The following is a 142284-nucleotide window of genomic DNA, read 5'->3' on the forward strand; positions in this document are numbered from 1 at the left end:
GATCTGTCTAGATGCCAGCACCACGATAACCACGGGAACAGCAGTGCAGACCCCTCGAGCCCACAGGAGCTGGAGCACCCCTGCTCTGCCGCGACCGGGACCGCATCCTGCCATCCCCTACGCATGGCTCACATTCACCCGTGCTCTTCCCACTGCATCAACGCTTGGAAAAACTTGAGTTTTCTTCTAGGCAGGCCTGCACCTTTCTGTTGTGGCGTGGTGGAGACTGAGCGTGCCGGGGGGCAGCCGATGCACCAGGGGTTTTGCTGCTCTCGCTGCCCCCGCGGCACTCAGCAGCCTCGTGTAACTCCAGCACTAGATTTTATTGACACATCAAAGAGCTCCCTGTAAAACGTATTGAAGTTATGGTGCTGAAAGGAGAATGTTTCAGCAAACTTCTTGTAAAATAAAGCCGTAAGGAAGAGGAAGCCCCCAGCTGGCTGCACGCACCCAGCTCTCGCAGCAGCACACGCTCACCCAGCTCAGCGTGCTGGAGCTGGCCCAGGAGCAGCACCACTTCCACGCACCCTCTCCTGAGCCACGCCACCAAAAGGCACCATTTAAATCTCCACCTTGTGCCTCCTGGAAGGGAAACAGAAGGAGGGCTGGAGCCCAAGGCTTCTGGTTGCTGGTCTGGGCAGCATACAGGTGCAGGAATTTAAGAAGGGGCTCCTGCGAGCACAGGCAGGTAACACCAAGATGCTGTGAGCCCTCTGGATGGGAGCAATCACCCCAAGGAGCGATTCATTCTGAAGCAGGAACAGAGATGGTTTCTTCTGAACACCAAGGGCTGCAGGGCTGCAAATACCACTGCTGGTGGAAATCCCACCCAGCTGCCTCCCTTCGGAGCGCAGAGACCCCAAGCAGCCAGGTTTGCTGCCACCGATTCCCTCTCCTGCTTCCCTAAGAGCTGCCAGGAGAGCTTGGTTGTCCTCTGCTGACTCCCGAAATTAAATCAAAACCACAAGAATCCCTCTGCTTTCCCTTTCTTCGCTCATAACATTAACGTCTTGACTTTTTTTTTTTTTTTTAAATATCTATAAGAGCAACACCTCCAGGTGTTTTTCTGCTTCCATTGTCACTCGAGTGTCACTGCCAGCAAACAAGGATTTTCCCCTCTCCCATACTGCAGGGTTGTTTTGTCAGGAGTGTAACAAGCTGTCTGTTAGCTTGAATTATTCAGCCACACAACATATGTAAATCTGACCAATTTACAGCAGCTGCAGGCCTCGAACCACCTCCAGAGTTGACCCTACAGGTGTTTTACCATTTTGATAAGGGCCTTGGAGGTAGCACCAGGTATCAGCCACCCCAACCCCAGACAACCCAGGGTCTCACATCTATACAAAGCACGGGCACGACACCCGCCTTGCACCAGAGAGAAGCGAGGAATCATTTCTGTGGTCCCATTACTCAGCGACAGGCGCATCCACGAGCACCCCAACACCCGCAGCGTGCTCGTGCCGAAGCAGTGTGATGTCTCGCCCTTCTCACCCGCCTCCTCCTTTTAATACAGGCACTAAAAGTTTAAAGTGAACCAGTTTAATGTAGAATAATGTGAAACGAATCCCCACAGAATATCTCACCCATGAAGGGTGATTACATCCATCGTGTAAGAAAGACCTTAAATAATATCGGGGCTTACAGTCCTTGCCTTTGGTTTTGGGGAGGACGAACAGATGCGTGACCTTCATGGGTGAGGGGCCGTGTATTTATTGTTGAGCGGTGCAGGGACAGAAGACCAGACCAGATCTGTTTAGAGGAAGGTTTGTGAAATTATTCAGACAGTTGGCAGCAGGGGGACAGCATTATTTAGCACTGGGGAGGGGAAGAGGATTGTGCACAGAATCCCCCATCCCCAAGCCCAAACCCTTTGAGCCCCCACTCAGCCCCATGAGCAGAGGGACAGAGAGAAGCCCACATGAGCAGGAATTGGTGACAATTACCACACAACCTGCCCAACACCAGTAGTATCTGCCCTGTACAACTCAGATCGGACTCGGGATTCTTTTTTTTTCCTTGGCAATCTGGAGAACCCGTGAAGCATCCAGTGTCACAGCAGCTCGTGCCTTTTGGCATAAACTTTCCCCACGTTTCAGTTCAGCTCCACGCTTCCCAACTTGTTCGGCAGTAGCACAGAAGTGGAAGAGAAAGAAAAAGCATTAATAAAACCTAAATTAAAATCAAATCTCAAATTCTACTGGAATTTGCTCAAAAGGAAGGAGAATCAATTGCAGCCCATTCCCAGTTCTTTAAGGCAGTCTCATATTGTTTCTAACGGAACAGAAATCAATGAGAAATGCTTCTGATGGTTCATTTTTTAAGCTCAATACCAGCTATGCAATTTGGTTGACAATTATGAATGATCTGTTATGTCATCCAGCCCTTTTTCTGCTACCCAGCTTGCCAAATCCTGCAATCATGTGTTATTGCTTGCAGGTACATCTTTAAATATTGGTTTGCTTTCCACTTTTCTACAATGATCACTCAGAAATAAACTGAATTCGCTGATCAATTCCATTGACTTGAAAGCAAAAGTTATTAATGCCTTCAGTTTGATGCTGGCTCCTAAACTTTTCTGATCCATTAGTTATGAGAGCCCATTGATTGAAAGCACACATCCTCCTTTCTTTGTTTTTTTCAATGAAAAAACAATGCTCTTTTTACAGCCCCTCTTCCCCAGGAGGCACAGCTTGGTTTTTCAAACCAGCACGAGACGACAACGTAATTCCACCACAATAACCTCCTTTGTGGGTAAAAGTGACAAAGCTATTTTTGAAGCGCCTCATTATGGATGATTTCATTTTATTTCCAAACCGTGCATTCTTCTTTCATCTCCTGCATGCGTTTTCCTGGATCTCTGCGCTCCAGTCTTTGGGAGGGTGGATGTGCAACTACAAAGGCAGGGTGCTCCTCAGCTCTGCTCTGCAATGCTTGCAGGAATTCGTGTTGGCTTCGCCGTGAGCATCAGAGCAATCACGGTGCAGCAAGCTGGGCTTCAGGCCCTGCTCTGGACCCCGATTGATGCAGACCCACCAGCACCGGGCTGTGCCCCAAGCTGCCCTCGAGCCCTGCTGCACGTGAGGGGCTCCTCCAAGCCTTCCAGCCCCAGAGGAGAGCAAAAGCACGTTCATTTCTGAGCAACACATAACCGAATGCTGCCCTCGGCGAGCACAACCCTCCTCCTGTCCCTGCTCAGGCAGATTTGGCTGCATCAAACAGAGAGGGCAAGGGAAAAAACCTCTTCCTCCTTACCCAGAGGGAGGCACCAACTAGGAGCCTGTTGCTATTAAAGATGCTTTTCTTCTGAATTTACCCCCATTTTAAGTTACTATATTTTTTTCTTCTTACAGAAGAATAATATTTGAACTGAAGTGTGCCTGTTCTGAAAGCTGCTGTTGATCAGTGGAGACACGGGATGGACTCACCCAGTCTCTGCTCTGAAGGAGGTCATAGGAACTGCCACAGCCTTCCCTCCAATGTCCTAACCATCTAATCAACCTGAGGAAAAGAAAAAAACCACACTGACATACATCTAATTTGAAAACCACGCTGGCTGGGCTCCATTCTGCAAATCATTAAGCACATCCTTAACTCGAAGCTAATGAATCAACTTACTGAAATCAAAGATACTTAAATGTCTTTGAAGCTCCAATCTGAAGCGCTCAGCACCTTACAAGCTCAGAGCCTACCAGAGGTCAACAACAACAAACTGCTCCAACAAACTTGTTCAAAGCTCACCGCAGGCCAATGCAGAAATAACAATTTCTACATCTCCACGCTACAAACTTAGCCGTTTTCAGTGCAATTTACAAGTGTTTAAAGTGGTCATTATGTCTCATTTGGTGATGAAAAAAATCACGTTTTAATTTTATCAGTCAGCTTCCCTTAATATATCTAATCATGGCAGGGAAATCTTGTGCTTGAGCAAGTCTGACATCAGTTGCCTTTCCTTTCAGCTGAAGATATTCCTGAAAATGTCCTATTGATCCTGAGGAGAGAGCCATTCATTCTCCCCTGAAGGCTGAGCTGGAGCTGATCAACGTGCTGACATGAACGTACAGCATTAGATCAGCATCAAGGGAAAGGCAAACCTATAAAAAAGGCAAACCCAAACGCCACGCCAGAAGCCTCCACGAAGGCTCTCAGGATTTTCCCTTATTAATGGCTCATAATCTGGAGCATGCCACGTGTGCATTTGATGGTGGACCAGAGGGGCAGGAATGAGAAAGGAATGGGAAAGAGAGGAAAAAACCTCCCCAAAGCCCTTTCTGCTGCTTCTTTTTTTTTTTGCTTTTGGAGCATCCTCGGGGATTGCCCTTCTCATGGAGGAGTGTGGTTTGGAGGAGAAAGAGGGCGACACGTTCTCAAGGAGGTTATTTACAAGTGCTCTTTCGCTGGAGATCAATGTGTTGAGTCTGGTGAAGAACGATTTCAATTTTGCCTCTAGAACTTGGATCAAACAATGCTGACGATGCAAACTTCCCTGCCATCCAGAGATTAAACTTGTTCTGCTGTTTTTAATAGGGGGCTGAGCACATCGCTTGCCAGCGGGCACTCAGCGCCGTGCTGCTTGTCTTTAAGCAGGCTCTGGGAGCAGAAATAACTGATGTGCGGCTGCATCCTGCTCGAGATGCTCCTGAGGCATCAGCGCAGTGGGGGGAGTGCCCCACAGGATGGAAAAACAAAAAGCATTCCTGAAACCAGGTGCAAAGATGAGACAAAGTTAGGGCAGCCAACCAGCCTGGATGTCATTCTGGGCTCTTCCTACGACCTTGAACAACTCTCAGTGATTGAGGGCAGGATGACAGCGCAAGGACACAAGCGTCCTGTGCAGTGCTGGAGTTTATAAGAGGTCTACATTCAACCATCCAAAGCCATTTATAGCACGAGGTACCCTTGGCATGCAGCATCCCCTGGGAACTGACTGCCTCGCTGAGGCTGATCACCCTTGACTTCACGTAGAGCTGGTTCCTCCCTGAGCCAGGCATTAATCCCACTGCCTCCCCATCCTGGACTCAGCTGTCAGAGGCACACACCCAGTGAGTGATGGGCTCCTGCTGATGTGAACGACAGCTCCTACCTAGCAGGAGCTGCACCTGCTTCTGCAAGATCCTTCATTCCACCAGTGTAACACAGAGCAATGCAGAAGTCCCAGGACCCCAATGTTTCAGTAACCACACAACCCAATTCTTCTGTTTGCAAGGGCTCCCCGATACACACAGCTCATTGTCCAGGAAGGACAAGGTCAGAACCCCTGCCTGTCCTGCGAGGCATCTCCTGGCCACATCTCCACGGCACTCAAGCACGAGCCAGGTCTGCCAAAGCCTTCTCTTTCTGAAAATAAAGATGTTCCTGCTGTTCTTCTGTGCCTCAAGGACAGATCGTAATCTTCTGCTAGGATTATGTTACGATATTTCGGTTGGCTATAAAACGATAATAAGCGCTGGATTATGCTTTGAAGCACGTTAATATCAGCTCAGCAGGATCTGCGGGCGCTCCACAAAACCCTGGAGAACCTTCAGCCTTCGCAGCCACCCGCGCTAGCAGCAGCCCTCTCCGTGGAACGCTTCCCAAAGGCTTTGATGACTCATTAGCTGCCTTCAGCTAACTAGCAAACAGCAGCAAACACAATAAGGTGCATTTTGGCTTTTTCCAGAACAGCACCATTCCAAAAACATACTTAGAATTACCCCTAGGAGCAGATGGCAATGCCTCGCTCCCCGTTACTTATTCCAGCACTATTGAATCCAGCACCAGTTAGAACAGCCTCAGCTCTATCCACGCCACTTCGAGAGGGGCATGGACTTAATGCCAAGGATCTCAGCTCTCCTTCCCTATCTGTAGGGCAGGACTGCACAAGAATTTTACCTTTTTATCTTTACCTGCACAAGAATTTTGCCTTTACCTTTACCTGAATTTTAGCACAGCCCCCCAGTAGGGAGGACCAAGCCAGGAGAGCACCGTGAGTGCCTGCACAGAGGCTCCAGCCTCCTCTCACCATAATCAGCAGCTGAGGCTCCTGCTCATCCCCCATCCCCTCTCCTGCACTGTTCTGGAGCTGGCAGGCATGCTACTTTTCCCTTCTCTTCCTGCAGCCTCTGCATTGTAAAGCAATATTAAACTTGTCCTTAGCCCCCTCGGTGCAGCAGACGAGGCGGCCACGCTTCACCAGTGGCTGATTAGTCAGTCCTGCAAGACTTTAATCTACTCGGAGGGTTTTTTCCTTCTCCTTTCTAATTCATAAATGGCTATCTTTATATTTAATCTCTAGTCAAACCACTCCTTGCTTGATCTTTAAACTGCTAACACGAGGGGATGTAATTGCATCTCTCCAGGGCTGCCTCACCCAGCGGTGAGCGGCGCTGGCAAGAGAGCCGCAGCGTGCTGCTCTCGCCCACTCCCGGGCTGCATCTTGCTGAGATGTACTGAGATGTGCCAAAATACTGCCTTAAAATTGGGATCGCTTTTCGGGAAAGATGTACTTTAGATTCACTTCCAATCTAAACATCAAGGAGCCCGACACCCGCGTTGCCCCCAGGTATGACAGGCAGGCAAGTGTTAACTGATGGATTTGGGGTCATTTCATCCCTAATTGATTAAAAGCAGGTGCCCAGCACGGTGTGCCGCCACACTGGGATGGAGCAGGCAGCACCAGGCACTGGCACGCCTCTGGGACACAAACAAGGGGATAGATTTTGATTCAACAAAAAACCCATCCAGAATGCTTCATTTTGCTTTATTCCCATTCGAGTCTCCCTCCCCCTCCCCCATATAGAACAGAAATAGTTATGCAGAATTAATCGTTTTTTTTTTTTACATTTGAAAAAAGCCGACATGAAGTACTCCTCTATATGACATCTTACTTTAAATATCCAATGTTCACTGGTTTACTGGACACGGTTCCGTTTTTTCCTCTTTGCATTTGAAAAAAACCCAAAAGCTTCCCATAGAAAATTATGAAAATAGGCTGTAAAGAGAGGCTCTTTATTTTCCAGTCGGGTTTCAATATGCTGGTCATGTTCTCCACCATGAAATGGAAGCGGTGAGGAGCACAGATACAATGCAGGGAAGATTCTGCACACTGGCTAAAATAAAGCCTCATCAGCCCTGTTTTATTTGTACTAAGACCCGCTTATAAATATTATTCTTCTGTCCCACCATCAAACGGAAAGGGTATGTAGAAATAACAGGGGTCAAGTTTAAGCAAGGGATTTCCAAGCCTAAAGAGTCCCTGGTTTTTAACCCAGAGCTCCATTGCTCCGGTCCCTCCAGCTCTTACAGCACAAACACGACTGAGCGCTTGGAAACTGGGCAAATTCTGAGCCCTCCGTCTGCTGCACGGCCAAAGGAGGTCTCCAGAAATGGTGCAGAAAAGAGACACAAAGTGCACGGCCCGAGGCATGCGAGGTTTCAGCTCCTCACTCAGGGTGAAGCTGGCAGTCCCCAGAGGAGCTCAGAAAAGGGGTGCTGTGCCGTGCATGCCACCCCAACACATGCATCCATCCCTGGACACATCCACCCACCCACCCCAGCCCCTGGGTGCCTCGGAAGAAGTGGGGAAACCAGAGCGCATCTTACAAGTCCTATTTCAAAACGCAATGCGTTTCCTATCTTTTTTTTTTTTTTTTTTTTTTTCATTTTCTGTTTTCTTAACACTTCCAAAATACTAAATAAACATCAGATTTGAAGAAGTAACAGCAGAACATTCCTTCCTTCCTGCGAGGAGGGCCGCAGGGTGCGCAGGAAGCCTCCCACGCTCCCCTTTCACTCCACGCACACCACGAGCTCCCTTCCAGCAGGAGAAAACAGGAGACTTTATTGCTTGCTAAGCTGAAAAGCACCAGAATTAACCCTGTGCCCAGGCTCTGACGGGCATGAAAGACAAGCATTTAGCTGGTGCAATGGCTCAGCACCAGCTTTAAGAGGAGCCCACCTGAAACCTTTGCTGCAGGGACCGGCGCTGACATCTCCTCGCAGCTGGTGCGCCGAGTTAGGAGCCAAGTGCTGCTGCCAGCAGCTGCTGGAGGTTTTTTTCCCTCCCTGACTGCCTCCATCTGGGCCATCACGTCCAGAAGAACATCTTTCCCCATGGCTGATGTTTCTGGGAAAGTTGTTTTCCCCCCAAATATCCCGCCCCATGCCCCACATCGGGTCATGATGAGCAGTGATGCCCAGCCCTGCCTCATTTTGTTCTGTATAGGAAAGGCCAGATGCAGGCACAGATCCCCTGCCCGACATTTAAACTTCCTCCCTTGTTCCAGCACACCCAGAGAAGTTCAGCGCGAATTGGAAGCAGGCCTGAGTTTGTCAGAGGACTGGGAAACACGGATGGGCTGCAGCTGGCCAAATTAATTCCCTGCGTAATTCCACCGACGTCTGATCTGAACAGGCATCTGAAACAACATGCTCTTTCCTTGCCCTTTGCATGCGTGGTAGGGAAAAAAATAAAAAAAAAGGTATTAACAACTCGTTCTGCATCTTGGCACGGGTAATTAGGCACGTGGGGAGCAAAGAGCCTTGGCCACTGGCAGGTCACAAACCTTCTGCTCTGCCACCATGCGAGGAAGCGAGGAGATCCTTCCCGGCCTTCAGACAAGGGGACACACCTCGATGTTGACAGGCCAAAAATAAACCACTGGAGAATTTATCAGAAAGCCAAGGAGCATACCAATGTTTTATGTTTTATTTTTTCTGTAAACCGGTTCCATGTAAAGATAATTGCAAGCAGAGTCTAATTCTGCAGTCTCTAATTTTCTTGTCTGACTAAGCAGGCATAATTTACACCCATCATTCGCAAATGGCTTCTCCCACCAATCCTAAAGATAGGGATTTTATTTTTTTTTTTAAGGAAAAAAAAAAAAAAAGATGATTTCCTACCTCTGCAGAAAGAGGACAAAAAATGCACGCGAAGACCATTTGGCATGGGTGTGCATCTCCGTTCAGCCTAGTCCACAAGATTATATTGTAGCGCAGGAAGGGGAGCGCTTGACAGAGCTGACTGGCCAAAACAGCTCCTCCTGTCAGGTGCTGGGATAAAGATAATAATTTGCACTGGTCTTACTTACTCATTTGTTCCCCGTTGCCCTTTTCAGCCCATAAGACACGCTACAATTTCACAACCCCGCCTGCTGCTGCGTGGACCCTGGGGTGCTCGGATGCCCAGGCAGCTCCTCCCTCACCCCAGCACCTCCGTGGCTCCAGGAACACCGAGCCCCAAATTTCCCAAATTTCTGCTGCCTCTGATAACTTTGCTAAAGAAAAATAACTGTTGATGGGGGAGCCAGCTCCGTGCTACATGGCACCATGCCGCAGGGCCACCGACCCTGCTGGGCTCTTGCCTGGAGCTTTACGCAGGTAGGAGCCACAAGGGCATCTCCAGATGTGTAATTAAAATAAAAACCAAGATCTCTTCCTGCCCCAGTTATTATTTTCTTATTTTAAGGGTGCCTCTCAGGTGTAATTAAGCCAGCCCCAGGTGACAAAGCCCGGCACACATCCCCAGCATTGTGGTTGCCCCAGTGGCTGCTCGCTGGGCTTCCCAGCACCCCTGGAAAGGGCACAGCGAAGCAGTCAGGACGGGTGCAGCACCAAGCAAAGGACACACACATCTCCACCTCCTGCCAACCCAGGAATGGCTCCACCACGGAGAGGAGCCCCCCGGGACCAGGGCAGCCCCAGCCCCAGCTGCGTCACCGAGCAGCAGTGACAAGGTTTTGATCCCCAGAGATGTGCCGGCCACACACCGGGCTCTTGTCGGCGTTTTCACTGCAGCATCGGCTCCCCGTGAGCACCCATGTAAAATTAACGGAGCACAGCAGCAGGTGTCAACGCCCTTCTCCTTCTCAGCTTCTGATCTCGGGTTTGACAGGAGCTCACATTCTCCCAGTGTTTGCCTGACTTCCACGATAATATATTCAGCAGAACTGGATACATTTCAAACCAGCTATTACACCACAGTGTGTTCCAACACAAATATATGCAGTGTAGCACAGCAACAATTCTGCTAGGAGCATTATTCAGTAACACAGATTGGGGGGAAAAAACCATTTCCCTCCATTCCGGCATCCACTCCACCTGCCCAGCGGCTGCACGGAGCGGAGCGTGCCACAAAATGTGCTTTCCTGGCAAACTTGCGTGAAGTTATTTACAGAAAATAGACCTGATAAAAAAAAATCTAAGAAGTCGGAAATCCGCAGACTTTTAAAGCACCCTTGGTTTGAAGTCTGGTCTGTCTGCTTCTGGCATTTTCCTAAGCCCTCCAGGGCAGGAAGGGCAGAGCAGGGCAGCAAGAGCCTGTGCCACCTGATGCACAGGGACAGGACAAGCTCCCCAATTACGAATGAGGATTTGGAGGAATAAAATCAGCACTGCAATTGGTTTGTGGGGGGCAAAGCGGTTTTCTTGCTGTCTGTTTTCACAGGAGCCCCACTGGTATGGGTTCTCCGTGGCCAAGGCACCAACACGAGCTGTCCCAGGCAGCACCCGACTCTCCCCAGCGTGGTCCTCGGCACCTCGCCAGGCATCTACAGCTCCCCAGAGGACCACTGCAGAAGGAAACCTCACGTACCTGTGCTCACCACTCAGCAACAGATGCATTACAGCACGTACAGAGCTGCAGGAGCCAGAACCAGAACCAGAGAGGTCAAAGAAGAGAAGCGAGCGTATGCTGAGATGAGAGGAAGAGGAGCAATTTTTCCCCGATGGGTGAACTTGCCAAGTGCAGGTTTGGGGCTGGTTCAGCAGCCCGTCCATCACGCTGCGAGGTGTCCGAGCTAAGGGATAGCGGAGAACGTTTCAGTAGAGGGCACCCAAGCCCCAGAAATGTGCGTCTGCCAGCCCCCGTGTTTACTCGCCGGTGTTTTAGGAGACGACTTCGGCACATGAATCTCGGTAATGCGAGCGCTGGGCCTCATAACTCACCCTGATTGTAGTTGTATTACACTGGATGCATATAAATCTGAACAAAATACATGTGGATGCAGCTAATTCAAATGAACCCGTTTAGGTGCCATTAAAGAAAAAGAAGCCTCTTTTTCTTCATTAGTATGGAAAATTGTCAGAGCCATAGAAATGCTTGCGTCTCTCTCCGAGGCTCATACGTCCTCTTAAGCACAGATCTGATTTGGAAAAGTCCTTACTCAACCAGTATTTTCCCCTAGATATCAATGAAATTATTTCAACTTCTTTTCCTACTTCTGCAAGCGGTTCCTTTCATACTGAGCAGTGAGAAGCCTCGCATTAAATTCATCTTCTTTAGAACAACCACAAGCCTACAGCTTTATTTAGGGGCGAGAGAACCGAGGCTTTATGCATCTAGGAAGTGTAAAGCACACTTGAGGATCCTACACGTGTGGGAAACAGAGCTTTAAATACCACAGGCAGTCACTGCGAAGAAGGCAGCATGAAAATCCCAACGTATCTCAGCGCCTCCCTAACTTGGAGTAACCAAACAGTCCTAGAGCATAAGTGGCACCCTACGAGAGGAAGTTGTATTTATAACAAAGAATTCACACTAACTGGTACCAAACACACTACGAAGTGATGAATCACCACGGTGAAGCCACTTGCGCATCAGCTGGGAGCTGGACAAACACATCGTATTTTTAGCAACACAACGGGGAACCATAAGAGAACACCAGAGCCCTTCTGCTGCGTCTGGATGTCCTTCAGCAGGGCGCCAGCACAGACAGCTGCAAACGGCCCCAACTTTATCCTCTACAAGCCCACCCCCTGGTGTCCCCCACTCTCTGTAGGGCCAAGGACCACCGTGACCCCACAGCTCACGCAAAACCCCAGCAGCAGCACCAAGCTGGAGCCCTGTCCCCAAGAGCTGCTCCGTTCATTTCCCAGACCCCCTGTCCTTTGGCACATCCATTTTGTCATGCTTTAATTAGAGGATAACGATGTAACCCCACCAGAGCTGATGGGAAGATATGGCCTAATTGATAAAGATCATTACTCACAGGGGGGTGACAAAAAAAAAAGGGGGGGAGGGAGAGAAAAAAAAAACCCTAAGGCAATTATGGCACGTCACCTGGTAGCTTCAAATCGCCCCTTTTCCATCACTTGAGGAGCAGCCCAGGGATGGCCCTGGGGGGCAGCTGGGGGCTGCTGAGGCTGGGGGCAGTGTGGGAGCTCAGCACCAGGAGGGGGGCAGGATGGGCAGCGCTGCATCAGTGCTCGGCTTCTTAGGGGAGGGGAGGACGTGCAAGTCCCGGGACGGGGCTGAGCGCACCCCTGCCTCGTGTCTGAAGGTGTCCGATTCCATACACCCATCAGATGCTAATCGACTAAAACAATATGAAACATATTCCATATGTTTGTGCTGTTCCTGCAGCAGATTCCAGAAGCCGAAGCAGAAGTCAGAGCCTTATTAGAGCCTGGTGCCAGCAAGCAGCAGCACCTCGTCGCTAATGAGCGGAATGCATCATCCCAGCAACTTCTTAATTTGAAGTTTACAAAATCAGAACTTCTTGTCCTGAGTTGCTGAAAAGCAAACTGTTGTCGATGTACAGCCTCTAAAAAGAGTAAAATAGTAACAGCCCTCTCTGCCCTCTTCCTCCCACTGGATTATTTTTTACCTCCAGGTGCAAAGATTTACCAGATTGTGACATTTAATTTTCTAATAATTCCCCTGCAACAGCTGTCCCTCATGTAAGCAATAAGTAAAGAAAATTCCTTGCATGCACTTTTGCCGAATCTTATCCTTTCTGGTGCCCTGAGAGATAAGACTGCCCTTAATGCAAGGCTCCCTTTTTGGTAACTCTGATTTGAGCACGGAGATTTCCTGCTGGCAGTCGGAGCCCGGGCTGTCCCCAGGAACAACAGCCCCGGAGCTCCTCGGAGGCTGGACATTTGCACAGGGCTTTGGAGGCGTTAAGCAGTGCCTTTGCCTCTCTGCCTCGGCTCTTAGGGAGGAGCAAGCAAAATCCCCTCCGTGGCGAAATAAAGCAGAGAGCCAAGGTCACACTGGGGGGTGCCTTCCCCTGCCCCAAAGGAAGCGCAGGCAAAGGCGAGTTTTTGGGACAGTGGGGCCAGCATCCTCCGGAGGGGCTGGCGCTGCCCTGTGCCTGCAGCTCCTCCCCAGCCCCTCGCAGCCTTTCCTTGGGGCTCGTGGTGGCTGCAGCCGCCCTGCCCAAGCTCCCTCCCCAGCGCAGGGACCTGGCGCCGCGGTGACGGGTACACCGGGTGTCCCCGCGGCGCGGGTGCCTCGTCGGCGTGCTGCGTCTGCTCCCGTCAAATGCAAACCCCGGGAGCTTTGCTTTGGCTTTCAGACCACAGCGATTCGCATTTATCCCCTCCTCCAGCTCATCAGAGGCGCCCCAGCCGGGGTGAGCCGCCCGCAGACAGGACAGAGCTCTGCTTTCCTCACGGCGCGGAGCGCTCCGAGCTTTGCAGCCGAGGAGCGAGAAAGACAAGGGAAATTAAAAGGATGAACAGATACGGACTAATAGTATGTTTGTAAGAGAATTAAAGATTTGCTCTTCAGATGTTCCAGGCGATGTAGTTAGCAGACAGCTGGCAAATGGGAGCGATTGGAAATGATGGAATAGATCAAATTATTTAAATGAGAAAAAATAAATTCACCCTAGCCTAGCCCAGCAAGTTGACAAAGCAGCCTACTTACCCGGTGCCTTCGCGGCGCTTTGTCTCCATCACCGAGGTCATTACACTTGGCAGTGACAGCCCACGGGCACCAAACAGAACCGTCCCCAGGCCCCCTGCACCCCCCAGCTTCAGCCCCACTGGCCCAAGCCCCCAGCCCCACCACCTCACCTCGCCCTGCACCTGCTGTCAGGGACACTGGGGACACCGGGAGCTCTGGGGACACAGCAGAGAGGGGGATTCCCAGGACACAGGGGACAGTGGGGACCTCGGGGGACACCGGCACGGTGGGGTGGCCGGGGCTCAGGGGGGAGCTGTTGGGGTGGGTTGGAGCCACCCCTGTGTCCATCCTGTGTCCCCCGTGACCTGCGTCCCCTCTGTATCCTGTGTCCCCTGTGTTCATCCCACATCCCCTGTGTCCGTCCCGTGTCCTTCCCTGTGTCCTGTGTCCCCTGCGTCCATCCCATGTCCCGTATCCCCTGTGTGTCCCGTGTCCTGTACCCTACATCCCTTCTTGTGTCCTGCGTCCCCTGTGTTTATCCCACATCCCCTCTGCGTCCCGCGTCCCCTGCGCCCCCCTCGTGCCCCGTGCCCCCCTGAGCTGCTGCTGCGGTGCGCGCAGAGCTGGGCGCAGCGGTGCGTGTGCGCGCGTGTCCGTGTGTGTGTGTGCACGCCTGTCTGTGCGCGTGTGCTTGTGCTTGTGCTTGTGCTTGTGCTTGTGTGCGTGTGCGTGTGCGTGTTCTTGTGTGTGTGTGTGTGTGTGTGTGCCCGCGTGTGCACGCTCCGCGCCGGGGCTTTGTGCGAGCTGCGCGCAGCAGCGGTAGGAGGGGACAGAGCCGCTCCGCACCGCACCGCCAGCCCCGGCTCCGCAGGTGCCTCCCGACCGCCACCGGCACCGGCCCCGGCCCCGGCGGGACGGGAGCCCTACCATGAGCCCCGGGCCGGAGCCCCCTGCCCCGCTGCCCCTGGGGCCGTAGGGCCGAGCCCCCCCCCCCCCTCCGCCCCAGTGCCCCCCCCGACGATGCCCCGGCTCTGGGCGGCTCTGGGCGGCGTGCTCTGGGAGTACTGCGCTGCGCTCCTGCTCGGCGGCTTCTGGGGCCAGGGCTCGCAGGGGATGCCGCATGTCATCCGGATCGGTAAGGGGGGACATGGGGGGCTGCGATCCCCCGGGGTGGGGGGGACGGGGAGCCGGGGATGGGACCCCGGGATATGGGGGGGGACTGGGAAGGGATGGGGGGGGGATATGGGGACACAGAGGGGACGCGGGGGGCAGCAGCACGGTGGCCGGAGCGGAGCGGGGTGGCCCGGGGGGGGTGGCCCCTGGTATGGGGCAAGGGGTGAAAGGCTGGGGAGGGAGCTGGGAGTGGGGAGAGGAGGGCTGGGGGCTGCTGGAGAGGGGGTGCGGGGATCCCGGAGATGGGGTGCTGTGCCCAGAATGGGGTGCTGTGCCCCCCCAGGAAGGGGTGCTGTGCTGCTGGACACGGGGATGCTGTGCTCCCGGGGAAAGGGGTGCTGTGCGCCTGAGAAGGGAGTGCTGCGTGTCTGGATGGGGGGATGCTGTGCCCATGGAGAAAGGGGTGCTGTGCTTCGGAGAAGGGGGTGTTGTGGCCCTGAGAAAGGGTGCTGTGCCCTCAAGAAGGGGGTGCAGTGCCCCTGGAGGAAGGGGTGCTGTGCGCCTGGACAGGGGGATGCTGTGCTCCTGGAGAAGGGGGTGATGTGCCCTGGAAAAAGGGGTGCTGTGCCCCCCAGATGGAGATGCTGTGCCCTGGAGAAGGGGGTATGGTGCCCCAAAATGGGGATGCTGTGCCGCAGAGAAGGGGGTGCCACGCCACGGAGAAGGGGATGCTGTCTTCTTAACGAAGGGGGTGCTGTGCCCCAGAGATGGGGGTGCTGTGCCCCAGAGACGGGGGTGCTGTGCCCCAGGAGAAGGTGGTGCTGTGCCCCGGAGAAGGGGATGCTGTGCCCCCAAGAAGTGGAGTACTGTGCCCTGGAGAAGGGGATGCTGTGCCAGTGCAAGCAGCGTGCTGGGCGAGTGGTGTCAAGGCTGCTGTAGCAGTGGTGCTGAGCAGAGGTGCAGGGCCAGGAGCAGCCCCTGGTTTTGGGGTCCTGCTGTGGGGTCTGTGTGCCCAGCACAGGGCTCGGGCAGTGCTGGGGGCCGAGGCTTGGAGCCCCGCAGCAGGAAGGTGCCAGCAGCTGCCTTTGCCGCAGCCGCTGCTGGGGGCCAGGCGTTTTTCATTAAATTGCTGAGGTTCTGGGAAAATTTAATTTTTAATAATGTTACATAAAGTAATTGCACAGATAACAGCTCGGGAAAGAGTCTGCGATCTTTCTTTTCTCTAATTAAAGTAGATTCTTAAGTGTGTCATGTAAAGAAAGTCTGATTTCCAGCTCCAGCCTCTGCACCTCGCCAGCAGCGCGCGTTCCCGGGGATTTGCTGCCTGCCCAGAAACACCGAGGACGGCTTTACCTGCCTGCTCGGGGAGCAAATCCTAAGCCAGGGAGGGAAACAAGTGGATAACAGAGAGATGTCTGAGTGTGCTTGAGGGAAAAAACGGATCTGATTTATCCCGGTGCAACTACACGGCAGCCCAAGGGAAGGAAGGAAGAGAAAAGGGAGCGCCCTGCAGGGCAACTGCTGGCTGCCGAGGTGCCGTCACCCCTTGGAGGGCTCCGAGGGGGTCGTGGCCCAGAGCAGCTCACAGACTAGGGCCTGAGCCCCACAGGGTGACCGTCTGCCCCCCCACGGGCTTCTGTGCGGGGTGCTTTGCCCGCAGCCGTGGTGCTGTGCGCGCTGCAGCACCACCGATCGCGGCTGGAGCTGCCTGGGGGGCCCCCGGGGCTGCCCAGCTTCCCGCAGTGCCCAGCTGCTTGCTGTGCTCGGCCAGACCTGGGGGCTGCTGGAAGCATTTCGGGCAACAGACCCCACAAAAAGACTCCCCAAAAAGCCCCCGCTGCCACGGCCGGGGTGCTGCAGTGGCGCTGCGCAGGCAGGGGACGGAGGCTCAGAGGGGGACAGGGTGAAGTCAAGACTGGCAGTGCCGAGAGCCCTGCGAGCATCACCACGGCTCCAGGGGGGCGTTGGGGGCCAGGAGAAACCCCCAGGGCTCTGTCCAGCCTCCCGTGTCCTGCAGATGGATTCAGGGCAGGCGCAGGGCTCAGCGGGTGCGATCAGGCGGGTGCTGCAGCGCGGCCTCGCTTTGTCCCGGAGAAACGACGGCAAATTCAGCCCCTGAGGACACCGTCCCTCGTCAGGAGGGAGAGCAGGGACCTAAAAGTCAGGGGGAAGCTCTCGGTGGGGCTGCAGGGAGCTCTGTGTTCACCTGTGCTCTCGGCTGCAGCTGGAATAATTCTGACCTCTCTCTCAGTTGGCTGGGAAATTGCAGCTTTGTGTGTGTCCCCCCCCTCGCATTAATTTGTGCCAAGCTGCCCTGGCTTTCAAGTAATTCGTTTAATTATTAGGCTATGCCAAGACGCGGGAACAATTGCATGAGAATTGTTTTAAAACGGCAAATTAAAGCAGAGGGAAAACAGGTAACTTTTCAAAGCGCCCTTTTTCTCTGTGAAGCTGACTATTAAAATAAATACAGCGGCGTTTTTTTATCTACAAGAGATAACTAAGAAAAGAGAGGAAAAGCCAAAAGCGTCCTTTTTCTCAGAAGTAAAATATAAATATTTAATCTGCACATCTAAACATAATCTACATGTACAAAGAAAACCTATGCCTCATTGCTGGATTTTTTTTTTTTTGGCTAATAAGTAGGAGTTTGCGTCTGAAGCTCGCTCAACAGCTGTTTAATTATTATGCAATCTGCTAAATATTTGAGAACGCCGGAGCAGAACGCAGTGCCCAGGTCTGCGCCGTGCTCCCGGCGCTTGGTCTGGCGTCGCGTTATCCTGGTATAAAGACGGATAAGTAAGGATGGGAGCGCAGTTACTCCACGTTTACACCGCCGTGGCTGGGAGCCTTACTCCACGTTTACACCTCTGGGAGCAGGCTGAGATGCGCGGATTGTACCCGTTGTAAACACCGCACCGAGCGGCTGGGTATTTGCAGGATCATCCCCTCGGTGAGCGCACGGCGATTGCTCTACCCACGACATCCTGCTCAGCTCTCCTCCCTCCTGCTCAGGGGGTGGCTGTGGGACCCCCCCAGGGACAACCGGGGGCTCGGTGCTGTTCTGAAAGGTCCCAGAGGGGAGGCCTGGGGCCCTTCACGCTCCCCTCCCCTTGGTGTTGGATGGCGCCGTGATCCCAAGTGCCCAGCTCTGCTGAGGCACCGCCAGGAAGGACTCGGCGCCGTGAGGGATGGCCTGCGAGCAAAATGCATGCACGGATCAGATGCGTGCCAGCGGCGTGAGATTAATAAGTGGTTATAAAAACCAGACGGCGGGGGCAGCCCGCCCCATTCCACCACTCGTGTGTGTGATCTTTGGGGCTGTTGGCACTCGGGAGCTGACGCCCAGGCGGTGCAGCCCGGCTCTTGGTGCTTCCCTCCCCGCAGAGGCAGCAGCAGCAGTGGCCACACAGAGCCCCCAGTGGGTCCAGCACCGTGGCCCCCCCAGCCCTGCACCCCCTCGCCCTTCCTCTGCTGGAGAAGCTTGGCCTGGAAGAGATTTCATTTTGCTTTCTACTTTTTTAAAAGGAACCACCTGCACCTCTGGCTTTTTGCTTTTTTTCTATTTTTTTGCCTTTTTTTTTTTTTTTTTCTATTTTGCTTTGGTTGGTTGATTGTTTTTTTCATTTTTTTTCCCTACGATCATATTGCTGCTGATGTTTGCGACAATAATCATACATCAAGAGGTTCTGAAACTCCCCCTCTCGCCTCGCCGAAGTCTCCATGCACGGGGGACGTGCTGGGTTTTGGCCAAGCTTCACCTGAGCAGCCCGGGTTTGGTTCTGGCTGCCTCCTTCGAAGCTCCATTTGCCTAGGAAAGGGGTCAGGGCATCGATTGTTTGTGTGATTTGCAAGTAACACAGAAAAGACAATCAAATTGGATTGGAGTCTGTGCGGGGAAAAAAAAAAAAAAAAGCATTGATTATTTTGTAGAAATAGGCAGAAAACAAATTCTGCGGGCAGTAATCCTCCGCCGTGCGATTGGCTTTTCTGAGGCTCGTTCTGCCTGCCTGGAATTTTATTTTGCAATCACCTTCCCACACTCTGCAAATGAAGTTTCACGTTAAAAAAAAAAAAAAAAGAAAGAAAAAAAAAAGACAAAGCCAGGCTTTTCCAGGCTGAAAAAGGCAGTGGGCAAGGGCTGGGGACCGCAGTGTCCCCAGGTTGGGGAGCCAGGAGCCCCAGATGGGATCAGAATTTGGAGCACAAGTGCCCAAAAGGGGAGCTGGGGCCGAGCTGCAGAGCATCGGGACCCCTCCTGCCACTTGTGGGGTCAAGTGCTCACATGGGTTTCTTTGGGATTCTGTTTTCTGCGTGTTCACTGCTGCAAGTAAAGTGCTTTTTTTTTTTTTTTTTTTCTTTTTCCTATTTTCTTTTCCTTTTCTATTTTTAAATCACTCGATTGCCTTTGTGGCTTCTGCAATATTTCAGTTTGTCCTCCCGTGGCCGTACACCCACTGCTCCGGCACTTGGTGGCTGATGAAGTTATTTCAGGTCATGAGATGCTTTGTGTGTCAGATAACGTATTCGAGTAATTTCAGCAGGATATAAGGACGGCAGTGTAAATTGTTTGGTGGTAAATTAATTCTGAATACATTTGAATAACAATGTTACCTCTTTATCGCAGAATAGTCTAATTATTTGATCTTGGCATCCTCTTGAGAACTTCATGCAGGAAATTAAGATCAAACCGCAGAGCAGAAAAAAAAAAAAAAAAAAAAAGAGCCCCTCATTCATCCTGGGGGAAGGAGTGCCGCCAAAACACACAGCCCTGCTTAGTGCTGGGCTGCTTCCTCGGACACAGCGCGTGCTTTCTCCTGGCCGCGTGCCCAAAACCCGCAGATTTCTGCAGAATTTGGGGGCTGGGGGTGGCTCGTGGGGGTGTGCAGGGACCCTCCCTGCTCTGTCCGTGCCGCCGGGAGCCCCGCACGCAGGCAGCTCCGCGGTGAAGCCGTGCGCTCGCCCCGCGCTGCCGCTTTCTGCCTCGTCACCAGCAGGTGCAAATCCTGAAATCCACCGCTCGGCACTTCATTTCTCTGTCTTTTTTTTTTTTTTTTTACCAACGGGGCCAAACGGAGGCTGGTAGCACGGGAAGATTTTTTGGTAAAGCCTTCGTGATGCAGTCCTGCACAGGACAATACAAAAGGGATGGGAGCAAAGCTTGTCTCGCCCCGGGAAGCGAAGCGCTCCTCGGGCACGGGTCGGCAGCCTCGCCAACTTCGCAATCCCAATGCAATGCTGCTCTTCCCTCTCCCAGCTCCGGGCCCCGCAGCAGCAGAGGGCACTGTTCCTCGCCGCTCCTGCAGCTGCAGGTGGGAGGCAGCCGCCTCGCCGGCCACCCTCCTGCCAGCTCCTGGGTGCTGCTCGCCTGTGCCAGCAGCCAGCAGCAGCTCCGTGGAGTGGCTCTGCCCGAGGAGCCGCTTCTCCGGGGTGTTTTGGGGAGACACAACACCAAGGAAAGCCCGGCCCCATGCAGGCTGGCTGTAGCAAGCTTTAAGCCTCTTAATCCTCTGTATTGCATTTCTCCGCCCGTTACGCTGTGCAATCGTCTTTCCCTCTTTCTGGCTGGAGGTTTAATGGGATGCTGTCTAGACTCCTTTTCTTTCCTTTTGTTTTTTTATTTTTTTTATTTTTCCCTTTGCATAATTAGAAACCGGAGCGGTTTAAGTCTCTGGGCAAGGCAGGAAACAAGCAGAAAGCACCAGAACTCGATGGGCGTGGGGGGAGAGAGGCAAACGATGAAGAGGAGCTGGGGGCTGAAGGCGAGGCTAAAAGCTCTGCTACCAGCGATGCTGCCAGCCAGAATACACATGAAACGAGCAGTGCTGGCTGGCAGAGCTGCTGAATTTCAGCTGCTGCGGCTCTGCAGAGGCTGCTGTTAGTGGGGGCTGCACGGGCAGCTGCAATGAGCCGCTGCTGAACAGCGCGGGCTTGGGGGCCCAACTCGAGGCTGTGTTTTCAGACAGGAACTGTATTTTTGGGCAGGGATTGTTTTTTCAGGCAGGGATGGTCTCGTTTCGGATTATGTAGATGGGATCCGAGCATGACGGGGTGGCACAGTACTACCGATGTTCATTAACAGTAAAAGCAGATAATGTGCTGGTGTTTAGTGCTCCTAATAAAGCCCCAAATGGATTCAGGTCGTCACCGTGAGGAGGAGCCACCTTGTCCGTGGCTCCTTGAAGCACAGCCAGGCCTTCTTGCTGAAGTCACACCAAGATTAACACCAAAACAAAGAGTATTTGCACCTTGGATTAGGTGTAGTCAGCGCAGGTACCACGTCAGCAAAGCACCCCCAGCTAAAAGTCTTTAGCCATTGACATAAAACCAACTAATATCAAGGGAATAAAGCAAACACCCCAAAATACAGAATTGCCCAGGTGAATTCTTGAATGAGCACCTTGCTCCTGGCTGGAAAATGGGCACCGGGGAGCCCCGTAAGGGGCCCGCAGAGTGCCAGGTGCTCCAGCAGTGAGCCCACACCAAGGCTTTTGAGGCTGATTGCTGAAATTAACCTTCCCCATCCTCGACATCTGCAAACAGCAGCTTCAGGAGCTTTCATTAGTGCCGCTGTGGTGGTTCGGGTTATCAGGGTGGTTGGTGATGTCCAATAAGGAGCAGGAAGAGGCCATCGGCTGCTCGCACATCGGCCACGGGGTCCTCGTTAGCGGTAATGACGTTTGATTGCTGCAGCACGTCCCTTGTGCAAATCAGGGCCGTAGAGGTGAACAGCCCAGCTCTTTGAACTCACCAGCGCCCAGGTGAGTAGGAACAGAAGCCGTTCTTAAAATAACAAAGCTAGTACTGCGGAAGCCAAATTTGCTTGAAGACGTGGAAACGCGGCGCGAGAACCAGCGCGAGCTGTGGGCGGCTTCTCCCCCACTTTAATGACTAGATGGCTGTCATCTCTTACTGATCTCCGGGATGAAACAGTAAATAAAATCTGGTATAACCCACAAATTTAGCTGAGTTATGACTGTCTATTGGGACTGAAGTGTTAGACTTGGTGGTTAGTTCTGCAGCAAATTCAAAGCACTCAGTAAGTCACGGCAGTGATTTTGCATTCCACCCCCTGCTTGATGCCGGGCTGCCTGGCTGCAGCCTTAGGTAATTTTCCCTGGCTGCAGCAGAAGTTGCATGCTGAAACGGGGCTGGTTTTGTTACCAACAGAGCAAATGGCTACAGCACCTGCTTAACTCAGGACCCCAGAGCAGATCTGCAGATTTTCGGGCTGTGCTGCCTGCCTGGGTCCTGCCAGGGGGTGTGCTGGGGGGAGCACACCTTGCAGACATCCATCCGAAATGGTGTGTCCTCGTCCCATGGTGCTGGGGGCTGGAGAAGCAGAGGGCTCTGCTCAGAGCCCTATAAATAAAGGGTTTCTGCAAACTGAGCAGGTGCTGCTCGGCCTGAGTGTCTCTGATTCACGTCCTGCTAGAGGTGAATTATTAATCTCATATATTCTGCGCAAAGACGGCTGGTATCTATCTTCTAGTAAAAGCCTGAGCAGATCGAGACCATTTCCTAATGGTTTCGGTAACTATTTGCTTTCTTACCTCCATTTAAAGAGTTCTGACAGCATTACAGGACTGCTGCGGGTTGGCTGACAGCCTGACCACAGCACGGGCAGCGAGAGGTTCTGGGTCCTCCATGGTGGAACGAAGGAAAAGCTCTCCCCAAAGAGCTCAGCATCAGCTCTCACCTCAGTGCCTTCCCTGCCTGCCACCTGGCAGTGTGGCCAGCACAATGACTTAGCCACAAATTCAGTTTCCTGCAGTATTTGGTGTTTCAGCCGTCCGGGGTGGTGTCAGACCCCCTGCAGGACGTCCTGCAAAGGTTTCCATCACCACCAACGCTGCTGCTTTGTGTGCTGACAGTCACAGGCGTGTTAAGGCACCAGGATATGATCTAGAGGTTTTTAGAAACACCTGAGCTCTGCAAGATCCTAGCCCTGACCTGCAGAAATATCTGTACTCTTTCCTGCAGATTCCTGTTACAGGAAGTTTATCACAGACTGTTTCAAGTGCTTTTCCCTAGGGGAAGCATCCAGCCACCAGGCATTTCCTTTCTAAAGCACGGCTGTTATCTGAGCTTTTGCTGTTGTTTATTAATACTGCTGTAAGGCATTCCGACGACATGCTTTGCCTCAGTTTTTTAGAAGCCTCTCCCTTCACCTGTTTCCTCCTTCTTCCCTTCGGAAGCAGATGTAAGCTCACCATGGAGAAAAAAAAACACAAGAAAACCAGCTAGAAACAGACCCCAAAAACCTACCGGCCAGATCCCTAGAGTGACAGAGAGGCAGGTGGTTTTTCTGAGCCACTTTTCATTTTGATTTCCCTTTATCCTCCCTTTCTGCTCCAATTCTTGTGATGCTCCTGCTTCCTCTGCCCGTCCCCTTGCTGCACCTGACCCTCTGGCCCTGCATCGGTGCCTTGCATCGCGCTGCAGCACCGAGCCCAGCTTGGGGCAGGTACAGCCACGCTCGTCTTCACCAGGCTTTGAACCCAGGCCTCTCTGCAACCTCGGATTTGATGCTGTGTTTCGGGGCTCTTTCTTCCTTTGCAGTGATCTTCCCTGGCTCCCCAGCCTGGCAGCAGGGCAGTTTGGGGTGCCCAGGGCAGTTTGGGGTGCCCAGGGCAGCCCGCAGCACTCCCACCTTGTCCTGCTCCACGCTCAGCACGTTGCTGCCCAAGGAAAGGGCTTGGAGCAGTCCCACAGCCCCGCACCGATGGCAGCTGCAGGCATGAGCACTTCCCAGAGAGCCTGGGCAGGAGAAGTGGGAACAGAGCAGGCAGGAACACAAGGCGCTCTTCCTTCACTGGAGGGGCAGTAAAAGCCACGCATGGTTAACCTTACAAGTGGAGGCTGCTTCTTTGCCTGCACAAGGCAGGTTTATAATGTTTTCCCCTTTTTTTTTAACACTGGGTCCTTAGTGCAGCTGGTGATTGATTGATTCAATCCATTTCCTTATTGACAGAACCACAGAATCATAAAATCAGAGCGTGGGTTGGGTTGGAAGGGACCTTGAAGCCCACCCAGTCCCAGCCCCTGCCATGGGCAGGGTCCCCTCCCACCAGCCCAGGCTGGCCCTGAACACCTCCAGGGCTGGGGCATAATGCACTGAAGTGCCCCATCAGTGCCAGATCATCAATCCAGATTGTGATTTTAAGTGTGCAAGAGTACACATCTGCGTACTTGGGTATATATTTTCACCCTGCACCACGCCGTGTCATTGTCAGAGCAAATACAGCCTGCCTCGCTGTGTTCCCTTTCCAGTGGCTTTTGTTTATGGTGTGTAAAAGAAAATCACGACGTTCCATTACACCTTGTAAGTTTTACGGTACTTGAGAGGTTTATGCTGTATGAATGTAAAGGGCAATGCAATAATGCAAAGGGCAGTGAGACATTTTTAAGCACAGAGGGATACACAAGGAGCTGCAGAGATAAATCTGGGTGGATAATCATCCCAAAGTGTCTCTCCTGTTTATGGGATAAAAAGACATTCACTGCAAATCGTGCTCCAGGTCACTTCTGCCCTGCTTTCTGGCTCTGCTTTGCATTATAGGCTGGCTAAATTGTTCTTAATCGTGATCTCTGCCCTGGCGTGCAGCCCGGTCTCTGCTGTGTCCTGCGCACAGCGCTCACCCCGGGGTGATGCTGCAGCTCCCCATCACGGTGTGGCATGTTGGTCTTGTCCGGTTCAAGGACTTGTGCACAAGGATTGCTTTGTTTGTTGTCCTCTGTGAATTAGGAAGGGCTCATCTAAACAATTAATGACGGGAGGAAGCAAAAGGAGTTGAAATTACCACGACTGATGCTCACAGAGAGTTCAGATGAGAAAGAAGAGCCAGGGTTCAATGTCTCCTCGCTGGCTGGGTGTTCGCTGCTCCGTTTGATATGGGCAGAAAATTGCCCGTGAGCACAGGTCAGGAGTTTTGGCAAAGCAGTGGTCATGCTAAAACATCAACTTCACAGCGTACTGCTGCTCGCAGAATTTTTAAATGGTCCATCCATGAACCCTGCTCCAATTTGAATGCTCAGAATGAGGCACTTGTAAGTAGAATACGAGACAAAATGTCATTACTTTCAGAGGTCACACTGGGTGGTACACACGGGTCACTGTTCCAAGTACTTCATGAAAAATCTCATTTAATGTTTTGTGAGCTCACAACATCAGAACCCCTGATTTTTTATGCTATCTCCATGTGCTCAGCACTTCTTGCTGCGGGTGAATATTTTCCCTTCATTACATTCAGTTCTACCAGCCTGGCACAGAGACAGGATTTTCCTGGCCGCAGCCATCTCACCACAAGTTGCGAACTGAACTGCAGGCTGAGGTCCCGAGGTGAGGAGCTCCCGAAGCAGCAGGCGTAGGCTGGCTCCTGGGTCCCCACCTGATGGCAGGGGGGTGGCATCGCTTCAAAGACCCCTGCAGTCTGGATGCCATCCCTTCTTTTTCCTCCTGCAGTAATCCCATCACAATTTGAAGCTGTAAAAGGGAGGTTCTCAGTTTAAATTTCTGGTCTATAAATTCTTTAAAATCTTTTCTTCCCTTATAGGGAAAGAAAACCATTTTCGTCCTCATTTTATGCACTTTTCTTCTTACAAAGTTTTATTTCTGCATGATCAGATTTTGTCATCTTTACTTTGAAGAAATTCAAAGCGAACCCTTGGACGTTTAGCTTCAGGGTGCTATCTAGGTCTGGCTCCTAATATTTGAATGGAAATTGGCACTTACATTTCTTTTCCTGTTCACCTCCAACATGGGGAAAGGGTTGTCCAGAAGGCGTGCTGCATGACGTTAAATGAAGCTGGTAACATTTTTTAAAATATAGAGCTCGTCTTTGCGCAGGAATCAACTTCAATTAAGATTTAAGTTATAAATAAAAGCGTTGAATAAGAACAGTTCTCTGCTCTTCTAGCAGCTACCTTCAGCCCCAGTGATGTGTTTCCGTAGACAAGGCTGGGTTTGTACACACGCCCATCTGGCTGTAGGCTGCTCAGTAAGGCAGCAGTTATATCCTGAGATCCGCTTCTCCTTCATTTACTTCTACATTAATGCAGTGGTGGTGATTTGAGGAAAAACGTGGCACATTTCCATGTCTGCAGCGTAACTTTAGATCTTAAGTGTGGCAATCTGAGGGGCTGGCTCCATCTCCTCCAATTAGTCGGAGAGCAATGGCATACTAAAATCTGAAACCCAGCCTGATTCGCACACCGTCCTCTCCACATTACAGATTCCCATTTAATTTTCACACTTTTTGGAGGCAATTCCAACCTGACTAGCTCCTCCCCTCATCCCTTCTCATCCCCCTGCCTGCTGCTGGGCCACAAAGAAGCCAACAACATTCATTTGGGATTGGCAGAGGGGATTTGTTGCTCAGCCCCGCGCAATTAACCCCTGCTTCCCTCCCACCAAAACGCCCCTTCAGTCTGGATGTCCAGCTCCAGCCCTCACCCTCTGGCCTCAAAAGCAGAGGGAAGAAATTCATACAGTTGAAGTCCTGGACAAACTGTGCTTTCTCCTATTTTAGGACAAAATAAATAAAAAAATAGGATTAGGGTTAAGGTTGGGTTAGCGTTAGGGTTGGGTTAGGGTTAGGGTTGGGTTAGGGTTAGGGTTGGGTTAGGGTTAGGGTTGAACCGCATTACAGAGGTCACTCTATGTAGTTACAGACCTTCGTGTGTTCTGCGAGTTTTTGTGGGAAAACCTATTTTGGTGTGAATTATGGAAGTTTATGCCGACAGGATTGTAATTCGTAAATCATTATGACAGCTGCATTTTGAAAAAGGCACAGGGAAACCTGAGTAATAAAACTTGCTATCGAGGGAGCAGACTTGTGGGTCCTGGAAAGAATTCTTGTCCAAGGGTTGTTTATGATTATTGCAAAATAAAATGTGTTTTTGCATTGTTATTGCTAGCACATTACCTGTAACCCCACTAGGGAACTAGTAATTTTTCCTTTGTGGCCATGCTACTTCAATTTAATTTTTTTTTTTTCTATATACAATTTTCTGACCAGATAAGCCATCGCTTTTGATTTATAATAACAATAATTATTTCTAAGTGGTCAAGATGCTGAAGGGTTAACCACCCTTTGATTTCAGCTGGCAAAACCCAGGCACTGACAGTGATGGATGTCAAGGGGGGAACGGCTGGTGGCGTACGTGCCTTTTTTTCTCTGGTTTGCTTTAGCGGTGCTAACGGACTCTAATGGAGAGCACAGATTATTTATGTTCTTCAGCACTTCCTCATTAATCTCACACTGTACTTGGTTTGGAGATTCCTGATTTCTTTGTTTCTTAGTTAGCATTACACACTCAACAATGCCGAGCGGTGGAAATGACTTCGGAAAGTGCAATCCATTTGGATTCCCATTTGGAAGTAAAATGATGCAAGAACGCAAGAATCCAAGAACGGAATCGTGCCTTCAAAGCCTCACCTGAGAGCAACAATCGTGGGGATAATTAACCCTGAGAGGCTAGCGAGAATGCAGGATTGATGCCCAGGGTGGCATCAAGTGGTGACCTGCTCTAAATACCTCTGCATGCCATGGATGGGGATTTACTGGGACTACAACAGAAATTATGGCTGGAGCAGAGCAGGACAGAGCTCCAGCAGCTCTTGCCGTCATTTCCCTGTCCAGAACATGCCGGGGATTTTCCTGCAGCCACTGCTCCAGGGGCAGAAGCCCGTGCCCACACTGTGAGCATCTCCTCCAGGGCGCCGGGAGGGACCCGCGCACACCCCGCTCCTTCTCCAGGTGCTGGCAGTTGGCTGTAACAACCCTGCCTGCAAAAAGCAGCAGGAAACTCAAGATCAACCTGAATATGAAGGTGAAGCGAGTCCTAAATTATTCATTGCCATGGTTACCGGGATGATTACACCTGTTGTTTCCGATGTGCTACCTCACAAGGTCCCCCCGGTGCAAGGTGGTGGCAGGGGACCACGGCCCCTGCACCCCCCGAGCTGCCCGCAGCCCCCAGACCCACGCGCCCTGGGCACACGCTGCCACGTCCACGAGGTGCTGCCCATGTCAGGGACAAAACCAGCCCGTGACTAATTGCATCTCTGATGGCAACACAGCGATTTGTTAGAGCTGCATTTCCTTTACAGCCTTTCAAAGCCTTATTTTTAGAAAAGTATTTTTTGATCTTTCGCTAGCTCTCATTGCGCGCTGTACCAGGCTCCCCGCTTGGCTTTGAACAAATGACTTTGCTCTTCTGGGCTTCAATTCCGTGCTTGCACAGGAGGGCTAAGCCCATTCCCTGCTCCTCTGGGCTGTTGGAATTGGGGGGTTTAAGGCCTGTGACATGTGCGTGCAAATAGCTGAGACTTTGGGGTCTTGGAGGCAGAGCAAGTAGACGGGAGCAGGCACAACCCTATTAAGTGGTGAAATAAGGAGATTACAACCCGGAACTCTCTCAGTTGAGTCGTTTTGAAAAAAAAAAATATATAAAAATAAACATGTATCCTAAATATGCTTTACTGCTTATTTAATGTAGATTTAAAAACTTGTTTATTGAAATTTAACAACTGTTTACTCAATATAGGACTGTAAAGCCTGAAAAACATACTCTTAATAATCCCTTGGTATTTAACTAATGTACAATAGCATGTGCTATTACATCCCAATTAACTCCCTATTCGAGACACTTCATTAAAAAGGAGGCTGGCTTTAAAGAAAAGTTAAAACATCATTAAAACATCATTGGCTTCCCATCACTTGGCTCCCCCCCAGGATGCAGGGTTCTCCCTGCCGGTGCTGGGGCTGAGCGGTGCTGGGGCAGCCCGGTGGGGGCACGGCCAGGAGACCGGCCTCTGAAGGGCTGGGGTGGAGGCTGGCAGCCAAGACAGTGCCCTCGTGTTGCCCTCGGGCCCTGGAGGCAGCTCCCTGCCCTATAAAGGATGGCTTCGACCCCATGGAGCAGCAGGGCCGAGGTGCGGGCAGCAGGAGGTCGTGGTGCGGATATTTTACGCTTTCTGGATGCCAGAGCTCTGCAGGGACTGAATAATCCCACTGTGGTCTGCTAAGGTTAAGAACACCCCGCAGAAACAGCAACAGCAGCTTGGGTTTTATCACTGTCATGGGCCACGGCACAAAGCCACCCCCCTGCAGGACACAGCCACCAGCCTCACGGCCCCTTTTCTGTGCCAGGAGCGCTGCGGGGGAGCAATCCTGGAAGCTGCACCAAGGCCACAATACGGAGCAATATTTAAGGGAATCTTGGAAATTCGGCACTGCTGCCACCCCTGCTGGGTGCCCGAACGGTGCCCTGCCCTGACCTCCCCTGCAGTTGGTAGGAATCAAGCTGGCAAATTCAGCCCCGTATCCTTATCCTGCCCTGTGCCAGGCTTCCCCGGGCAGCCCGCGTTAGCCGGAGCTCTCGGGACATTTCTGTCTGCAGACAGCTGCTTGCCATCCAGCCAAGAGGCTTCTCCTGCCTCTCTGGCAGAAAAAATCCAGCCCCCCTCTAATTCCGGCGTGTTTGAAATGAGAAGTGACAATAGCTTTGTGCTAGCTCCCCAGCATGATGCGATGTTCATTTGTCTAAGTGCATTTTTGGGTTTTAATTATCAGCCTGAGATTCACAACTGAGGAGTACGGGGGCCCCACAAGGCATGCCTGACTGCTTCAAGGATGAAGTTTGTTTGCTCATTCAAGTGCTTAAATAGAGCTCTTAATTGTGTGCCTGATACTACAGCACAATGCAAAAAAAAGGGGAAAGATGGGGCAGTGGGATCCAGGAGCCTCAGGTACAAGTCCCACATCCCCGTTTCCTCCCGGAGGCAGATGCACTAAGAGACGGGTCTGCCACGTGGCAGCTCGATGGATTTTGCAGGGGATTTTGAGGCCAGCCCCGGTTTATGAGCAGCCCACTGACACATCGTGTACAAACCCTCAGAAAAACCCTGCTTTCCCCCATACAGCCCACAGCTGTATTTCATTCTCAGCCTAAATCTTAGAAGAGGTCAGCAGAGATTTCGGCAGGGGAACCTCTGCTCCCCCTGCAGCACCAGCAGCAAGGCACTGGGGATGCCAGAGGAAAAGCCAAAAATGCCCTCCTCTTCTCTGGGATGCTTGGGTCCGGAGGGAAAGCAGCTTCAAAGCGAAAGGGAAATGCAAACATCCACTCCTTTTGGGTGTTGTTGCTGTTCCAACCCCTTTAAAATAATGTTTGGATTTCGTGTATTGCTAATTACATACACTGGTGTTCCGCGGTATTTAATGCCAGCCCGTGATGGATGCTCTGTAATCTTATATAAGAGAGAGCACATTTGTTTTCTAAGGCTAACTGCACACAATCTGTTATTGTATAATGCTGAATACTTCGAGGGTTGGTGCCTTTCAGCGTGGAGCATAAAAGCCAGGCCTCCCTGACAATAACCTTCATTAATCAGGCCTCCCCAGTCCGTGAGCGCCGGCGACCACGACGTCTCCTTTGTATGGCAAAGCTTGCTAGGATCCCACTTTGAAAAACCTCCCCCCGATCTTCCATTCTTTCATTTTTCTTTATTTGCTTTGGATGGGAAAACATCCTCCCGGTCCCTCCGCCACCGTTTGGGTTGTGTCCCCGACGTGGCAGAATTGCTGCTGCTTTTTGACGACCAGGCAGCTTAAGGGGGGGGGGAGGGCAAAGCAGCTGCAACTTGCTGAGAGGAGCGAACTTCACTTCAAGCGGATTCAGCTTCTTTTGTTTTTCACAAGAGCTGTGGAGTGGTCCAGAGCTTTAAAAAATGCGGCCACTTCTCCAGGCTCCTGAAACATAGGTTGAGGGGAGAGGTGTTCTCAAGGCTTTCCGGAGAGTTCGAGGCGCAAGCGAAGGTGGCAGGGAGCTGTGCCAGCATCCTTGGGGACACCGGGGTAAAATCCTGCAGGAACCTCACCTTTGGTGCCTCACCTCTGGTTTAAGGACAGGGTTTAGGGGGTGATGGTGGTGGTAAGAGGATGGCTGGACCTGATGACCTCGCAGGGCTCTTCCAACCTTATTCTGTGACTCTGCTGCTTGTCTTGGAGTCCACGGCTGTGATTTTAGGTGTAGCCCAAAGTCGCTCTGAGCAGATGAGACTCACAATATTTAGAAACTCCTGAAAATGAGCCTGCTTGTACTGAGGTGCCTGAATACGTACCGTGAACAGGAGCACTGTGGCTGCAGCTGAACAGTTCGGACTTGGGCAGTCTGTAAGCCTGACCTCATCCCAGCAGTGTTTTTCTCTGCAAGGCAACCTCAGCGGTCCTTGCCTGTTCTCTATGGGCAGCTCCTCCGTGCAGGCAGAAGGAGCTGCTAGCCAAAATGACGCTAATTATTAGGCTGTGTCGGAGCAACTCGGAAAGTTGCTAGTAACAGCTATCTCGTGCCATTCCCATCAGCAGAGCTTCAGCTTTAACTGCTAACTGTGGCTTCGAAAGAGCAGTTGGCTTCCAGCTCGGAGCCTCACAGTCGCTCTCCCAGGTTTCGAGATGCAGGGAAAGTTTTTGGGTGGTTTTTTTTTTTTTTTTTTTTTTTTGCACTGTACGTTTCAAATGCTTCATTGTCAAACTGGTTAAAGGCCCTTATTTATAAAATGTGTGCGTCTCTTTCAGCTTAACTGAAAAGGCATTAAAATAACTGCAGCTGTGGAAAGAATAATTACAGCGAGATTTTGTCAAGGACTCTCTTGTCTGATGTTGCCATCTGTGACATGGTGAATGCAAAGATCATTTTAAACATAGGCAGTTAATGTAGAGAATAATTTGAGAGCTTTAGATATTTATGGTAAATTATTTAACTTTATAGTTTGGTTTTATGGCCTCATTATTCCATGTAGGAAGGATCTCTGCATTCTCTGTTGTTCTGCACTTTGATTTTCACTTTGTGACGGAAAAGTACACCGCAGTGCAAGGAACACTTCACGCGTTTCCGAAATGTTTCAAGGAGACCTCGCATTAATCAGATTATTTTCATGCTCTTCACTATCATCCTTGGTGCTTTTTTAAAAAAAAACCTTCAGGGAAGGATGTTGTTATTGACCAGGTGCTAATAGTCAGCCCTTCAAGCATGGCCGGTGACAGGGGCTTGTGAACACCCCATTTTCACATCAATTCTCTCCCGGCTCCTGGAATATTGGTTTTCAGACTCCCATGAGGACATTGCCGCATTATTTCCTTCACCAAGCCCCTAACTGCCAAATTAAGGGCAGGCTGCCCTACTGGCAGAGAGGAACTGGCCGCCAGAAACAAAGCAAAAAGGGATTTTGGCTTTCCTGATACGCGCTGCTCCGTCAGCGGAGCTGAGGCTGGAGGGAAGCTGGCTGTGCTAATTAATCAAATTAGGGCGCGAGCAGCCCATGGGGGCTGGCTCCTGCACGGGGCGCTGGGCGCTGCTGTGCTCCCAGGGCTCTTCTGTCTCCTGCTGCCATTTCCTGAGAAGTCATCGTGTCCTGAAACGGGGCAGCAGCCCCCAGGGGAGCTCCCCCCTGCCCGTGCACCCTTCATGCTACTCTCGGGGAGATTTCAGCTGCTGTCCCCAATCGGTTGCCTCTGCCAAGTAGGATGTACAGATGTATAGACACATATCTAAAGTGAACGAGTGGCTCTTAATGTGGGAGGATGTTTCTGCTGACTGAGGACAAGGTTTGCTCCTTCTGGGAGGCTTTAATGTGGCTACATGTGAAAAGCAGCGCTTCCCTCGGTGGTGCTGCACGTCGTGTCCTTAACCTCGCCGTGCCTCCCCCCGAGCTCCTGTGCCAGGCTCCCGCTGCAGCTCCGCAAGCCCAAGGACGTCCAAGAGGGCACAGAAGCCTTTTAGTGGATGTGAACTTCACAGAGGAATTAAGGTTATTTTTCTGGATGCTGCAGTTGCGTGGCTGCAGCCCTCGCCTGGCCTCCTTTGGGACTTCCAACATGTAAATGGAAGGGGAAAGGCAGTGCCCTTTTCCGCCCTGCTGCCTTCAGCACCGGGTTCAAGCACACACGTGGATAATGGTTATCTCGTGGTGGAGACAGTGGGCTGCTCCAGAAACCATCCAAGCACTCGGTGACTGCCAGAGGTGGGCAGGGGAAAGAAGGAAGGTTCCCTGCTTGCCCTTGGCTGTGTTGGTGACACGAGGAAACCTCCGGAGCCTCACTGTCCTCTCCAGGCTGTAAAGGAGTCGATGTCACATCTGGCTCCATCCTCCCCATTTCAGCACCGAAAACTAGACAGCCAGCTCCACCCGTTATGTACCTAGCTTCAGATGCAAATATTTGAGACCACGTGAAGGAAGGTCTGACAAACAGCATTTGTGAAGCCCTGGAAGCCTGGCACTGCCAGGTGTGGGAGCAGAGGTTTGTTTAAAGGAGGAGTGATTTTGTGTGCACAGGTCTCTCGCACTGTTTGGTGAACTTGGGTGATTTGTGCATCGCTGGTAACCTGCCCTGCAAACAAAGCACTCAGCAAGCAGTTCTTGGCCAGCCACTCACTCCTCGTGCTGCAGGTAAATAAGCATGGTTTAAACACCAGTTCTCCCAGAGCAGATGTGCCGGCTCCTTACACCCCAGTATTTCATGTCCTCCTCTGTGTCACCTTCCCCTGTGTGCTGGGCCATGGGAGATGCTCCTGCCCTGCAACCCCTGAGAGGTGTTTCCATCCTGCAGCCCCGGGCAGGATGGAGCCCCAAATCACCCGTGGGACCCACACCCCACTGGAGCTGCCAGAACTTCGGGCGATTAACACAGAGGCAAAAGCTGCAGCGATCCTGGGTTCCAAGAGATTAGTTTAGTGATGGGAATGTAGAGGCCATGGGAACATCTCTAGGCAGCAAAATGTGCTCATCGAGTGTGTGCTTCTCTTGCTTGGCATCCTTCAGTGCATGCAAGACCGAAGTCTCCACCCTTTGTCAGGTGAGAGGTTCGCTCTGCGTGTTGGCACCGGCATTACTTTGATGGATGGGCAGAGCAGCCTGGCGCCGGCGCTCGTTCCTGAGTATGAAGGGCTGTCTTCTGCTGCCTCCCAGTTTGGGTACATAAATAGAAAATCTAGGAGGTGTTTGCTCTGGAGGTGGAGCGAGAAGCCCTGGCGATGGATGGGGATGTGCAGAGCTGCCTCCCCCTGCCCGGCTCGCGTGCGCACAGCCCAGGGGGGTGGAAATCTCCCCGCGCCCTCACCCCTGCCTACTGAATCGACGTTTGTTCGCAGCCGGCTCAGCCCGTCAAGTGAAGATACCCTTGGCTCTTTTTAACACAGCGCTGCTTAAAGATGTGTCTTATGGGAAAAGCCCTTCTCTGAAGATCATAGAAGCCTGGCCCCGCGGGGCTCTGCCAGCAGCATAGGCTCCTTTTGTCCATACGTTCCTTTTCTCGGTGCATAAAGGCACAGATGGGCAGTCCCTGGAGGCTGCCATGCGGGGTCTGTGAGGACACGTGTGTGTGTGTGCACGTCAATACACACTTGTCTGAGAGGGAGAAGGGGAGCATGCATGGCTCCGAGCACAGCAGTAAGATGCACAGGGAAGTAACAAAAATTCCCAGCCTTGCTGCAGGCTTTGCTGTTGCCTCCGACAGGAGTTTTCAGCTCGGTACAACTGCAGCGTGAAGGTGTGTAAATAGCTATTTGTGCACAGACCAGGCAACGCACAGCTGGCAGTCACCAGGCTCCTTGGTGAATTGGTCTTCCTTGGACCCGATGACCAGACATTAAGATAAATTTTTTGCTCTTCTGTTCCCACCGGTGTCCTACGGCTCCCCGGGGTCTGCTGACAGAAACACCGGAAGATTTGAGCTACTTTTACCTTCTCTGAATGTGACTTTGTAGCTGAAAATAAGGGAACAGGGGATAATGCAATGGGATCTGGCAGCTCTCAAATATCCATCCGCATACCCCCTGGCCAAAGCACGAACCTCCTGCTACGTCCAGCTAAACCTGGGAGACCAGAACAGGGAAATGAATATCTGCAGCCCACGAGGCTGTCTGCAACACGTGGCCACGCTTTCATGGCCCAGCAGCAGCAGCAGGAGCCTCGGTCCCTGGCCCAGTTAGCAGGAGATGACCCAGCGCCTGTTGTCTACAAGTCCTCGTGCTCTTTGGTTTCTTTTCCTCTAGCTATCTTCCTCGTTAACTCAAATTAACATTCATAATGCAACATCTATAGGAACATGCCTTCCAGACTCGGAGACATTTCTGTTATGGTCAGGATTAATCACAAGGGATAACTAGAGTATTAAATGAAATAATTAAAGCATTATGACTCTAATAACCAAATTCATGGATATTAGCTTCCAAGAAAAGACAAATATCGGAACCATAGAAGTTTTGATGGATGCCTCTGGCTGCATTTATTTTTCTTTGCATTTTCAATTCAAAAGCTCCCAAGCATCTGCCACAGCAGAAGAACTCACCTTAATTTGAAAAGGCTGGGTAGCAGACAAGCAGTGGGGCTGATAGAGCAAAGGGCTACTGCAGAAATACTTCATTAGTGGTGATAACGAGGAGACAGCGGGCGCTGAGAGCTCTGGAATGGCAGAGCTGGGTGATGTGGGAGAGCTCCTCCATCTCCCTGCCCCTCAGCAGCTACAAAACGCATTCAGGTGCCACCAAGGCCAAATCCCTACCCCAATTCCTTGTCCTCAAGGGTCTCCAGGCTCTGGCAGCTCCACTGAGGAGCTAACGCACGCACGGTCCCCTTCCTGCATCCCGCGTCCTTCTACTGGGGAATAAATGAAGTCTTAAAGTACTGTGCAACTGCAAATATTTAAAAATACCAACCATGGGTATTTATGAATGCCTGCAGAACACAGTGCTGAGAGCACCACGAGCTGGTGTTACGTCTGTCCGCACATCTTCTCAGCCAAGGGAATGCAAAACGCTGCTGGGAAAGCAGACGCAGGCACTGGTAGCTATTTGGTGCACAGCTCTCAGCACGGGCAGATAGCGTGCTACAAATGCAGTAACATTCAACATACCCAGACTAAGCAATTTCATCTTTTCAACAAGAAATATTAATTCTAGATAATAAATTAGGATTTTTATCTTACAATCCCTCAGTGACTTAGAGCACGGCCAAATTTATATTAATACTGCATAATTCCTCTATCAGGCAACAAAAGAAGGGTTCCCTTTGGTGTCTGGAAGCGGTTCCTGCGGTCGGTGGCAGGCATCAGCTCAGTGTGAACTACTAATGCGCCGTGCTCCACATGCAACCTCGCATCTCTGTTTGCAGCCTATATATGCTACTCGTTGGTATCGTTCAGTTCCCCAATAGAGATATGACTTACTGAGCATTTACACTTCACAGCGTGCATCCATATGCATTGTTTCCTGTGGACATGCAGCTCTCTTTCTGTGCCCCGAGCCCTCATATTCATGCGCAAGTTCCCCCCGCACAACGCCGAGCAGCAGCTCCCTGCTTTGTATTTGGGTGCCACTCGAGTTCCCTGCCTGCAGAATACATTACGCCACTTCAGGCCCTGAATTCCTTCACAATATTACACGACGAGAAAATTTGTGCAGAGTTCTGACAAAGCAGACAAAATCCAGTTGCAAATGCTGCGCTGTTTATTGATAGCTCCATAATACCGGCGAGGTGGCTTGCCAGACAGCTGCATTTCCTGGCATTTAAAAAGAATTCACTGTAATGTATTGTAATACATTAGCATAATAATTGGTAAGCATTCGCAGATGAATAGTTTACTGACTGATAGATTTTGTACAGAAACTGTGAAGGTTACGTGGAGGGTGAAAACATTTCACTGTGTCAATGAACACACTTAATTTTTCTGGAAGTGCTATTTAAATTGTGCAGTGCTGGGACATTAGCATAACAAAGACATAATGCATTAGTTTGTGCCGTAATAGGGAACACTGCCCTACAGTGCCTTCACCAGGTGACCCATAAAAGATGGGGGTTCGCAGTGTTCCTGTACCTGCTACTGGAACGTGGAGAGATTCCTCTCAAGCTGCAGCCCTTTGGCTGCCTCCTGTCCCTGCACTGCCTTCTGCACGGGCAGAGCTGCCTCGGCACACTCTGCTTCCCTGTCAGATCAGGTCTGGATCCTGCTCTGCTTTCCCATGAGACCAGGTCTGGATCCTGCTTTACTTTCCCCTCAGATCAGGTCTGGATCCTGCTCTGCTTTCCCACGTCATCAAGTCTGGAAGTCCCTGCCACTCTCCTCCCCATCCCCTTCTTGTCCTAATCGCTTCCATCTCACACAATCACAGAATCTCACATCCCTCGGGCACGGACTGGGTTTCTCCCTGTGCACATTCATCAAGAACCACCCTGTGGAGGACCCCCGACTCCTCCTGCAGCTCGCAGCGAGTGCCCAAGCCCCAGCAGCCGCAGGGCTTGAGGTGCCCAGGGTAAATACAGTCCCCTCTAACCTCATGTCATCTCCTCCTGGGATAACCTGGCTCCCACGTTTTCTCTGGGTCTCCTGCGTTCTTGGACATCCACAGATGTCACCTGCATCCCCTCAAGACACTCCTAACACTGGCAAATGGTTTGCACTCCCTGGCTTCTGCCTCACTCTTCCTTTCCTTCAGCCCACAGCAGGCTGTTGGGAGTGACAACTTGGCAATTACCTTACAGAAACGCAAAAGTGAATCGAAAGGGACAGAGCTGAGTCTTTTGGGCAGAAAGTGTTTGTGAAAACATTCTAAGTCAGGTTTTTGCTTGCCATTATATATGTTAATTCCATTGGCATCTGGAATAAATTGGGAAAAATGGATGTGGGGAGGAATGAAATATTCCTGCAATGAGAAGATGAAGATTTTATTTTTACTGTGACCAAGCAGAAGATCAGACATACGCAGAGACTTTGCCTGATATGGGATCCCAAATCATTTTACGATGCGGTTACTGCTCATCTCCACATCAGGAATGTGTTTAAAGAAAATAATCAAAGGAGCTTTTTGCCCAGGTGACAAACCATAGATCCTTTCTTTCTGCACAACTATTTGACCTGCAATTCCTACCAGAAATGTACAAATTTTAAGTGTTTCAAGCTTTCATCTGAAAGCCTCATGAACAGCAAACTCTGGAGTTCAATGCATTTCTTCCAGGAATGATGGAAGGATGAATCAAACCTCATTTGCCAGAGATCTTTAATCTTCAACAGCATTTGTGGCTCTCGCTTTTGCTTTTCAGGACGTTCCTGTGACATAAAGAGGGAAGGTGCAACCCGACTTGTATTTACCTTTAGTGCTGCTAAGGAACGAGATTTCTTTCTGTAGATTCTTAAAACCACTGTACAACAGGAAACACATGGGATATGTATTAGAGATTAAAATCCTTCCTAAAGGTAAGGATATCTAATTGCCAGAAGAGATGTCCTATTAAAAATCGAGATGTTTAGGACTACAGGCAAATGAACACACTGGCAAGGGGGTCCCATGGACAGACAGACAGACAGACAGACAGAGAGCCCCCCTTGAGGGTGTCTGTCCCCCAGGCAGAGCTTTTCCAGCAGCAGTGCTTGAGCACTGACCCGCTCCCTTGTGAAAGGCAGAGTAAACAATTAAACAGCTCTTGCTCTTGTTATTTTAACTGTGAAAGCTGGCTTCTGGCGGCTGTACACAAATATGACCCGGCTGGCTCCCTCCGTCTAATTGGTAATAAGGAAATTGAAATGCAATTTATAGTAACAAATTCCTTCCTGCCTTACAGCCGCAACGTGTTTCATTAACACACAATTCCACAGCAATTTGCACTATTAGGGACACATTTGCTTTCAGTTAGAAGAGATAAAATTGAACGATATGGAGTGTAATTATGGGGTCAACGCCATACGTGTCAGTCCTGTCGCAACACACCGGGTATCCAGCAGGGAACCGACTCCCGTAAGGCACTGGATCACCGCTTCCTATTTGTGCCGCTGTGTCTCCAGGAGCCACGGTGGTGGGTACAAAGCCTACGAACAGCAGCGTTGCCCTCATGCTCCCAGAATTGGTGCCTGAGAGGGGGTGGCTGGTCTCATGAACGAGCCCACAGGTTTCAGATTTATGTTTGAAAACTGACCCCACTTCTAGAAGCGCATCATTGATTGAATGGCACGGGAATACGGCGTTTCCTGCTCCCTCTTCCCCAAACCCGTTTCTATAACGGCAGTATAACATCATCATTCTTTCCCATTCCCCTTTTTCCCCACTCACTGATTTCATTGTGGCGAGGGGAGAAAGGGAACAAATCCCCCAGCCCACCCCAGAGGACCAACTGTGCTGTCCCCTCTCACCCACTCCAGCCCCCGTCGGGCTCCACCAAAGCCCTTCGGGACCTGTGCAGTATCACAGAGCAGCCTCCCTGTGCTCCATGAAGGTTTCCAAAGAGTTTAGGGCTGTTCAGACAGCGACATGGGAACTGTGCCAGCACCTAGACGATGCTTGTCTACATTACCACCTCTGTGCCGTTTTTAGCTGCTGCATTAGGTGCACGATGCACGTACGTCTGCTTCATTCTGCACTCTGTATTTTAAGGGCGCAGCACTAGGCAAGGAAGGGCACCGTATTGCGAGCTGTTTTGTGAACTAAGTATTGCTGTTGATCCTGAATATCCCTTCCCGTGGAGGCGTGAGGCTAGCTTACAAGGAGGAGGAAAGACCGAGGAAACTGAGCGTGTCCTGGTTGGGTTTGATGGGGCAGCTCTGCAGCGGGTGCACTGGGTTTGGCAGCCCTAGGAGAAACCCCAAACCCATCCGGACCAGCCCTGCAGCTCAGTTTGGAAGGGGCTGGCAGTGCCACACAACATGTGTGCACAAAAGCACCGAGCTGCCAGAGCCAAGGAAGGAAGCAGAAAAATGTGCACAGGGCAGCTGGGGGAGCAGGCGGCGCTGGGGGCGAGCACGATGCCTGTAGGGCAGGAGGCAGTAGGGCAGCTTCAAAGGGAAACCCTGCCAAAACAGCAAACACTCATCAATTTTTACTTCTGCTTCTTTAGAAGATATCTATTATTTATTTCTGCTCAGACGTATTTGATAATTAGCAGCAAAGGGAAGTCTAGTGGCAGATGGGGACATTCCTGGGGAAATTTCAGTGCTGGATATTTAATGGAATACAAATGTAACTTTCAGCCCTTTGCTTTGGACCGAAAGTGTTTGCAAACAATTTGAAAAACTGAAAATTAAAAAAAATAAAGTTATTTGCTAAACAAATAAATTGTACTTTATTAAAACCACAAGATTTTGTGTTGTCTTGAGGACACTGTTAAAATTCATTTCGACACTTTGATGTTTTACTCCCGATGAGAACAGATCACTCCAGCAAATGGAAATGACAGCAATCCCTTGAGAATGCAAAAAGGAAAAAAAAATCCTGAGTAATTGAGTGATGAGGAAATCCTGCTGGTAATTGGGATTTTACAGAAAAGGAAGGAGACGTCTGCAGGCACAGGCACCCCGGCACCTTTTCAGGACTGGCGGGGCGTGAGCTGTGCCTGGCTTCAGACAGGGACCGCAGATTACTGCACTTAATTACTTTCTGTCCCAAAGGACGCCAATTGTGAAGTCTCATTCTTGCCTTTGTTGCTCGGGGTGAATCACTCTGTTGCTCAAATCCTCAACTGTCAAGTCGTCATCAGGAGACAGTAACGGGGCTGCTCGGCAGCAGCTCTGCAGTGCTCGCTGTGTGTTCGTGGGACAAATGCCGGCTTCTCCCTCCTCTTCTGGCATGGTTTCCCCTTGTCAACGCAGAGGGGGAGCCCACAGAGAGACAGCCAAAGCCTGATCGGTTCTTTATTTAGCATGCCTTTCACGTCTTCCACGCTCAATATCTATCACTTTCCTCTCTTCCCTTGCCTTCTTACAAATTCGCAGAAAACTCAACTTTTAAATGCTACATTTTAGTGTAGCAGATACCGTTTGCCAAAAATACTGACGGTCTGCCATTGGAGACTCAACAGATGTTAGATATGGCATCAGGACAAGAAGGGTGCTGCCCCGTAGCTCAGCACCAGGACACTGGTGACTCTCAGACCATGTACATTTTCCTGAGTGCTTCCCTGTGGGTTTCATAAGGGCTCAGTGAGAGCGGTGAACGGAGTGATGCAGGAACAGCGAGAGCATGGGGGGAGCAAATCTGCAGTTACATGGTCAAGGAACCACCGTGAGACTTGGATTTCATTTGAGAAGCCCAAGTAGCAAAGCGAGAGTGCTAAGACAGTTTGGAAACGTCTGTTGAATTCTCCCTTCAACACTGCTGCTTTTCCTGAGCATACTGAGTGCCACGAGTGCTCTTGATTAGGAGATGAGCTTTTGGGGAGGAGAAACAGCCTCAAGTGTCACGGCTGGAACAAGCTGAGCCTGGGCAGTGTGGCGCAGTGGGATGGAGAGGGAAGGAACAGATGAGCAAGCAGAAACTGGCAGAAACCACATCTCCATCTACACCAGGAGCCTCCTGCAGAGCCCTTGGGGTCCCCGCATGGGGAGCCCTATGGGGATGGCACCATCCCTTTGCTGAGGACACAGAGAGTTTGTCACAGCACGGCTGGCACCAGGAAGCAGTGAGTGAGTGCACTCAGGACTGAGAACACCCTAGAAATGAACGGCGCGGCGCCACATCGTAAAGTTGTATCCTGATATTAGATGCTTTGTGTGCGCAACACCAGGCTGCCCCCATATATATCGGGTAATAAATGCCCCTTTGGTAGGAGGAGACCGTATTTCATTGCAAAAGTAAAAAATAATAACGGGGGAAAGTGCTATCTCAGCTTGCTGCATAAACAGCTAAAATAAGCAATATGCAGGCGTATCATTTCGAACACAGATTAATAATTTCTGTTCTGAGTGGTGGTAGCTAGCCTGATTTATCGTGGCGATGGTATTATGGTCCCAGACTTTATTGTCCTCTAAATTATACCGCAGTCTATACAGGAGGCAGACAGGGATCTAAATCAAGGATTATTGCCTGTAAATTTGGAAACAAATAGTAGTTTTCCCCTCTTTAAATCACTGAGTTTGTGGCTTTTATAAGGTGAGCGTTACGACTTGTTATGCGACCGCAGAGCTTGCTTCCCTCGGTGCCTTTTTGCGCCCCGTGGAAGCCCCCTCCGCAGGGTGACACCTTCACTGCTCTCCGTGTGGCTGGAGTGGCCGAGGAGCTCCATTGTTTGAGGATTTTTGAGTACCAGAGATGCCTTTTGACCATCTCACAGCCCCGCACGCAACCTCTGCATGCAGCCCGGTGAGCGGGACGGCCACCCCCTGCTCCCTGCCCTCGTGCAGCCGGCAGGGAAGCAATCTTTGCACAGACATCCATGAGCACGGATCGTACAGCAAGCACCACGGGGAAGCCCTTTCGGAGATGCTGGGTGCACAGCAGCACCCACATCCCCCGGGGTGAGCAGCACAAAGCGAGGGCAGCGCCGGCTCCCTCCGAGCCCCAGCAGAACGATCAGCAGCGCCCAGGGACGGAGAGCTCAGCAGCCTGCTGAGCTGGGCTTTATTCCTCAGCTCTCCGAGGAAGGGAGGACCAGCTGCTGGTCTTTCAGCCGCTTTCTGTAAGGGCCTGTGACTTTTCTGCTGTCTTTGTGTGGTCCACTTTGCAGCAGGTAATTGAAAAGATGATAAGAGGAGCTGTCATTCTCCCTGTCAGCCCTGCTCGCCTGGCTCCTGAATTGCAATTCATTTACCGACACTAGCATGCTGTTTATGTTTTTGCCATCTTCTACCTGAATGCCTGGATCAGACTCCTTTATTTCTGCCTTGCCCTTTGTATCTCTCAGTATATTTTCAGTCTCCCTGTCTGTTCTCTGCCTTGATTACACCGCGCTCCGCTCCTGCCCGTGCCAGGAGCGCAGAGCCGAGGGAGGGCTGCCCCTGGCAGCAGTGGTGATGGGAGGGCAGAGACCACCTGCGGCAGCGCCGTGCCCAGTGTGACCCCTGAGCAGATCCAGTCCCAAATTCATGGCACTGCTCCTGCGGGTGCTGTGCTGGGAATGCCAGGAAGGGTCCTGCTGAGAGGGGCTCTGCCGACACGCTGCCAGACAGCAGCAAAAGGGGATGGAGGAGGGGAAGGAGCCTTGTGCAGCAGGTGGAGGAAAGGGTGACGGGAGTACGGCTGTGGAGAGGATGAGACATAGCATGGCTGCACAGCTAGACTTGGAAAACGGGTTCAGGAATCCTCGTCTGAGACTTCCCTAAGCAGAGTATTTTGGCTGTGGGCTCAGTACAGAGGGAACAGGGCAGATCCCGGTGTCCTGCTGTGGCAGGGGGATTGGACCTGATGATCTTTCAAGGTCCCTTGCAGTCTCTTAACATTCCGTGATGCTGTGATTCTGTGTCACTTCGGTCCCCTGCTCTGTCCTGCCCAGCCCAACTTTGGGCAGCGCAGGGCACAGACCAGGCAGGGCAGAGGTCACCAGGGGCAATAAGAGCAGTCCCCAATCCATGGCAGGAGATGTGGCCAGGCCATAGTGTTTTCCTCCATCACTTGGTGGCTGTGGTGCTGCTTTCCAGAGACCAGCACTTTAGGCAAAAAGGAAGCTGGGGGGATTCCACCAGCTAAGCAAGAGGCGGGTGGGCACCAGCATTTGTTTGCTTGCCGTCTGCGCCGGGCCGTATCGTCTCGCTGCTGTCTGCTCCCCAGTCTATCAGGAGCGTGGGTGCCAAATAGCTCTTGGCAGAGCTGCCAGGCAGAGCCCTGCCAAACTCCCCGTTGGCACCCGCGAATTGCTGCGTTTTGGTGGCGAGGGAGAACACTCCTGGGCTGGGAGGAGGCTTGCACCCGATGCTTTGGGTCCCATCCTCTGCCTCTGGTGCAAAGCTGCCAAGGAGCTTCAGTGGTGCCCACCAGTGCGCTGGTCACAACCTAACTAAAAGGTACCCGGTAATGCCACCTCGAACGCCAGTAGAGAACAAAGGATTACGTGTCAGTAAACTCAAGACTTACACTATCACACGTGCACCTTTTAGTTGAGCACCAGCCAGAGTTACATGCAGCAAGAAATGGCCTTTAAGTGGAACAAGAAAGCTAAAACCCCAGCAGTAACCCCTTCCTGATTTACAAGCGCCCAGTGCCCCCGTAGAGCAGAAACAACTGAATAAATCCAAATATCTAAAGTCCCTACAGCTCTCCTAGCATTCACTACCCACGCCATCAGGCAGCTGGGCTTCCAGCAGCCTCTCAGCTCGTGTAGTGCTGTCACTCGGGGAGCCCCCTGGGTAGGACAGGCAGGACCCCGCTGCTCTGCTCCATGCTGAAGTGGAGATCTGCACTTGAGAGATGCAAAGAAGCTGTAAAATACTGCTTTTCAGAGGTGTAAGTGTCCTACGCTGCTCTTGCACAGGTAGAAGTGATGATAAGAGGCCCTAGGCCTTGGACAACTGAACGGTGTTTCTCCTACCCTCTTCTGCTCCTTTGTTCAGGCACTCAGAGCGATGACACAGGCGCAATCAAGGCTGAACTTAAGAAGACTGAGCTGAGTTTTGAGCCCCTGCTTCTTGAGTGGGCTCATAATTTAGGCATCACATGATTCTTTTTATGCTTTTTTTTTTTTCCCCTTTGTGATCTATAAAAAGCAGAGTGAAAAGTGCTCCAGCAGGGCATCAACACCAAACGTCATCATTGTGAGAGCAATTTCCCTCTGGCTCCTATTTTTAACCAACCTCCCGGAGTCCCTGCTGCCCACACTCTGGTGAAAGCTCTCCAAAGCTTAACAGGTTTGACATTTTCATTTCTGTTTTCCTTGAAATCCCTAACATCACCGGATTGAGCATTACGGCTTGTTTGTGTCCTGCTGCCTGCAAACATCTATCCCAAGCCCTACCACCGAGGCAGGCCGGGTCGGAGACGTCCCAATGAAGCAAACGACCGCAGTCGAGCTGCTGCCGACCACCCCAGCTTGGACGATCCCTTCTGCAGCTGATTTGCTTTCTGGCTAATGGCTTCTGGCACGTAGCTCGAGAGGCGTGTTTTTATTTCATGAGTGCCGTGGAGGCTGCTGCCCGGCTCTGTTTTGCTGCTAACACAACTTTGCACTTTCCTTCCATCAGCACTGCCCGCGCTGCCTAATGGTAGCCCTCGGCGCCCCTCTCGTCCGGCACAATCAGCTGGGAAGGAGAAACGCAGCCTCTTTGAAGTCAGCACTGCCCTTGACTGCCTGCCAGTGCTGCTGTGTCAGTAGATGGAGCTCATTTCAACCGCTTTTACTGCTGGGAGCTCTCTAACTAAAGAGCTGTTGTTGGGAACACTGTCCTGTTATTAATACTCCATATAGCTTCGCATCCAGACGCACTCCTCACAATTCTGTGTTCTTGTCTCGTGTTTCTGAGGCATCATTTTCCATGGAACCAGGTCTCTTGATGTGCCGAGTGCCTCTCGGCGGGGTCGGGTCCTGTGCACAGAGCTGGGGCCACGAGTTGCAGCCAGCAGTGCCCCGATGCACTGCACTGCCTCCAAGGAGGCTGGAAGCAGGAGGTGAAGTAGCACCCACCTGGCCCTGCTGCCTCCTGAGCTGCACCGCCTGCTGCAGCACTGATCTTCCCCCCACAGCCTGCTTTGCTCCCCCCTCCCCGCCTTCAGCACATCCATCACAGACAAAGCGAGGGCTACAGACTCCCCATCCATCCAGGAGCTTGTCCAAGTCCCATCCAGCTCTCAAAGGCACCGAACATCGTAGGAACCCGGTGTCCCTTTCACTGAGCAGCAACCACTCCTGCCAAAATCACAGTGATGACTGTCCTCGTTTCAGTGCTGTGCGCTGCTCCCCTGCAGGGACAGCGTGGCAGAGGCGTGACATCAAGACATGCCCGTGTCCCTTTCCCAGGACACATGCCCTGGTGTTAGCACATCCCAGGAACTGTTTCACCTTTAATCTCTGTTTTTTAAACAACTCACCTTGTGAACACAGCCCCAGACCTCAGTGTTAGGGCAGCCTCTGCCCAGCAGACACAGCGTGCTCTCAGTGCACGAGCTTTAGACACGAGCAGCTCTAGCAGAGGTGGCCCTGGTACGGCCGCCCCCACGTCGTCTGTCCTCCATCCGGGGGGCCCAGCGCATTGCAGGGTTCAAAGAACCCCTGGCAGCATGCTATCATCTCTGGGAGTGAGATTACAGCTAGTACTGAAAATTGCACAAAATGCCTCCCCAATGATGGAGATTGCAGGGAGGCTGGGAAAATTACCTTTTTCATTATGTCTTAAAAACACTGCAATCTCAGCCTGTGCCTGAGATTCTAGGAACCTGTACGGTGTTCAGAATAGCACTGCTGGAGTGGGCTTGCAGAGAGCAGGAAAATGGAGCCTTCTCTTAGACAGATACATCAGGACCCTCAGGACCGCTCCTTTTAAATCCCAGGACTTTGTGTATTGGTGGTTGCTGGAGAGCTTTCTGCAGCTCCCAGCAAACAGCAGGAAATGCTGCAGGCAGGTTTGCAAGAGGAGAAACTGGCCCCCAACAGCTGCTTTTGGAGGACCTCAGAGGGTGCTTCCCAGCCCTCTGCTAACCCAGTACCGGTCCGGAGAGGACCCAGGCACCAGGGACACCCAGGTGCCAGCACAGAGCTGCTGCATGGGGGGCTCAGGGTCCCTCCGGGCGTTGCATGCTGCTGGGAGCAGGGCAGCGGCTGTCAGCACTGCAGACAGCAGCACTGCTCATCCCCATTAGCAAAAAACAGCTTATGCTAACTGGCAGGGAGACATATGCTGAGGTGTGAGCGCTGAGGTTGCCAGCCAGGGCTCTGCACAGCAGCCTTGTTACCGTAAGCAAAGATGTGACAGCAGTTTTGCCACCTCCATCCTCTGGGACAACTGGGGAGAAGCACGGAGCCAACCTAACCCCAGGCAAATGCAGACCACGGAGCACCTGCGGGTGTGGGTATGGGCTGCCTGGGCTCAGATCCTACCTGGGAAAGGGAAAAAGCTCACGAGGAGAGGGGACCCTGCAACAAGCAGCAAATGTAGGTGGTGCTCTGTGAGCGACACGTCGCTTCCCCCAGATCTCTGGGAAAATTTACAAGGAGAGAAATGCGGGAGATCCAGAGAATTTACTGGAGCCTGGAAATACATTTTCTTTGGCAAATCAGAGAAGGAGAAAGCTTTGGCTGGGAGCCCATCTTGGTTTATTGCTGAACCGAAGCCAGTAATAAAATTAAAAAACAGGAGAAAGAGAAAAGACATGAGAAGCATAAAGAAATGGGAAAATATTAAATCGGTAACAATAAAGGTAAATTACGAGTTAGGCAAAGTAGAAAATTTATAAGAAAAGTAAAGGCATCGTGGTAAAATATTCATGGTTAGGAAGGTAAAGAATAGGTGAAATCCTATGCAACACTTATAAATCAGGAGGGCATTGTCAGCTGAATTTGGTGTAATTGCTAACTGCAGAAGTAATCCACAAATGGCTAATAATTATTTTCTACATTTTACGCAAAAGGAAGGGTGATGTTTATTAGCACTGAGGGATGATGAAATGCATTCCTTCCCATCAGCAACCGAGGGGGAGCCGAGGCTGGGGTTCCACGGAGAGATGTCCCAAAAGAAGTCAGCAAACCCAGAAAACCTCCCCGGGCCCCGAGGTGCTGCCTGCGGGTGGCTCCGGCTGACTGGGGGATGCTTGGAACAAAACCTGTAGGAACAGGGAGGTTTTGGGGGCTGGGACTGTCGGCACGAGGAAAGCAGGGTAAGGCGGGTAGCACGAGCATTTGCAAGCAGAAATAAACACCTCTCAACACAGCTTTACAAAAAATAGTTGTCAAACCTAACTTCATTCCTGATGAGATTTGGGATTTGTGCAGTGCAGCCCCTCTCTTATTCTGTGTAGGGCTGTAACATCAGTCTGTGTGCATGGCCCCTAAGGCAGGACTGCCATAAAGCAACAGGAGGAGCCCCCTGGGAGGATGCCCAAGGGGCAGAGTGCCCGGGGAAGGTGCCTCTGGATGGGATGCATGGCACGGGGTCTGGTACCAAGGGCAATTCTTGCTTTCCTGCCAGATTTTATCAAGAAGTCACCATAAGACCAACTGAAGCCTCCCTAGAGAAGACGCCACCCTGGAGGGTTAGATGAGTGGAGGCTGCACACAATTTTAAGAGCGAGGGATGAAGGTTTCTGTTTCTTACAGTGGATATCTGAAAACTGAAACATCCCCCTGCTTTGGGGCATCAGAATGAGAAATTTGATTTTGGAAGAAAAGGGACTCGAGGGCTCTTTCCCTCTGCTCATGTTATTTGGTGTAGTCATTCTTTTTGTCCCCTCGCCCTCCCCACCACGGGCACGTAACACATCCTAGGTGCTCTTGAACGGAGAGCTGGAAACAATGTGCCATCCCCAGCTAACTGTGAATACAGCAGGAGTCAGCACATTTCTGAAGCAGTTTGTGTTTCTGCTATAAAAAGTTGTTTAGATAAAATGCACAAGCAGGGCACAGCTGCTCAGGTTGCTGTTGTTGCTCCATACACACTTCCTCTGCCTGGCTCCATTTTTTCTGTCATTTTTATCAGCCAGTGAATCTTATTTCCCCAAACAGTGTAATAGTAGGGTGCTAAATAATGTCATTAAGGCAGGTGAGAACAGATGCATCCTGTTTGTGAAAGCGTTACTTCCAATTGAATCAGCCGGGCGAATTCACTCCCTGCGCTACGGGGACACTTAATAACGGTGCCTCCTCTCCTTCACTCGCCTTCCTGGGGCACAGACCTGACACACCACTTCCCAGTCTGCTCCCTACTCAATTTGCACAGTTTTCGTGGCTACCAGAAGCAATGAGTGGCTCCAGACTCGGGGTTTTGTGGCAATGTGGTGGAGCCAAACATCCCCCTCCAAACCCAATGCCCCCAGGCACCAAGGAATCCCCGGCTGAGCTCGGTGCTTAGCGCAGACCCATGCAGCACTAGAAAGCGAGGTACAACCCGGCAGCCCTGGGACCAAGCAAAAAGGGCAGTGTCATTTCAGAAGGCTGGCGGGTGGGTTGCTTTCCGTGTGATTACTGGGGTGCTTTCCATGGGATTACTGGGATACACCAAACCCGCAGGAATTTATAGTCCCCCAGATCCCTTTGTAAGGAGGGGAAGCTCCTTCCCAGACCCAATTTAAACCCGTGAGGTGGGCTCAGTGCTGGCCGACTGCAGCGACACCCAGCTGCTCCTTCCTCTCTTTGAACCAGCCTTAGGGAAAGGCATCGCCGGGTCCCCTGGCACTCACTACCAGCATTTTCCCCAAACAAAATGTACTGCTGCTGCTGTAAATGTTTTCCAGAGGAGACTCCAGATTGTCATTTTTCAGGGAAAGACGTGAAAGCAAATAAAAAAAGAACAAAAGCATTTATCATCAGCATTAACTGCTGCTACGCCTGAACGTTTCAGCCACCATCACCACGGCGTTGCTCCAAGATCCCGGGGCAGGTGTCGCACTGTGGAGAACAGAAAGGCATTTCTGCACGGAGGCTCCGCGTCTATCACCACCCATTAATTGAAAGGAGTCCTCGCCCCATAAAGCATTCCATTAGGGAAGATGTGCAGAGAGCTCTTTTGTTGCCACTTGACCCTCACGGTCTGTCCTTTTTGCCGCACGCCTCCAGACCTCATTGCACGCCCGATCGCTCGGCAGATAACCGCGCTGAGGCTGCAGGAGCACACTCAGGGAGGTACACGTGGACCTCGGCTGCTGCCCGGAGCTCGCAGGGCTCCAGGAGGTCCCAGCCCCGCTGCGGAGACACGGCCGGGAGGGCTCCTGCACAATGCAACAGCAGGCAGACCTAACAAAGGAGCTGGGAGGCCTCAGACATCTGCTTTGTAAGGAAAACCTTTGCTGCTCCTGTATTTGCTTGCTAATTCAGAAGAAGAGATGAGTGAAACCAAGAGGGTTCGAGCAGCTGCCCGCACCAGCCTCGGTGACACGTTCAGTGAGCGCTGCCCCAGCGCTGTCCCCGCTGCAGCCCTGTCCCCAGAGCCCCACGAGCCCTCTCCCTGCTCCCTGCTGGCCCCATACCGCCTCCAGCCCCATCCTACTGCAGGTGCCCGGTGGGAACAGGGCTCAGCTCCCAAACCCTGCAGTCACACCGACCCCAACCCCAACCCTGTGGCACAGCCCAGCAGATAAACTCCTGCGGTGATCTGCTGGCACGGAACAGAGAAAAGCCTCCGCTGCATGTCAGCTTGACTTGTGCACGACGAGCTCTTCCAGACCACGTGCAAGAGGCAAAGGGGATGAGTGCTACGAAGCCTTGTGAAGCACGAGGGTTGTGGCACAGAGGCAGGAATGACCCAGCAGCCCACCAGCAGCCCAGCAAGGCTCTGCAGAAGGCTGCATGGGGTGCTCTGGAGAGGGGACTGTGGGCAGCGCTGCTGCCATCGGTACAGACAGGTCCACTGGGACACAGTGACACCTGGAGTGAGGTCACCGAATGCCCGGCACGAGCTGAGACGCAAGCAAAGCTTCCAAAGCACCTCCGAATCTTATCTGAGCAACCTTTTGTTCAGCCAGACCTTACCTGCCCTGCCCTTCTCCTTTGCTTACCGCATTACGCTCGCAAAATAGATTCAAAGCATTCCAGGGCATGACCTTGTCTAACAATTTGCCCCGCTGGGTGTCTGAAGCGCAGTTTAAAATAATGAATAATAAATGTAATCATCAAAATGCAGTAAGGCAGAAAAAGGGAGCAGCAGGTATACGTGACCTAGCAGAGACGGGAGGGCTGGGCTGGCAGGAGGGGTCAGCCTCACCGCGCAGCCCCGAGGCAGGATTTGTCCCGCAGGGAGCTGGGCTCAGGCTGGGGACGTGGGACGGTGAGCAAAGCCCTACACTGAGATCCACAGATCCCAGGGATCAGAGGATATTCGTCTCTTGTGCTTATCGGGTTCCTAATGGAAAACTGCTTCTGCTCCGGGTCTTTATCCACACGTGTGTTATTCCCACGGATATTTATATCCTGCCACTCACTGCTCTTCCCTTTGCTGCAGCTTGCTGGGACCAGACCGGGTCCTTATGGGGCAAAGTGTTTTCCCTTACTGCCCAAACTAGCCAAGTATCATCCCCCAGCTAAACGCACAAGTGAAGGCGCTCATACAAGACCGATATGCATAAAAGGCTTCTTTTAGCTGGGTTTCTGAAGACATTGCATTTGAAGTTTGCGTCTCCTGTAAGTGCTTGGCAGTAGAATACCAGTGATTACGCATTCTCATTAGATTTTGGTGTTAATTGAAAATGCTGTTGAAAGCTACGGAGTGTTGTTGTGCTGCAGCGTAAGCGACCTCAGCGAGGTACGAAAAAAGGAGCCTTTCCTTTGAAGAGCTCGGGGAAGAGATGTCTGTCACTGAGATGCTGAGAAAATGCACTGCATTATTACTTTAGGAGCAGAACAAACCTGGCTTGGGCACCATCATCGCACAGCGGTGTGCAAGTGCCTGTGCTTGGTCCACCCAGAGGGGCTCAAGCCCACAGCCCTTGCACGAGATTTTGGGATCAGCTCTGACCTGGGAGGGGAGACGTCCTCCTGCACAGCCCCTGTCTGCCCGAGGCAGCCACGCGGGCTGGAAGCCAGCAGTGTTTGACTGATGCAAGGCTGAGCCTTTCTCTTCCAAGCACTTTCCATTTCCTTCATATTTAGCCTGACAAATGCAAGAAGTACTCGACTAAGTCAGACAGGGCTTCATGCAAAAATAAAGTAGAAGCTATCGCGTAATTCTGCTCTGACAGGAGGCAAACACAGTAATCTGGGCAGTGTTTTCCTTTAAGTTTCTTCAGACATAAAACCTGAAGTGACAAGGAGCATGGCAAGAAGAAAAATTGCTCTCATGTATCCCCGGAGCTGAAACTGCTGAGTGTGGCAGAGCTTCCCCAAATCCCCTTATTCAGGGCACGCTGCTGTAACGCGGGGATGTGGGGATGAGATCTGCCCGCACCACGTTCGGCACTGAACGGGCAGGGGCTGTTTTCTGTCCAACTTGTGCATAGTAATGAGGGCTAAGGATGGCGTTTCACAGGCAGGAAGGTTTCATGCAAGCTAATTTTATCATCCTGTGAGCTCACACAGTCACAGAAAATTGGTACCTGACCAAACGAGGTCTGTACAGCACCAGCAGAGCGGAGAATGTGCGCTGGGCAACTTCTGAAGAGTTCAGCTCTCAGTACCTTGTGCCATGGGGCCATTGAAGCCTTGTGACCAGTACGTCAGCACCCTTTCATGTTGTCTAGAGGAAAACTACCAGGCTCGGGGAGCCAGGGCTCAGCTTCAGCATGATGAAGTTTCTCCTTCCTCGAGATGAATCACTGAGCGCCAGCGAGGGAGGGCTGTGATGCACGCATCGGCTCTCCTCGGATCAGGGTTGGGGTGGGATCTGCCTTCTGATAGGGTTAGTAAACAACGCTCTTCTGGCCCTGGGTCGCTGCTAAATATACCGTCCTGTGGGAGAAGGTCATGCTAACAGACAGCACGCAAGATGCGTCTGTCAGGCAGCTTTAAAAACGAAGATACAAGAGGGTGTCTGCAGATCTGCACCGCCACGCACCACATACATGGCAGCGGATTTAGAGAAGAGGCTCCATAAACAATGGAGCATCTGTTTGCAAAAAGCAGACAAAGCCAATAATCAGGCCTCTGCTTATTTTTATATCATAATTCACTGCTGGAGCGCGAGCGCGTCTGCGGCTCGCCTCCTGATAAGCAGCAGGCAGACAGGGACGTGGCCACCAGCTGCTGCTGCTGGCACCGCTGCCTGCGCTGCAGCACGGCGCGAGCCCCGGCAGCACGGCGCGGGTGGGAGCTGCTGGAGAGCAGAGTGATAAAAAAAAAAAGTGCAATTCTGTTAGAGGTGAAGGAAGGGGGCAGGCAGCTGAATTGCGTCCCTGCTGCATGGATTTGGCAGGGACAGTCCAAGGGCCCTGTGAGACCCATGGTGTGCGGCGTGACCCCCACCGGCTGCCGGGAGGGTGCTGAAGGCTCACGAGCCGGAGGAGAGAGGTATTGGCAGAGAGAAGAAAAACGACCCAAATATAAGTGACAAGTGGTGTTCGAGTAGGAAACTGCGCCTTGCTGAACTCTGCACATAAAATGAGTGGAGAGAGTGGAAAACGTCTGAAGCAATTTGAGGAAGTTTATTGAATCCCCACAGGGAGCTCCAGATGGTTCGTGTGGCTAGCGCGGCTTTTGTTGCTCAAGGAAAAGCTGCCCTGAGTTTTCAAGAGCCTTTGTGATAATACCGGGGCTCCCTTTTCCCCATGGACACGCGGATTTTGTCTCTTTACCCCCTGAGGCACTACCAGGGGTCCTCACTCCCCACCCCAGTGCCTGAGCCCCCCCAAGGGGAAGGCATCTCCCTGGGCAGCTCGCCGCTGCGGGTCTCCTTCCACGTTCTTGGGAGACTCCTTCTCAGCTCTGCATTTCTGTTTTATGATGCTTAAAGATGTCTTTGTGGCCTCTATAACCAGACAAGCTGTTGCTATCGCGCTGGGGGTTGTTCCTTGAGGTTTCTCAGCCATCCTAACACTGTGATGTAGCAGCTCCCCCAGCAGGACAAGCCACGGGGCTGGGGACAGGCTCCTGATGCTTCCCCTGTGGGTGGCCCTACAAGCACAAGCCCCAACCTTGTCCCATCCCCAGCCAGAGGTGCAGAAGCAGCAGGTTTAATGACACCCACACTGCTCCCATGTAGACCAGCACCTCACAGCACCACCACCACGGAGGTGGAGTCCCTGCAGAGCCCATGGAAGGGCACGGGGCAGGTGAGGGGAGGTGAGGGCAGCTCTTCCCTGTGCTCCGCTCCCCATCCCATCCCAGCCTCACGCTGGAGCAGAGCCAGGCACGTAACTGGTGGAAAGCAAATGAATCATCCAAGTCCAGGGGCATCAGCAGCTCAGGAGCAGCTTGCGACTTTGCAGGCTGTCTCAGAGGCAGGGAGAAGTCTTTAATCAATCGGACACGCACGCCGTTATTTCCTTGCACTTTCCCGTGGTCTTTCCCCTCGCCAGAGATGCCGCGTGCTCGCTGTGTTCTACCTGAAGTGGGAACAAAAGTATTTGAGGTTGTCTCTTTCCCAGTTGTGCATTTTTAATTGGGCTATAAATTCCGCTTTGTTGTGGTTCAGAATGTTATTTTTATTTTCCAATAGAACTGTCTCTTCTTTGATGAGGGCAGAGATTTATTACCCAATTTCCAAGTTTTATGTCTCCCTTTTGGTGTGTTGTTTTAGCTGCTTCCTAGTTATGCACACAACCCCTTTTCCCCATCTTTTTATAGTTGCATTTCCTCAAGCCCTTACTCTGTGCTGCTCCTTAATGCCTGTGCCTTTTAGCCAGTCTCCTTAGGATTCATCGTGGACCCATCCGCCAGCCTCCGTTCCCCCTTTACAGCTTCTTGAGGATGTCTTTGAGACTTCCACAATTAGGCAGTGTATTGCCATCGAGCTGTGCCATGTTAGGATGATTTTATGGCTGTGTTTATGCTCTGGCCCTGGGCCCTTGCACAGAAATACTGAGAGGACATCTTGCGTGTTTATTTTTATACACCCGTGGAGAACATAACGGTGACCTTCAGTCCAGCTCCTGGTCATTAATCAGTAGATAAAGCCGCAGCAAAATACTAGAGGAACCGTTAGAGCCCACGCCGTTACGGGGTGTGCTAAGTTTGTGCAGTGGGAGAAAAACAGAGTCACAGCTAATTGAGGCACAAACACCTCGTAATGAAGTAATTAAACCAAGTCCTTGGGGTGCTGCCCTGGAATGCCTCGCCACTGCTCGGTGCGGGGGGCAGAGCTGTGGGCAGGACACGGGCAGGACGCCGGCAGTGAGAGCAGTGGGGAACAGCACCGTGCTGGCCCTGAGGGTGCTTATGGGGACCACGAAGGGGCTCCTCTTCCCCCCACACCTCCCTGGAGGAACCCTCGGAGAATGGAGCCTCGGGGACTGGGGCTGGAGCACCGAGGAGCACGCAGGTTGGCACAAGTCACAGATGCGGCCACACTCCGGGATGCCAAGCCTGCTGGGGCACAAGAAGCGTTTGGACGATGCTCAGATGTAGGGTTTGAGTTTTGGGTAGTCCCACGTGGAGCCAGGAGCTGGCCTCGATGATCCTCGTGGGTCCCTTCCAACTTGGGACAGCCTAGGATTGCCACCACCCATCACAGCCGTGCTCAGCTTTGGAGCAGGCTGGGTTTATCACCAGCCTCTCTCAGTTTCCTGACCTTTCTGCACACATTTGCTGTGTTTGTTTAAGGAAAAGCCCTTTTTTTTGCTACTGAACTGAGGAAAAAAGCATCATCCCTCAATATTATTTCAGTCTATTTATACAAAGTATCTCAGGGCAGACTTCAAAGGTCACAGGAAGACTCCAGGAGCTAATTGGCCCCATTGTCTCTACCACTGCTTTTGACATGGGGAAGGCTCCTCATTATTAAACCCGGAGAAGCCTTGGTTATTAGTATCTGATACTTCTTAACAGAACAATTCACAGCGAGATTCAGTGCGTGCAACTCCTCAGCACAGCTGAGAAAAATGGCTTTTCTCCCCTGTCCTGTGGTTGCATTATTTCCACTAGTGGTAAGTGAGCATCGAGGGGATGAAAGAAGTTAAGAGAGGCATTTGTGTTTATCCCTTTAGCTCCAGACACAGCCATCGTATGTTCTCCCTGTGACCTTTAGCTTATGTTCCTCCTGCAGAAATAGGGCTTTACGGATCTTTGTCTCAGTACTTAACAAGCAAAGATTATTTGAAGAACCCTGCAGAAAAAAAAAAAAACACACACACCAAGTTTTTCACATTCTCGTAGACTTGAACACGTTTCAGATTTGCTAGCAAGTTATATTTGAAATAGATCAAAAATACGTGCTTGTGTGAGTTCCAGAAGGCAAAGCTAAAAATAGAACCAAGAGTAAAATCTGCATGGGTGGAAGAAGCAGCGCCCCGGCACCCGCACGGCCACCCGCGCTCCGGCACGCTCCTCACCCGCAGCCAGCGGGACATGTCCTCATGTCCCCACGGGGGAAGCAGGAGAGCTGTCGTGTCCCGAGCACCCAAAGCTCTGTCCCCAAAACCCCCAGCACCCAGGGGCTGCATGGTGTGCAGCACCGAGCTGCCCCAGCCCCAGTGGATGCGTGGAGCTGTTGCCGCACCTTGCTTGGTTTGAAATCAGGCAAATCGCTTCAAGTTGCCTTTGATGAGAAACTGGCACTGTGTGAACCTGATAATTAGCAAAACGCTCTTCAGCCCCTTGATTAGGGGAGGGCTACGGCAGCAGGAAGCTGCTCTCGGCGGCGATCATCAGTGGCTACTTGCTTACACGAGGGCGTGCAGGAGCGATCCCCAGAGCCATCAGCCCCCAGGGACCTGTGCCATGGCCCTGGGGGGCAGAACACCCCAAAAACACCCCAAAAGCCCTGCTCCAGCAGCAGCACGGCCTGGGGACACCGGGCACAGCTACACGATGCAGCAGCTGCCCAGCAAGGTGGTCCTCAGCACCGGGTGCTGGTGGTGAGCCGTCCCCTGCAGGATAAAGGCAATGCTGCTGCCCACCCCGCTGCGTGCGCCCCACCAAAGGATCCTAGTGACCAGCTGGAGATCAACCTGGCTGCTCCCAGGACTCGCATTTGAATTACTCCATAGGAAGAAATTAATATTTGTATGCTTGCTTAGTTGAGGAAAAGACCAAACTCATGTTTCAAACCTACCCAGTTGTTTTAGCAGCACATGAGTGAGTTCAGACAAGCCCCTATGAGCTCTGAAAACTCAGCTGGAATAAACAGTTCAGCATGCTAATCCAGTTAGGGTTTCCATACTCCTCTCTGAGGGTACTGCAATACCATTACTGCATTAAGGCTCGGCTACACGAACCAGAAGGAGCAGAGGTTGAACCAGGGGGATTTGGGGTTTCATCAAGCCTGCTGTCTCTGAGATACCACATCATTTTCATTTCCGTTTGAAAGCACTAATAAAAATCTTTTAGTTCAACGTGAATGCTTCAGAAGTGCTTCCTAAATCCCCAAAAAATGAACACATGAGCTTGGATGCACCCAAATTAACTCATGGGTTTGGGGGAAGCGAGCACTTAATTACTACAGCATGGAGAAGGACTACGGCAATGGGAAGTTCTGCAGCGAGCACGGAAGGGCACTGCTGTGGCTATGGCAGGGGGGTGCAGCAGAGGATTTGAGATACTTTCTGTGCTGAAGGCTGGCAGGGGGAAGGGGCAGGAGCTCTCCTGGAGGCTGCAGCAGGCCTCCAGGCACAGCAGGACCAGGGGTTGGGGCCAGGGAGCTGCTCCGCCAGGCTCAAGGCAGGCAAGGCTCACTCACCTGGGCTGGATGGAGATGGATGCGCATGGCATCGAGCCGCGAGCCTTCACGTGGGCTTCCCGTGTGCAAGAAAATCTTATTTCTCCTACCCCGTGCATTTCCCTGGATCTGTGAGTTATGTACTTCACTTTGCATTCAATTCCCGAAGTTTTGATGTATTTGCTGTAGCTTTCAGCTGCACCAACAGCTGCTTTCTGGGCTGCCATGCTGCCATCTAGTTACGTCTGGTTACAGGTAACATCTAGTTACCTGCACACGCTTACAAAGCGGCTGTCATTACAAAGCACCCACCTGAAAGGATGCACAGGCGTCTGCAAACACGGCTGGGACAACAAAAGCTGCAAAGCAGCTCACTATCAAAGCCCTGGCAGCACTGAACGAGAGCACAGCGCTGCCGGTCGGGTGGCTGGGCTCGCTTCTTACCCTTTGCTCAGTGCCTTTAATGCCTGCCCGGAGCGGGGGGGTTAACACCGAGCACAGCTTCTCCTTCCACATGTGGCTCCGTGCTCCTCAAGGGTAAGAAACACCCGCAGAGCAGCAGGCCACTGGCAAAAGCTGCTGTCTAAAAATAAAAGTGCTTGCGAGCTGGAGCCGGGCAGAGCTGAGCCCCCCAGCACAGCAGAGCGCAGCGCAGCTCCCCTGGGGGAGCAGGGAAGCTCCAAGCACCCCCCAGCCCGGGGAAGCCCCCTGCAACACCCCCAGCCATGTCCCATCAGCAGGAAGGGGCTCATCCCCAGCTGCCAAACGTGCTACCACAGCTCCCATTTTATTCCCAGCTCCCACCAGTGTTACTTCTGGGAAAAAAAAATAATAATAGCAGAGAGTCTGCACATCGCTGCCCTGTGCCCGTCACGCTGGGGAAAGCTTTGGGGACATGAATTCCCCGCTGCACTGCCACAACCTGCTAATGAAGGTGCCTCAAATCCAGCCCACTGGGAGCTAACACCCTGAGAGGCTCACCCTGCCCGCTGGGCACATGGATGCTACCCTGGATCTTCAGTCACTGCTGCCAGGTCGCAGGAAAGGAGAAGGGAGGGAGCTGTAAATGCGGTAATACGGATAACTGGAGCAGGTTTCCACCCCGGGGATATCTGTCCTTCCTGCGGCTGAGGGAAGCTTTCGGTGCCCTCAAGCTCCTTGCAGGAGCTCAGAAGCAACATAAAACCCAGGGCTCCTGCAGAGCAAACCTGGGATTTTTTCCTCCCGGTGAGCTTCCAAGTGCTTTCCTGGGTGGCAGCATCACGAGGCGTTACAGCACGCCTCGGAGACTGGCTGCTCCACTTCTCTACAACGTACCAGGAGAGCATTTAACAGCAGAGTTTCTTTTACGATGTAAAAGTGAGGGTTTCTTTTGCTGCAAAGTGACGGGTTACCTGCTAAAACAGGCGATCCTTTGCCCCAAACACTCATCTGAGGTCCCGTCCCCCAAAAAGCCTGAGCAGCTGCAGTGACTGAAAGTGGAGCGAGGAGTCAGGAGACGGACAGATGCGTGCACAGAAGCAGAGTGGGACAACCAGGATGGGTTGGAGCTGGGTCTCCAAGGGAGCCCAGGCTGCTGGGGATGAGGAGGCAGCTCCCCAGGGCTCGCAGCCAGCCCAGGCTGTGACAGTGCTCAGCACGGCCAGCTTGCCTCTTATGTTAATCCTCTCATGGTCAATTTAGAGCGAGGCAATGGAAAAGCTGATTTACCTAATAGTTGTCAGGCACCTGGTGCTTCTGAAATGATTCCTCCAGAAGCCCCAGATGCTGCCTTATCGGCACAAGTGGGACAGGCTGCCCCAGGGGGTCTTGTTCCTCGCCCTCCCTACACAGCTCTGCCAAAATAAATACCCGAGTTAGTGCACTGCTTCTGACCCTGCCACAGGCCTTGGTGCACACCCATGGTGATTTGGGGTTGTCTGCCAGCTGACAGCACAGCACGCCTTCCCGGCTGCACTGGGTCCCTGCCTGGTCTCTGCCAGGACTCTCCTGAGGACATGGACCAGGACAAAGCAGAAATGGGGGGACAGCCCCATGAATCCATCTTGGCATCACGACAATTCCCATCCTTGGGTTGGGCAGGACCGTGGGGAAAAAGGGAAGACGACACCTGCATGAGGGAGCCTTGCATTGCACTTCATGGCTGAATTTCAGAGCTTTTCTTCATTGTTGCTGCATTTGAACAGCAAGAGCTGCAGCACAACCAGAGGTAACGCCACTGGCTTCCCATGCTAACTGATAAGCTTTCATTATCAAGGCCCCAAGACGTTGCTGGTTGATTTTAACCACAGCAACCCCACAGAGTACGCAGGCTGAATGCTCACCCTGGCAAGTTTCGATACCAGCTTTCAGAGAGCACGCATAGGACGCGAGCGATGCCGACACTTCGGCTCCCCAGGTTTGGGCGCAGCCACCCAGGCGAGTCCCACTAGAAGGTGCTGGCAGCAACTCCTCCGAGCAGCCTTTCCGTACATCACAGGCAGCAAGGAGAGAGCTGGGGATAAAGCAGATGCTCTGCACGATACCAGATACACCTCTGCAGCATCCTCGCCAAAGCTGCTTTCCGACGGACCCGCTCTCTTTATTCATCTCATGTTTTCTTGCCTAGCTCTTTGAAACCAAAGGGATTACTTGGATTCTGCACCAGTGATCTGTAAATTAGAGGCTCAGCCAGGACGTCCCAGGGCTAAGCCCCGAGCCCAGGCATGGAGGCAGCAACGCCCTGAGGGTGCCCGGCCCACACGGGAGGAAGACGAGGAGGAGGAGGAGGAGGAGAAGGATTGTTTTGCCCAACTTCAGGAGGTTTCCACACAATCTGTTGACTGCAGACACATTGTGGGGAGGAGGAGGAACGCTAGCTCATGTTCACTGATTATAAATAGGGTGGGAAAGGGGAAGCCTTCACTCCCCAGCTTTCCTGTCTGTCAGAAATCTCTTCCTTGAAGACTCTTTTTAATTAAAGTCAAACTCAGCTCAGCTGTGTACTCAGCGCCCTTTGCATCTCCCCCAAGCCTCCCTTCTTCCCCACTTTGCTCAGCTCCCAGCACTCCTTTTTTCCATCGAATTCCTGCTCCTCTGTCCAGAGCTCCCAGTTTGCTTTACGTCAAACAACCCCTACATAGGAGGTTATCACTGATTCACCTAAAATGAAGGAAACGGCAGGAAAAAGCCAGCAGGGACAAGGTTATTCCTTGCCCCGCTGGCACAGAGATCCCCATCAGGTGCTGAGGAACAATAATTCCTGCACGTCTACCTGCAGGCTCCGGGCAACAAAAAGCAATTCCTGCCTAAATACATTCAAAGTTTAAAGCTCTACCTGGTACCTGCTGGCCTGCCTTCCCCTCCCAGTGCTCCCCCACCACTTTGGGAGGCCCCAGCTGCCCTGGGGGAGGCAGAAATCCAGCTAAGGAGTGGCAGGAGCAGCCTGAACTCAACCTGCAGCCCCCCCACCCTCCCAGGTGCAGTTTGCCTGATGCTGCTCCTCGTTCATCAGCTCTGTGTGAATCCGTGTGGGCCACTGAACGCAAAATCCTCGGTAATTCATAATGCCGGGTCCTCAGCGTTAAATAAGCACCGATCGCTGTGATAAATCCTAGGATTATCACAAAACAGCGAAGCTTTGGTGCGGACGGGTGCGTGGTTGGGTTGTTGCTGAGCACAGGAGTGGGGCAGAGCCGTCCCATGTCACTCCTGACAAGGTGTGAAGCACCAGACAATGCCTAACATCCCTTTTTAATTGGACTTGAATCCATTAATGAAGTTTCCCTACCCCACCTCCTCTATAATTGGAACGTTCTTGAAATTTCCCCTTTTCTGAGCTACCAAACTAATAATTTACCCACTTTAATTTGAGATTCGCTTAGTTTGTTTAGTCATAATAATGAATATTCAGCTTCATTAGCACATTTTTGGCTCAATTCATACTTCAATGGCTCTGTCAATGCGACACTTGGATCGCTGCAGAGGAGGCTCCCGTGCTGGTATGGACGTGGTGGTCGCTGGTGTCCCCCCTCCATGAGTGGGAGCAGGGGATGTACAGAGTCCTGGGGCTCCCGATCACAGAGCCCTGGGCTTGTAGGAGATGGGAAGGATCTCTAATTGATCTTCTGATCATTTAGGGGATACCAAAGTCTTTTTGCAGTCATGCTGCTGGGCAGTTTTCAACACGACCCTTTGCGCTCCCCGCTCGGCGTGTGGCTGTCGGTAAACTGAGGGACAGAAGACAGGAAAATAATGGAAGTATTTTGCAGACCTTTTTGTCATTCCCTTTTCTCTTTCATTCCCCAGAATAAAGTGCTGCTTTTAACCCAGCAATTCTTTCAGCCATTATTACCCTGGACATTCAGAATTAAGAGATGAAGAAATACAGATAGAAAGGAAGGGAAAGCAGCCACTCATAACGTTTTTCAAACAATACAGGTTTATAAAACGCCTCCCCTGGCAGATCTTTCCTGCTGTGAAAGTTGTTGCTGAGGGCAGATTGTGAAGGAATTTCTATGAAATCCCCCGGTGCCCAGTGCCCCCAGTACCCACCTGGAGACACGTCCCATGGAAGATGGGCTCGTTGGGCTGCCCCATCCTCTGGGCACGTAGGATGAGCCCCAGACTCTGGCAAAGCCTCCTTTCTTTTTCTCTGTTTAACTCCATTAAAAAGGAAGATAAAAAGGCTGAAGTAGGGATCTAAATCTCCCAGTTACATCTCTCGCCTGCCCCCGAGCACCAGCAGCACAGGGCAGTTTAATCACTCAGTGCCTTGCGTTCACTCCTGCAGCACACAGCTCTTGGAAACCTGTTGAAATCTATTACAGACCTTTGATCTTTTCCTACATAAAGGTTTTTCTGTAGGGAGTAGATGGGATTAAGCAGAAACAATTTCGCCAGAGAACTCTGTGCTTTTTCCCCCCTTTCTCTCTGCTTTCTTTTAAGAAGAGTGGGGGGAGAAAACAGACAAGATGCTAACAGAAAAGACCCTGACAAGGGCTTGGGATTTTCAGCTCCTGAATGGAATCCATTTTGTCAATCAAATTCAGCATCTATCAGGAGCAAAGTCTCAGCATGTGGCAGAAAAATCTTGCAAACCCGAACTGTTAAATATTTAGGGCAGATGACAAACAATATGTCATAATATTTGCAGAACCGCATTTGCTATTCAATGCATCATCTTCCTTAAAGTGCTGATTTTTGGAGGCATCAACACAAGAATGAGAAACAATCAGTCGACTGCCGGTATTTGGTTACATTGTAAATGAAGTGTAGGATTTAATTGGGATTTCTTAAGTCTAATATTATACGCTACATGCCAGGTGGGTATTAACATTTATTAGCTGGGGCGTAGCAATGAATATTTAAGAAGAATGTAATTAACATGCGGCAATTCTAATTTTAATTGGGTTGAAGTTTTATTTCAGACTTTACGCCATTGCAGGACTCCTTCTACTGCATAGTTCTGTTTCCAGGTAAAATAGGAGCAAGTGACTGGCAGGCAGGGAGGGAAAATGGGGACCCTAAATCCCCCGGTCCACCAACCTGCACCACTCGAGGCTGAGCACTCGGAGGAGCCCCGGTGGTCAGTGTCACTGCTCTGCCTCCGTGTTCACCCCGACAGCAGGTTGCACACATAGGAATGAGTCCTGGCTCCTTAATTTCGGGACAAGGTTCAGACTGGGCACGGCTGCTGGTGACAGGAGTGGGTCATTGGTGAGCACCTGCGCCACTGTAGTGCCGCCGGCCACAGAACTGCCCGCTCCCGTTCAAGGAGAAGGCAGCTTTCTGCCAAAATGGAGCGCTTCTGGCTTTCAGCGCTCTGTATTTGGTTTGGTTTTCACAAATTAAGCACTGAGAGCCACTTGTGAGAAGCTCAGCAGAGGCTCGGGTGCACCGGCACGGGGACAGTCCCGCAGCGAGCTCCGCAGCGCAGCATGAAGACAAATCCCGAGCATTTCATCATCCTGCACTTTCTGCTACAAGCCCGGTCAATCACAGCCACGAGCCTGGATTTATTTCAGCTCTGGCCTTGTTTCTCCGCTTCATATTTTGCTTGAACCGTGCGCCAGATGGACATCACATATAACACCAGATTACACCGCAGGGCAATAAAACACGATAGAAAAATGTACTTACAGCTGTGTTGCCTAAACCCGGCATCGTACATCCTTAATAATTTTAAGCTTTCAAACTTTTTTTTTCCTCCCATACATTACAGTTTAAAATGTGCTCATAGCCCAAAGCACGGCTGTAAAAATGACACCTGAGCGTGCCTGATTTATTCCACCACCAGCCATTTCCAGGACGGCTCTGCCGATCTCACAGCCACGGTGAGGTTTTGGGGAGGGGACATCCCATCTGGACTCTTGTGCCCATCAGGGCAGCAACAACACAGGGGGTGACAGCCCGAGGGAGCACTCCCATGAGCACATTTGGGGATCAGACCCAACCTGCACCTGCGAGCATGACCAAATCCATCTCTTCTCCCCTGGGAGCGGGGGCTATTAGCCAGAGGCAGGCACAAACACTGGGATTTAATTCCACACTGGCAGCAACCCATGCAAAACGAGAACCAAATGAACCAAAGCGAGCATGTGGTGAGGTGTCTGACAGCAGTTTGCACGTGGGTAGCCCCAAACTTGCAAGTTTGATTGTTTTGAGAGAGAAGGCAGCTTAAAGCCTAACTGCAGCCCCGGGGGAGCCCTTCAGTGCCACCGTGAAGGACACTGGTGGTGTCTGTCACTGGGCACCTTCCGACAGCTCTTACCCATGGGGATTTCTGGGGCTGGCACCCAGCGACTGGAGCCACCTGGTGCTGTGGTACACACAGTGGGACCAAAAGCTTCTTGGCATTGCCATTGCTGCATCTTGGTAGGAATCTACTCCTTGGAGATTATGGGGACGCGTTTTTGTTTTAATTAATTAACTGAGCCTGCTTTAAAAAAAAATTAAAATGCCCGTTTCATTTTAATCATGTATTATGCAAATTAGAAGTGTAAATATCATTAAGAAATCTGCTGCTAACTCAATTTATTTCTGCTGTAGCACTGCTGAAGGCCTTTGATCTCCGATTAGCGCTTTGATCCGCTCGCTTGGTCGGGGTTACACACTGCTGTTGCGGTGAGCGTGCCGCCCGAGATGTACAACATGCAGCAGGGGCAGCTCGCTCGCAGAGCACGCGATGCCAATCAGGTCGTGTGAGCTGCGAACCAGGAGAAGTTCACTGCCAGAAGCTGCCAACAGCACACGTGTGTGCAGACAGGAGCCTGTCCCCACCCCTCTGTCACCGCTCTGACAGCCCCCGGGGTGGCGAGGACACAAATCCCTGCACGCCCCAGGGAGGCACCGAGTCGGATGCGTCCTGTGCGCTGAACGTGCAGGTGCTCTGTGAGGGCACGGCTCTCCAGAGCATCCCTATCTGCTTTCCATTACAAAGCAAGGCGCCATATTCCATTAATTTCTCATTTAGGGTGAGTAAAGTGCTGATACATACATTTTAGCTGCAGTGCTTGTAATCAGTTAATTTAACCAGAAACATTAATAATGTATTTCTGTGCCACTTGACTGCTCGTCCATTAACAGCTTATACATAGGAGAAGAACGCCACCCCTTGTGCCACGGAGTACCTAATACAGTGCAAACGAAATAAGGTTTTGCATATTTTATATCAAAGCGCAGAAAGAGGGAGGCGCCATCTCTTGGGAGCGCAGACTTTGGGATGGATCAAACTACTGCCATGGGCTTCCTGCGCTGGCAGGCAGCACAACCCCTCCTTACGGGACACAAATTTTGCAAATTTCATTCATTTTCTGCTTGAATTCATCCCCTTGGCATTACTCAGCAGATACCTGGCTTGGCATCCTGCCGCAGAGCGTGGCTGCGTCCGTGGTGCCGGGGCGCGACTCCCCGCCTGCCAGCCAGGGCAGCAGCCTCGGGGCTGTGGTCAAAAACCTCAGCTCTCACCTCTGTCCTCTTTATAAAAGAGAAGTGTGATGCACACAGGCAGCCTGGACACAGCAGCTTTGAGGTCGGTTCTTGTCCCGGGGTCTGGGCCCCTGCTTTCCATCGGCAGCCCCGAGGGAGCAGCCTCCGTGGTCCGGGGCCGCACCCTGGCACGCGGCGTGTTTATGAGGCCTGAAATTGCTTTGGATACTCGGCGGTGTTGCATCAGATTAAGCGGCGCCACGCTGAAGTGACAGGGCTGATGCGTGATCAGGAGCAGTTTAAGGGGACGGGAATTCAGATCCTGCCTCTCTGTCAAAATCAGAAACTGATTGATGGACCTACGGAATTATTTTCAGTTCCTTTGCCAGAAGGTTTGTTTCAATAAGCCTGGAGGGCTGCTCATTGCACATAGCCAAAGCTGGACTGCTTCTGCCTTTGCCCCGTATGCTCTGACCACAGGATCACGCCGCGGGTTGGGGGCAGAGGCTCCACACCAGGCATGGGGAAGGTCCCCGAGTGAGCGGGTGCTGGAGGTTGGGAGCTCCCGGTGCCTCCCCAGCACTGCCCTCCTCGTTTGTCAGCTCGGAGGCTGATTTTGTTCCTGTCTGGAGCACAGCAGCTGGCATCAGCCCCCGGCTGAGCAAGGGAGCAGCTCCAGCTTCGGCTGCACTTTGGTTCTGGAGCATTTTGTAGCAGCAGCTCCTTGGGGAAAAGTGGAAGGAGAATCATTTTGAGGGAATAAATCAGTTGTTGCTTTTTTTCTTCTTCTTTTGTGTTGTTGTTTTTGTGCGCCGGTTTTGTTTGCGTGTGCTATTTATTGCCTTCTGGATTCTGCTGTTCTCACTGCATCGGTGCCGCTGTGCGTGAGACCATCACGTGCTGAATGGGCAGCTCTGGGGAGCTCCAGCTCCATTCCCAGTGCCCAGCCTCGTGCTTCTGAGATCTTTCCTTTACCTCCCGCCAGTGTGGTCTCATTTCCCTCTATCAGCACCAACAGCAGCCCTGGAGGAGATGTGGGGCAGCTCAGCAGGATCTCTTCTGTGGCTCATCCTACAGGAGGAGGCTCCGGTACCAGTCCCGTGTGCTAACGCTGCTCCTAAACCAAGCACATCAGAGAGGACAAATTGCCACGGCCCAGCTGCTCGAGAAGACAGGCATTTTGTGGCCTTGGAGAGCAGACACAGCAACCAGAGCTCTCTGGGCACAAGAGATCGGTAAGAGGAGGCAGGAGCTCTCGAGTCTCTGGAGGAGCCGAGGCTGGCTGCATCCTCACTACGAGCTATTTCAAAACAAGTATTTCTTCCAGGATGTCACATGGAAAGAGACTGTCAGAAAGCTGTCTAAATGTGTTAACAACACTGTCAGCGGGGGAGAGAAAAGTGTTATCAGAAATAGTTGTTCTTCAAAGCTAAATAACTCCGTGATTTTATAAGGAGTAAAAGATAAGAGATCACACCACACACCGAGGGCTGGAGGAATTTTCTTTCTGAGAAGGAAGCCGTTTGTTTTGTTAAAGAGAAGGAGAGGGGACAAAGTGAAAACCCCCAATACTAAAATACTTTGACTTTCTTGACTTGGCTTTCTACGGAGCTAAAAATAACCGGCTGCACTCAGCCTGTGTGGTTGCAGCTACAGGTAAGGGAAATCACGAGAAAAGGATTTCCAGCCCGCTGGCCGAGGCTCCCTCCTGGCTCCCTCAAAGCTCGTCCAGCCAAAGACGGGAGGGGGACAGCAGATCTGTGCTCCATGCAGATCACTTGGGCCTGTTCTGATGGCCATCGGGGGGAATTTTGGTGGGATTTGGGTTGTATCCTGGGCAGAGGGGTTCACCCAGTGCTGCTCAGCCCCTGTAGGACTCCCTTCCCGGTGGCTGCCCCTCTGCTCGGCGCCCAAGGGACCGTCTCAGGCATTTGCTTTGGATCTGCTGTTTGAATTTTGTAAAGTCCCCACGTCAGCACCACTGTCAGTGGTCATCAAATCGAATCAAATCGAATCAAATCATACAAAATAATAAGACATGCAGTTGATTCTAATTAGTGTGTTTTCTCGTTTGTGGATTGACGTTCTCTGGAGAGCAATTAGCCTACTTTAAAGGTAGAAGACAAACACTTCTTAAACGTGCCTGGCGACTGACGTCTAAAACCCAAGCAGCCAGAAGTAACAATGGAGAACACGCACAGTTTCCCGCTGCGAGGATGGCCTCAGCTTGTCCCCCATCTCTTTTCCACAACACCAGAGCTGCACCACTTTGGGATCGCAGTTGGAGGAACGCAGAACAGATGACACTCACCACAGATGTGCAGGAAAACCGGTATGGTTCCCCATCTGATAACACCGGAGCCTTTGTTTTCCCCCAGGCTTGCCAACGACTGTCCCAGGTCCTTGGTTTCCCAGTTCTCCCAGTTCTCCCAGCAGGGACCACGACGTGCCATCCACCTGCGACCTGCAGCAACGAAGCCTTTCTTTGCTGTGGGAGCAGTGGAAGCATTGCAGAGCAGTGCAGGACATGAATCACACAGCCTTCGGGTTGCTGTGCAGTCCCAGGCTTCAGATCTTCAATGAAGAAAACTTCAAACGCCTCCTTCTGCCTTTTTTTTTTCCCCCCCATTAAAGCAGTGGGCGCTGAAGCCTGCGGCAGCCGTCTGTTGAAGTGGGGGACTTGTACCCTTGGCTGCCGTCCCCAGGAGGGATGAAGGGCTCTGGGCACCCTGCCCTGCTGGGAGGTGTCCCTGCCCATGGCGGGGGTGCAGTCGGATGATCTTGAAGGTCCCTCCCAACCCAAAGCACTTTCTGATTCTGTGGAGCTCACCAGCACGTGTCCTGCCTCATGGCTTCACGCCTGTCCCACCAGCTGGGCTTTGGGGTGCCGGGGGGATGCTTTGAAGTGCGTGGCTCTGCTGGCTTTCCAGTGCCAAAACAAGGAGGATGGATGGCTCCAGCACCAGAAATGTAACAGCAATAAGAACTGGTAGCATTTGATGGTATTCTGCCTGGGAAAATACCTACAGGCTGGACTGAAGCATCTTCTAGAAGGCTGATTCCCAGATCTGGTTCCCGTCGTACTGACTGCTGCACAAACATGGCATAGAAATGAGGTTTTCAGGAAGAAACACGCATGCAAACAAACCCAACCCCAAACTGCTAAACCTCAGCGTGTGTCCAACAACCCGTGGCATTGCAGGATGGGGTCTGTGGGCTTCCCTGCCTGGGGAAGGGAACAGCACGGTCCCTGCCTGCACCAACCATGCAGGCAGTGCTCTGCCGGGCGCTGGGGGGACGTGGCAGTGCTGGGAGCTGTCGGCGTGTCAGACCTTGCAGCCACCTCTTATCTGCCCGCCAGGCTGGGGAGGCGAGGCAAGGAGGACGAGGGAGCTGTGATGTGAATAGACAAAGAGGCAATGCCGAGGAGAGGTCGTTAGCACCAGCCCAAGTGAGCAGCAGCAATTCATCTCCCCGGCGTCGGGAATAACTTCCCAAGCTGGGCGGGGGCAGAAATGGTTTCAAGAGACAGCAACAGCAGAGACCCTTCAGTTTTACTATCTCTGATGAAACTTGTTTATAGGTATATAAAAGTGGGAACTGTTTTGTTGTTGACTTTTTATAGCCCGTTGCCTTTCTGTATCTCACCAGAGTAAAGCCCCGGGGAAGGTCCTGGCACAGCCCCACAGGCGATGGTGCTCCCTGGGGAGCACAGGGAGGGCTGCAGGCATTTTGCAGCCCCCCCAGACTTTCCCCTGCTGTCTCACTGGCTGTTACAGCTCCTTTCCCCTTTTCTGGCACCAGCAGTGCTGGGGAGAGACAAGGAGAGAGCAGCACAAAGGGGAGGTGGCTGGGCCGGTGGTGGGGCACCGTGCCCAGGGCAGCTTCTTATCTCTTGGGGAGCATTCGTCTGCCTCGACTCTGTGACTGCTTCCCTCCCAGCAGCGTCTCAACACGTTCACTGCCAATGGATTTTTGTGATTAGAAGTGGTGAATTCAGCGAGATTTGCCTCATGTTGTTTGCTGCAAAAAAATAGCAGGTGTCCAATGTCTTTTGTTTCAAGGGAAAAATGGGTTTCTGCCTGGAAGTGTAAAGGCCTTTTTATGGACTTTAAAAGAATCCAAAGTGAGGACAGAGAGAGAAAAGGTTTGGCTTTCCTGCGAGCTGGTGGGAGCCTGAGCTCCCTCTGCTTTCACCATGGGCAAGGAGAATCCTTGTGTGTAAATACAACCAGGAGAAGTATTTCCTTTAAACAGGAGCAGTGACCATTTTGAGGGTGAACGTACAATTTTCAGAACTGGTGATGACTTCACCGTGTTGCTAACCGAAGGGCAAGGGAGGTGCCTTTGCCCCGACACCTTGCAGCAGATTGCCTAGCTTAGTTTTAACCGTGGTTGGTTGTGGGGCACACACGGGGTCCCCAAAACCCTACGATCCACAAACTGATGCCACATCCCTCATCCTCTCCGCAGCACGAGCTGCTATTCTCCATTTTGCTAAAATGGAAGAGCTGCAACAATTATTTTCGTAATTAGCTGGCTTTTCAAATTAATGCCAGTTATGCTATGTAATCATGATGAAGATTATGCATTAATCAGCTGTTTCAAGCCGGTTATTAGGCTCTTTAAATAATGATTGCAATGAGCAGATCTGAAGGAGAGAGGCAGGAGCCAGCGAGGAAGGGAGGCTGCTCGCGGCGCGGCGGCTGCAGCACGAGATCTGCCATCAGATGCTCCCCTTCCCGCCGCGCCTCCGAGAAAAAGAGCAGTCTGTTGCATGCGGTGGCTGCTTTTAACACCTTAGCAAATGCCAGAGATTTCACATTGTCCCGCTATTTTCAGCACCCAGCAGTGTAGCCAGAAATATATTGCTTGTGCCTGTCTGCTCGCTCGCTGCCTGGTGCTAAATTCAAGCTATTGGGTGGCTGCACAGAAAATCCTTCTCTGTCGAGAAGCACATTACATCCAATTGCATGTCTGGGAGGTGAATTTATTTGGGCTCAAGCACCAGTAACCCCCATACCCAGCCCTCCTGTATCCATCATCACAAGGCGTGCTGCACAGCAGCCCTGCGAGCTCGGGGCTGGGAGGCTGCCCAACGCCAGCTGCTTGGGAATCAGCACAACACAACCCCGTTAGCACTTCAGGATGATGCTAGAAAACAAAAAATGCTTTGCTAAAATGTTCTGGACAGCAAGGCTTTGTACAGGAAGGATGAATCTCATGCTCACTTTATTTCTGTTTATTGTTTCTGGTGTAATATAGAGCACGAACCTTCCCTACCTTATGAAACTTGGATGAGCTACCAGCATACACAAACATTGACGTGGATGAATCATTTCCTGTGCACCAGTCAATACCCAAAGGTTTCAGCGTGATACAGTGAGAATGAAGCACCTGGACAATTTTTCCAGGCTCCTGTCTATATTGCTCGGCATTCTGGATTAAAAATGTGGTCAGAAGGGATTTGTTGAAGATCACATGGGATTGAAAGGGGGCTCCAGAACAAGCACCCAGCCCCTTTTTCTCTGCTCTTTCCCTTTTGCCCACGTTATTACTGAGATCAAAAACATTTCTTCCCATCAGAGACTTGCAGTGAACACCTCAAACGTTTCTGCATGTTTATCAGTGGAGATTAAGCACCATGTGCTACAGCTGGGGACACAGACACACAAAGTGTGCAGGGAAGAGAAGGGAAGCAACTTGCCGTGATCACAGCGGGCGCTTCCTCCAACCTCCCTCGTGTCCTCGCTGTACAAAGTGCCGTTAGTGCTAAGGCTCCTTCAGCCCCGGCTTCGGGTGGGTTCCTGCAGGGGGTGCCGAGTTTGGCTGCTGGCAGGATCGTCAGCTTGCCTCTCGGCACAGCAGCAGCCTTGGCTAAGGCCAAATTGCCACAAGAAGTATGGCTCACGCCTTCTGGCTCCTGGAGGAGGATTCCTGCAGTTGCCTGAAAACTAGGAGGGCTGACTAGACATCTGTTGTCTATAACAAAACATTTTAGGACTACCTTAAATTGAAGAGGAAGATTTTCTTTCTGCTAATGAACCCAAAGACCATCTGTTACCAATTGCACTTGCTTATCTCGCTCATCCATTAATTATTTTGGTTTACTTTTTAATAAGACAGAGTGAGGTTTATGTGTCTTTCTGTGGTTCTGGAAGGGGCACGGGACTGTGCCGAGGCAGAGACAAGGACGTCCAATTACATAATTTACGCCTGCACTGAGTCACTTCAATTAGACCGGCTGTCGGTGGGGAATTGAGGACGAGACTTAGAGCCACGGAGCCGAGAAGCGCAGCAATCCTCCGACATGAGCTTGTTGCCCTTGGGGAGGTGCCGTGGCATTAACAGCTCCAGAACACTGGGAAGCGTGCATCGAGGATGTGCATTACTGAGCAGAGGAGCTGTAGGGTTGGCAAATTCAGAAGTCTCTGCTGGTCTGAGTTACAAACCTGGATAAGCCGGCAGGAGGAAGGGCAGAAGATGCGAAGGGCACTAAAAAGGGCCCCAGAGCAGCCAGCAGGGACAGGGGCAGCTCTAAACACAGGGGCCCTGAGCACGGCCCCCCAGTGCCTTCACAGCAAAGTTGGCAGTCCGAACACTGCCATGAACGAGCACGTAACAAAACCCCAGAAGTTTTTATGTGCTTACTCAGAGGGGGACATGTCCTTGTTCAGCTGGCAAATGTCACGGGTCCAGCCAGGGCTTTTCTTGTCCTTGTGACACCAGGGGATGAATCCGGCTTCCCCCGGCTCACTCCTGCCTCTCTCTTGTCTTCCAGGAGGAATCTTCGAGTATACAGATGGCCCCAACACCCAGGTTATGAGTGCGGAGGAGCAAGCCTTCCGATTTTCCGCCAATATCATCAACAGGAACAGAACCTTGCTGCCTAACACGACGCTGACCTACGACATTCAGCGGATACACTTCCACGACAGCTTTGAGGCAACCAAGAAAGGTAAGAGCACGGCACACGCCTCGCAGCTTGGTGGTATTTGTTCAGCCCAAACCCACGTGGCTTGGCTCCACCCCAGCGCCGTCCTGCTCCACTCAGCACTCCTGGTTAGAAATCAGCCCAGAGCTGACCTTGCCCAGGCATTTTAGTACAAGGAACGACTATTTTTTCCTTTTTCCTATGCAAATCTCACACAGCTCCTTTCAGTGTTTGCTTCTCATCCTGAGGGAAGGTCTGCAGGCCATGCCTGTGCTTATTTTATTGTATCCCCAGCAATTTGCACACCCCGGTGCAGGAGGTACCGGAGAGGAGGGCAGGAGCAGGACCACACAGCACCAGCACGACCTGGGGGCCCAGCGAGCCTGCTTCTGCTCTGGCAGCACCCAAAGGTGCTGTGGGAAAGCTCCGTGGCAGCTCCCAGTTCGGAGGGAGGCTGCAGAGGGAACGGAGAAATTGTGCTCCTGTGAAAAATTTGCACATTTTTTTTTCCCCTAAAAATGCCTCCAGCCCTAACTGCAGTTGTTCTGCTTTAATTTCTCAGTGAGAGCCACGGAAAGCATTATTCTGGAAAAAGCAAATTCTATTAAATGTGATGGGAAGACGCATTTGTCAGGGCGACGCCGATCGCCTCCGTGTTCGCACCAGGCAGGGCCCCGCTGGCTGCGCTCCCCGGGCAGCCCCTGCCCTGCTGGCGCTGAGCTCTAATCGCTCCCCGGAGCACACTCAGCTAAGATCGATGGCAATACTTGCCTAAACGTGGCTCAGGACGGGTGGTGTCAGTCCCCCGAGGATGGTTTCATCCCTGCAGAGCGGATGAATGGCCCCGGTCGTGGCTCAGCCCCATGCTGCTGAGGAGCGCAGCGGTGCCGGTGGCCTTGGCCCAGCTTCTGCTGGCTGGGAGCATGGGAGGGAGGGGGACACCAAAGGTTTGGGAGCTCGGTGATAAATCAGGAGCTGCTGGGGAGCTGCAGGAAGAGGCTGAGGAAGGAAGAAAGGGCAGGCAGCCTTCTGAACATGTGCAGGAGGATGGAGATGTAGGAGATGTACCTTGGTCATGTTTCTGGAGGCTCGGCCAGCTCCAGCACCATCCTGATGTCCACAGGTCCAGAGCCTGCCCTCCTCCCTCTTCCTGCCTCTCTTCACTGCTGTCATCACCCGGTATCTGCACTGATAGAGCCCAGGACCTTGTCTGTCCGTCTGTCAGTGCCCCTGTGTCCCCCAGAGCTGCCTCGTGCTTCTCTGACCTCCTCTTCCCTCCTCCAGCCTGCGACCAGCTCGCCCTCGGGGTCGTAGCGATATTCGGCCCGTCCCAAGGCTCCTGCACCAACGCCGTCCAGTCCATCTGCAATGCCCTGGAGGTCCCCCACATCCAGCTGCGGTGGAAGCACCACCCGCTGGACAACAAGGACACGTTCTACGTCAACCTGTACCCCGACTACTCCTCGCTCAGCCACGCCATCCTGGACCTGGTGCAGTACCTGAAGTGGAGGTCAGCCACCGTGGTGTACGACGACAGCACAGGTAGGCAGAGGGGGTGCTTTGAAAGGGGGGAGCCAGGGTTTTGTTGTTGTTGTGGGTCCCATTTAGGAATTTTTCTAAGGAACCTTTAAGGGGCAAAATGACGTCATGTGCACTAATCCCCGGGACCCTTTCTGAAGCATTTTATTCACAGCCCACTTGAGAAATGGGTAAACCCTCGGCACCAGCTCCGCCAACAAAGGGTCAAGGGGAGGATTAAGTGTCTGGGGCACGCTGCCCCCACCCTATTGTACAGGGCACCCCCGTGCCAGCAAGGAACCCGCTCCGTGCCTGCCACTGGGGATGCATTTTCCCAGCTAAAAGCACAAGAGGTTCTGGAAAGTTTTTTTTTGTTTTCTGGCTAATTCTCTAAAACACAGCTGACAAAGTTTTTCACATGAAGAATGCTGTTGATGCTTAAACAAAGCAAAGTGCTGCACAGCACTGCAGATAAAAAGAAAGGGGGAGAAAAAAAAAACAGAAACAAAAGACACATTGGGTAGCCTGTCCAACCTAATTCCACTAAACCAAATGGTTTCTTTAGGGGAGGGCTGATGAGAACACAGTTTGACATTCCTGTTTTGCAAATGTGGGTCACAGTATGTTCCCTTCATGGCATATTCTAATGCATTTCTTCTACTATGCACAGGGACATGCTTCTATTTTCCTCCCTGCAATAGACATCTGCTGAATTTCTTCTTGCAACATTAGATACCAATAATTCCTGTGCAGCTGCATGCAGCCTGGCTTTGTACCTTCTGCATAAAATAGAAATGAATTCCGAGGGCAGCAAGACAGTTACAAGTTGTGATTAAGTGACCGTTATGAACTATGCTATTCATAAATCTAAGTGCTTTTTCTTCTTTTTTTTTTTTTTTTTTTCCCCCTTTCCTGTTGTGTATGGTAAATAATGTGGATTTTAATTTGTTGTGTAGATGATTATCACAGCCTGTCCTTTCTCAAGGGCGTATTGCTAAACAAAAAACCAGCGTGATGACAGAGATGGCAAAGGTTAGGATGGATCTGCTGCTCTCCTCTTCCTACCCAGTGCAAGGACCACAGCTCTGCATCAGCTGGGTGCAGAGGCAGCAGGAAAATACCAGGAAAAGCCAATCTGCCTCAGAATAACCATCCTGGAAATCTGTGTGTGTGTTTTTTAATGATTGATGCACACCTTTACCTTGCTATGTCTTTAGCAATGGCCATTTGGGGGAGGGAGCAAAGTCTTGATGATTTCCATACAACAACAGGAAGAAAACCCCGTGCCCTGCTGTCCCGTAACGCTGTCCCTTTGTCTTTGTGCCATGCCCGAAGGCCTGATTCGGCTGCAGGAGCTGATCATGGCCCCGTCGAGGTACAACATCCGCCTGAAAATCCGCCAGCTGCCACTGGACACAGACGATGCGCGGCCGCTGCTGAAGGAGATGAAGCGGGGCCGGGAGTTCCGCATCATCTTTGACTGCAGCCACCTGATGGCAGCTCAGATCCTCAAGCAGGTGAGTGGAGCCAGTGGGGGCCGTGGTGGCTGCTGGAACGGGGCAGGGGACAGCCCCACGGGTGGGTGTGTGGACCTACAGCTTTCCTTTCGGGTACGACAGGTGATTTTACTCCTAGACCCCGCAGCGCAGCCTTTGAAACCAAGGGCTGTCTTATTGCAGTAAGCAAGGAGGCACCAGCGAGAGCTCAGAAAGCAGCAAAGTCAAGGTTAGGGTTACGTCTCGGCATTCCCAGCATGAAACAACCCCAGCCCCATCCTGGTTAAGACAAACACCTCGATATTTCCTTTTTTAAGAGCGTGAGCCGGAGCACAGGTAACGGGCTGCTAATAGAGGTGGTGAACGAAACCAGCCCACGCCTTTTTCATCAAAACCTGCCATTTTCACCCAGTGTAATTTTACAAGGATATGACTGGATTCTATAAAAAAAGTAATATGTAGATTTCAATGAAAAAACACGTCGCAGAGAGACAGACCCCTGGTAAGAAGGAGCAAACGTCAGGGGAGCAGCCAGCGTGCCAGCCCCGTGCCCCCAGCCCATCCATTGGGCCCCCTCTGTGGCTGCTCATTTAGCCTGACACGAGCTGTTTATGCTCACTGATTTTAAATTTTTTCTCTCCTTTCTGTGCTGCTGCATGCCCCGGGGCTGTGACTGCACGCAGAGGGGCAGGGTGTGACGGCTTCGTGTTGGTGCTGTGCGGGGCTGTGCTCGTGGTCCTGCGCCTGGCTGCAGCAGGAGCGGGGCAGCACAAGGAGCGGCTGCGTGCCCCGGGTGCTTCCCAGCACCGTGTGCAATTCTTGCACTTTAAGCCAGATGTCAGTGATTTTCCGTTCGCTGGCCTCCCGTCTGCCTTTCCCTTCTGCCACCGGCATTTCTCGCAGACTGGGAGGTTTGCTGCTCGCCCTGACCCCTCGGACCCAAATGCCAGCACACTGTGGGGTCACTGCAAGACAGGAAAATGGTCCCAAAAAAGGCTAAAAAGCAGCCAGCGGAAGAGCTGCTCCAAGCAGCTCAGCAAGACGCTGCCACACAGATTAAATAAATCCCCTGAAGGGCTGAGAAAGCAAGCGCGTAGAAAGAGACTTCTCCTGCAACCTGCTTGATGCAAAATGAAGAGAAATCAGAAAGCCTAGGAGGGATTATTAAAGAAAGCAATAGAAGGGACTCATTGTCTCCTGCCTATTATTTTAACATGCTGGCTGTGTTTGGTGCTGTTCACTTATTATGCGGTTTATTATAGTTTATTGTGCCATCTGCTCTGCTCAGCCTTGCGAGCACAGAGTGAGGAAGATGGAGGAGAGGGGGGACTGGAGGGAAGGAACTTCTCCCAAGTCCTTCTGGCTGGTTTTGGGGGGCAGTTTCAGGACCCACAGCCATGCATTTCTGCTTAGCAGTATTACACAGTGTGTACAGGAAAAAAAAGTAAAAATAAAATTAAAAAAAAAATAAATCAAATATTTTCAGAGTTTGGCAAGCTGTACAAACCCAAATCACGCCCTGACTGCCCTCTGCCCACATCCATGCAGTGTCGAGGCTCCAAGCAGCACACGACACAGACCCCTCGTCTCTGTCATCCTCATTTGCTGAAGAATTAGGAAGCTCAGGAACCTGATCTCCTAACTTTTCTACCCAAATGAGAAATGCACACCTGGAGCTGCCAGCTTCCCTTGCAGAACAGCGGGAGGGGGCAGGAAAAGGCACTTCCAGCCCCGACTGCCGCTGCCTCTTCCCGCTGAGCCTCGCACGCAGCCTGAGCCTCCTCCCTGTGGCAGAGCAGCCAGAGCTTGCTTTGTGCTGGTGGAGGAACAACGACACGCAGACAAAAACTGAACGGCAAAAATATCAGGGAAAAATGGCCCATCACTCTGTTTGTCCCAGCAGCAGCAGCGCTTACACGCCAGGGTTATCACCTGCTTTTTGTAGCCTCAGTTAGCTCTGCTTCACTCAGCCTCTGGTGTCGGCTTCTCCCATGGAGGTTTTCTGCTGCCTGCCCCTGTGCAGTGCCAATGGATGGCAAAAAGGGCTTGTGCTGAAATTCCCAACGCTCGGTACTGGTTTTAACTTCAGGTGACATAAAATGGTTTGAGCAGCTACAGCTACCACTTGCAAGGGCAGCTCTGGCTGAGCACACAGCACCAAGCCCGTCCAGGTTTTGCCCCCAAGTAATTCAGTGGCAAACTGTCCCAGAACACGAGTGGCAAGCAGTTCTCTGGTGATGTGGACAGTGCTTTGAAACGTTACGAGTCCAGGAATCACAACCCGAGAGCTGGCACAAAGATGTGCAGACACTGCCACGTCCAGCCTGGGCTCCTTGGAGACACCAAACAACTTCACCCTCTTGGATGCACAAATCATTACGGAAACCCATCAGAGAGCTACACCCACTCATGAGGCCCTCCCAAGTTACCTGTGTTTCTCTAGCCTTGCTCATTTTTGGTCCCTTTTTAATGCTTTACACCTGTTTTCCAGCTTCCCAGCTTCTCCGCTCTCCTTGGCAGCTGTTTCCGAGCAGTTGCCGCACTCTGCAGTGCACAGATGTGCCTGTCTTAACTTTAATGGAGCTCCCGTTCCCATCCCGGGGCTCACCCGTAGCTCATCCACAGGTTTATCATTTATTTATTTCCCCCCAAACCCAGCTGTCTGCTGTACTGCCAGCACAGGGAGCTGGGGCTTGCTTCTCCCAGCAGCACCGGAGCGCGCGTCTTCCTCCAAAAGGGCTCTGCTGGGGAACCACCAGAGTCCCTGGGGGGTTTCATGGCACCTCCCTGATGGCTCCTGTGCTGAGTTGCCCAGCTGTGCAGGGCAGATACAGTCCCATAGATCCACAGGCACTGGGCTTTCTAAAAGGTATTTCCAGGCCAGGAAACAAGGGGTAAAGACCTGCTCCAGCCTTACAATTTCGAGGCTTGTAATCTCAATCCTTTCCCTTCCCCATGTTTTTGACATCCTACTTCTTTGCAAACTGTCACTTCCTTCCTCGGAGCTAAGTTCTGCCCTAGTAATTTTAGCAAAAAAACAAGGGAAGCAAACATTTCCTGGGGGACTTGAAGTTGCTTTCCCATCAGTGGAGATTTTAAAGTGGTCTTGCATGCGTTTTCTCCAGAAAACAAGCTCACAGAGCCGGCATCACAGTGCAGACCTAGAGCATCTCCCGCTGCAGCCACCAGCCTCAAGGTGACCTGCTCCCGGGTACGAACCTGTGCCCGATGTGCTCTGGAGGGTCTGCACGAGGTGACCCAGCCTTGGACCCTCTGGGCCGTAACGATTTGTGACAAACCCCACAGATCATGGCGTGCTTATGCAAATCCCAGCAATCTGCATGAGCAGAGCCGTGTCGGGCTGGCACACGTGGGGCTTGGAGGGGACGCAGAGCACCAGAAAGACAAGAACTAAAAAGCCTTTTACTTTGCTTCTAGCCTGGAACGCAGCTGCTGGGTGTCTGGGTCTGCCTCCTGCCAGACTCCTGAGTTTTATTTTGCATGGCTGGTGTTATATTCTTGTGCCCACTCTTACTAACCTCCTTTCCCTGCTCTCCCCAAGGCCATGGCGATGGGAATGATGACAGAGTACTACCACTTCATCTTCACCACTCTGGTAAAGTATCTCAGCGACTCAAAGCCCTTTTGCCCTTGCTGCTGAGCCTGTGGGGAACGAGGAGGGGCCTGGAGGGGCCGGGGAGCAGGCTGGGCGCCCATCCTCTGCGTGCACTGCACGGCTGCAGGGCATTACTGCGGGGAGGGGAGAAGCAAGGGGAACAGGACCAGCACCCCAAGAGAGGTGAGAGCAGGGCCAGACTCAGCTTTGGGTTAAAACCAGACAATTTGGTCATCCCAACTCTACCACCGCAGCCCTGAGCACTTACTGTGAGAGGCTTCAGTCTCTGCTTCGCTGCTCTTGGACGGCCGCAGCCCTTTGGAGCCACACAGATTTGCACAGATGCAGCCTTTGGTTTTATTTCCCCTCTCGCTCATTTGATTTCAGTGCAGCTACCCGCACACTGAAAGATGAGCAGACGGGTGAGTCTGTGAGGTTGTTGGGATGGGATGAGACCACGTTTCAGTAAGACCCGGGTGTGTGTTTTTCTGTGCTCATCTTGGTCTCCCTTAAAACCCAGCCCCAGCCCCACCATGGTCAGAAGTTCAGTGCTGCGGGTTTATTTTGCATGAGAACTCAGCTTGAGATTAACTCCACTCTCATTAAACACGGGCCAGTTCTTCTCTGACACCAGGAGGCATTTTGGTTTGGGTTTTTTGGCATGCCACTTTTGTTTCCATTTAGGATGCTATTGTCTGGTATACTGTTGAATTTTGTGTGATTTCAAAAATCCAATTTATCTTTTTGCCTTTAGGAAAGAAACAGAATAAACTAACCCTTAAAAACTGCAAAATTTATTTTTCAAATGCAAAAGACATGTTAATTACCCCTGCTGCCATTATCTATTCCAGGCAGCTTTAAGCATTTCCCAGATAACCTCCTATTAATCAGCCCCAGCTGAGCCTAGAGTACATTTCATGTGTAGGTACAGCCTGGAGGTGGGGAAAAAAAAAAGAATTATAATAAATTAATAGATAAGCAATCACAATTAATGCCACTTTCCTGAAATAACAGTTATATCATGGGAAAGATATTTTAATCTGTCATTCCTTAAGGCAATGTTTTCCTAGCTTGCAATGCATGTGCTGCAGCGTCTACAGTACTAGACCCATGGGGTGCTAATGAATTAGTCTATTATGTTATACTGAATGTTTCTAAAAGGTCCCTAGTCAATACTGAGTACAGTGTATCAACACTTGGCATGAAATGCTTCAACATTTTGCTAGGCAGCAAGACTACAGTTCACTGACTTCAACGTGATGAGCCCTACCGCAGCCTCTCTGCCACAGCAACCCTTCTGCGCCCGCACCTAACGCACGGGAGGCATTAATGTCCTACAGAGCCCTGAGCAGGGACAACCCCTTGGAGCTCCACGCTTCTGGGAATTTCCCAGCAGCTTGTGCAAACGAGTCCTTGCGAACCCAGGGGCCTCCCTAATGCCTGCTGTCACTTCTGCTGCGAGTTAGGGAGGTGGAAGGGGGAAGCAGGAATCGCCTCCCAAGCCTCGGGCTGCCGCAAGCAGAAACCACAAGCCCAGCCCTGCTTCAGAGCAGGCACCGAGCTGGGAGAGCATGGTTCCCACTGGCACTGGTAGTCAGGCGTTCCTGCAAAGCTCCTGAGGCTCATGACATGCTTCCTGCTTCGGATGCTCAGGCACGATGAACTTCGGCTTGAGATTGTAACTGGGGAGGTGGGAGAGCGAGGGGAAGACCTGGCAGAAACACTGAGCAGAGAGCTTGAGAATAGATGGAGGGGAGAATTATCTGCGGTAAAAAAAATAGCAGAAGAGAATGTAGATGAGGTGGAAAATAGAACCAGATGTTTCAATTTGTGGCTGTGCAGGAGCAGAAAATGCAGAAGAAACTGATACGGCAATTCCCCCCCACCTCTGCACGTTCCGCCACGCAGCCCGTGTTCATCACCCTGCTAATGCCAGGAGATGCTAACGTGGGTTTGCAGCTGGGATTTGAACCAGCACCACGAAGGGAGCTGGGAGAAAACTGAAATGGAGCTCAGTGGCAAGCAGCAGGGGGAGGGCGCCCCAAACACCGGTCCCATCAGGCAGGCGGCAGTGCTATGGCACCACGCTCTCTGGAGCTCGGTGTATTCCCCTTGTCATGGCTAGCCAGGGGGGAACAATCGACTTTCTGCAATCAAAATTTATTTGCCCACAGCAATTTCCAGAATACAGACAGAAGTATCCAACAAAAAGATCCAAATCCTGATAAAATAACCCATTCCACTGGGTCTGGCACAGTTCTGCTGCGCCCCACGTCCGGATGCCACCAGCACGCTGAGGTCAGGCAACCGCATTCGCCTTCAGCTACCAGAAGTCATCTGAAAGTCAACACTACGGCCTGGCTTTCACGATGCCCTTTAACAAGACGTGGAGCTTTATACTTGCGATTTTTCAGGAAAAAAAAACAACCAACAGCCGGGTTAAACCACAGCAACCCTGCGCTCTTTGGTGGGTGTGATTAATGGCTCGGGCCCGGGCTGCAGCTGCGGACCGCACCACGGCATCCATCAGCAGCCTGCCTCGGGGGTGCGAAGTCAGAGGGCAGCACTTAAGGAAAGATCAAACCCCCAAAGCTTATTAAAGCAAAACAGCTGTACCAATTCCTAGCTCTCCCACTGAGAGTGAAGTCTCGGCTGCTGGCAAGTGCGGATTTTGCTACGCTTTGCTCAGGGCAGTGCATTTTAGGGCCAGTGCTTTCGCAGCCCCTGTGGGCTGAGCAGAGCTTGCTGCCGTGTCTGGGTGAAGCCACAGCCTGCTGCGTCCTACTGGTACGGCCAAAGCAGCAACAGCCCCACATCTCCTGCTGCATTTCAACTCTTGGGTTTCATCCCTTGTGATCCATGAACACCGTGACCGCATTCAGCCCCCAGCCTCCATCACAGAAGACAGTGGTGTTGCCTTTCCATCTCCCTCCAATTTTACTAGAAGACATTGTTCTGGATAAATTCTGGTTAAGCTCCATCCACCAACAACTCCCAGACTCAGAGCCCCTCCAGCCTGCCGTTCATCTCACACGCCCCTCGCCCTGCTCCATCCCCCAGGCAGCTCTCACTGCTCCGGCTTTTCTGGGCAGGCCAACTGCTCCTGGCACCTCGTCTAACCCAAAACTACTCCAGCTAGTGACTAGGCATTGAAGCCAACCCCTGAACTGAGCTGACTGTGTAGATGTGCAGCAGAGCCAAGAGATGCATTAAGAAGCGCGCTCGCAGAGAGCTCCGAGCGCCCCGTCTCTCGCTGCCTGCCAAGCCGTGTCTGTGGGCTGGCTGCCAGCAGGGCTGAGGGCTGCCTGGCTGGGGGGGGTTTAAATAGCATAAAGGGCACCCTCATTCATTTGCAGACTGCGTAGGCTGGTCGTAATGTCAAGAAATGCGTCTTAGTTCCTCTTTGAGAGCTATCTGCAAATTGGCATGCCGAATCCGGAGTTGCTCTGCCCTCCCCAGCACGCTGCGGGCCTCAGCACCGACGGCAAATTCTCACGGAGGAGCCCGAGGGAGCTTCCAGCACAGGAGCTCTGCCTCCCCTCCCCCAGCCCTGGGTACCAGCCTAGTTCCTTGTGGTTTCAGCTAACTTGATGCCTTGGGGTTGGGACTGAATTGTCCCAGCCCCAGGGAGCAGACGGGGAACTGCAGCCACTGCCACAGCCCCGCGGCAGAGCTTTCGGCTCGTGTCCTGGTGCTCGTACGCTGTACCCGGAGCGCTGCTGTCACTGCTCTTACTGCTCCTGCCCTTACTGATGTCGAGGGACTGGTTCGGAGCATCAGGGATGTAGGATCAGCTCCTGGCCCCTCTGCAGTCACACCAAAGGGGTCGTTTCACCTCCTCTAGGCTCAGGGAGGCAGAGCTGCCGACCCTGGCTTTCCCCCCACCACTCATCCATCCCCCTTACCAGACAGCGAGCTCGCAGAAAAGACAAGCACAACAGAGCTAAACAACATGTTTAAACTGGTTTCTCTCTTTTAAGGATCTTTATGCATTAGACCTAGAACCATACCGCTACTCTGGGGTGAACCTGACCGGATTCCGGATCCTCAACGTGGAGAACCCGCACGTGGCGTCCATCATCGAGAAGTGGTCCATGGAGCGGCTGCAGTCGGCGCCCAAGGCGGAGCTGGGGCTGCTCGACGGCGTGATGATGGTACGAGGGGCTTAAAGGACGCGTGGCGATGCCTGGGGAGCGAGCCCGAGGGGCAGGGAGCCTTTGCTAACACCTGTTGTATTTATCCATATGTATAGATTTATGTATGTAACGCCCAAATGTTATGTAAATGTCCTGTACTGGTCCCAGCTCACTGCGGGTGTCTTCCCCAGGCAGTTACTGGCACTCCAACATCTGTCCCTCGAGTGCAGCGAGTTCTGCTGGCGAAACCCCTGCCCCACACACCCAGCTGCCGACTGATGTGCCAGTTTGGGAAGCTGGTGCTCCTTCGCTCCTTCCCTCCCTCCTTGCCAGCACAAAGCTGCCTCCAGGACCCGCAGATTTCAAAGCTTTCCCTTCCAGCAAAGCCGTAGCACAGCGGGGAAGTGCCCAGGCTGTTTCATGCTGGGAGCAAGAGGGAGGATGCTGCAATCAGCTGCCCTTTGTGCCCCTTGCTGGAGCTCAGCGGGGTTTCCCCAGGCTAGGAGCGCCTGGCAGGAGTGAGCTGTGTGTGCCCCAGGCCCCAGCACATCGAGCTGGCTGGGGAAGCCCCTCTGCAGGCACTCCCTGGGGAAGGGCAGGCTGCGCAAGTCCCTGGAGCAGTGCTGGGAAGCAGAAATGCTCCAGCAGCCAGGGCCTGCCCCCTAGCAGGTGCCAAGGCTTGCGTGGGTCCAGCCCAGGCGGGATTACTTCCCCAGGCAGTCCCCAAAAGGAGCCAGACTCCTGGCTCCCCAGGGCTGGGAGCACAGCACGAGGCTGGACTGGGCCAGGCAATTCACCGAGATGGACGCAGGGAAGAACAAGGCAAAGCTGTGCCCAGAGATGGGCTCTGCTGCAGCTCCGATGCCTCCTTTTAGGGCCCGATGGCAGCTCTGCTCCACCGAGCTGCTGCTCGCAAGGTGCAGCACCTGCTCGCCCATCTGGCTTCCCGGCAAGGCTGTCTCCGACCCGTAACTGCCGGCTGGCTGCCTCCTTTCCTCCCCTCCTGCTCTGCCAGAGCCTTCCCCACATAGCAAAGCCTCCCAGACCTTCACCTCACATCCCTCCTGTTCTTTTTTGTTTTCCCTTAGCGGACAGATCTTCCCCAGCTGCCCCTGGTTCCTCTCATCCTTGTCCTGCCTGCTCCCTTCTGCACGGGGTTCTCCTTTGGCTGTTTTTCCCTCAGCTGGGCACTACAGCATCCACTTCCCCATGAAATCGCATAGCCAGATCCTTGTCCCCCTCTCTCCCAGCCCCAAACTCCCCAGATCTGTCCCTGCAGCCCTACAAATGACCCCACAGGAGGCAGGTCTGGTGCCTGCTCTTCATGCTCAGGTTCTGCAGGAAGGGAAGGTCCCGGGGATGGCTGCCAGTGCTGGAGGCTTTTCTCCACGGCCACGTCCTGACAGATATTTGCCCAGTTGTTTGCTGTGTTATTTTGTTTTGTTGTGGTTTATTGCTTTGCTGCTGTACTCACATCTGTTTTGTAGCCTTGTGAAGCCAGCAAACAACATGTTTTCATTAGCAAGACCGACCACATCGGGGGGGGAAATAAACGTGGTCAGTGTTTGGAGGAGAGAGGGGGCATCTCAAATGGAGTCTGAACCCATGATGTTAAATAGAAGGCGAAAAAAAAAGAAAGTTCTCCCTCGATCAAACCACTGGAAAGTGGGAAGGTGTTACACACTGTGATGCTCTGATTTCAGTGCCAGTTGGGGGCATTCTGGAAAATTTTGAATGCCCAGAGACAAGCCACTTAACTTTCCTGATTCCTGTTTCCCCACATATAAGATAGCTTGGATAAGATGTTCCCATGTAAGTTGCTTTTTGCACTGCCTTGGACAAAGCAGACTAAGTAAGAAAACCTTGTACCTGCGTTTAGAAACAGCTGGCTTCTTTGTGGCCACACAACAGCACTAAAACAACCAGAATAGCTGCAGATGGACAGATGACATTTTCCCAATCTCTGCCTAAAGGTGCTGCATAACACAGAAACACGCTCGTGGGGCTTTGTCATGTGTCTGAGGATGAGTTTTGCATGAGAGGTCAGCCCAGAGCCTTACAGAAGTCCTATTTTGTGTTAAAGCTTACGCACGCATGGCAATCTCTCGAGATCCCAGCCCTGCCTCTGGTGGGGACTGCACCAGGACCCCTCTGCTGGTGGTTCCTGCGGCTTCTCAAGGAGATGCCACGAATTCCCCGCGTTGCTGTGTGAATGCCTCCTCGCTGCGGAACCACGACCAACACAAATGCTGTTCCCTTTACTTTAGACAGACGCTGCCCTGTTGTACGACGCGGTCCACGTGGTGTCCGTGTGCTACCAGCGAGCCCCCCAGATGACCGTCAACTCCCTGCAGTGCCACCGGCACAAAGCCTGGAGGTTCGGCGGCCGCTTCATGAATTTTATAAAAGAGGTAAAAGCACCATTTGCAACCATGATTGCTTCCCACTGCTGCAAAAGCTCCCCAGCAGGAGCAGTGCAGCTGCTCGGAGCGCAGGTACTGAGGCCCGTGGCAGAGGGGTTGGCAGTTACAGGGCTATAAAAAATCCTCCCCTGCCTGAGTAGGTACAAAGGGATGGAAGTGTGGATACACATCAGACTGCTGTGTGTCCAGAGAGACAAAATCCTGTCTTTGCCTTCAGAATAACACTCACACTGCCACAGCAAAACATCCAAAACAAGCCAAGCACTTCCATGGTGTCACCGAGACTGGTCCTTGCCTCCTCTTGTGTCAAGAGCAGCTGGACCCCTCTCTCTGCGGACACCCCTGCCCCAAGCCCTTTGCTTTTTCTTTTCCAGCACCATTTGCTCGGGGCCCACCAAAGGCTGTCGGAGCAGACCCTCCCGGTGGCTCAGCACACCCCTGCCTGCGTGCTGAGGAACAGCTCTGGCAGCGCACAGCACTGAGCGAGGGGGAGCCAGGGGAGCCGAGGGGGCAGCCCCGTTCCCTCTCTGTTTTCAGTCATTATGATTTCTCACCGTTCAGCCCATGTATGGTTTGTTTGCACCTGGCTTAAGCACGCAGGCAGACTCAAGCGGTGGCTGTCTGGGTGCGGAGAGCTGACCGAGGGAGGGGAGCAGTGGCAGGAGGCAGCCAGCCCTCCCGCAAGCCCCAAGCACCCAGCCCAGCACGCAGCCCCAAGTCCCCACGCTCACACCCCAGGCTCTGCCTTGTCTGCAAAAAGCAGCCCTCGCCTGAGGAAAAAATGAAGGCAGAGCCGCAGGGAGATACCGCAAACCCTGCCAGATATGTCTTCGTGAACAGTAACACCCTGTTTACCCCGAGGCCTTTTGAAACTTCTGTGGCTGCGGCTCTTCAGCAGCAGTATGGGATACAAGACGGGGGCCACACTTAAAAGGCTGGGGATAAAATCCCCTAAAGATTTTAAACATAAAGGAGCAGAAGCACACTGTTAATGGTTGTTAGGACTGGTGCTGCAGCATCACCTGCAGACCACGCTGGCGCTGAGGCCAGCACACAGCAGCAGTGACAGGACGCCCACCCAGGGGCTGCCGGGTGCACGGAGCGCACGGGCGTGGGGAGGAGAGGGAAGAATCGTTCCCATTGCAGAGAGAGAATGAACTTCTTCTTAATAGGCTCTGAAGACTGTATCTCCTCTCTCTCTCTCTGCCTCTCTCTCTCCTTTTTCATGTTTTGTTCCCTTCTGCGGAAAGCTGCTCCAGCTGGCTGCCAAAAGAGAGTGTAAATAATTTGTTTGGTTGGCTCCTTTTGCAAATTACCCTGAGCTCACACTCCGGTGCCTGCCTGTTGTTTCCCTTCCTGGCACCGTGTCAGCCGGTTGCAGGGACAAGCCCCCCCACCAGCAATCAGAACACGCCATAATTGCTCCCTCTAAACTCCTGCCCAGACAAAGCAGGGCACGTAGTGGGGTGCCTCCCCGCGGCCACCGGCCCCGCACTCCTCGCAGCTACAGCAGTGCCTCGGGCTGGATGAAGACACGCACGGAGGGGCCCCCAGCCGCCCCCATCGCCGCAGTGTCGGTGCCCCATGTGCCCTTGGGGTTCCCAAGAAGTACGGGGTGGGCAGGCAGAGCAGGGCACAGCCCCATCTAGGTGTGTTCCCCCCAGCTGCCGGTGCATCCCCTAGGAAAAACCTGCGTGCCGAAATGAGCAACGGAGCACAATCTTCTCCAAAACCCAGGGGTGGCGAGGAAGCTGTCATTACTCCTTAGGAATTAATGAGGACGAGCCAGAGGAGAGTATTTATGGGAAAATATGCCAGTGGTTCCCCCCTTGAGAATGCGTTATGCCACCTTTATCACAGCAGGTTATTTCGAGCTGTCCTTGCCCATGAAGGAGGCAGCTCCACCAGAGGCACGTCCAGCGCCCAAGCAGCAGTGGGAACATCCCCGAGGGGCCACGAGCACCCCTTGGTGGAGCAGCCTCCACACACCCCGCTGTGCTGTGGTGCCAGTCTGCTGGCACAGCTCCTGCCTGGTCTGGGGGCTCTCCCCAATATTCCTGTGCCTGTTTCAGAGCACAGAGCCTGCCAGAAGGACGGGCTCCCGGCCTCTTGTGCTCCGCTTTCCATCTGAAGGGAAGGAGAGAGGAAGTGTTTGGGACATTTGAGCTTCCGTGCCCCTCTTTTGCTGCGAGAAAGGATTCTTTATTCATGAGCTTGGCTGGAGTTGTCCCAAACCCAGGCTCCCTGCAGCCCGGCATTTATCAGGACTACAAGGATAAATGCAGCCCGCAAGGATGCCGTGATAAATGCAAGGAGTTTTCTCCTGAGTCATCATGTCCTGCAACAGCTGTTGAACACAAAAGGTGCGAACGGAGACGGTAGCAAGGACTGCAGAGAGTGGTGAAATCTCCAGCCCCGTCTGCAGTCTGCACAGCGATGTTGGTGATTATTAATTAATCATGCTCTTTGGGGAGAAAGAACTAGTAAAAGGACTAATTAAAAGAACACACGGTAGAGGGCAAAAGATTATTCATGATCCCAACTAACGGCCCGGCTACTTCTTCCTTCTGCAGGCCCAGTGGGAAGGATTAACTGGACGAATTGTCTTTAACAAAAGTAGTGGCTTACGGACAGATTTTGACTTGGACATCATCAGCCTCAAAGAAGACGGTCTCGAAAAGGTAAGCGGGGTTTGTCTTACCTGCGGGATGCGGCGCGGCACAGCTCTGACAGCCAGATGGAAGGGGAGATGGCTGCTGGTTGTGTTGTTTCTGTGTTTTCTGGTTTTTATATGAAAGGAGATCTGTTCTGTGGGATTGCTCTGATCCTTTTCCATGCCTCATCAGTGACTCACTAGCCCCGAAGCGACGTGCAGCGGATTAGAGTTCCCAGCTGCAGAAGCTTGGGGCACCTCCCTGGGACACAAGCAGTGGGAGCACAACCTCGTGGCTCAGCCTCAACCCCTGCGGGCCCAGGCCAAAGGGGATGGAATAAAATCTCTCCCACCCTCCACCTCGTTGGGCTTGCTTACAAAACCTTGAACAACTCCTGAAAGCATCAGCTGGGGGTGATTTCCACCAGGAAAGCTGCCCAAGGCTTGGAAATAGGGGGATGGTTGGACCTGATACTGGGCATTCGTGGGGATTTCATCCCCTTTCTTCAGGTATTTTTGAAAAAAAGAGCAGCACGCAAAGCTTTAAAGCTCCTAAACCACTGGTTTCAAGGTGAGGCCTGTTCATTTAAGACAAAACACAGCAGCAAGGGCTGCACTGCAGCCAGCTGAGCCCCTCAGCCACCTCTACCATGGATCAGGCTCCAAATCACGGCCATCGAGGCTGCCGAGGGTCCCGGAGCCCGACCCCTTTTTGAGAGCGGCTCTGAGCCCACGTCCTGCTGACGGACATCCTGCAGACTTAGAGGAAAAAGCTGCCTGCAGGGCAGCAATTCCCTGCCCAGAGCACAGTCTGCTTTTAGACACGCGCAAGGTGCCTGGCTGGCAGCGAGGGACAAAGTGCTGAGCTTGTAACCTCTGGGCACGGAGACAGGTTCGGAATCCCGCAGGAAACGCCAGCTGGGAGTGGAGAGGAGCAGTTTTCAATTAGCCATGCAGCAAGCGGCCCGAGATGCACAGATGACTTCTCCAGTTAAGGCTGGGGAATTAATCACAGAGTGCTTGCAGGCAGCCCTGGGAGGCTGGAGGCTCGCTCAGCCCCGCCGGAGCGGGCAGATCCGCGCTGCGGCTCCCTGGGACCCAACAGCCCCGCTCCCCATCCCCCTTCTGACAGCCTGGTTTTCCTCCTCCTTAAAATAAATTGTCACCGTGCTTTCACACCACTGCGGTAGGTCTCTGCTTCACGTACAGAATCTCAAGGTCACCACAGCACTCTCCTAGCGGGTATTTTGGGTGTCAGATGCAGAATACAGACAGCGTCATCCCAAATAAACCCGGCCAGCTTCAGGCTGCAGCCAGCTGAGCCTGGGCAGGAGGGAGGCAGGCAGAGGGGCAGGGGAAGATGCCATCTTTTCACACAAACCAAGCACCAAATGATTTTTGTAGCTTTGTTTTCCCAGAAAACATTTTGTATAGAGTCTAAACCCCCAAAAAAAAACATTATGGCTTTTTGGAGCACGGTGCTCAGAGCACCAACAGAGTGCCTGAGAGCGGCGTCAGCAGGGTAACAGAAAAATGTGCAGGTATCTGGATACCGGGCGAATCTAAATGTTTAAGTACAACTGCAATATCTGTCTGTCAACCTAATCCTCCTCAGGTGTACCGGAGAATAGCTGGCACTAGCTGCATTTATTACTGTTGTGTGTCACATAAAGCCCGCAGGAAGCCACCAAGGCTTGATGCATATTCCGTGCACTCGTTCAACTTTTGTCTCCGACGACTCCGAGACTTCACAGCTCCCACTATTATTTGCCGAAAGCTTCTTGTCAGCTCTAGAGGGGGTTTAAAGTATCGATGTCAAATCTCTGTTGATGCTACGGTTCTGTCAATAGTTAATCTGAAATAACAAAATGCCAAACTACAAACAAATCCCAGACGGATTCTGCATTATGTATAATAGCTTATGTTTGTTGAGCTTTAGGATTGAACTCCTGATCCTTATACCTCCTGGATGTTTCAGGGATTACAGCAGTATTAACTAAACCTAATTACATGTAGTTTGACTATCTGAGTTGCACAGTTCTCTTAATGCACTTTTCTCTTTTTCTTCTTTTTTTTTTTTTCTTTTTTTTTTTTCTTCTAATATTTTAAACTGATTAGTTCAGTCTTAAGTCCCGAGTATTTCCTTTTCTTAAAGAAAGAAGTCTGCAGAGCTGCTAGCAGGAGACTCTTAGCCTCTTGCTTCTCGCTGCCCATGCGCAGTACAATCCTTCTGACATTGCAGCTGTTGTGTGATTGAAAGGAGACGCAGGGGATTGCTTGGGTTTTACCTGAAATATTTAGAGCCTTTCACAAAGTTCATGGAAACTCTTTTAGAATTTATGAGGTGGTTGGCTGGTTGTGGGGTTTTTTTGCCAGGCAGCATTGCTCATTACAAAGTCTCTTTTTTGGGATAGAGAAAAACCAAGTCGTCTCCTTGGACTGATGAAGAAGTTGGAGAATCTTAAAAATAGCAATAAATAAAATATGGGAAGTTCCTGGCTCCCCACGGGTTCGAGCTGTCTGCCTTTCGTTTCTCTCTAAGCCCCATCTCCCAGCATGACCCTACAGATGGGTCGTTCTGTTCCCGTTTCCACCTGCCCTTGTGTTTCTTCTCACTGCCAGGCTGGCTTTGTGGCATATTCCTCCAGCTCTCCTGACACTTTATCTCACCGTCACAGTCCTTTAGCCAGCTCTGCCTTCGAAGATTGTTCTAAAGCCTCCCCTGCACTGCGGAGATGAGGTTAACAGGCTTAGAGTTGCCCAGATGACTTCTCTTAAATAGAGACATGTTCTGCTATTTCTGGGTCAACAGGCATCTTCAGAGTCTAATGATACATTAAAATTGACAGCTGGAGAAAGGCCGAGCACCTCCAAGAGACGAGGACTGTGGCTGCGTGTGCCGGTGCCGGAGCAAGCCCAGGGCCCTTCCCTCCATGGGGCTCACCACCAGCGCCGAGACCTCTCGCTGCGGAGGGGTCGCTGGGGGGCTGCGCCTGTGGGGCTGCCCCCAGGTGGGGTCCTGCTCTCAGTTGAACCCAGACCCAGGCTCTGACCGATCAGTGGGTGTGCACTTACCCTGTGTGCTTCAGAAGCTCTGAGCTCCTTCCTTGCGAAAGGCCCCTCCGTCTCAGGGTTGATGGGGGATTAAAAAATACTTTATGTTTTCTCTCGTTCTGCTTTGGCCTTGCCCAGAGTTGACTTTTCAGCGTGTTTTGATTGATTGCCTGCTCTGTGCAGTACCATTCTGCATTGTTCCTTCAGCTCCTAATTCCAGCCATCGTGGTCCTTCCTCAGTGCACCTGCATCTCTCAGAGGGCAGCACAAGGGTTGCTAATTGTACACGTGCAGCTGGAGTGGCCTGCAGCAGAAGAGCTAATGTAAACCTTCTGTTTAGCTGAAACAGGATGGTAATTCCAACTCTGCTTCTGTTTCTTGCAATGCAGGAAGCAAGCTCCCTTTTCCCAGGCCAGCAGGATCCTGAGAGCAATGAAGGGACGCAGGGCAGGTGGTGATGCACTTTGTTTCATTTCAGGTTGGCACGTGGAACCCTGCCAACGGTCTGAACATCACAGAAATTGCCAAGGGACGAGGGCCCAACGTCACGGACTCGCTCAGCAACAGATCTCTCATTGTCACCACTGTCCTGGTAGGAGACCACAAGCCCATATTCCCCCTCTACCCACAGCCCCCGGGGCTAGCTGATCCCTCCAAAAGCCAGGCAGGGGCACGGAGAAGCCCTGAGCCCTGGGGCGAGCTGAGCCCCAGACGAGTTGTGGATCAGAGCCGGGCTTGTGCTGGGCTCGTGCCAGGCTCTGGGTGGCCAACAGCCGGGCACCAGGCGCTGCCTGCCGTGGGTGGAAGCACTCGGGGTATGCCAGGCAGCACCAGAACACGCGGGGACCTCGGCTTAGCTGTGACAATCCTGTTTCTTTCCCTCTCCTAAGTACGTATTTGATAAGCTGGCTAAGAGTAATGCCATTATCCAGCAAAGCACGGGTGCTTAACAGGGCTCCTGCGCTTCCAGCTGTCACGTTGCATTTTGCTCTCACGTTCGCTATTGGATTTGATGGCAGGCATCAGATCAGAATGAATTTTTATTTTATATCTAATGAATTATGACTAGTGGCATTGGTTTCTATACAGCTGTATTACACAGTGCAGGCTCGTGGCGTGCTACCAGGAGGGAACAAAAAATATCAGTCCCTGCACAGCCAGCTCACAACTGGGTCTGAATGATGGCTCTGCCTACCCGAATTTTCTGGCCCTTTTGTATTCCGTATTTTTGGGGACTGAGGGTAAGGAGCTGCCCGCTGGGAGATGTGTTCCCCAGCCCCAAGCACCGTGACCCCTCCTGATGTCCTCACCATCCCAAAAGGACTAAAAGGTCTGTAACACAACGTGAGGGGCTTGGTGCTAGGGAAGGAATGGGGCCAGGAAGTGCCAGACAGTGCCACCCTTTCTAATGAACTCCCCGCTCATCACACAATAGTTATTCCACTGAAAGGCTTTCACATGCCAACATGCAGGGGAGACTGGAAAACAAAATCCCCCCCCTGGCTGAAAGTTTCAGACCGTGCCACTGGGTGAGGCCGCGGGTCACACACACGGGGCTGCCTGCCCGAGGCGGTGCTTGGTGCCACGTGTGTGGGCACAACCAGTGCCAGCAGCAGCTCCCCACCGGCTGCAGACACAGAAATGAATCAGGACTCACATCAGGAGTTCCTGCACAGGCATCAGAGAAATGACAAAGCAAAAGGCACCGAAACAACTCAGCGTGCATCAGATCGGGAGCGTGCTCCTGCTTAGAGCCCTGCAGCAGCGGGTGCAGGCAGACACGACACACACCCGCCTGCTCTCACCGTGTTCCTTTGCATTTATCGGGGGCTGTTCAGAAAGCAGAGGCTCAGGTCGTGTTTCTCTGCTAGGTCAAACAGACACTTGCCAGGCCAGGGTTAGTTCATCTCAGCAAGGAAACCTCAGGCACTGCCTGTCCCCACACATGGGAAATGCAAACATTTAGGGCACCGCAGCGAGCTGCTTTCAGGTGCAGGCTCAGGATCAGCCATAAGGGAACTGGTCAACCCATACTGCAGCTGGAGAAAACTCCAGAAGCTTTAAAATGACTTCTCTTCTGCCCATGCTCACCTTTCACTGGCAATTACTGGGCCAGGATGGCTGGTGGTACAGGGAGGGCTGGAGAGGCAGCAGCAGAGGGGCGCTGGGAGGTGGAGGAGCACCCGACAGCGCCGTGAGACTGAGGGATGGCAGGTGAGGACGGGAACACAAGAGGGAATTGTACAGTCAGGGCTACGGAAAGCAGGGAGGGCACATCTTGCCAGGGATAAAACCATGGCTGGAGCTGGGGACGTGTTGGGGTTAGAGCGCTACCATCACTGCACCTCAAAGACCTCAGCGCGATGCCAGGTGATGGACCAGAAGGAGACCTGCCAGCCACCTGCCTGTGACGGGCTCCTGCTGGGCAGGATTTGCATCTCGCGGTCCAGGAGCAAGCACAAATCACATGAAGCACAGGGGTGGTACCAGTTCCTATGAACTGTGCCGTTCCTTGGGCCTGCATGCGTGCTGTGGGGCATCCTCCTGCAAGCCAGCACTGCCCTGCAGCCTGCAGGAGCAGGCAGTGTGCTCAGACCCGAGCTCTGCACTAACTGCATTTCATATCCTGGCTTCCAAAACATAAAACACAGCCCTACACTTCATTTGCATTTGCGACATCCCTTTGTCCCTTCGCATTGGTGTAACCGGTTGTAGGAAAGCCAGAGGAAGAACCTTTAAAAGGGAAAGCAGGAAAGGTTATTTTTTCCCCTTTTGCTCATATTGCAGTGACTTGTTGGAAGAGAAATATTACCCCAGCAGCCAGCGCCACTCTCCCCAAGCAATATGGGAACTGTGAAGTTATGAAATTGAGGGCACCTTCACTGAGAAATCGATTAGCAAACCGAGAGAGCTTGTGAATTGGATGTCTGGCCATTTTCAGTAATAAATTGTGAAATAGTCCGTGAATAAGTGGTTCACAGAGTTCAGAATTACCCCCTAGGAAATGTTTGAGACCTGCAGATACATTACTGAAGCGAGTGGCGTCCTAATGTTCAGCGCTTCGGCTGTTAAATATGTATGTAATCCCTACAGCGCTTCCCAAAATTAATAGTGTTTTATGGCTGCTCTGGAGCTGCTGTATTTATAGCGAGATCCATAGATTCAGCTGATTCACAAACAAAGCACTAATTCCAAAGGAAAAAAAAAAAAAAAAAAAGAAGAAAAAACTGAGGTGGTGGCCAGGGAGAACAGGGTTTAACAGAGCTGCGAGTGCCAAACCAAACTCTGTGGGTGTGATGTTTCCCACTTTGCTTTGTAATTCTGCAGTTCCAGTCTCCGTGAAGCTCTCTGGTCACTCCCCGAGGCAGAGCCACTGCTCTGCAGCACAGCAGGACCTCGGTGCCACCTTACGGGGGCTCCGGCCGCCTTGCAGATAATTTTAATTCCAGCCATTCATTCGCTGCCTCCCCCTATCTCAGCCTCCCCCTGCCGTCCAGTTTCTGCCTGCTGCTTGCCATTTTTTGCCACTTCCATCTGTGCTCTGCACATTGCTTCCCCCTGGCTGCCCCGGTGTCCCTTGTCCTCAGCCCCTGGTGGCTGCCCAAGCTTGACAGCCACCAAAGGGTTGTGCCGCTTGCTGCGCGTTCCTGCCTTCACCTGCAAAGAGGCAGCAATCCGTAGGGCAGAGCCGGTTGGGCAGCACTTTTTTAGTTATTTTCACACGTGCTGGTGCTTGGGGTTGCTGTGACCAGAGACATCCCCACTGTGCATACAAACAGAGCCCAAGGCAGCGCCTCTCGGGGTAGCAGCAGGGCCCTGCACCCCTTCAGCTAGAGCTGGCAGAGAGGAAGCAGAGCTCATCTCGGGGACATTTGGGGCTGGCCAGCAGCTGAGCACAGTCCTGCAGCTGGTATTTAATCCACCAGCCTCTTAAGAGCCAGTACCGCTGCGTGTCGGTGGCGCGGGGCTCGTGGTTCGGTTTGTTCCCCCCCCCAGCCTTTTGCTGCTTCTCAACACTCTTCATTTGCAGAGCATGAAATGGTTATTTTTCTCCCTGAAATTCCACCAAATGGAAAACAGTTGGCTGCTCAGAAGAGACAAAATTAAATTTTGTGGGGTAAACAAGGTTGCTAATTAGCTGATGCGCTGTGCAAAGCTAATTTATTCCCAGCGTGTCACCGTGCCAGCCCAGCCTGCAGAGCCGGCGCTCGCGGCTCAGGTTGGCCGCAGGGGTGGCCCTACCTGGGGCAGGAGCTGGGACCACAGCTGAGTCCTAACGGGGTTTTTGCTTTGTGGTGTGCAGGAGGAGCCCTTCGTCATGTTCCGCAAGTCCGACACCGCCCTCTTTGGGAACGACCGCTTTGAGGGCTACTGCATCGACCTGCTGAAGGAGCTGGCCATCATCCTGGGCTTCACCTACGAGATCCGGCTGGTGGAGGACGGGAAATACGGCGCGCAGGACGACAAGGGGCAGTGGAATGGCATGATCAAGGAGCTCATCGACCACGTGAGTGAGGCCAAGATGCACGGAGGGGCCCGGGCAGCCCCAGGCTTTCTGCCAGGGGTGGGATGGGGGCTGCAAACGGGGGCCAGGGCGCAGCAACGAGGTGGCTCAGGGGCACCAAACACAGCCCAGGCACAGCTTGGCTGAATTCAGATCGTGTATCCAGAGAGGAAGAGCAGGTGTGTGGGGCACAGGTCTCTCTATATATTTATAAATGCAGCTTGTTTTCCTAAAATCTCCTAAAACACACAGCTCCCCTGCAGCAGAGCAGCTGTGCCTTTCCTTCCATGCTCACTTCTAAAACCCCATTACAAACCAGTGAAGCTCCAGTGGCAGCTTTCCCCTCGCAGATGCCAGAAGTCACCTGGACTCGCAGCCAGAGGACGCTTGGCCTCCTAATGAAGTATTTTGCCTCCAGCACTCCCTGTGATCCCCAAAGCCCACTTAGGGAGGTGAGGAGAGCTGGTATATTTCTGAAGCTCCTATTCCAGGAAAAGGTCTCTGAAAAGAACAGAGACAAGACTCCTCTCTGATCCCTACCCCAGGGAGTGTTATCAGCCTCCCTGGAGGTACCGCATTCCCTCTCCTCCTTCACGTCCTGGCCGCGTGGCGCAGCCACTGCACCACCTCTCAGGTTCCTGGCTTCATTTTAAAAACATTGCCTGAGTGGAAAGAGACAAAAATAAGCCCAGATACGTAGCAGCTGTGATGCTCTTACAGCTGATGTGAGAGGAACGTGTGTGCTGGGTGAGTCACTCCAGCAAATGAGCGTCGCTGCGAGCGGCTAAGCGAGCGGTGTCTCGCGGTGAGATGGCAGAGCTGGGGCTCCGAGATCGAGGTTGTGTTTCCAGATTTGGCTCGTCTGCCTGAAATGACATTGGACAAGTCACTTCTGTGCAGTATTTCCTCCATCTGCAAAATGCAGATGATCATGATTATGCCCCTTCTAGGGACAGTGACGCTCAATCAGCCGGTGAAGCAGGCAGTAGTCCTGAGATGGCTCGCCCTGGAGAAGCATGAAGGGCAGGCAAGGACAGCCCAGGGTGCTTTTGCTCCCAGAAAAGCCCGTGCAGCCCTCAGTACAGGTCTGGTGGTCTCCTACATAAAGGCCTCGCTAAATCAGACAAGAGACTCTCAGCTCCCAGCAGAAGATGCTGCCGTGGTGCCCTCCCCGTACTGAACGTGCTGCGACCCTGCTCTGGGGGCCGGCCTCCCGCAGCCCCCAGGCTTGCTGCTGGCAGCGGAGTTCGTGGCTTTTACCGCAGGGCATCCACCCTGGGGGGCTCTGGAGAAGTAAACAGCTCTGACGGAAATTAGACAAGGGGAATAGCAGCCAGGCTGTCATTTCGTCTGACCCGTGTCACTTCCAATGTCCTGCAAGATGTTAGAGGCTTCCCAGGAGGTTTTCTGAGCTCCCCAAGGCTGCGGTCAGCTTAAAGAGACAGAGCCAGAAGGAGATATGGGGATCAGCCTCATTCAATGATGCCCTAAATTCATGGCCAGCCTCCACTGAAGTATTTCTTGGCTACCTAATGCAACAGCAAATTAACAGACAGCAACAGGAAAGGACCGAATCCCCTCTTCTTGCAGGTTTAACTCGCAAACAAGCATCAAGTTCAAATTCTGCCTTCAAACAGGTGCAGCGGGGTACGTGCCTTGCAGTGATTTACAACCATTGCCCAAACCCTGTATGAAGCCATTATTTTATCTGCATGTCATTGCTTTTTATAGCAGTGTTTATGTAAAGCATTAAAATGTGAAACTGCAACCAGATGGGGCCCTTCTTCAGCAGCAAAGCATCTTCACGTGACGTGGGGAAAGGAACAACTGACTGGCATTCGCAATGGGAAAGTTCAACCTTATTTCACACCTTGGAGGAAAAGTGTTGGAGACACCACTCAAACAAAGTGGTAATGATGAAAACAGGACTGCCTACACTGCGAGTGTGTCTGGGCTGGCTTCCCTCCAGCATCTCCTCCTCGTAAAGGAATTTGGATCCTTCAGGTGCGAGCCTAAAGCACGTAAGACTTTGTGAGGTCCGAACCCCCAGGCCAAGATTAGCTCTGTGCCCAAAGTCTGTGCCTTGCTGAAGATCCCCTTACCTCTTGTGCAGCTGAGACTGAGCCCCCAGGGCTCTGTGAAGCAACTTCTTGGGGGGTTGAGCTGAAGCACAGGCTTGGTCCCACACCATGTAGGTAGGTGAGGTGTTCCCGAGGTGAAACGAGAGGCTAAAATGGAGGTCGTTATCACATGGAAGGGCTGAGAGCCCTGGGAGCAGCAGATACTGTACCAGGAACATACAATTAGGATGTATAATTAGTGTCTGGGGGTGATGGTGCCCACCACAACCCCCAGGGTACCTCCCAGAGCACATGACGGAGGACTGGCTGTTTACGCTGCAAGCTCCCACTGCTTCTTTTGGAGTCACGCATCCTCCTCCTGCCGTCCCTTCTGATCCAGACATGCCTGGCCACAGGCGGTAGTGCCTTGGGCTACAATCCTTTGTAAAATTGCTTTGTTTCTAGTCTGGCCTTAAGCATAAACAGGAAAAGCAACAGCAGTCAGAGCAGCTCCCAGCATGACCCCATCTTGCAGGTCCCCAGCAGCAGAGCTGGAGAAGACAGCTTTGCGCAGTACGATGCAAGAAGTCCTGCCCTGCTGCCTTTCATCTTCTGCTTGTCCTTCATCACAAAAAATATCTGCTTTGGTGTTCAGTCCGCTCCCTCGAGAGCCGGACGCTTTCCTCAGCACAGTTTGTTGCTTGTTGTCACTCTGCCTGGCCACTTCTGCAGAGGGGCTGTAAGCAGAAGGGGCCGTGAAAGCTCACCTCGCTCACATCACCAGTGTTTCAGGCAGGTTTGGGGCACCAGGCAATGCAGAGAAGTCACTGTGCTGTACATCGGTAATAAACAGGGAAGGTGGCAACTGTCAGATCTCCTCCTTTCATCCGTAGTGAAGTGTTCCTGCTATTTATTCATAGGAATTGTTATTGATACAGGCAAAACTACACCGTGCATTGTGGCCCATCCATTCTGATTTTTAAATTTTAGCTGTCTGGCACCAGAGTGGCTGCAAATCTCCCCCGTTGTTTGTGGGCAGAGCCACATAAAACCAGCAGAATGAGTTGTTCTGCACATTTCGCACAAACTTGTTCACAGATAAAACTTGTCTTCTGCCAAGACAGTACATATCAAATTTCCATTCAGTCTGAAACTTCACGTGGGAATAAAAAAGGCATGAAAAATAATAGGGTTTCTAATGGAAATCCCTGCCAATGGTAACTATAGAGAAGATGTAATATCTATCCTTAGGGATGATTTATGACAGTTGATTTAACACTCTCACAATAAACGGGCATTTATTGACAGTAAATTCTGGCAGAAACACATATTGCACCACATTGCCACATTCCCAGTAATGCTCCTGCACTGGTGGGTGTTTATTTCAAGTGCCAGGGAGCTGGGGATGCATTTGGAAGCCACTGGGCCAGGAAGAGGAAAAAAACATTGCTGTTGGATGAGGTGCATGTCGTCCCTTGCTTACACCCTTCAGAAACTCAGCACCAGAAAGGAGATGGAAGTAAGCTGGCTGCGCTTTCTCCTCTTGGGCTCAGCATCATTAATTTGGTGAATTCACATTTATCACCGTCAGAGAAGCAGCCGACAGCAGCACACTGATGTGCAAGTTGGGAGCCCCAAGTCCTCTGCTTGCTGCTGCAGGTCTTGGAGCTGCTGTTGCCTCTCCTGGCTCGCCCACCTGCCAGGCACAGGGCCTGTCCCTAAAGCTCTGTCTCCTGTCACTGTGATCCCACAGCCTGGATTCTATCTCTAAGGAACTTCTTGAATAAAAAAGATGAGAAGAGGCCCAGCCGGACTTCACGCTCCTCCTTTCTCCCCTTCAGCTTACAGCTAGGTTTTCCCTGCCGACACCCATTCTGAATTCACCACTGATGTTAAATAAATTCATTGACAAAAACGATGTCTGAACGACGGCTGGGATCCTAAGAGCAGCCATTAAGAGCTGGAGGCAGCCAATTAGTGCTGACCCGCTGCTCATGGTGCCAGACGAGGAGCGTTTGGGGTGGTTCCTGCCCCGGCCTCGCTCCTCCTGGAGCATCACTTTGTGTGCGGGGTGCTGCCTGCTGCTGGCTGCAGGGCCCAGCAGGATGTTCAGCCACCTGCTGAAGCTGCAGGCAGACCGTGCCTGCCCTCACCACCTCCTCCTGTGGCCCTGCTGGGATAGGGTGGGCCAGGAAGGGAGCTGCTGGCCATGCTGTGCCCCGGGATGCTCGGGAGCAAACAAGACTGAAGGATGCAAGCGTTGGTGCTGCCAGACAGACAGCTGAATAACAATTAAATGAGTAAAATATGCACTATTTACCTGTCTCTCAGGCAACACACACATAATTAGTTTATGTAAACACCTAACTCAGATTGGCAAAATAAGCGCCGAGGCAGCTTACTTTCTTGAATAAATATGTATCTTGGTGCTTATGCTGTTTGCTGGCGCTGTTGTGAGAGGCTGTCACACCCAGCTCCGCTCTGGGTGCTGCACGACTCCAGGGACCGTGCCCGAGCTGTTCTGACCCGCGGCCACATTCCTGTGATAACTGGGAACTTGCAGATAAGACCTAGCAGCTGGTGCTAAAGCCAAACCCTTCCGCAGAGAACACGATTCTTCCTCCACTGAACGCCCAGCGAACTCGCATCGGTTCCACCCGAGTGTGAAGGCTGCAGCCTGCTGTGAGAAAGGAGAGCCAGGCCTGCGAGGGGTGCTGGGGACGTGCCTGCACTTGGTGTGTTGTTGCCTTGGCAAAATTCAGCTTTCTGGCCTCAATTCAGCACCACACTTAAGATACGCAACACTTGGAGTGTGTGCGAGCTCTGGGAAGAGAGAAGCACGTGCTTAAGTGGCTTTGCTGGATAAGGGCCTTTAAGCCGCTGGCACTTGCCGTAATTCCTCATTTTTAATAAAACCCATCTTACCGTGCAATGGCATAAAAGCTGGGGCTGAGTGAAGGAAGCCATCAGGGCCCGCTACCCGACTGCCTGCTTGGGGACGGCGGAGCACGACGAAATGAAAGCTTCACCCTTGGAGGGTTTTGATTCCGATCCTCCCATTCAGCAAATCCCTAATTAGAGGCCACCTTCCGAAAAATCTGCATCGATAAAAAGGATATCAAAGTGCAGCCCTATAATGCCTTTCAGAGCGGAGGACACAACGCCAGATTGGGCTCCCTAATACCTGCTTCATCCTGCTTGTGTGTGACATTTACTGCCAAGGACGTGGGGCTGTGATCAAATCGCAGGAGCTGCTGAAATGACACAGTAAAATTTTATCTCTGCACTAAAAGCGGTTTGATCTTTGAGCATCCATGCAGACTTTTCTCTCTTCATTTTCCGTGGTAAAGCATAAACTCCTGGCTGTTATTTAGCTCGCTAGATCATTTTGACAAATCTGGCTTTGGAGGATCTCTCAGACAGGCAGCTGCTTGCTAGTGCTGACCTCAGAGCTGCCCGTTTCCTTCTTCTGGAAGAAAAATCAGTAGCCAAATTCTTCAACATCTCCTTCAGTTTCCCTGTTAGAGCAGGACATGCACACAGACGTGATGCAAGAGCTGAACATGACTGCAAAGTGATGAGGAAAAGGAACCAACCAGGGCTCAGTCTGAAGGAAGGACCTAGTTCTGTGCCTCCTAGAGAATCCCTGCACCTCCTCTGCTCAGGACCTGTCATGCTCTGTTCTCACCAGCTTCTGCAGCAAGCCCCCGGTTTCTGTTGGAGCAAAGCAAATTCTAGCAAGAGCGCTAACATTTATGTAAAGGTTGCAAGTCACAACGAAGCCACTGTGCCTCTAGGAAATGATCAGTAGGATAAGTGATGATGCGAGAGGAGCTGCATCCCGTGGGGGCTCCCTCCAAGCTCCCCGCACAGCACCGCTCCTCCCACACACCCGGCGTCCCCAGAATGGGAATTACAAGTTTTGCCATGAGGTCAGCCCACGTGCGGTGCCCAAACTTTGGGGCCGAGCAGCCAGCACAGCAAGGCCCCTTTGGTCTTGGTGCCCTGGGCACCTCCCTCACACTCCCACACCTTCAGCTTCTGCTCTGGGCTCTGGTGAGCTGTGCCCTGCTTACAGGGGGAATGGGAGCAGGGAGGAAAGGATGGTGATAATGCAGGGTTTCAGAGCTCCCAGGTGCAGGCAGCGAGGATGAAACCTTTGAATATTTGCAGTACGGTCTCTGCTGGGGCTTCGGAGCCAGCTCCAGCAGGTGCACGTGGAGCCTTTGGGTTTTGGGGCAAGGCGCTGCCTCTCAGCAGCCAGAACAACCCAAACCCAGCCAGCCCTCCTGTCTGGGGGGCTCTGCAGAGGCCAGAGCAGCTGTGCTGCCCTCTGAACCTCGCAGCAGTAGCAGAGCAACCCGGCAGCTGTCAGCTCTTCCCAGCGCCGTTCCTCGTGCCAGGAACAAGACTGACCCTGCAGCAGGGTGTGCTGGGGAGACAGAGGGCTTCTGAGGGATGGCAACAGCTTTCTAATGGCTTCTTTTTTTCTCCCTTTGTGTCTCTCTCCCTCCATGTCACGCACAGAAAGCTGACCTGGCCGTCGCTCCTCTCACCATCACCCACGTCCGGGAGAAAGCAATCGACTTCTCCAAGCCCTTCATGACCCTGGGGGTCAGCATTTTGTACCGCAAGCCCAACGGGACCAACCCCAGCGTGTTCTCCTTCCTCAACCCCTTGTCTCCCGACATCTGGATGTACATCCTCCTCGCCTACCTGGGGGTCAGCTGCGTGCTCTTTGTCATAGCCAGGTAAGGGGACACTGACGCCGCACCACTCAGCTGCCACCACGCGATTCTTTCCCCATGCTCCAAATCGTTTCGCTGCCGGCACGTCGTGGGGATCTAAGCACGCAGCGGGAGCCGCGGCATTAAACCTGTTTCATTAATGAAATTACTTCTGGCCCATTACCCAGAGGCAGGCTGGTCTGCTAGCGTGGGCTTGCTCACGACTTGCAGGCTCCCCTGTTCTGTTCCATTTCACTGCCACCCTTCCCGTGGAGGGATAATCAGAGCATCAGCCGAAGCACGGTTTATGGTTTTTCACGGCTTCAAAACCAGAGCACAAATGGCTTTTTGCTCAACTGTGGCGTTGCTCTTTAAGTGTTAAACTAAAATGGGCCTGGCTTTTACCTCCCCGAGGCTGGCTGCACACATTCAGACCAACGCCTCTCCTCCTGCTCTGTCCATTTTCAGCGAGGGCACAGCACGGCTTGCTGTTGGAAGCCCAGCGTCAGCACAGGGGCTCGGTGCTGGCAGCTCGCTGGACACAAGGGGCTCCATTTGAAGGCCCTTTCAAAATGGAAACAAAGAAATTTAGCAACAGGACTTGCCAGAGGGCAGCAGGCTGCAGGCTGTGGGATTTCTATCTCCGAGTGGCTGGAGAGGTGATACAGAGCCAGTGGAGAAAATTAAAGATGGGCTATGCACAGGGGAAATCTGGTTCCTTCTTTGCCAGCTCGACTCTGTTACATCCTTTGTGCTGCTCCAGCACGCTAAATGCAGTTATTTGTTTTATTACCATAAATCCGTAAGCCTCTTGTGCTGTGTCAGGGCAGGCAGCTCCACCGGTTAGCAGACCTTGAGCACAAAAGAATTTTAAAATGCTCGCTCTTTTGTGATTTTAGAAATTCACCTGCCTTTCTGTTTTGTTGCCTGGTGCAACGAGGGGTGAAGGGACGTGGTTTTCCTGCTCATGCTCCCATTAGGTGACCTCTCAGGCAGCCTCCCCAGAAGAGGCTCAGCCTCCCACTGCCCCCTGCCTCAGCTCCTGCTTCTGACCCCCCCAGCAGAAAGCTCCCCGCAAGCCCTCCCCTGTACCAAAAGGATGCAGAGCGCAGGGCGACGATCTGACAGCGTCTGTTTACAGAAATTAATATGCATCTAATTAGCATGTTTAAAACCTCTATATTTAAAAGCAGCGGAATTTGCATCTATTTGCATGAGTTATTAATTTCACAGAGTCTTTGATGCGATTCGCAGTCCAGGGCTGCTCTCAATGTGCAGTGCTGCCTTTCCAAACCCGAAAAAAGCACTTGCTTTCTCCCTGGCCATGTCCCCAGCCATGCCCAGCTTCCCGGGTGTTTAAATATTTTGGGTGAGAGCTGTGCCCGGGGAAGTTTCCTAAACACATCCTGCAGTTAGACACTCGTTTCTCAGTCCTTCCAGTCCCAGCCATGGCAGCGGAGCCTCAGCAGCCTCCCCGCTGCCCCCCCAGCCGTGGCTCTGTGCGGGCCCCTCCGAGGAAGGGCTGGTGGGCTGCGTTTCCCTTGGAGCCTCCTTCAGAAACCAGCCCCTACCTAATCCACTGACATCAATCAGACAGTCAAAGTGAAGATTAAACATGAAACCGCAGCAACCAGAACGCATTAACCCTCATGTTACAACAAATCTGCAATTTCCAACATCCCTCAGGTCCTCAGAGGCATTTAGAGATGATTTCCTGAGTTTACTATGTAATATCCTAATTACACATAACAGCAGTTGTCAAAGTAAACTCCGCTTAGCAGACAGCATTAGTGTTCTCCAGACCATCTGGGACGGTGAAGCAGCCACCGCTCTGATCCTTCCCCTGCAGAGGTGCAGGGCAGGAGGGGCCACGCGTCCCTCCTGCAGACACAGAGGGTCCCCAGGTGTCTCCTTCCTACTCTGTGCAACGCAGCTCTCCCAAAGGGGGCCGCTACACCGAGCCACGTGCCAGGCTTCCAGGCACTGTCCTGAGGTCAAACAGAAGCCCTCTGAGCAGGGATGTGAGCAGGCTGCCACTGTCCAGGGCCCACGGGGAGCCCAGCACAAAGCAAGCCACCAAGGTAACATCACAGCTCAGTTCAGCCTGCGGGCGGTGTACCACACAGAAAAGGCACCCGACTTTTGGAGAGGATGAGAGTGGTGTTGCCATCACCACCCCACGCTTCTGCCAGCTCAGAGCCAGCCAGAGCCAGCAGGGCTGGCTGGGGAAGCAGCTGGGGGGACAGAAAATGGGGGGCAACTCGGCTAAATCGCACTGTCCGCGTTGTCAGGGCTGCAGGATGAGGGCCTCAGTGGTTCTGCTTTGTGTCGGAGAGAGAAGGCACCAGATGCTCTCAGCAGGGAAAGATGCTCATCTGGGAAAGTGAACCCAAGGTAATTACAAAAGGGAAAAAATATTGTGGTGATTAATAGGATCTCTTCACTCTGTGCCTCTGTTAGCCATGCAGAACGTAGCCGGATGGACTCTGCTGCCCTAACTCTGGGGCTCCAGTGCCAGAACGATTACACTGCTCAGGCAGCTTGGGATCAGAGCTCACAGTTTTACTTTTATGGTTTTATTTTTCTCTACTCGCCTGAGGCCAAATCCAACCCAAATTATCCAGACCCCACTCTCAAAGCGTGTTAAATGTGCAAATTCCATCTACGCAAGAAATTCCCTGCACTAAATACTGAGAAAAGGCTGAAGGAGATGCTGGGCCAGGCTCCCACGTGGAAGCATCTTTGAAGCCACCTTCTGCAGCCAGGGAAGTCCAGAGGGGCTGTGCAGATCACAGAGGGGCTGCTCAGCCCCCAACAGCCCCTCCACACTGTGAGCAGTGGCCAAGAGACAGGGACCTGGGCTTGCAGTGACCCAGCACATGGTGGCCTCACTCCCGAGCCCTCGGAGTCCCCTTCGGCTGCTCACCGTCTGTGCCTCCTTCCCTTCGTTTCTGTTGTTCTCTCCTCCTACTTTTTCATCCAGGGTCTCTCGTGCTAGTTTATATTGCCACAATGAGCCGTCCTGCAGCACGATTCATGTCTTTCTTACATCGCAGCAGTTACGAGGTAATATAACATTTTTTTCCCGTCAGGCTGCTTTGGGGCTGAAATAGAGTCTCTAAAACACTGCTGTTACAGTTTCTTTTTCACGTGCTTTGCTCCTGACATTTCTTCTGTCTTCATATTCTCTTAAAGAACATCAAGTATTTGGTGTAATTAAGGTTCTGCAGGAATCTCTCTTAGCACACGGAAATGGAGAGCAAGAGATTTCACGGGGAAGATATGGGGCATATTTATTACATTCAGAAGTAATTGAAACAATATCTGCTCTGACCCCAGCGAGGCCTCTCAAATCCAACCCTCAGGAGAAAACCACAGCCAAAATAGCAAAGCCGTAATTCAGAGACGTGAGTCTCCTGAACTAGGCATTGGAGTCCTCTGCTGATGCTATAATCATAGGTCAACGCCACTTAAAACCAACTTAGGGACTATTTAGAGGCAGGCAAAGGATGTGTTTGATCCATCTCTCCTTTTAATCAGCCTTCTTGCTTATCCTCTCTGCTCCAGCCACCGGGGCACCGTAAGCACCCACGTCGGTGGTTTCATGGGGTCCGTCTGGTGGCTCTGGCTGTCGTGAATTATCACCTGGTCTCGGACTCACAGGGCCTTCAAATCACAGCCGAACCCCTTCTGGTGCTCGCCAGGGTTGGGGCATTGCCATTCCTCTTAATTGAAACAAGGACTGGGTCATCCATAGCAGATTTCTCCGGGGATGCAATTTAGGCTCAGAAGTGTTTTGTGTTAGATCTCATCTTTAACTAAACCTTCTTTGAAATGCTCCCGTTTCCCTGCCAAAAGGAGACAGGAAAATAATCGCACTTTTTGATGAAATATTTCTCAGCCCCTGTTTGCACCTGCGGAAGAGGGAAGCCAGCCCAAGGTGAATCCTGAACAGCCCCCATTTATTATGGCTCCAGCTGCACGGGGTCATCGAGCTCCGCTCACTTCTTCCTTCATTACCCCTCTGTTTCCTTTAATGGTCCCACCAGCTTTTCAAGCACTGACGACTGTTGCTGCTTTGCAGTTTTCTGAATATTTCTCTATAATTTGAGCAGCACCAGTAGGTTCTCACTCAGAGACCTTGAAGTTCTTCGGTGTGTCATCTTGTCAGGCTCATTTGATCTTACCAATTCCCTTTCCATCTCGCACTCTTTCATTGGCAGCCCGAGAAAGTTTTCATCTAATTCTTGAACTCTGCCTTTATTCAATAGACAGAGCTTAGGTGCCATCCTTTATACACCTCCGGCATAAATTTACAGCAGGTTTAAAGGACTAAGCAGCACATAAGGCAAGGTCTCAAAACAGCCTAATTTTTGTTTTCCTCTCCAATTTTCTCTTACTTTAAGAAGCACAAGGAGGCGGGCGGTCTGGATGGTGAACAAGTGAGGCTGTTAGGGTGCAGCCCGAGCCCAGCCAAACCTCTCTGGGGACACATGAGCTCCATGCCATGATGGCTGATTGCTCATTCACCATTTTATGGGTTCTGCAAGAAGGTCCACAGCGTGAGTGTGCGTGGAAAGCAGAGATTAGGGGTAACTGTTTGTTTGGGGGAGTTTTTGTGCCAGGAGGAGCGTCTGAGAGCTGTTGTTCTGTTCTCCCAAGGCTTCCAACCGCCTGCCAGAGGACACCTGGGAAGCTAAATGACAAGACATCCCCTTGAGCAGCAGCACGCCTGGCAGAGGATTGCACAGAGCAATGGCTCCTAATATGAACTGGGGGTTGGGCTTGGAGAAAGGGCTGTTGTGAAGCTACAGGGATTTCAGAAGGAAGCGGAGATGATAATTAATGCCTGGTTCAAAAGCAATTATGCCAATTATGTTTTTAATTTAATCTGCGCAAAATTTGGGACTCTAAGAAAACGCAAACAAACAGCTCTAAAAACATTAGCATCTATCCTGATGAGCATCCTCCCCGGATCCTGGCTAAGAGCTCTATTCCAGGCGGTGCTCACATGCCCGTCGCAGGCAGGATTCACAGGCAGATGTGCAGAGAAAATTCCCTTTGTTTTGCCCAAGAACTGCCGGGCTGTCCGTGAAAACATGCCCCCTGCTGAATGCCTGCTCTTCCAGGGTCCGAGCATTGCAGCAGCACACGGTGAACCCACACCGATTCCCACTGTGCTGATGCCTCAACACGCGGGATTTGTGCTTGTCAGGCTGGTGGCGAGCTCGTCTTCTCGCCTAGTGAAATCTCACACAGATGCCCATGTGCCCTGAACACATCCTGCCCACTGCTGTGTGCACTGGTTGCTGTTGGGTGATGTGGTGCTGAGCAGGACATCAGCAGAGACCAAAGGCTTTGGAGAAGCAACCCAAAACACCTCAAAGAAAGTCCTGGCTCCCCCCAGGTTTCCTTACTGTCTGCAGTGTGGAACATGGGGCTTCCAGCCACGCTGGGCACTTCCAAAAATCATGGCTGAATTTACCTTTCCTTAACAAGCCGCACACCTGAAGGGTCAGCGTGCCCTGTGCAGCAGCACCAGATGTATTCCAGTTTTTCTCCTGGCCCTTTAGGGTCTGATGCCACATCCTGACTAACGAGCTCTCTCTTTCCTTGTGCCACCACAGGTTCAGCCCATACGAGTGGTACGATGCTCATCCCTGCAACCCCGGGTCGGACATCGTGGAGAATAACTTCACCCTGCTCAACAGCTTCTGGTTCGGGATGGGCGCGCTGATGCAGCAAGGTACGGTGGGCGGCTCCTCCCCGCACGCCCTGCTGCTGCTTCTCCACCACCGGCCTGTTCTTGTGGCTTTTTGAATGCAAAATTTAATTTAGTGGTGACAGGAACAAGATTAAACATCTTTGTGCCTGTCAAAACCAAGTAGCAGCTGCAAAAAGAATACCGGTGGCACCCGCCTCGTGCAGTTATCACGGTGCAGGGCAGCGGGGCTGGCTCCGAGCAGGCACGGTCAGCACCGAGCTGTGCTAGAGGGGGTGGCTGCCACAGGCAGCCCTGGGGTGCCGGCACCCCTGGAGCCCACGGGCTCCAAGAACTGACCTCACCAGGGGGATCTCACGGTGGTCTGCAGCTCAGGAGGGCCCGGTGGCTTTGTCTGCTGCTATCTGCTCACCTGGAGCTGCTTCTCCTCTGCTGGGATGGAGGAACAAATGTGTGGGGCTGAGCCCTGCCTGCAGCCCCCCAGGAGAAGCATCCGAAGCATCCGAGGTTTTCTGTGCCAGGAACACCATCAGATTTCTTCTGTGGGAGAGCAGGCTGGAGCATCTCACCCTTTTTTTTTAATTTTTATTTTTAGCACCTGCCTCTCTTTGTGCTTTCCGTGGGTCAAAGCCCCAGCCCAGCAGCTCGCCCCACGGCTGTGGGCACAGGCTCATCGCTCACCCAGCTGCAGCTGGCTGCCCACACACAGGTGCCCCACTACCAATAATTACTATTAATGATGTGTGCACGCTCTGGCAGGTGTCAGAAGGAGCAGCTCCAGAGTCTGCCATCTGGAACATGCTGCTAGATGATGGAGAGGCGGCGTGTCTGCATGTGCACTGCTGCTGTGTGTGCAGAGCAGCACCCGCACTCTGTGCCCCACGGAGGAATGCTGGCTGAGCCCCCTTTGGCTGTCTAAATTCCCCAAATAGCCCCGTCCCACAGGCTCTGTGCATTTCTGCTGCCGTTAATTCAAGCTATCTGGTCTAATTCAGGATCTCTGTCCTGACTGGCTCTGCTTTAAAGCCACTTTACAGAAGACAGGGCTTCTTGCACTCTGATCTGTCCCTGTTTTTATCCTCTTCTGTCAGTCTGGCCATTTTGGTCATTCTGGTCATTTTATCCTTTTCTGGTCATTCTGCACACTGGGAAATGACCTCCAGACAAGGCGGGTCACAAGGAGATTCTCCAGACAGCTCTGCCTGGCCCTCACTGCAGGCAAGACTGAATGCTTCTCGTGCTGCTGGTGTAGGACACCACCACGGCAGGGACCTCCAGAACAGGACATGGATAGGATGGTGGCTGTGTACACAGATGGGACAGAGCACATGGAGAGGTGCAAGGAGCAGCATAAATCCGTGGGGAAGACAGCACAGGGTGAGCTTGAGAGTGGTGCTGAACGAGGAGCAAAACTCTGCTGTGATCTAACTGCAGAAAATCCAAGAACGGAAATAAGTGGAAAATGAGCAACGCTTGTCACACTTTGATTTATCGTGTCTGGGCAGTCACGGCCAAGGAGTAAAGGACCCGCAGCGCTGGCTTGGCGGCGTGCACAGCACCGGGGCTCCGTGCTCCTCCTGCTGCAGCGTGGCACAGGCTTCCCAGATCTGCTGCCCTGATGGACAGTGACAGCTCCCAGCAGGGTGGTTTAGCGCGATGAATCATCCTCTTATCAGATGCTTAGAAATGAAAAGAGCCGCATTCTTTTTAAGTCTATTCTGCATCTAAGAAGAAAAATATTTCAAAGCCAGACTGATGTCACACCTTGCAATGCATCAAAGGGCAAGAGATGGAATGGGAAAGGAGCAGGATCTTGAGAAGAACTAAAGCAGCGCTGAGACCCAAGGCTCCTCTGCTTCCCGGTGCCTCCTTGCTGCACTCAGATGGGAGAAAAGCTGTGCTCCACACTAAGCTTTAATGCCACACTGCCTGAAATTGCTTTGCCAAGCCTTATCTTTGTTGCAAATTCCAGGTTGGATATATCCTCTGAATGCAGTTGTTTTAAACCCAGAGCTCTTTTCTGGCTTTAAAAGGTGTCTTGGGTGATTACAAAAATAGCACAACCCATTTAGTCCTTCATGTCTGCTCAATAAAAGTCATTCCAGACCTGTTATACACCTTTTATGCTGCAACATCTCCAGCTTCCCTACTTCTAACCACTATTCAAAGCACTGGACCCTGATAGTTCCTTTCTCTCACTGTTTGATTTTTTTTTTAAATCATGTGTATTTGAACACACTCCCTAGAGTGAGTCCTTTGAAAAGTAATCCATATAAAAGCAAAGCACTTTTTAAATGGCTGGACAAAACACTCATAAAAGTTCATAAATGGCTTGCTATTTAAATCTCATAAAAGCTGCCTAGTTAATTACTTCAGTTTGAATGTTTCCTGTAAATTGTGCACTGTACCCAAGGTCAGCATTAAAGGGAGAAGGTTTTTCTGTGAATGCTACAAAAAAAAACAACCACTGATTTCCTTGCATGCAAGATGTCTGGATAATTTGCCTCGAAAACAGTTGGCTTTAATTGCGTCGCTGTTGCAGTCTGACAGTGAAACCTAATCCTTCATCTGTACATATGTATATAATGTACCCACCTACGTATAAAACGCGTCCTTTCTCGCCTTTGTTTCCTCTTCCCTCCCACTCCCTCTCCCACCCCAGGCTCGGAGCTGATGCCCAAAGCTCTGTCTACACGGATCATTGGTGGCATATGGTGGTTCTTCACCCTAATTATCATCTCGTCCTACACGGCCAACCTTGCCGCCTTCCTGACGGTGGAGAGGATGGAATCCCCCATCGACTCGGCAGACGACTTGGCAAAGCAGACCAAAATAGAGTACGGAGCAGTGAAGGATGGAGCTACCATGACCTTCTTCAAGGTGAGCCCCGGCACAGGCTTTCCACCACCCTGGCAGAGACGCAGCCCTGCCCGGCCAACAGGAGCGAGAACAAGACCAGAGACAAAAAGCCTCTTAAGGCACCACTGCAGAAGCAGGTTGCTTCTGTCTCCCATCTCTGTTAAGACCTCGATCCGTCAGCTTAGCTTGCCTAGATTCATATCACAGCTAAATCCCCCTCTCCCAGTAGCTAACTGAGGTCACAGTTATAAAATCATGTTGATTTTACAGCTCTGGGGACTGTACCCAGCAGTCACTCAGACACCCAAAACGAAGCACGCATTAGGCAGAACAGGACAGGTGAATCTTACATTAAAGCCCTACAGAAAACTCTTCCATTCCTTATGCATCACCCCTATTTTTGCATCCCACTGCCATTCCTGCCCCGTGTCTGCACTAAGAAATGCACGGAGCCCCCAAGGCTGCCCGGCCAGCCTGCAGGGGCAGAGAGCAAACAAAAACTGCCTGGACACATGCTGCAAAGGGCTCGGGGCTTTTTAGAGCTGAGGTATCTTGTCTGCCCTTGAGGTATTCACATTAACATAGCCAGGTTTTATTTATCTCTGAAACTGATGCGAGCTAACACCACCAATGCATCACACTCAGACTACATTTATTTCTTCTGCTTAAAGCGAGGTTTCCCAAGTTAGTCAACAGAGCAGAGGAAGGTGCTAAGGACACTCATTATTTCACTGCTGCCTGAAAAACTGAAAGAAACTGGGAAAGTTAAAGACACCTTTGGAACCACAGCTGGCCTGTAAAAACACGCTTTTAAAAGAGAGACAAAAAAGGACTAGAATTGAGGGGTGGTTAACCTAGCAATGAGCACCCTGGCTCTGAGGGGAATTCAGGTTTAAAGCAAGGCCGTGGTGCACGGTGCAGGCTGGGGGGGGCTGAGCAGCCCCTGGGGAACTCTCCTTGGCCATGACTCGGTGAAGGAGCCACGCTCCCCTCCATGCTTATTGTGACAGGCAGCAACACAGCCCGGTAAAGCCGCATGGAGGGGTTTGTTTGGTTTGATCTTTAATTAATCCGGGAAATGCAAATATTGCAGGGAAGAGCAGGCTGCTGCTTGCTCACTGCAGAGCTGGGGCACCACGTTTGTCTGCGGCAGGGCCAGCTGCCTCACGCTGCCATCCAAACCCACAGCAGCTGTAGGAGGAGGCTGACTTTTACTGGTGTGCTTTAAGTACCCTTTCCAATAAGAGTTTTATATGGAAATAAAAGGAAACTCTATATTTTTCTTTTTTTTTTTTTTTTTTTAAGTCATCAAGGCCGTAGCATCTTTATTGCTTCCTATCATTATCCATCAGAATCATTCCTCAGGCTCCTAACGGGCATTTGGCAGGGTTTATTGACGCAGCGTATTTTCCTTTTGCTGTTTTATTATTATTGCTGTTTGGAGATGAATTATCAGGGATGTCCCCTCTGACAAGCGTTCAATTACCCATACAGTGGGAGCACTTGTGTGGGATGCCATGCTCACTTGTCCCAGGCACAGGAAATAGGGGAGAGCGATTTAAGGCCCCCCCAAGCATCCCCCCCACCCCGCAGTGAGTCCTTGGTGAAATCACCGGACAAATCCTGCGGCGGGTTCGGGCGTCACACTGTCTGAGATGCTCCCCCAGAGCACGAAGGTCCTGGAGGGTGCAGGGCAGTGACCGACCTTGTGCTCGGTGTTGGAGAAAACCCGGTGGAAAGCACGGTTACAAAACGCTGAAAGGTTCTGCTGCCTGGTGGAGGGCTGGTGGAGGGCTCGTGCTGAGCCCATCGTGTCCCTGCAGAAGTTCTCCCATGGGCCAAGCCAGGGCCGTGTCCGTGGGTGTGCCAACGCGGCCCCACGGGCTCACCCGTGCGGCCCCACCACCTACAGCAAAGGGGAAGCAGAAGCCAGCCTTATCCTAGCTGCACTGGCAGACTTCGACTTCATGAAAAGAACTTTTGAGAAGCTATTTATTCTCTGGCAATGCAGATTGAGTTACAGGAATAAACAGATCAATTAATTTAGGAGCAGCATCTAGCTTTCATGGCAAATCATGCCAGGAATCCTTCATATCTTGCAGAAGATGCTCTCTCGCTCTGAACAAATGCTGGGTTTAATGTGTCGTTTGGCGTACGGGTGTGAGAGTGTGTGGATGTGTGTACATATATATTCACTTGTACAGAAATGTTAAATCCTCAAGAGTAAGTATCTTCAGTCGGTGCAAATCAATTTATTTTTTCATACAGGCTGGAATTGAAAATCGTAAGCCTGAAAGTTACTTTCTTGCCAATTTCACTGATAAAAAAGCATATATGTCTTGGCAAGATGCCTTATATTGGCTCCTCTAAACTATTCCATTAATTTATTTGGGTGACTGGTCTTGAAGCATTGGTTATTAAAGACAGCTTCTGAGCTGTGACTCTAAAGAATGAGCTTGGAGGCGTTCTCGGTGCCTTTGCTGCATTCCGAGGGGCTGGTGCTCAGCCTTCCCTACACGCGTTTCACTTGGCACCAGGGCAGGGGCTGATTCAGATGCTGTCTCAAGGCCCAGATTCGGACGTTATTTTACCCTGGCCAAAACTTGGACGAGTCGGTGGGAGAGGTGCAAGCAGGAGAGAGACACAACCCCCTGGTGCGAACCCTGGCGGTGATTAACAGCTTTCAGCCTCCGCCCCCGCTTATTAGCAATGATCTGCGCTATTCCCAGCGCTGGGGAGCTGCCGATGGAACTGCTCTTGGGGGATTCATCTCAGAGCCACCCTGCAGGTTCTCTTCATCTGCCCTGGGCAGCAAAGCGAGGATCCCATGGGGCAGGAGAGCCAGGGCATCCCACAAGGGCTCGCTGCCTTCCACCACCTCACCTCCTTGTATACAGCTCATAGCAGCACGCGTTGCTTCCATCGAGATGAAATGTGCACCTAGCCACCACACCACAAATACCAGTTCACACCAGTAACAAACCCCAGAGAGGATTTTTTTTCAGGTAGATGACGAGCCATAAAAAGAGAGGTTCTACAAAATAAAACATCCAAAAAGAGCCATCCAAAAAGAGCCAGTGACATCAACGCAATTTATGTGCATTCCTTACTGGCAATTAATTTACTACTAATGAGCTGTTATGCCTAATGAAGATGGTTTTGCCTATCTGAGCGGTATGTTCCCAGGTGCCATCATCCCCGTTCCCATAAATAAACAGCCACCTCTGAAGTATGGCCGAAGAGCTGAGGAGGGAAGGCAGGAAGGAGGAACTTTGCTCCCTGATAAGCACAAAACGGATCGTGGCTGCAGCTCACAGGAAGGAGCTGGGAGCTGGAGCACCACACGCTCCCCAGAGTTGCTCTTGCAATTTTTGACTGATGACTGCTCTCCCGACGACTGGCAATTGCTCCTAAATTGGACTTTTAACAAATAGCCGTGTCCATCAACCTGCTAGTCCCGCACTGAGAATTACAGCTGGCGGATTTGTACTTGGGAAAGAAGCGCTCTTATCTCCCGGTAGCCAAGTTAAAGAAATGAATGGGAAATAAATTCTAAGGAGGTGGTGGCAGGTTTCAGACAACAGAGAGAGCCTGCATCGCCTCACCTTCTCTGTGGGTTCGACCTGCCCTTGCCAACACAAGTGACCACATCCTTTTCTCTGGGGAAGACGAGGCCAAAGCAAGCAGCAGCACCCACTGCGGGGAAACACAAGGCCATGAGGAGGATTGGGATGGGAATCGCTAGGGCAGGGTGTGCTCACCGCTGGCTCCGTGGTCCTGCAAGCAGCTCTCGCTGCAGGGAGGCTCCTGCCCCAGCCCACACACCCCGAGCAGTGGAGGAGCTACGAAAGCAGCGCTCATCCTGGCATCCCAGAACACAATTAAGTCCTTGGAGCAGGTCAAAGGGAGTGAGTTAAGAAGAGAAAAGTGTTTTTTCTGTTCCAGGGAGCCCTGTCTCATGTAATTTAAGTTGCCTGAAGAGCTACAATGCCTCATGCAAGTCCTATTAGCTTCACTAAATGCAGCCTATTGATTTTTTGCCAGTTTATTTTGCTCTGTGCTTTAAACTGGGAGAACACTGATGTTGTTTAAGAGCCCTGTGTCAACACCCGAGGAGCATTAAATGCAGGAAGAGAAAGAGCAAAAGGGAGAGCCAATGAACCCAGAGGCCTCTGATCCGAACTATATAAATGTTAAACAAGTCGTTATCAGCAAGTCGAGTATGCTATTCATTTCAATTACCCATCGTAATGCACAGATATTTAATAATCCTTTTGGAGGCTACATTTCTTGCTGCTCTTTGAGGCTTGATAGATGCCACAAATCTACCTTACAGGCACTGGACCGGATTTTCGAGTGAAGGAGATTATCCTGCCTCTTGAATGCAGTTTGCTCCAGAGCTGCAGGTTCATCAAGTGGATTATAGCAAGTATGAATTTTAACCAGCAAGAAACGGGTCCATAATAGTATGTTTGTTAAACACACTGAGAGAAGGAGGTGGCTAGGCAAAGCATTTGGAATATCAAGCATGATGAGGGACTACACAGCAACAGCCTACACAGGGACAATTCAGAATGTGGCCGTAGATAAATGCTACATTCAAAGTGTTGTGGAAAGATATAAAATATCCATATTCTCACACAACACATTTCTAGAAGAAAAAAACATTCATATGAGCAGCAAGCTAGACAACACATCCCCCCTTTTCTAACACAATGCCTACTGATAGTGGAAGAATGTCCATGTTTATTTTTAGCCGTAAGACAATCTTCTTGAATATTTCTAAGCCTCTGTTTACGTGGATATGTTAAATTTGTTTGGCAGTTGCACATATCTCAGAGGAGACATGTTTCCTTGTGATGCTTGGGGAAAGACAAAAATATAATAGAGTGTGTGAGAGGGAGAAAAACATGCCCTCTGAAATGTTGCCTGTCTTCTCTCATTGTGCAGAAACATTACAGGATAAGCAAAATTCTGGTTAGGAAACTAATACATTCAAGCAGATATACTGATAGCCTGTCACACCAGCAGGTCTGCAGGGCATCACGGCAGGGCCTTGCTGAAGCGGAGGAATAGTTCAGTTCCACCTACAGCTCCTGGTCTGCAGAGCTGTGACTCTTTTTGCTGAGCATTTATGGTGAAGTGTGCTGGAATCTGTCTCTTTTAATGGCAATTTGATGCCACACATTAGTGGGCAGTGAAAGCAGAGAGGTGTTTAAGACATGGCAAACTGGCAATGGTCCCATTAGGGAGCCTGTTCTCAAACTGGAATTTATCTGTTTATTATAAAAAGACCATCTTTTGCAGCAAATAGGCTATTAATTTGTATTTTGGGGATGGGGGGTATTGTTTTTCCAGAAATCCAAAATTTCCACGTTTGAAAAAATGTGGGCCTTCATGAGCAGCAAACCCACGGCACTGGTGAAAAGCAACGAGGAGGGCATCCAGCGAACGCTCACGGCCGACTACGCCCTGCTGATGGAGTCGACCACCATTGAGTACATCACCCAGAGGAACTGCAACCTGACTCAGATCGGGGGGCTCATCGACTCCAAAGGCTACGGGATTGGGACTCCCATGGGTAAGGGGCACTGGAGGGGTCAGTAGGTAGCCCAGGAGGGGGGCTGCTCAGCAGACATACAACGGGTGGGATCACAGAACCCACTCCCAACTCTCCATTCCCAAATACCCAAGCTCACACTGTCTGCCTGTTGCAGGGATGTCTGAGCAGCCCTCCCAACAGACAAAGTCCCTACTTGGTGTGATTTTTGTCTGACTTTCCCATCTGTGTGTACTGGTGTTCCCCCTCTGCAGGCTCCCCGTACCGGGACAAGATCACCATCGCCATCCTCCAGCTGCAGGAGGAGGACAAGCTGCACGTGATGAAGGAGAAGTGGTGGCGGGGCAACGGCTGCCCTGAGGATGAGAACAAGGAGGCCAGTGCTCTGGGCATCCAGAACATCGGTGGGATTTTCATCGTTTTGGCAGCAGGCCTGGTACTCTCAGTCTTCGTGGCCATGGTGGAGTTCATCTACAAGCTGCGCAAGACGGCAGAGCGCGAGCAGGTACCGATCCCCTCCGCCTCCCTGCACCACCACAAAGCAAAGCAAACTGGAATTAGATAGGTAAAGGAAACCTGCCCCCAGCAAGCCCACAGGATTCGCTACCCCTGACTCACAAACCCAGCAGACCCCAGCAGCCAGCCAGCAGGGAGCACCCAGAGCAGCGGCACTCCAACAGGCACCCCCAGCTCTGCCTTTTGGCATGGTTTAGCATGTCAAAGGCACAGCTCTTCCCAAAGCAGAGGGTCAACCAGAGGCCCAATGAAGTCCCACCAAGCACAGCCGATGCCTTAAATGCAGCCCAAACCTTGTGATTGCCCTCTGCAGAGCCTAGCTTCAGCAGCCTCCTGCTCAAGCAGAGGCGAGTGGCACATTCTGGGGTGATAACGGTGCTTTTTGGGGCGATAATGGTGCTTTTTGGGGTGATAACAGTGCTTTTTGTCCGGTAACAGTGCTTTCTGTCCCCATTTCTCCCCAGCGCTCCTTCTGCAGTGCCATGGCCGATGAGATCCGGCTGTCGCTCACCTGCCAGCGGCGGGTCAAGCACAAGCCCCAGCCCCCTGTCATGGTGAAGACGGACGCTGTGATCAACATGCACACCTTCAACGACCGCCGGCTGCCAGGGAAGGACAACATGACCTGCAACACCGGATTGACGCCCGTGTTTCCCTAGGGAATGGGACCTGGGGGGCGGGAGGGAAGGAATCGCGTCAGTCAAAGCTGGATGCACTCTTAACTAGGGAAGAAAGGATTAAAAAAAAAAAAAAAGAGAAAAAAAAAAAAAAAGAGAAAAAAAAAAAAAGCTTGGTTTGGTTCATTTCAAGATCAAGGCCTTTAAAACACAGCTGCATCAATCACCGGCACAGAAGCACCAACTGCAAAGCACGGACTGTAACATGGGTCTTGGGGCTTTTCCGTTTCATTTTTGTTATTTTCCGTTCTTTATTTTTTTACAGCTTAGATCCTCCAGGCCTCATGGAGTCCAAACACACTACCATCCAGGAGTCTGATGTTTACATACCGAACACACGGAGGCAAAAACGAATTGAGCCAAACTGACCCTCGGTGGGTAACGAGGAGCCCCTGAGCAAGGCTTCTTTAGCATGGCAATAAAAAGAAACACTTTGCCCCTCCGGGTGTGGAGTGAGCAACGGTCTGAGTGAGCACCCATCCCAAAGTGACGGACACAACACATTTAGGGCACGCTGGCCAGGCACGGGAAAAGCACCTGCAAAGCTCTGCGATGCTCCAGGCTGCGCCCTACATCAACACAGCTCGTGGTGGCCCTTTGCCCCCCAGCCGTGCTGGCTGGAGTCACCACAGCACGAAGTCCATGCTGGGGCCTGGAGGGAGAAGGCAACAGAAATGCTCATCAGGAGACCCGAGATGGCTGACCCTGAAGGGGAGAACAAGCTCGAGTGACCAGAGTCCCAGCCAGGAACGGGATCATGCGCATGGGGACTGTGCCACCTCTGAGTGCAAGCGCCCCAACACCAGCCCACGGTGACACTGCAGCTCCGTCGTGATCACACTCAGACCAGGAGAGGACAGTACGCGTGGTTTAGGACTAAATGCTCCACGTGGCACCAGAGACCTGCGAGGCGAAGCCTCAGCCTGCAGGGCTAGGGCTGGCCCGGGACAAACAGCACTGTGTGAGCCAAACCTGACACCCCCTCGCCCTGCCCAGTGACCCGCAGCCCCGCTGGCAGCATCTCCATGCCATTTACACAAACATACTGACATCTTTTGGAGAAATCTTCCAAATCTTCATCTTCCCCGGACTGTGTTCTTATTTTCAGGTTGCTCAACCCAGGAGGCTGGTCCTGCGGATGATCTCATCAGAATTACCAAAGACCCCTCTGCTGACCCAACGCACCGCATGAGTGACGCTGTGCCGCTCCGTCCCTCCGTGGATGAATTTCTCCCCAGCCATCTGCAAAATGAAACCAACAGAAACAGCCCTGCCCGTGGAAACCTAGAACATCCCAAGGAGTACTGCAAGGTGTTTAACCTAGAACATCCCAAGGAGTACTGCAAGGTGTTTAAAAGCTCTGCTTCAAACACGGCTGTTGATGAGAAGAGCAACCTCCTTCCCTGGCAGATGTGACGGCACCCTGCTGCTGGACACCCCCACGCCCCAAGTCACAAGGCTTTCCGCAGGGTTTGTCTGGGCCCCAAGGGACAAACCTGCCTGCAGCCCAGTTCAGGGGTTTTTCCCACCTGTTTCCTTCTCAGTCTCAGTTATTTGAAGGCTATCTTTGGAGCTGATCGGAATTAGCAAATGAGCTGAAGGGGAGATCTCTGCTTTTTCCCCCCCATCACAGACCAAAATTTGTCCTTATTTTGTCTTTCCATGATGTAAAGAACCAGCACAGTGACCCGAAACAAAAAAAGCTGGATTTGTCATATTGTGACTCACGTAAAGATATGCAAAGGATTTACATTTATTTTCACCTTTTCATAGAAACCATGAAAAATCAGAGTTGAAAGCTGCCAACTCAACGCGCATCATCATCTTCACAGTTTGCTGACCAAACACCTACAGCAGAGGACGGATTGGGGAATGTGGCTGTTTCCCAAAGCTAATGACGTATTTTCCGTACTTCTTTGCCAATCCTTAGGCCTGTCAGAGCAGCAGAGGTTATGATGTCTTTGCAGATTTCTAAGCTCTTAGAAAGGGATTTTTACAATCACGCCAGAGATAAAAACAAAGCCTGAAACTGGCTTTAAGTGTCCTGAGAGTAAAACACCACTGAAAACCATTTTGCTTCTCGGCAGGTTCTTTTTACATAAGTAAATATCACTAACGCCATAAACACCCTCTGTTCATCTCTGACGCCAGTTCGATCTCATTTTACTCACCAACATCCCAGAGCGCCAGGTGAGCGGCCGGAACCACTAGTGCTATCCGCCAGCAAGACAAAGCCTTGCAGGTTAACCTGCTCTCTCCCCTCTCCTCTGACCCTAAATCAGCACTTCATGTGTCTCCGTTACGGTTTGCTATTTGAGATCTCGGTCACTGAAGGCTTTGACTCACGGCATCGCCGGCACCGCCAGGCAGGGGGCAGCTGGGACCGGCCCCGTGGCACCGCTCACCGGGAGGGTTCCTGACCTCGTACTCCTGCAGAGCCCCCGAGGACGTGCAATCACTGTGCTGCTGAACCCAGCCCAGGGGCTTCACCCAGAGCAAGCAGTGCAGCAGCTTTCCATGGAGAGCAGCGAGGAGCCTGACAGCGAGCAGTGGCAGCCGGGCGGCCTTGGAAGGGGCAGACGTGATGCCGAAGTCTCGAAGCCTTTCGCAAGCTGCTCTGTACCCCGTTTGTGGCTGCTGGTGACTCCTGTCCTGGAACCATCCGACTTCCAGCCTTCCTGAAAGCGGTTTCTTTCTTGGCGTGGTGGGCAGAGGGACTGAAAAAGTGAGGAGGGAAGACAAAAAGCAGGTCTGGGCTATTAAACTGTGTCTAAACTGCTGCCATGTCCGTTCACTGTCCCTTACCACTGCTTCTTCCTCCTGGGTCTCCTGTGAGCCAGAGCAGGGACGCAGCGGGTGGCTTCCGTTGGGGTTGCTTTTCCCTTTAGACTTAATAACGAGTGTTGGGTACAAACGGCGAGCCTACAAATCCACAAAGAAGGTGAATATGCAAAGGGAAGCAGCACCAGCTCTGGGCAAGTGCCGTCCCCTGCGGGGCAGGTGCTGTGGGGAGCAGGATTCGGCCGGCTGCGGGCACTGGCGGGCTCTGGGAGGTCCCACAGGGGGACCCACAGCCCCTGAGCGGCGCACGGGGAGCATTCCTGCAGCACGTGTGAACAAATTGGGACAAGACCCAGCCCCAGGGCTGGCCGGGCGCTGGCGTGGGAAGCCCTTTGCTGTCCGTACCTTTCTTTGACATGTTTCTCAAAAAAAAAGCAAGAAAAGAACAAAAAGAAGGAAAAAAAAAAAAAACACAAACAACAACAGAAAAGAGTTGGATAAAAAAAGGAAAAAAACTGGTCTCCGTGATATTCAGGGGATTTTCCTTTGTGGACATGCAGAATTTCTATGAATATAGTTTTTTGTAAACATTTTGTAACAATTTTGGTTTCATAGTAACTGTGTTACTTGCTGATGATCATTCTAGGCTGATGTAAATAAAATTTCCAAAAAAAAAAAAGAAAAAATTCTGATTATTTTCCTTTTTAAGACACTGTGATATATCAAAGTGCACAGTTTGCTGTATGAAGTAATATGGTTTTAAATTTTAAATAAAAATTCATTTCTAGAAAACGATGAAGCTCGTGCCTGTTTCTGTTCAACACCTCCCTCTTCCCTGGTTGAAACCTGGTCCCTAAAATCAAGCCGGTTCTCGACATCCCCATCTCTCCCGGTGACCAGCCATAAAAAAACAGCAGGAAAAGACCCAATTCTGGACCAAACACAACCATCCCAGGAGAAGAGCTGCTGGTGCTGCTCGCCGGAGGGGACCTGTGCTTGTTTAGGGGCGGTGAGGACTGACTTGGTCAGCGGAGAGGAGCACCAAGACCGCCCTCTGCTTCCCCTTCAACCTGCAGGAGGGGACGAGGCTCCTGCTGCCCGTGGGTACCCGAGGAGCCTGGCAGCAGCCAAAGGAGTCGGTCCGGCTGTTCCCTGAAGAGCCACCTGCAGAAGCACTCCCCCAACGTGTCTCTCCCGAGGCTCCGTGGGTTTATTCCTCATTCCCGAGGGGCACCTGAGCCTGAGAGCCCCCTCTAAGCCTGCAGGATCCCAGCAGGCTTCAAGGTCGGTAGAACAACTGCTCACCTGTTTTCCTTCTTGCTGTAAGCCAAAAATCTTATTAGCTTGATAAAAGCTGAAAGCACTCTGAAGTCTAGCATTTATTAGTGTGAAATCTTTATGATTCTGCTTTATTATATTGAGGCAGGGAGAAAAAATGTGCAGTTTCCAGGATGGGAAGTAGGAGAGAGCTGAGCTGAGCTGTTTGAGGAGAACAGAAGCAAATAACCCACACAAACAGAGCCAGAGCCTCGTGATCCTGAGCTCTCCCTTTATTTCACAAGAGCCGGGCGCTGCCCCAGAGATGCACTTTGGGTAGGATTTAGGCATTCTTGACACTATGGTTGTGCACTTATTAACTAATCCCAAAAAGTTGCCATTTCCCATCCCCTGTTTAAAATTCCTTCCCATTTCAATTATTTTTAAGGGTCACCCTCATAAATCTTTCTCATCTCATTCATTCGGGTGCCCTGGAAAGCTGCAGTGTTGCCCTTCCTGCCGAAGAGGGACTCTCAGACCAGAGCCGAGTTTCTCCTTTGTGTTCTGAACCCTGATCAATATGCACCGAATACAGGAAAAAGAAGAAGGGGAAAAAAAGGTAAAAGCAACTGCTGCCTTTGCAAAGCTTCTTCAACATTGCTTAGCACGGGAGACCTGCTTCTGGGAGCGAAATCCCTTCCACGTGAGCGAGGAACCGGCCGGTGCCATGTGCTGGGGACGGCGCGGGGCAGGCCAGGGCCCCGCACCGCAAACCCCGACTGTGCTGCCAGCCCCGGGAATTGTCAACACAAATCGTTATCGCCGCCAACGCCAGGCTGCAATTAACCTTGTCAGTCAGCGGATCACCCTCCACTGCCTGTGCAGCACCACCTCAAAGCTGCCAATCACGCTGCCCATGAATAATTAATCAGACAACAGATTGCGCTCCAAGGAAAGGCGATCCGGTCCCTTTGAGCACCAATTAGTCCCGCTGGGCAAAAGAGGGAGAAAATAGCGGAACAGCGCGAGAGGCTTCTCTGCCCAGGCCCCTCGCCTCTTCTACAGGCACCTTGAAACGGTTCAGATCTTCAGCTCAGAGGAGAAAACAGTTTTTAACCTGTAGTTGTCTCAGCAAAATCCCATTTTAAGGCTGTAATTATACATCTGCAGTGCTTTCCTGATCCTGGGTTTCCCAGCTCTGATCCCCGCGGTGTGGCAGCAGCAGGAGGACAGCAGACACACACGGCCACTGCTCTGCCGTGCTCCCAGGAAGGACTCAGCCAAGTTTGGACCTAAACGGTGAACCAAACACACCTGATCTCCTTAATGAAGGTCTGGGGATGGAACTGAGAACATGATCACAACGTGACCCCCAGTGGAAGGGAACGAGTATAATTACATGAAGGAAAGGGGACACGTGGCAGAGAGCAGGGTTGGATGAATCGTTACCAAGACCTCGTGTGCTGCAGAAAGATTTCAGGCACCAACCATGCCATCCATTTAAGGCTTTTCACCCTTGTGCTCTAGGTAGCTTATTTCCATCCTCCCCTGCTGCCCAGAATTTCTTTCCAGTGTCCACACATGTGCTGTTTGTCCACATCATGGCTTTTATTCTACTAACGCATTTATCCTCCCTGTGCTTTGTTGGATGCCCCACTCACTGCTTCTTCATGGCAAATTGCTGCTCTTCAGCAGTGGATGTTGTAAAGCAGTGACTTCAGGTTGTAGGAAGGGCCTGGGTTTCACTCCAAGTACTTCACTCACACTGCTCTCTTCTTGTGGCCTAGCTGAAACTGCTCCGAGAGACATAATTAAAGTGTTTAAGAAGCATCTGTCATTATTAAAACAAAGTTGCTTTACAATTTTACTATTTCACTGCAGTTTCATTATCTTATGTAAATGAGCTGTCTATTCCCTTCTGCAGTGTGGGCTGCAGCGGGATAGAAGCCCCAGTGAGACAATTTATTACCAGCCTCTCACTCTTGAGATTATCAATTGCAAATGAAGGAGCATAAATACGTCTTCTTTAGCTGCTTATGCCACATTAACGAATATGCTCCGAGCTAATGGCTTTGCCACTCTTTGTCTGCTCAGAAGGGAGCAGAGCACGGGGGGAGGGCTCCTTTGGATCACGGAGGCTTTAGAGAGGCTTGAGGAGCTTGGTGTCAGCAGCAGGTTGTTGCAAGCCACCCTGCAGATTGTGGTGCAGCCACACGAGATACCAGGTGGATTGGTTTGGCTCCTGGATGAAGTCTGGTCCTCTTGATGCACTGCAACGTGATCACACCCCAAAGCCCTGCTGTGTTTCCAGCAGTACAGCTGGTTCACACACATCAGAATCCCCACTTTGCCTCGCTGCCCTGCTGTTTCCAGACACAAACTCCAGGTATGTACATCTCCAGAAGAACACGGACGTGCCAACTTCCCAGATCCTTGCGACGTTCCCCAGGAGGTGGTGGCAGGGTCTGGCTCCGGGTGTCCGGGTTGTGGCACCAAACCCACGGCAGCCCCAGCCCTCAGCACAGAACATCAGCACAGAGGCAATGAGCTCAGTAGACCGGCCGCAGACATCCAGGCTGAAGGCTGCCATCAGTATATGATCTGACGGGCTGCCAGGCCCAGGCTTTCCCCTTGCTGTGACGGGGATGTCCCGTGCCCGGCTCCTCAGCACCACGGCCACTGTGGGTCTCCTCGCAGGGTGCCAGAGCCCCGGCGATGCCCAAGGTACGTTTCCTTTGGATTCCCTCTAGCAGACAGAAACGGTGGCTAAAGCTGCGCCATCCAAACCTGGCAGCCGGCACGCAAACATCCATCAGAAGTGGGTAATTGATGCTGTCTAGGGCCAGTTTATTGCAATCAATACCGAGCTCTCTTTACATCGGCATTCACCACAGCCCTCTTGTGCTGCAGAGGGTTAGAAAATGTTATTATCCAGACAAACCCCTAATTCCAACAAATTCGATTACCCAGGCAAATGAAAATAACACAAACAAAACCGTCTGAGATTCTGATGGCTGAATTGCTTGTTGGGGGCTTTATTTATTTATTTCTAAGGGGATTTACAGTGCACGCCGTGGGCACGTCGGGTTGAAAAGCAGTATGGAGCTGGCTGCCCTTTGGCATCAGCTTTCCTGAACACAAAGCAGTGATTATCCTAAACATTGTGCTCCAAATGGCTTCTCGGAGGGCCCGGCCCTTCCAGACTAATTGAGTGAGGCTTTCGCTCCCTCTCATCTCCTTCAGCCCCATCTGCAGCCAACAGGCATGTTCTGCGAGCTCCAGGCACCCTACTTGGATCTAAAGAACCGCTTAAACGGCCGTGAATTGTAAATACCAGATTTTGAAACCTTCTGAATTTGTTCTTGCTCCCTCTACACTTTTTGCAGCGGATGCTGATGGCCAGGAAGGTCTGGTAAACAAATTTATGATCCCAAATGTTTTCTAGAACAGCACAATTCAGGCAGATGCTGCAGAATGGTCCCAGCAAGTAAAGCTGGAATTTTTACGCCGCTCAGAGTAAGGTTGGATGAGACAGTCTGGCCTCAGTCACCACCAGACATGTGCCAGGTGATTGCTGTATTCAAGCACGAGAACCAAAATTTCAATTTTCACACCCCTGAAAGCTGTCACGGCGCTCCTTCAAAATGAGCTACCAAGCAAGGATGATTGATGAAGTAAACAACAGAGCTGGGTGGAAAGGGCAATGTTATTGTTTTTCACGGAGAAAAAAAAAAATAATTTTCATTACAAAGCCTCCAATAAGAATTTAAAACCAGCCTAAAATTGTTTAGATTTTCTCAAAACACTACGGTGAGTGAAATTCACTCTCCCTGCTCGGGAGCGGGGACGGTGGCACGGCCATGGCAGATCATGGGCACAGGGCCACCGCGCTTTGCTGTGACCCTTTCCAACACAGGATCAGCTCCCAGCACGCCAGCACTTCCCAGGAGTTAGCATGCTACATCCCACGTAAAACAAAAAATCCCAGGAAAAAAAAAAAAAAAAAAAGCAAAACAGAAAACTAAACATAACAAAAACCTTGTGCGAATGGGGTGCTGAGAGCCAGGCGAGGCGAAGTGCCTGTGGCTCCTCACTGGGACCAGTGCAGCTCACATTCCCAGGGCCCCACACCAAACCAGGTGCTTCTGGCTTCTACATCACAGCGGGATGTTGCCCACCTGTGACTGCAGGTAAAAATAAGTGTAGGTCACTTAACAGCAACTAAACGGCGCAGGCGGTTCTGCTAAAAATGTTAAGAAAGGCCAGCTGTCCCCATCGCAAACGAGAATCAGCAGCAAATGGGGAGGCAAGGAGATTCGTAATACAGGCTGAAGCAAAACAAAAATTGTTTTCTGTTCTTTCACTTTCTTCCTTTTTCTTTCTTTCCTCCCTTTCATGGCTTTCAGAACAGTCGAGAAACAGGAAAACCAGACACACCCCAAAGAATAATGTTGCACTAGGCCACTGCAGTCACTCAGCATTTCTGTCAGGCTAACTAACTCTCGGCGCTCTCGTTCCAGAAGTCAGGACCTTGCCCATCAGCATCTCGCATGGCTCTGCTCGCCCTGGCCACCTTGTGCTCCCCAGACCCAGCTCTGGGCTGCTGAAATCCAGGCAGTGCTCTGAGATCATTTGGAAACACTTTGTTCTATTATACACTGGAATATGTATTAAAAAAGGGAAAAAAAAGTCTTCCATATTCTGGTGGCAGGCCTAAGGCAGCACTCTAATTAGGCCATCAATAACCCAGAGCAGCTGCTCAGAAAGAAGTCAGCTGCTCAAAGATGGAAAAGTCCATTAAGTTTATTGCAGGAAATGTTGGACATGGTTTAGACAGGGGATCACAGCCAAATTATATAAACTACCAAAAATCTGCCAAGTGAAGGAAGTGGAGGCAGGACAGGGCATTTTTAAACTGTCACTGCCCCCAAAGGGAAAGGAAGACCCATTTATCTCATGCTGCTATCAAGAAGCAACATGTCTGATGACATCTGCAGAGCCAGTACTGCTTGTCAGTGGCCATAACAGAAGACCAGAGCTTTTAGGGGAGAAACGTTTTTCTTCTTGCCAGCAAACAGTAAGTTAAGGTCTAAAAATGATAAAGAAAATAATCTCAGAACTCAGCTGTGTTTCAGGAGCTCCGAAAATCTAAATGCATCACCGATACGGATGTCTGGGGGCTCAGCAGAAGCTTTTGCTGATCAGACTTCCAGCAGCAGCAACTCTTGTCCCAGGCACAGCGCAGATGTGCACAGGCAGGCACAAAGCTCTGGCTGGCTTTGGTTTATCGAGAATCCAAACTTTCAGAACGTAAAAAAGATTCTGCTTGGACTCAGCTACAAAGAGCAGAGACACCTCGAGGCAAAGACACACAAATAAGAGCAACAATCGGCATCATCTACACCTACCAGCTGCGACATGGCTGCAAGGGGCACTGGTGCAGTTCTCAGCACAGCAAAAGCACAAAGAGTCGCAGGGACCTTAAAGTCCTTCAGCACAACGGCCACCACCTGCCAGTTGTCCCCGTGTGCTACGAGGTGGAGCAGCTCGTGGTGGCAGTGCCACCCGACGTGGGCAGGGTGCTGGGAGCAGCTCCCTAACGAGGCACCGACCAGAGGGGACAGCGACTCCGAAAACGTTCGGGGAAAAATCTGGATGTTAAAAGGGAATTAATTTGCCATGTGAAAATAGGACTTGAAATAGTTGGAGTAATAAAGGGATAGAAAAAAAAACCACAGTTATCAATTAGAACAGGAATTTACGAATTTCAGTAACCGTGGAGTTTGAAAATGTGGCAATAAAACAAGCAACACAAAAGGCTCAAAGGCTCTCAGGCTGTCAAGGAAAGGAAGCACATTACGCTTCACCTGCTCATAAACATGATAAACCATACATGGGATTAATTAGCAGCAATTAACTTGTATAGCAAGTTGCTCTGTGAATGCTTAAGAAAAGGGGCTGAGCATTTAAAGGATCTCGGACCACAGCTGCGGGACAGCAGCACCCTAAGGAAGGGCTGCTGAAGGATGGGATAAGGAGGGGAAGAAAGGAAGAGACCTGAGATGCCTCAACAAGGTCCTGCCTGTAGGAAGAGCTGAGCTCTCGCCTCCTGCAGCTCGGGCTGCCAGGCAGTGCCTGTGGCTGGGCACCCCAAACCATCAGGTGTTCCCAGAGCTGTACAAGTCCAGGGAGCTGGGCCACATCAGTGACAAATCCTCTGCAGGGAGACCTGCACACCTCCAGTGACTCCTTCTTGTAACAAGGAAGATTAATTTGTGTGGGTAAAGATTCCCATCAAAACGAATAAATAAATAAAAAGCCCACATCTTATCAAAAAATCCTTTTCTTTCCACTCTGGGTGCCATAAATTCCCACAAAGCTAAGAAAATAGAGAACAATTTTTAAATGCTGGTCCGGCAATAAAATACTGATCTCTAGCAAATGGAATCTGGAACATACAACAACGGGCTATACATTATCCTGCCTAAAAACTCCCCCAGGGGAAATAAGGTTATCAAAACTTCGGAGAACTTAATGCAAACCCTGATCCTTCTCCAGTGCAAGTGAGCAGTGTGTGGAGGTATTGATAGAGCATTTTCCTCCACTGCAAAGAGGTTGTTTGGGATTTGAACTTGTTGAAATAGCCCTATCGCCTCTGATTTTTCACTCATGCTGCAGGTACTGCTGGCACTCAGCATTTATTCATGGAGAGGTTATTTCGTGCCACCCTTCCCGCTATGACACACACTGCCGCAGAGTTCACAGCCAGGTTCACATGAATGCTGTGCTTAAATTAGAAAACTCATTGGTAATGCTATGGAGTCTAGGGGGAATTAATCCAAAAGCTGACGAGGTACAAACTGGAGTTCCTCCCATGCTGCTTGCAGTATTTGGTGGGCGCCGGACGCCGCCTCCATCACCTCTGGCTTATCAGAGGAGAAGAAGAGCTGCAGATGTGCTGTTGGACACGATGAGGGGTCGGGGTTTGTGCAGGAGCACCAGCTATACGTGAGCATGGAGCACTAATGAACACAGGAGTGCTAACGAGCACAGGAAATGCACGTGTTAACACAGAGCCCAGTTGGGAGCTGCTGCCCACCACAGGGCCCGGGGCAGCTGGAGGCAGGCACCCCGTGAGCTGTGCAGGATGGCCACAGCTGCCAGCAACCCGCACCCAACAAAGCACTGATGGGGACTGTACAGAGCTCTACCTTCACGAGCCAGGCAACGCTAACAAAGGGACAACTTCACCTGTCCTGGAATTACTTTGAAGGTTTCCCACGGGGACTGACCTCTGTCCGACCAGGAAGGATGGACTCTTGCAGCAGGTGCTGACCCTGTCGTGTCCCATCACATCTGCACCCATCTTCCCTCTGCTCATGCCATCTCCTACCCGCCGTGTTCGAGCTCGCCGTGTCTCTAGTGGCTGCCAGGACCGTGTCAGAACTCTGACGACTGCATTTTTAATTGGGATATGTTCTGCTTCTACCTGTGTAGATGTCTGCTTTAAATATCATGTATTTCAAGGGTGCCACCAGAGCCTGAGACACAGAATACAACCCTGGAGTGTTTATTTAGCTCAGCTGAAGCACAATTTCACCATATTTAGCAAGAGGAGACCTTGAGAAACATAATTGAATTAGAGGAAACCAACCTGCACTTTCCAGAAGGAGGCTTTGCCTCGCGAACTTGCTGGATGCAGGCCAAGCTTTTGCAGCTCTGGGAGGGGAACAGAGCGGGCTGCTACATCTGTACACTGACCTGCACACACCTCCGCAGTGCCTGAAGGAACCGGCAATTGGAGATGCATATTAGGTGATAATTGCCATGTAAGTCATCACTTGTAAGACACAAACATTCTTTCTTTCTCCACTGAAAACTACTAACTAAAAAGTTGAGTACACTTGGAAATGTCAGAAGCCTAAGAAGGATAAATACTAATCGAAGTAATTGATTACATCCCTGTGCTCTGTAGCAAAAGTACACCCAAGCCTTACAGTGCTTTCCTTGAATTATTGTGAAGTGTACTGAAGTGCCATGAAACAGTCACGTGTGAACTAAATTAAAAGGGGGTACAAATGACAGTCCCAGTTCCTGTTCGGCTGTTTAGGGTTTGTTGCAGCCCTGAATTATCCACAGAGGAAAGGCAGATTTCAGATCAAGGAGAAGCAATGCTGGCCCCATGCAGCCGCTTCAGTGCCCAACTCGTTTGGACATCCCCTTTCTGCCCTAAAATGCCGTCCTTCAGCCTCACCCACGAGGGAGGATGAGCAATGAATCCCGCCCCAGAGAGTTGCTTCCCAACTGCTGCTCAAATGCAGGTTTGTAAGCATCTTGGTTAAAACGCCAGCCAAACACACTTCTACACCTTTTTTTCATTTTTTTTTTTTTAGCCAGGCAACATATGCAGGATTTTTTAAGAGCCTCGTGAAAAAAAAAACACTAGCCAAGATCTGTGCTTTCAAGAAATTTATAGCAAAATAACATCACCGTTTGTGTGTCTTTTTTTTTTTAACTTCTTGTTGTTCACAATTAATGAGACTTCACATTCTCCTTAAAACGTGGAATTATTCCTTCTGTTATTCCTTCTGTGGTCCCATGAGACACATTAGACTTTTGGAATATCAATCCAATTCATGCCTTCCTGAGATTTTAAATTAATCACACTGATTACAGCTTTATTTACTCACTGAGGTCTACTTAGTCCTTCCTTTGTTGCTGTAAAAAGCTTGTTATTCCCTTTAATTGAACTGCTTTCGTAAACTGCATGCATTCTCACTAATTATTTTCCTTGATGAGAGTGGTGTTCCTAATCACTAATGCTCTCCTGAAATCTGTCATCCCACAGGGACCATCAGGAGGGCTCAGCCCGGGGCAGGGGACACGATCAAACCATGGATGAGGGAGGTGCCAACCCTCCTGTCCCCTGCTGCTGTGCGGGAGCAGGAGGCAAGACAGAGCAGGAGGCAAGACCATGAGATGAGTGGGAAAATAAAACACCGCGGTGAAGCGTGCAAGACTTAGAGCCTGCAAATGAAAGAGGAATGGGGAAGTGTTTCATGTATATCTAGATTATTCAAAAATTTCTGCTGCTTTGTTGAAGACATTAAAAATAAATTTCAAAGGCAGGAGTCAAAACAGAGTGACTTTTTAATGAACGCTTTTTCTTTCAATAAGATACTTTTGAGTTAATTTCCCTCAATCTAATTCCAAATGCAGTATTAAAAAAAAAGGAAAGCATTTATTTCAACTACAAGAAAATATGTGTGCCGTTTGATCAAAGTGTGTTGTGATTTTTCATTTCGGCTAGAAATAAGCTCCCAGAGAACGTTCCAAAAGGATGCACACTTTTTTTAAAGAAAAAAAAAAGTTCATCCAGTGAAGTAGAAACACTTGCAACAAAACAATTATGTTGCCAAACAGAGAAAAAAAAGGAACGCTCATAGGGGATCCCCCAGTCAAAGGACACAACAGGCGCAGACAGGAAAAAGCCAGAGGGGATCTGGCCAGGTCATGCCCAGCGCTCCCCAGGCTGCACAGGCACCCTGGGCAAGGCAAGGTCTTGCACAAAGTCAGAGGAACACAACGAAACGGCTTTGCAGCTATTTGCATGGAGCTCTTCTCCATCCTGAGGCACCGTACAAAGCACAAACTCCGCAGTGACTGTCTGAAAATCAAGCAAGGCCCTAAACCCTGCGAGGCGAAGCTCTGCCACCCACAAACTACGGGCTTGGTTCGGCTGTGCTTAGCTCGAGCGAACCAGTGAGTTGGTTTGCAGCGGCTCTGTGCAGGCTCTGTCAGTAGCTGTGAATGCACTGTAAGTGCTTCTTCCCATTTGTTTGTGTGTTTATTCCTCTTCCTGGCAATTACAGGGGTTCCAGGTCAGTAGGGCTGTTGTAATGCTCGGTGATGGTGATAAAGCAGCTTCTGTCTGCGGTCAGTGCACAAAGCATCGATGTTTTGTCTTCCGGCGAATGTTCCCCAGGTCTCGCAGAATGGATCCCGTAACCAGATTAGATGCCATTTGAAATCTCTGGAGAGCACTCATAAATACATTACCGGATTTGCATAACAACAGCAGCTTAAGTGGCACGCAGAAGGAACAGATGATGATCCGCTCAACAAAGCTGCATGTCTGAAAACTCCGCGCTGGGTTGGTATTCACCCCGCACAGCTCCTACCCGCATCCCCCCGAGCCAACAGCGAGGCCTCTGAATTCATCGGTGGGGACTGAGCCCAGCATCTCTTCTCCTGGCCTTACACCACCGCCACGTGCAGGATTTGGTGCTGGACGATGATGTGGGATCCCTGCTTTATGGGTATGGATAAGAAGAGCTGAGCCCAGCCTGATGGTGACTGTCAATGAGCTGATGTCTGTGTAGGATCCAAGCACAGCCTGCGTGCAGCCCCCGGGATGCCCAGGCTGCAGCAGGCTGTGATGGGGAACGAGGAGGAGCTTGCTCTGCCCTACAGGAGAGATGCAGAGAGGCATCAGGCAGAACAGTTTCCATCAGCTGTGCTGTTTTACACCTTCGGTCACTTAAACACTTTTAAGCATGTGGGCAGGTTCCTCAGCTTGGTGCAAAGCAGGCTGTGGTCCTCCAGCAGTTCTGTAACACGCTGCTGGCTTCCAGAAATGAGTCCTGAGCTGCTGTGAGCGGACATCAGGGTGCAGGAGCACCCAAAGCAGCAGCAGCAAGGTGCTCACGGCAGCAGGGGAGCAGCCAGCAGACACAGGGGGAACCAGGGGCAGGCACGAGAGCTCGGGGATGTGCCCTGGCCAACATCCTGGGGACAGCGGGCTGAAAAGGAGCAGAGCTGGGGGGAAGAGCCTGAGGTTGCAGCTGGCTGTCCCTGTCGCTCAGTTCCACAAACACTGCAATTATCTCTTCTCATCCAAAGGTATATTCTTTTTTTCAAATAAAATCCGACTGGAAATGACATTTTTCGCTGTGACAGAGGACCATTTGCATTCAATTTTGTATCTCCCCCTTTCCAGATGTGGCTGGAAAATTACATACTCGGCACATCGACACAGCTGGGTGCCAGCCCCAGCCTCACCTCTTCCAGGCCTAATGAGACGCCATCAGCAGCGAGGCTTTGATAGCTCGGCGCATCACTACAAAGCCTCTCAGGTCACGCCTGCAGCCAGCAACATCGAAACGAGATGACCCCGGTTTCAGTACAGGGATCGCTAAGTGGAGAGCTTGCTATTTTGGGTAGACACAGAAGAGTCCCTGGTGTATTTCGAGCTTTAAGAGGACTGTCGTGATGGGCAGTTCTAATGAAACCTCAGCTGCAGAGCTATTTACACAGATGTTTTACCAGCGCAGAGTGCGGCGGGCTCTGCATCAAGACCTTCTGATGGACCCAGGCCCAATTATCTCCCAAATGTTCCTCAGCTTTCCACTGACTGCCACTAATGGACCCACTTACAGCTACAAATAAAAATTGCTTAGCTTTAAATTGGACAAAATACTTTTCTGTGTGTTCACGTAGGGGGCAGGGTTAGAATGGAATAGCAGAGGGACAAAGAGGAGCAGCAAGACTCAGCTGGATTGGCAGAGCATAAAGGAATGAAATACGAGAATTTCTGCACAAGCCCCACTTGAAATGACTATCAAATCATGTTTACCAAGGAAAGCTGTGCAGCAGCTCTGAAACGCCCTTCTTCCGACAAGCACCCACGCAGTACTGCAAGCGAACAAAGCACAGATACAAAACAGATGGAGAAATCTGCAATGAAAGGCAAGTTTTCTATCTACACGGTATGTTTCCTCCCAGTCTGAATAAGCATCTACACGGCGCAGCCCTTGGTGTGAAACAAACCCAAGCCAAACCTCACTAGTGCTCTCTGTGGTTATTCTGACGCTGCCTGAGGTGAGAACAGCAAGCGAACGCGGCTGCAGTGCCGAGCGAGGCACTCACAGCCCTCTGGGTGAAGTTTCCTCCTGGCAGCCTGGATCCAATTTTCACTGCTACTTCCACTGGTCCTGTTGGGGAATGTGCCAGGGTGCCTGCACATCAGGGTGCAGACCCCTCTCCATATCCTTCTCTTCCTTTCTCTGAATTTTGTTTGGGATCTTCTTCGCTGGGATATGTTGCTCAGCTCTGACCCGGCACTGGTTTTGCTGTTCCTATTTCTCTCCCTTCTCCCCCTCTCCTTCCAGGCACCGGGCTCTGCCACCTCCCCTACAGCACCGCATCTCCATCCATGCAGCTCGCTGCTCCTGCACATCTCCTGAAGGTTCACATCCCCCTTTGGCTTCCCAGTCACAGCCACTGGAACCCTGCTGTGACAGCACATCACACTCGACAAAACCCATCACACCACCCCAACCCCTCCAAAACAGCCTTCAGCTTGGCCTTCTCCTGCACAAAGCAGGGATTTGGCATGGTCCAGGCATGCCACAGAAGGACAGGTGGGCAGACGCTCATCCCTGCATGAATCAACCACATTCTCCAGCCTGTTGTCCCCACCACCAGCACCCAAAACAAGCAGTGAGCTCCCGTTCAGTTCAGGGACATCAGGGTTTTGTGCACGTTGCTTCCGCGGTGCCTGGCACAGAGAGGCCAAGTCAGCAACGGTGCTGGTAAGATCTGTGATGGGAACAGCCCGCTAACGTGGAAACGTTTGTTCTGACAGTGCTTTAGACAACTGCCTCTTCACCTGATAATCCCACATCATTTTTCCTGAAGTGCTTTTAAAACTGAAATAACACGAAGCTGGAAAGTTCACAAACCATATCTGAGATGCGAGGCACTAAAAATTAGCAGCCGACACAGATTTCCTGCAAAGGGTTCACACGATCAGGTAGGACAGAGCTCCTAATTCGAAGGATAAGCGTGTTGATGGCTATTTCAGCTGTCACATCAGGTCACAGCAGAGATGGAAATGCAGCAGGGTTTGAAAGGAACTAACTTTTGTTCGGGAGCTGGGACAAGTGCACCGAACAACAAGAGCTGAGTGAATAATGAATCATTTATTCAGGAACTGTCAGCTTGCTTTCTTCTCTGAATTGTCCTGGCTTCCTCTAGTTTGTTCTTCAGCCCAGTTCCGTGGGTGATGAAACACCAGCTGTAACTCACTGCCAAGCAGCTCCCTGACATCACCAACAGCTGCAGCTGAGCTCAGAGGCCACAAGACACATCGTGTTTCTGGCTGAGTGAACGCAACCTCGCGGCCTCTGGTTTCACACCCAGGAGCCGTACTCTGGTCGGGGTGGAAGCCTGGCGTGCCAGACCTGCCCTCACACTCCTCCTGTGCCCAGAGTGCCTGGTAGCTGGGCAGGGGAAGGGATGCTAAAGGAACCGGTCATCCTTGTGAAAAGGCTCTTTCAGGTTGAGTTAACCGCTCCATCGGGAGAGCCAAGCACAAAGGCAATTCCTGCCCGCACCACGCACAGGCCGGTTCCCTCCTCACCTGCCCGGTGAGCCCAGAAGCACTGGGACCAGTTAAACCAGGAGTTTCTGCTGGTAATGGTCTCGGCCCCGTAATTTACCTGGGTTTAGAGAGCCCATGGGAACAGAACCATGGCAACTGACCTCCCATCCGCAGCAGAAGGTTTATTTCAGCGCTGTGGATGTACCTGAGGTGTTCACTGATCACTTTATCATCTCCAGTAGCCCTAAGAGTGCAATGTTGTATTCAAAAACATGTATTTATAGCTGGCTAATCACAGCTTAATTACAGAAGCTCAGCAGGCTCTTGTATGAACACCGAGGCTGAGGCAGTTCCACTAGGAAACTTTTTATGAGATAAGCAGAAGCATCAAATTACTTGAGATGTGTGAGAAAAACCTATTTAGTGTTAATTGGGGCAATTACCTTTTTTTTCTCATTTGCATGTGTCATGAATATTAAAACCATAGTAAAAAGAAAACCCTTCCACCGGCTCACCACTGCCCAGAGAGATGGGCTGCACAGCCCTGCCCAGTCACCCTGCAGTGCTAGGGACAGCCACGTTCCCATGCAGACACAGCCCCACGACAGCAGCCCGTGTACTGAACAGAACGGAGACTGAAAGCAGTGCTGGTGGAGCAGGGGAGCCTTCGCTGTGCCCTGACCCTCAGCAGAGCCCTGATGGTTGCACAAAGTCCCGTCTCCTTCACAGCCCCCTGCAGTGCTCCTCTCTGCTGTCACAGCATTCAGACTGGGAGTTGAGGCCTGATGCCAGAGAACAACAGCACTTCCCTGACAGTGGCTGAGGAGGATTTGGGGTTAGGGATTGCTGTGAAGACGCAGATGGAAGCTATGCCATTTTCTCTCCCAAGGATACATGTTGCTCCTGTTTAAAACTCACTTTAAAGTCTGCTGGGAGCAGATTTCAGCTCCATGATACCCATCTGAACACATTTAGGAACCGATCGCTTCATTCCGTTGCCACTTGTCTCCTGCCCAGCGCTGCAGGTTTCACACACGGCCAGGCTGGATCCCAGCTCCCGGCTGAGCAGGCCCAGGAACGTGGCTCAGGGCAGGACAGGCGCCAAATACTTGGAACAGCTGGAGCCTGAGCCCTCACTCCTGGCCCATTTCAGCATTCTTGGACCATGCAGCTAGACAGGAAAACAGCATTTTGACCCTGCTTCTATTTCTCTCTCTCTTTTTTTTTTTTTTTTAAAAAAGTATTAACACCCCAGGGTCCTAGCCAGCATGTGCAGAATTACTGAAGCTGCAGCAGGCTTGCTGCCCACCCCGCCCTGCTCCTGTCCAGCACAACCCTGTGGGCTGGGTTATGAACCAGAGACGGAGCCACCTGTGCAGTCACAGTGGGGACTCCTCGCCACTTCCAGCCCGGTGTCCTGACACCTTCCTAGCTCCTCAGCAACCCATTCCTCACAGACCTGGGGCAGCACACAGGTCCAGCTGCAGGAACTTTGCTGACACCAGGCAGACAATAACTTCTGTTAAGCCAAACGCCAAGCTGTACTGACCCAGAGTGAAATACTGACGAGATGATGTGTGCTATCCGCCTGCCGGCAGCGCCAGCGCCTCGGGGAAAACCCCACTGGGCTTTGGGTGAGCCCTCCAGCCACTGAGTGCTGCAGGTGCATGGGCTGGACGATGCTGGATGATGCTGGACGATGGGTGAGGCTGGGCTTCCCAGTTCCTTGCCACTTCCCAAGGCGTTCCAGGATGCTTGCTGTGCTCCCTCCCGTCTGTAGGAATTACCCGTGCCGGTGGAAGCAGCTGTGTTGCCACAGTAACCCCAAGCCCAGGACTTGGCTTTCCAGGAATGTGGGGAAAATGCCAGAGCCTTCCAAAGCACCAGGACACGTTCTAGAAAGAGCTTCTACTGGAGATAATTACATTCAGTAACACAGAAATAAACCATTAAAAATGACGGGTGTTTAAAGCCTTTTAAAAGCCTCATTTATAAACCTCAATGACGCTTCTGAAAACGTGCCTTAAGAAGGAGGAACGTGAGCTGAAAATTCCTCCCTGGAACCGCGCTGGGCCCCAGGAAAGCTGCTGAGCCCCTGCAGAGCAGCCACTGGTGCGGGATGTGGCCAGGAGGAGGGAGCCCAGAAAGAGGCAACCCCTGCAAGGGCCCGGCCAACCCAGCCAGCACGGCTGTTTTCTCACGTGAATGATGGCAAAGCCAGGAGCTGAGATACCTCAGACTTCTGTCAGCTATTGCCTAGGAGGGCAAGGTAAGCTGAATGGGCTTGCTGGGGTGCAGGCTGCAAACAAGTACGTTCAGCTGACCTCTGTTGTGCTTTCATAATTTACCTCTACTAAAGAATCATAACAGAGCTATTTACAGCAGCCATTAAATAAGGCAATATTTCAGCATTGATTTTGTGTCTTTCCCACTAGTGCACACATCTTTTGATAACTCAAACCTTATTGATTTTTCTATAAACAAAAAATTAATATCTGCAGCAGGAGAGTGTACAACTGGGTACGGCGGTGACAACCCGGCAGCCTCGTGGGTGCTGGCTGGGAGAACAGAACAGGAAAGGAAGGGGGAGAGAAAACCAACGCACCTGTGGCTTGTCTGCCTGAGGATTAACAAGAAGCCAGGAAAGAATGTCTGAAGAGCAGCAAATGGCACTGCGGGAGCTGTGCTGACCTTCCAACTGCCTGTGAAACTCTCTTCATTTACCATATTTGTATTTAATTCCAGCACTCCTCTGCAGGCAAGGACACAGATTCCAACAGCCCCGGCACACCGAGCGCCTCCCAGGGCAGGAGCCAGAGGCTGAAGAGGGAAGAGGAGATCCTGGGGAGCTGGAACTGACCTCGTTCCTCCTCCTTCCCGGCCCTGCTGGCACGGCTGCTGGCATCCAACACCTCATTAGCGACGTGCCAGCACTGCACGCGCCTTGTCCTGGCTTCCTCCGCACAGCACCCTGGGGAGTCTCACAAACACACAACCAGAGCATGAGAAAAGGGCTTGTGAAGTGAAAAGCACAAGAAAAGGGAGGAAAAGGAGGGCTACTTTGGTTTGTCAGGGTGGGCTCCCCCCTCAGCCAGGACAGAAGGAAGGGGATTTGATGAGGATTACATTCTTGCTAAGAAATCGGGAGCTCCTCTGCAGCCAGGTCTGCCCCAGACAGACACTATTTGGCTGCCCTGCGTGCCCAAACCCACCCTCTGGGGCTCTGCGTTGCCACAGACCCAAACGGTGATGGCATCTGAAGGCATTCTGCAGCCCCCTGCATCGACCCACAATCCCAAGTTTTTTTGCTGCATTATACAGAGGAAGGCAGAGGACATAGGTAAAAAAAGCACTTTTCTCTGCCTAGCTGGAGTCTGACCACGTTAACCACCTGAGGCTGTGAACAGCACCACTGGCTTCATGGGTGGCAGAACCCAGCTCCCAGTCCATGGGCACTGGGGCAGGAGATTAAGACAAACTCAGTGACTGCGCCACGGGAGTGGGAAGGTGCAGCCTGGTCTCACTTCGTGTGCCTAGGGAATGTTAAAAAAAAGGGCTAAATCTTTAAAAACTCCAGTCGGAGATGTTAGAAAGCTATTCCACTCAAGCAGAGAGGCAAGGATTGCCAGGAGAGGTAGTATTTTTGTTAAGCAGGCAGCAGGGCTCCTTCCCCGAAGGCAGCACTCCCTACCTGTTTTTTCATGAGACGCTTTATGTGCTACTCACAGTAAAGCAGAGGCTCTGCTGCTGCTGAGGTGGGAGCTGGCAGGGTGTAGGCTGCCCACAGAGCATTTTTTCCCCTGTGCTATTAGCTGGCAGTGAAGGCCGTGCCATGCAGCAGCAAGCCCTCCTAGCTTCCTGTCCTAATGCCCGGAGTTTTGGCAGGAATGACGGCTGAAGAACAGTGAGATTACTAAAAACCAGTAAGATTACTAAACACCAGGAAATTGTAGGGCAGCCACGCCTTCTGTTTTAATAGAGACAAAGGGTCAGGGAAGCTACAGCACTGATCATGACAAATGTTTTTTTCCATGTTGTGACAATTGTCTACCAAGCTGACTGTGAAGCAAAAATTACCTTTTATATTTTAAGCACAAGGAGCAAGCTCGTGGGATCAGTCCCTGCACAGTCTGGACTAATTCAGACTTGGTGCTCCTTAACGAAGCCAAGTAAGAGCAAGGCAGGCTTTTACAGCTCCCCCCATTTGGGTGTCCTTTTTTGATTTTTTTTTTTTGTCATTTTGTATTATTCTGATTCCATTAGAAGGAGTTGCAGGAAAAGTAATGAGCAGATAGAGGAATCCAACCAAAATCTAATGGAGAAAACCATTTCTTTCCATAGCCAAGAGGTATGACAGACAGTAATGGATTTCATACCCGCCTGATGTAAAGCTGATGGTAGGGTGAGGAAAATTTAGTGATAACAGTTTATCAACGTCCTGATGGAAGATAATGGGTTACCATCAGAGACATCCACGTGTGTGCCTCCTTGTCAGCTATTCCAGCCCCGTACCACGGCCGTCTCCCCTCCCTACCTTAATCCCCATTTTCACTATCTGCCGCAGGCAAAAGTCATGATCCTGTATTAGCATAACACCTTTTGCTTTCCGTAAGCAGAAGGCAGCTCTAACCCACATCCCCGGCAACTGAAGGACACGCTAACTCGGCTGCCACAGCCTTCTATTTCAGGAAGCAGGCTGGGAGGAAGGTTTCATGCCAGCTCTCTCCCAGAAAGCCTCTCCAAAGCAGCAAAAAGGCAACCCCAACTTAAACTGCACTCTTGATAAATTAATACAAATTTTGTTTTAAAACCAAAACCTGATCCAGGTGGCTGTTGGAGCAGGAGCACATCCAGCGCAGGACCTGGATTAGCAGCTCACCCCTTTGTAAGTGGGTTACTGGGACTGCACGGAGCTGAGGGTTAAGCTGAAAAGAGATTTGCTTCTCTGAGGACACAAATTCCAAAGTGCAGGCACGGCGCTCTCCCAGGCCCATACGCCCCGTATCTGCACCACCCCCACAATTAGATGTGCTGCAGACTGCAAAACATCAGAGGCTTCTCTATCAGAACCTTGGTCCAACATCATGGATTTCCTCACAATTACAGATTCCCAACTTCTCAGCACCGGGGGCTTTGGGAGAAGACACAAATCCATTCCAGAAAGCACCAGCTAGAAAGTCTCCTGCGATCTTTCAGACCTGCCATGCAGCCCTGACATGTAATGCATAAAGACGCACTGCATAATTGCCGATGCCATTTTTTCCCTCCCCGTTATTTCTTCTGGAAGGCTGTTGCAGGTCCTGTCTCCTCTGACAGGATGATTTTTCTGTCTAAACTTATTCTTAGCCTGTTTATGCCCATCTGTTTTGCATTAATATTATCTGGGAGTTTAAATAGCTGCATTTCCATTTTATTTCGGTTTCTCCCCTGACACTGACCATATTGGCTAAGTTTTCCATTTTGCTTGACCAGGGATTTTCAGATGCCACATGGGAAAGGATTTCACTGCTACAGGTCCAGTTTCCAACCCCTGTCACCAGCTATGGCCCACGTTCCTTTTAATGCATGTTTATCCTCCAGCTAGTCAGCTGCTGAAAACAATCAGGATGAGAGACACAAGTGTTATTTGCATCTACAGCTCCTTCGGAGACAGCTACAGGAAAGCAATCTGCACAAGAGGAGCTTTTCTGCTCAGGTGGGAGACAACAGGAGTTTAACTCTATCACTTTAGCTCTGATCAGACTATGGCTCCAGCACAGATAGGAGGATTTTTTCCCTAACCACCTCCCTCTGCTCAGAAATATCTTTATAAAGCAGCCCAGCCAGAGGGGGCCAAGAGCAGCACAAGCCTGGAAATGCAGTTGTGGGCAGAGCGTGCCCAAGGGCACAGCCCCAGCCCTCCCGGTCCTCCAGGGGATGCTCAGCGGAGCTGCTCGGCTCACCCCGAGCCTGCCCCAGCACAAAGCCAGGCTGTTTCTCTTCAGAAATCCCTTCCTGACACACAAATACTGCGTCCATTCAAAAAGAGCTTCTCCCACCCCCTCATTCCCTCGTGAAAGCAATGTATTAGCCCACCAGACAGGGGCTGTGTCAGCTGTTAGGTGTCAAATTCTGCGTGTCAGTGCAGCGTTTGCACATATATGTATTTTTTTTCCAGGGGCCATTTGCTGTAAACCAACGGAAACATGCATGCAGGCTGCTTAACAAAGAAAAAGAATATTTCTCAACGCCACCACTATTTCATCCACTGCTTATTTGTTTTTCAAAGACTGGGGGACTGGCCAGTCCCTTTCCTAGTTTGCCTAGGAACTTCCCCCCTTGCCCACCAACGGGACAGGGGGCAGCTTTCTGCAGAAACACGTCCTCGGCTCTTCTGGCCGTACACAGCGATAACCACCCAACACTCACCCTTACAAAGCCCTTTCCAGCATACAATTACACGTGTGACAGTGCTGCTTCTCCTGCCCGTACCCATATGCATACCCAGCACAGTGTGTAAATAAATAGCCAGTGTCACACAATTTATCTTCATTTGTCAGCAGTGACAGGATAACTCACTTGTGACTACCCTACTCCATCCTCTCCTCACTCAGGAAGATTGATGCTCGCACAGACACTCCCCATCATGTTTTTACAGCCATCTGGACTCGGGCTGTTTCTGCTCTGCCAGGCGGTGGGAGCCTGGGGCAGCCACAGGGGCTGCACCCGCGAGACCTCAGACCCTGGCTCCAGCACCAGGCTCACGGCACCGTCCAGGTGGTGGTGGCTTTATTTTCCCTCTGCTTTACAAGCTATTAGCTTGGCTTTACTACGGCATTTTGTCCTACACACCGTGGGTTTTTCATCAGTCCGTGTCTCAGCCCAGCGCCCCTGAGAACTTGGCTGGGACAAAGCCTGCAGGGAGGCACAGGGAGCAAGGGAAAGCCAGGCAGGACCTGCAGCACCGCTGCGGGCAGGTGCCTTCCACTGTGCTGGTGCAGTGAAGGCTCCTTCTCCTCCTCCTCCTCTTCCTCTCCTGCTGCTTCAGGGCCATGAGAGGTGGTCACCGTAGGGCACCAAGCTCAGACAGAGCTGAGCCAGGACACATCCTTGCCCTGGGCCGAAAGGAGCTAGCTGCTTGGCTTCAGGTGTTGCTTTGGCCCTGGAAAGAAGGGCCTGCCCTCAGCTCTGCGGGCTGGGGACTCAGAGCTCCCCCCTCCAGCTGCGCTGTGCCTGCTCCCAGGGCCCCTGCTCTGGGTGCAGGCAGAACCCAGCCCCCAGCCAGCTGATGTGCTGCCTGCTGTGCTCCACACACCCCGCTCCTCACGCAGCGCCTGCAGGTCCCCGTCTCTCAAACACCAGGGGCACAGCCCCGGCTCTTATTCCCTGCAACGGGGAATGGCAGCCCAGCCCTAACGCTAGATCCATGCTGCTTTGCTGAATCAAGGCCGCAGGAAAAAAGCAAGTTTCAAATGCACTTCTTGAGCTTTCCCTGTTCCGCGGGCACAGGGGTCTCACTGTTCCGTTGTGCTTGGTCCAGTGGGTTTGGAAATTACTCACAAAAGCTTCTTATTTCAAACACAGCTGGTGGCAAGGAACTGCATTTCAATGCTTTCTTATGGCCTGCTAGTATCCCAGGAGCTTTCTGTGCCTGTAGT

The 142284-nt window shown here is 51.6% G+C and overlaps 1 protein-coding gene across 2 annotated transcripts; it reads left to right on the plus strand.

Annotated features, from left to right (window-relative positions):
• The first annotated feature begins 14629 nt into the window (after positions 1 to 14629).
• GRIK3 (glutamate ionotropic receptor kainate type subunit 3) lies at positions 14630 to 117302 on the plus strand. 2 transcript variants are annotated; one of them, XM_032202308.1, is made up of 16 exons: positions 14630 to 14744; positions 71552 to 71728; positions 72989 to 73246; positions 74558 to 74739; positions 78281 to 78334; positions 82315 to 82488; positions 84738 to 84881; positions 87467 to 87574; positions 91079 to 91192; positions 94904 to 95107; positions 101692 to 101915; positions 107519 to 107637; positions 110276 to 110493; positions 115831 to 116053; positions 116287 to 116537; positions 117013 to 117302. In XM_032202308.1, exons 1-16 carry the CDS (start codon positions 14630 to 14632, stop codon positions 117205 to 117207), a joined length of 2760 nt encoding a protein of 919 aa, XP_032058199.1. In that variant the 3' UTR covers positions 117208 to 117302. The 2 variants fall into 2 exon arrangements, with proteins under 2 accessions (XP_032058199.1, XP_032058200.1); XM_032202309.1 differs by lacking the exon at positions 78281 to 78334 and having other exon boundaries at positions 14655 to 14744.
• The last annotated feature ends 24982 nt before the right edge of the window (positions 117303 to 142284 follow it).

Source organism: Aythya fuligula, chromosome 23 (genome assembly GCF_009819795.1).
Source record: "Aythya fuligula isolate bAytFul2 chromosome 23, bAytFul2.pri, whole genome shotgun sequence".
Taxonomy (NCBI): domain Eukaryota; kingdom Metazoa; phylum Chordata; class Aves; order Anseriformes; family Anatidae; genus Aythya; species Aythya fuligula.

What these genes read in the sequence shown, in the direction of transcription:
- GRIK3 (XM_032202308.1), top strand. Translation starts at nt 14,630, where the DNA reads ATGCCCCGGCTCTGGGCGGCTCTGGGCGGCGTGCTCTGGGAGTACTGC. An exon ending in TCATTGTCACCACTGTCCTG is followed by an intron (nt 91,193 to 94,903) that starts GTAGGAGACCAC and finishes TGTGGTGTGCAG; the next exon opens with GAGGAGCCCTTCGTCATGTT. An exon ending in GGGCGCGCTGATGCAGCAAG is followed by an intron (nt 107,638 to 110,275) that starts GTACGGTGGGCG and finishes CTCCCACCCCAG; the next exon opens with GCTCGGAGCTGATGCCCAAA.